The sequence below is a fragment of the Ammospiza caudacuta genome, chromosome 5 (genome assembly GCF_027887145.1).
Source record: "Ammospiza caudacuta isolate bAmmCau1 chromosome 5, bAmmCau1.pri, whole genome shotgun sequence".
In the NCBI taxonomy this organism is placed as follows: Eukaryota; Metazoa; Chordata; class Aves; order Passeriformes; family Passerellidae; genus Ammospiza; species Ammospiza caudacuta.
Window position 1 is genome coordinate 40,910,154 of NC_080597.1, and position 144,179 is coordinate 41,054,332.

General features: G+C 41.2%; 2 protein-coding genes across 4 annotated transcripts; both read left to right on the forward strand.

Moving 5' to 3' along the window:
- Positions 1-9,011: 9,011 nt before the first annotated feature.
- Positions 9,012-91,927, forward strand: OSBPL8 (oxysterol binding protein like 8). 3 transcript variants are annotated; one of them, XM_058804562.1, is made up of 24 exons: positions 37,771-37,856; positions 42,457-42,493; positions 45,394-45,486; positions 46,233-46,367; positions 63,058-63,125; positions 66,415-66,495; positions 67,321-67,422; positions 68,127-68,330; positions 72,079-72,163; positions 73,258-73,429; positions 76,983-77,217; positions 78,538-78,722; positions 79,399-79,480; positions 80,182-80,280; positions 80,711-80,807; positions 81,160-81,258; positions 81,999-82,096; positions 82,736-82,825; positions 83,387-83,523; positions 83,856-84,041; positions 86,345-86,432; positions 86,817-86,919; positions 87,473-87,578; positions 87,793-91,927. In XM_058804562.1, the coding sequence occupies exons 4-24, from the start codon at positions 46,277-46,279 to the stop codon at positions 87,926-87,928; spliced, it is 2,544 nt and encodes an 847-aa protein (XP_058660545.1). In that variant the 5' UTR covers positions 37,771-37,856; positions 42,457-42,493; positions 45,394-45,486; positions 46,233-46,276; the 3' UTR covers positions 87,929-91,927. The 3 variants fall into 3 exon arrangements, with proteins under 3 accessions (XP_058660547.1, XP_058660545.1, XP_058660546.1); XM_058804564.1 differs by lacking the exons at positions 42,457-42,493; positions 45,394-45,486 and adding an exon at positions 9,012-9,073 and having other exon boundaries at positions 37,753-37,856; XM_058804563.1 differs by lacking the exon at positions 42,457-42,493 and having other exon boundaries at positions 37,792-37,856.
- A 298-nt stretch (positions 91,928-92,225) lies between these two features.
- BBS10 (Bardet-Biedl syndrome 10) lies at positions 92,226-94,838 on the forward strand. The gene is made up of 2 exons (XM_058805679.1): positions 92,226-92,302; positions 92,371-94,838. Exons 1-2 carry the CDS (start codon positions 92,241-92,243, stop codon positions 94,127-94,129), a joined length of 1,821 nt encoding a protein of 606 aa, XP_058661662.1. The 5' UTR covers positions 92,226-92,240; the 3' UTR covers positions 94,130-94,838.
- Positions 94,839-144,179: the final 49,341 nt, after the last annotated feature.

The following is a 144,179-nucleotide window of genomic DNA, read 5'->3' on the forward strand; positions in this document are numbered from 1 at the left end:
AGTAAATATTCTCTGAGTTGAGAGTGTTTTACCTGAAACAGGATGAAGAGCAAAAAATCTCCAAACCCTGTTATCCCACCTCCTTGGAATTCCAGGAAATTCTACCACCTTTTCCTTAATCCTTGCAATGGACTGGTTTCTCAGGGGCTCACAACCTACCAGCAGTTACCCTCCCATCTCCCACTTGCACAGCAGTCCCATTGCACCTCAGGCTCTCTCTTTTTATCTCATTTGCTTTCAGGTCTCAAATCCACATTTTTTCTCCTGTTCCTATTCGTATGCCTCCCTCTGCTGGTTTGTTTTTTTATTCCAGACTTCACAGTTGTATCATTTGTATGAAGTACAGCAGTTCAGAACACATTCTCCTAACAAGCAGTGCTTTTCTGATGGAAAAAGGGGAAGGAGCAGGTGGTTCTAGTCATATTCACAGCTATGCTGTAATGATCACTCCATTGATTTTACAGAATCCTACCCATGGAGGCAGGATTGAATTCAGAATCACTACAATTTATTAGAAGTATCCATCTAGGTTTAGACTAGGCCATTTGTTAGTTATGAGAAGAATTATTTAATGGAGCTATTTGCTGAGTTAAAACTTTAATGAAAAAAATCAGACCTTGAAACTATGTTTTCAGTTTTCAGGATGCAATAAGCTTGAATCCACACCAATTCCCCCTGGTGAAGCTCATTAGGAAGAGGTAGATTAATTTCTGTAGGATAAAAGTACCACAGTGCAGAATCAGGCCAGATATGCCCACTGGAGAATAATGTAATAATTCGTCCAATTGCAGTGGGTTTTTTCACTCATATGTGTTCATGGTTATTGAAGAAAACTTACACTGTGTGAATGCTTTCCTTCAGCAAATAAAAGCTGTAGACTGGCTGGACTTCATTAACTTTCACATTTATTTCAGAAAGTACATGGAATTAGGGATACTGTTCTATTTTCTTTAACTGTTTTCTAAAACTCACAGGAGCCACTGTCAACTTTTCTGTTTATCAAACAAAAAAAAATCAAAATTCAATATATATTACAATCCCACTTTACAGATGCTGTATGTAGACTCTATCCTTGTACTTACTAAGGTATTACCAGATTTAAAATATATCACATTGACTTTGTCCCATTCAGAAAATTCCTTGAGTAGAGGAAAAGGAGGGCAATTCCACATTATTTGTTCAGCTTATGAACGCCAGCTGTTGCTCATTACCTCATTATCTTCTAGGGGTTACACATAGATGACATATGCTGGGCTATTTCTAGGAAGGGAAAAGGGGCTAAGTGTGTTTTCCTTTGTTATTTTCTTCTCCCCTTCCATCCTTTTAAAGGTGGCCACTGTGATTTCCATTTCACAAGCCTCTAGAATTTCCCTCATCCTTGAAATGTATATTCCCTTCTGCAAATAAAAAAAAGGGGTTCAGGACTCAGGCTGTTGCTCATGGACAAGTTTCATGACAACTGTACATACATGAATAAAACCTAAGAGGAAAAGACAGCTCAGATGTTTCATAAGACAGAAATGCAGAGCTATGTAGGCAACTTCCAGCCAGATTTGCAGACAGCAAGGCTGCAAGCAGAGAGGAATGACAAGAAGTGTCTTGTAGCTGGGGCAATGGTGAGCATACACATCATATTTCATTTGTGATGTTTACATCTATAAACATAGCTCTCAGCATATCAGGATCAGCCTGTCAAGGACCAGATGTGAGACATTGGCCTTTTGTATTAAGAAGATAAGAAAAATATGATGAAGGATGAAAAATAGAATCGGATGACACGGAAGGGACCTGAAAACACATGGGGTGTGTTACTTTTACATAGTTTTTCTGCATTAGGCTTTCTTATGATATAAACAAAGGGTCAAATAACACAGGAGCTGTGTGGTACAAGAGCTGAAAGAGAGAAAATTGCTTGAGTTGCCTTTCCCTGATTAGAAAATCTTTCATAAGCTTCTGACAGGCTGGAGACCATGTAATCACAACACACATTTGCAGAGGTGTATGGAGTCTTGATTCAATTGCCCTACTGCTAAATAAAATCCAAACAAGACTCTGAGAGATGTCTGTGCTTTACACTGAATTAATGAATGTTATCTGTGAGAGGAAATCAAATGTGACAGCACACTTTCTTTGACAAAGTCCCCCAAGCACTGACTATTTAACTACTCTGAATGGTGAATATATGTTTTGTTTGTATAATACGTTTTATATATGAATATATGTGCTGGAGACCAAGCATTTACAAGCTAACTGAGCACAGCTATCTGCCAAAAAAATGAAGGAACTGAGACATGACCAACACTGCTTAAGGTTTAGATAAGGCCTGGAAATAGAATGTGTTTTGAGGACTATGCATTAAAGACATACAATAAAACCTACATACATTAGGGTATGATGAATCAAGCAGGCAGTCAAGGGTCAGGAGAGAGGTTTACAGAGACCCAGCATCTGCTAAGGACCAATTGCTGTCTTCAACTGAGGCATCAATCTCAACAGCTAGTCACAGGGGACTATATTTGTACATGTTGTGGGCCAGCTGAATAGCCAGCAATCCAAAATATGTCTGAGAAAAGGGAGGGCCTGGACTCACTCTGAATTAAATGAACTTTGTTTTTCCAAATGTAGGCTATAGAATGGTATTGCATCTGATGTAGAAGAGAGCTATTAAAAAAAATAAGGGTGCAAGAATCATCCCAGGGAACAATAAGACTCACAAAAGGAAACAGAAGAGAGCCTTGATAAAAAGCCTGTAAAGGAGGGACCAGCAGAAGTTGCCCACTGACTTGACAAGGGAACAGAAAGAAGCCTCACAGCTATGGAGGTCCCTTCCTCCCACCACAAGCAGGCTCTGTCCTTTTGAAAGACAGGTTTATGACTTTAAGTATATTTATTCCATTCTGTAACTGAGGAAAACTCAACACATCAGCAAGAAACTCTGGTAAAGATGATTCAACCTGGAGCATACTGATCTTAATGTGTGAATGTTTTCCTTCCTTCCTAAAAAAATTTGCATGTGGTGAAGGAATTGTGCCAACAGGTTACCCCCAGCTAGCCTCTTGGCCGCATGCAACTGCTCACTCCACACCCCACATCCCCTCTGTGGGATGGGAAGAGAATTCAAAATGTGAAAATGAGAAAACTTGTGGGTTGAGATCATGAGATTTTAATAGGGAAAACAAAACCATGCATATAAGCAAAGCAAAAGATGGAATTCATTCACTGTTTACCAGCAGCAGGCAGAAAGAATTGACATTCTGCACAATGTGAGTGATTTACATCCTTCCTGCTTAGCATTTAGTGCAAGAATTGATGCATTGCTGTTTTCCATTTTTCACAATATCAAAACTAATACAAAGAGTTCTGAGAAAACTGACTGCAAAGGTGTGTAAGCCAAGTGGCAGGTGAAACAGGTGCATTAGGTCTCCTTGCTGGAAGAACTCCTTCTCAACAGGATTATTGGATTAAAATCCCACTGATACCACTAAATCAAGCTCAGTTCACTGTACGGGAGAAATGTGAAGTTCTCTACATGAAAGTTGGAGGCTAAAAACAGACACATGGGGGGAAGGAGCTTCTCCAAGATAGAAGAGGAGCTGATACAGCAGATAATTAAAGAGGACTTGTCAGACAAGAGCATACTGAAAACTGCAGAAATGACAAACCACATCAGGGCTAAGAATACTTGAACTGGTGATGCAAAAGAATAAAAATATGCGAGTACTTGAAAAATGCCTGAGTTGAATTAAAAATCCTGTAACATCATGTCCTAAATAACTAAATATAATGCAGAAAATCAGGACTGACATAGCTCATATGTCTAAGCTCTGACAAGCTTAGATCTAAAGAAGGGAGGAACATTCTGCAGTGCCAAGGTCTGTGACAGAATGAGTAGCTCTGCATCTAATTAAATAAAAATGTGATTTAACTAAGTGGAAAAAATGTGGAAAACTAAGTTTGACTTCTTTTATGTTAGCCCCATGAATGACTGGGGTAAAAGATGGATTACTGTAGCAAAAGTGATTTCCTAAATATGGCATTCATAACTGTGAAGAAATTGAAGACAGTGAGAATTGCTGCTCTGTAAATAAGAAATACTTCAGACACCTGCCATACAGCTTTTAGAATCAAAGGGAAAATATTTTCATCTCATTTTTAATTAGCATAAATGCGCTGGCTTTTAATTAGAGACTCAAATCTTTAGCAATAGCAGTGGTTTTAAAGCTTCAAAACACTTGTTTTAAACCAACTGTGCATTACCAAACTCAGTGATAAAAAGGCTACTGCTAAACATTGTTTCCCACCATGTATTAGGTACTTACCACCCAATAATAATCCTTTCTAATTTTAATTAAAATTCTGATTTCACTAATATCTCAATGCAGATAATTGCTCCAAAACACGAAGCTGGGCAGTGAGGCCACAAGAGCTCAGAGGGCACAGAGCTGATGGCTCTGGCAGCAGCACCAAGGCTCTCCCACAAAGGAGGGACCCAGAACTGAGCTTCTTTCCAGAGCAGGCTAAAACCACTCTAAGTGAGCATTTACCTATGAAGCTTTTACTTCTCTGCCAAACCCCTGCTGCTTTTTAATTAAAACCAAGTTTTGTTAATTAGAATGAAGGTCCCAATTTTAACTTTAGCTAAAAAGGATTTTTTTAAGCTAAGAACTAAAGCCTCTGTTCTCTTTGACAGATGCTGGAAGCTGAAAACTTCCAGGAAGAGCAAGGAATACAGCTTCCCTGAAAACACAAAACTTCTGTATTTTTCCTCTTACTAATTTAATACAGTAATTCTAGGGTGTTTTTTTCTGGTTTTGTTAATTTTCTCCATATTCTCAGAGTTCTCTACACCTGTAGATGTAGCAAGAAACTACTGTCCACTTCAGTAAAGCCAAAAAATAAAGTGAGTGTGTGCAGAAGTCTCCCTTACCAGGACTGCAGAATTCTCACTTTACTTCAGATTCTGCTGTTGCTTTTAGTCTTTGTTTCCTTCACCAGTAAAGCCCCATGTGGTGTCTGTTAACACTAGATAATAAGACAACACCCAGCAGGATTACAATGAATATCTTCCAGTGACTCTGCAAGCAGGTTATCTAAGAATAATGCAAATTTTCTTATCTTCTTTTTGAACAGAGCTTGTTTGTGTTCCTATAGCATCTACCAGCCCTAATCATGTGCATATCATAATCAAAGATATGCACAACTGCAAAACAAAACACTCTGCCTTTTTGTTGTTCACCTTCAGCTCTGAAGTATTTTATCTTGTTTTCTGAGAACAGATGCTCTTGGGGAAGAACCTTGAGATGGCAGCCCTGCCAGAAGCTCCCACACTCCAGGTGGAAGTTGTTCTTCCTGTGCCTCAGCTTCATGTCTAGCACACAGCTCTTCTGTCACCAGCTCACCCCTCCTTTTGCAAGAGCGGAGTCAGAAAGGAGCAGCTGTGGGTAGCTGAGGTGAAAAGCTTTCTTCAATATATTACTGCAAATGTGATCCTGTAAGGAAAAAAAGGACCAGATGAGCTCTTTGTGGTCCTGAGTGCACTAATGAGCCTTAATGGCTCTAAGCAGCTGCATCTGCAGCTTCTACTTATACCCATAGGCCCAAGAGCTCTATTTAAGCACAGCCCTGGGCCCTTACCCCTTACTTGAGCTCTGTTAGAAGAGTACTAGGTCTGTGAGATACCTGAAATAAGTCTTCATTCAAGCTTCAGCCTCTGGCCTAACTTGATGTCAGCCTGATCTCATTGCCTTGGTGGTTGCTGGGCCTCATCCTAAACACAACTAAGGGGTTTTGCTGCTGCCTTCACCTTGCATTTCTCTCTTCATTGTGATGTTGCCTTATGATCTGGATTTGTGGCTGCCTGTGGCTGTCTCTAGGTCTGTCTGGCTCAACTGAATGTGAGAGCAGGTTCTGGATGGTGAGGTACCTGCTCTGGCAGGTGTGTTACCAACTTTGGCTCCCCACTCAACCTTCCCTTAGGGAACAGTCCTGTCCTTGCCATTCCCTGACAACCTCAAACATCAGATCCTCCTTTAAGTTACTTGAATCCCTGCTATTTTAAATGAGTTGGAAATATGCCCTAATTTAAAGCCTATATCAAAGATGGAAAGCAGCTTCTTCCCTTTCATGGAGCAGTTTTCATCCTTTTTCTGACATTCATATTAACAAGATTGATAGTTCTGGTGTTTCTACAGGAAAAAAATAGATAATTCTTTTATTCTATTAGCTGTGGGCTTTCTGTTTGTTTGTTCCTGGTCACAGATGTATACAGTGCAGGCAAATGTTTTCCCTAGTCCAGAGCATCCAGCTCTGGGATCTGCTGCATAAGAAGGATCTGTACCTGCTAAAAAAGTTCAGAGGAAAGCCATGAAGAGGATCAGAGGCATGGAGCACATCTTCTACGAGGCTGTGAGAGCTGGGGCTGTTCAGCATGGAGAAGAGAAAGCTCAGGAGACCTTATGGCACCTTACAGTACCTGAAGCGGACCAACAAAAAAGCAGGGAAAAGACTTTTTTGCAAGAGTGTGTGGTGATAGGATAAAGATGAATGGATTTAAACTGAATGAGAGCAGAATCAGACTAGATATAAGGAAGAAATCCCTTACAAGGAAGGGTGGTAAAAGACTGGAACAGGCTGTCCAGAAAGGTGGCTGATGTCTCATCCCTGTGAGGTCTTGAAGCATTAAAGGCCACATTGGATGGGGCTGTGAGCAACCTGATCTAGGTGGAAATATCCCTGCACTTGTCAGAGAGTTTGGAATAGATGACCTTTAAAGATCCCTTCCAACCCAAACCATCTATGATTCTCTGTATTTGTGGTGATAATTCAGTGTTTTCTCCGCCTGACAATCCTAAGGTGTGAGGTGCAAACTCACACTGCTCATCAGTTCTCTGTGTTCTCAGATCTGAAGCCATGATACTTGAATGGCATTTCACCTCCATTTTCCCTAAAAGAGATCATTTAATGAAAAATACCTGAGGCATAATTCAGCATTGTGCAACCCATGAAAGCATCAGCATGCCTATGATTCAGTGTAAGCCCAGTGATGAGAGGCTTGAGGTCTCCATAAACTCTTGGTGCTCTGGTGCACTGCCACCCTCCCTCTTCTGTCTCAAACAAGAATACAAGAACTCTAGAAAGCTGTGAAAGCACTCTGAGGAATAAATTTACCAATGCCCTCCAGGAGAGCAAAAAACATAGTGTGGATTCATACTCACTCAGCTGCACCCAGCAGCCTGATATCACATACTTTGTATATCTGAAACTGTGACCCCTTCATGAGTATTTAGCATGACTTGAAGAACTCCATGTTTTTTGTGGAGCTCTTGAAGTGCTAAATTGTGAAATATGGTATCCTTGAAAATAGCTTTTAAAGCATTGCTCTGTCACAAGGCAAGACATAAATGAGTCATGAATTGCACACAGGCACAGGACTGCTTCCCAAAGCTAGGCTCAGTCTGTTCTGTAGACTGCAACCACCCTTGTGAATTAAAGCTCCATGGTAAGAAAGGCTGGGTGAGTGGCTCTTGTCAGAGTGAATTATCTCATTCCAGAGCCCTCCTTTGGGAAGAAGTATTGTTTAATTATAAAAAGCTTTGTACAAAGAAACTTCAATTTTATTTTCATCATTAGATATGTTCTCTGTATTACTCAACATTTTATAACTCATTGCTGAGAAGACAAAGCAATCTTCCACAGCCAGGAACACATACAAATCTTTCTACAGAAGCATTAAAAAGTAGTGAGGAAAGAATAGTCAGCCTTTTAATTAATTCTGGTTCCAAGGAACAGAATGAAAAGATTGTGAGTGGAACATTAGCCCAAGATAATGGACTCCTAGTCACACTGCTGCATAATTGAGATACAGCAGATGATTTTATGAAAATTGGATGGAGCAAAAAGATTTATTTCTGGAGTTGGGAACATTAATCCAAAGTGTCAACTTTTCTGCATCATTCATTGGGGGTCAGCGCTGAAGGTGCCAGATATCTTCAGAATGCACTGACAGTACCTTCCCTTGAAGTAAGTGAAGATGCTCTGCATTTAGCAACTGTTTTCAGCACTGTCAACTGGCAGGTGATAACAACGTGAGGTACATGCTGATCTCACTTGAAATACAGTAATATATGTAAGCTGCTCACGGTGGTTCTTATTATCGAGGATGTATTTAAAAGTGAAGGAGGAGGCTCGGGGTAACATTAGTGCTGACTCCAACTCCCTGAAAGGAGGCCGTAGCCAGGTGAGGGTCCATCTCTCCTTCCAGCCAGCAATAAGTCAGGGGGACACAGTCTAAAGCTGCAGCAGGAAAGGTTTAAGTTGGATATTAGGAGGGATTTCTTCATAGAAAGGGTGATTAGACAGGGGAGCAGGCTGGCCAGGGAGGTGGTGAAGCCACCGTCTGCCCATGGAAGTGTTTAAGACAAGACTGGATGTGGCACTTAGTGCCACGGTTTAATGGACACGGTGGTGTTGGGTCATAGGTTGGATTCGATGATCTCAGAGGTCTTTTCCAACCTAATTGATTCTGTGAATCTGAGAAGTCATATTTTGAGGTGATAAAAAAAAGAAAAAAACCAATTCAGGGTTCCTGTTGTGATGTTAATCTGAGACGACGTCTTGCATGCTTCAGACCGCATTTTATTTCCGCTGTTACTACTTTTCCGCTGCCTAAGTTATCCCGTAACAGCAGGCTGGGCGATGTTACAGCGCCGGGCGCCACCCGAGCCCGTGCTTTGTCCGCATCCTGCGCAGGTTCCCAGCGGGGCCCAGGCCCAGCTCGGCACAGAGGGAATTTCTGTCGGAGCCTCCGGGCCCCCCTCACACCGCGCCCGCCCGCGCGCACCCCGGGGGGCGGGGCCGCCGCCGCCTCCCGCGCCTGCGCGCGCGCCTCCCGCCGCGGCGGATGAGCGGATCAGGCGGCGACCGGGCGGGGCCGCGGCGGCAGCAGCGGGAGCGGGGCAGCGGGAGCGCTCCGTGCCGCGCGGGGCAGCGCAGCCCGCGCCTGCAGGGGACGGCAGGGGAGGGGTCCCGGCCGGACGCCCCTCCGCGCCTCCCGCCGGACCTGCTGCGGGCAGAGGTGAGGGCAGCGGCGGTTCCGGGGCAGCGCCACAGCGACCGCGGCTGCGGACGGGAGGCGGGGGGCGTGTGCCACGGTGCCACCCGGGTCCCCGCCGGGACCGCGCTGACGAGCGTGCCGCCTCCCCCGGCTGCCGGGCGGGAGGGGATTGCTGGGAGCCGCCGGGGGTCTCCGGTAGCGCCGGGCCCGGTGGGTGTTGGCGGGCGCCGGCCGGGCTGGGTCCCGCGGGCAGGCTGAGTGGGCTGCGGCAGCTCGGGGCGGTGACGGGCCCTCCGCACCACGGGCCGGCTGTTGCCATTGCCGTGCGCGCACCCCGGGCCCGCCCGCCCGCCGCCGTTGCAACCGGTCGCGTTAAATGCAGTTAAAATGTATCTGCTGTGACTGCCGGTAACCTCCTTCCCCTCGCACTGGGAAAATAAGCCTGCGCTGCAGCCGTGCCCGGGGGAGCGAAACCTAGTTACTGTCCCCGGTCCCGCGGCGCTGCCAGCCGCGCTCCTGCATCTCTATTAGCAGGCCTCGCAAATGGCTCGCTCCCTAAAGAGCCTGGGCTCCAAGAGCGCTATGCTCCGCCGTGATCGTCCAGATGATGTTCACACGCTTGCTTGAAATAGTGGTGTTCCCAAATTGTGTGTTAGAGCTGTGCGCTGTAGAATTTGTCTTCTGAAAGGAGGAAAGCCATCAGTTCAGCGTGTCTAACGTGTTTCGTATCGCCACTGTCCAGAACAGAGTTCTTGGGACTGAGATCAGGATACCTTTTAAAAAGAGTTGATTTTCATCTGGCAACTTTCATCACTTCAGTCATTTCAACTTAATCATAGGAAATGTAAATCTATTTGATCTGAGTGTTAGTGCAATCGGGACTCTGCTAATGCTCGTTAATTATCAACCTCAGTTTTGAAGTTCGGAAAAGACAGGAGATAGTACCCAATTGTTAGTCTACAGTGGGCATAATGGGCAGCAACAGAACTGTGTAAATAGCAGGGCTGCCCACTTGTCTTTGTCAGGTCTGTTGAGTTTAGAGTTGATACAGTTCTGATTTTCAGTGATGTGGAAAATGTGAGAAGAACATAGTTGCATTGTTGGCTATCAAGTAACTGTAGAAGGGACTGGGGAAATTTTCTGTGTGCTGCTTTGTTTTCGAATTCCTGCAAACTTCTGAGGTAATTTGTTGTTTTAGCTAAGTACTAGCTTTTAGTCAAAACTCCTGAGCTTTGAAGTAATTTGTTTTGTGTTTATACAACTTGCCAAAACCTGGCCGTAGAGCCCTCCTTTCCAGGTGCTGATTTGATGTGTCTACTTCAGAATTGAAACTAGTTGGAAAAAAAAGAGATGTGTGATTGTGGTCACTTGTGGACCCTTTGGCTCCTCTTTGTTTTCTTTATTCTAGAGTTGTGAAGGTCTTAGAATCATTTAGTTTGGAAAAGACTCTAAAAATCATGTTGTAAGTAAATCAAATATTTCGAGGCTGATGTAGCTTAGACCTAGCAAGACAAAATCCTTTTTCTACTTTAATCATGGGTCAGGGAAAAGAACTCCTTTTAAACTTGCTGCTTTGTCAAATTAGTTAAAAAATGACTTTTTGGTAAAGGTCTGTCTAGCTCATATCTCTGCTGCATGTAAACACCCAGAGTACCTCAAACTCTGTTCTGTAAATGCTTGTTAATGTTTGTTAACTTTTACAATAGGAGGAATTTTCTGATGTTGCAGGAAACAATGTTGGACTCCTACACTTTTTATGGGGGGCTGAACTGAAACAGAAAGTCAGACTTAAGTGGTCCTGTTCTTTAATAGTGGTTTGCTTGCTCCAAAGAGAAATAAGATGCAGAAATGAAGGGAAAATAATTTGGAGGGAAGGGAAGTTCACTGAAGATGGCTTATTTTTAGATTGTCTTTTCTTAAATTCTGTTAACGTGCTTGAGAAGGGTCTAAGGCGATGCGGCACTTACCCATTTTCTTCTGTCTGGTCTGCTGTTACACTTTCAAATAAATGGTTGTGCAGCTACCTAGTAAAGAAACTATGCATACTCTGTATTCTGTGAAGTTGTGTTCCAGCCTCCTCTCCGTCCAGTAAATCTTTGCATAGGACACTCAGCCAAGTTTTAATGAACTGTGTTGAGTCAATTATAAGCCTTTCATCTCTTCGCTGATTACTGCTTTACCACCTCCCTCCCCACTGCATTTCCCACAAACTCTGTTTCCTGAAGCATGCAGCAGAGTTTTCTAAAGGCCTTTTCTCCCTTCTCCCTTCCTGTGCTGTGTAATTCCTCTTGCTTTAGGCTGCAGATAAGTTATCTCTTGGTCTTCTGCTTCAGAACAGAAAATAAATTTGTTGGTGAATTTACTTAATGTCGTATACTTAAAACTTCCTAATGCGCCAAGCAATGTGGTTTGTTTCAGTTCTGTTAGTTTCTTTTTAATGAACATGCATCCTGCATCTACATTACTCAAATTTATGATTAAACACAGAACAACAGTTTTTATTGTTCAACAAAACATAGAATTATGAGGGAAAACAAAAAAAAAGACCTTCAGTGAAGAAATAGTGATAGCTGTAGAAAATGGCATGGCTTTACTCACAACATGTGTGGGTTTTTCTCCAGTCTATGCAATGTAATTAAAGTAGCATAAACACAGACATTGCTGATCCTATTCTCTGAACTGTGATGTGAACCTCTTGGTCAGGTAAACTGTTTCATAGTAGACTATGCTGTTAATGAAGATCTTGCTTCTGCAGCAGATGTACGGCTGAGAAGCAGAGGAGCAGTGGCACAAAGCTTTTGGAGGGAGGTGTTTGTATAGTCACTGTTTTCACAGGAAGGGGGAAGCAGTGTAGTTCGTTGCCTAGGCTGTTTTGGTGAATTGGTGTGGAAGTTAAAAATATCGCTTCTAAGTGTAAAATGATTCTTTAGTTGGTTTCCTGAGTGAACTGCATTTACTGTGTAGTTTTCTTCCCCCCTCCCCCCCCCCCCCCCCCCCCCCCAGTATTCTGATGTGGTCATAATGATGTTGAATTAGTTAATCTTTTCTGGTTGTTAGACAGCAATTATAATCATCTTCTATTAGAACAGGTGGTTGATGGTAATATAGTTCAGAAGTAAATCTTGTTCAAGACAGAAGAAATGATGGGCACAGTCTTGGTCTTTTGTTTTGTTTGAAAAAAACCAACAGCAACAAAAAAATGTTTTTCCCAATGCCTTTGATTCATTTTAGAGGACTGTCTCTGAATTTTTTTTGAGTGATTATTTTGCTGTTCTCCTGTCTTTCGGGTAAAGTTGATATCCACTGTGTTTAGCTTCAGCTAAATAGTTCCCTTCCTTCCATCTGCTGCCTACGCCTCTCCCACCTCTCTACAAAGTGGAGAATCATGCTCTGAGTTTAAAGCTGGAGCCATGTGAAGGGCTTTGTAAGGCTCTTGCTTCTCTTGAGAATGTGTGAACAAATATTGAGACAAGTGTGACTTGCACAAGTTTTCTAGGTGCTAGAAGGCCTAGTAACCAACAACTAGAAAAAATGAATTATTGACTTTAAAAAATACTTAATGGTATTGATAACTGGTAGAGGAGATCCATTGTGGCATCCTTGTGGACTAATTTGGACCTCGGACTTAAAGAATCTGCATTGATTTGGGTCTGTTTTTATAAATTAGCTTCTGATGAAGGAGGTAGTTTCTCTTCCTAAGAAACTCCCGTCAGTTTAGATGCAGTAGAAGCAGCTCTGTGTAGCTTTGTCTTAAAACATATGCTTGTCCAGCTTGTGGGAACAGCAAATTGCATGCTTTTCTGGTGATTTGTCTCATTTTGGTAATTTCAGACCATGATGGAGCTTGATGTTGTGATGGCTGACATTGGCTTTTAAAAGGAAGGCCTGTATAGAGTGTTGAACTCTATAAATGCAGCAAGTGAAGTTTGGGAAACAGTGCTCATAATAGGCTACTGATTAGTATCAGATATGTTAAAAGTGTTTTATTCAGAGTAACTGGTTCTGGATTGTACACAGTTGAAATCTGGAGCAGTATTTTGCTATATTTGTTATAAAACAGTGTTTAATCCCATCTGTACTCTACAAGAAGGAAATCTGTTGCAGATGTAACGTGTATAGTAGCATAAGAAGCTTCTTGAGAACAGCTAAAACTGTTTGACAGATGGTAGGAGGCATTTGGGAAGTCAGATTTTCACTTTGAGGAAATAGCTTGGACTTCTGGTGCTAGGAGAGGAATAAATAAACCTAATTTTCTTCACACTTTTAATTGTGGATGTGAGGTTTTATCTCAGCTTGTTCCCTCAGCACAGAGTACAGCACTTATCATTCATCCACTAAAAATGCTACATCTGTCTCTCAAGAAGTTCTTGAGGTTACAGTGACTTTGACACCATATGGGAATGTGTGTATCTGATCTTCCTTTTTTTTTTTTAATTTAACCATTCATTCATTCATTTGAAAGAGTTCTCATTGCATCTAGTCTAGGCTTGAGCTAGTTAATATGCTATCTGTATGTTCAGCCATTTGCCAGTGCATTAATCCTGTCACCCAGTGTTTGTGTTGTAGTACTGCAGAAGCTGTTAATATGACTATTGAGATAAGGAAAACCAGCATGTTTCCTTCCAGAGTTATCTTTTTCTTGCCTGCAAACAGAAGCCATGGTATTTTGCAGGTTATTTCAAAAGACCAGTGAGTTTCTTTTGAATAGGCTTGGACTTGGAAGTGCAGGTCATTTAAACATGTGAAAAAAAATTATTTTATTGAGTGTTCTTGCTTAACTTAGGGAAGCATGTGTATTGTATGGAGACTGTTTTCGGTTGACGTTTCTAGCTATTTAAGGAATTACACATGAGAAAATAAGTGGGGCTTTTTAGAATTCACATGTTTAAAGCCAATAGTCCTTAAGCAGATGGTGTAGTAAACCAAGTTGGGTCCTTGACTGTGGCTTGGGTATTATTTATCTATTGTTAAGCATTCCCAAAGCTTAATAAATTAAAGGGCAGTTTTCACCTCTCATTGCACCTCAGAGTAATTAATAACACCCATGAATGGTTTATGTGACTCTTCAAGTAGCAGAAGCATCATTCCAAACCTGGCTTTGTCTTATGTACAGTTGGTGTTTTTCTTACTACCTAAGCAGGCCATGTCTCAGTGATTGGCTTATTTTTCCTCAAAAATATTCTTTAGACGTTGTATTTGTTACAGATGATTTGGAGAGTTAAGACAATTTATTACTTACAACGGAGTGGTGATACATAAAAAGAGAGCCATATTTTGAGACAAGATTTGTGAAAAAAATTATAGATTTAGTTGGTGTCAAGTTCATGAATTATGAAAGATTCCCGCCTTTATTCTAAAGCTGAAATGTGATGTATTAAGATCATGAAACACTTGGCCAAGTACACAGCAAGTTCATTTGCTTAAAGTTTCATGTGGATTTTTTCTAATTACTTCTAAGACATGGTAGTAAAAGGCATCCTTTATGGGCAAAGTGAATACTTCCATTAGGTAAAGGATGGGTGGCATTTGTTTCAATGTTGCATTGACCTAACTTTTTAGTTAATGTATTCATATTTTATGGTCTTGCAAACTTTGCAGGTTTTAAAAATTATTGTGTTAATGCTGTAAATATGTGAATAGATGCTTCTTAAATGGCGCTGAACTGAGAAACTCAAAACAGTAGTTTTCCCTGCCCTGGTTGCAGTGTAGTAGAAAAGATCACTTGGTATGGTGACATGGTGACACATAGTGACAGATGTAAACTCTTTCCAGTTCTAAGTAGCATATTTTTTCTTTATTCATGCATATTTGCTTCTGATGTAAATAGCTGCTTATGGGTCACTGTTTTTTCTTTAAAGCAGGCCATATATTGTGGTTTGTTTCTGCAGGGCATGAAAATGCTGCAGTGTGTGTAACTGGAGTTAGGGAAAAATACTGTTCACAGGCACATGAAGCTTTCAGAATAAATCCCAATTGCCACTCCCTGAGCAAGCTGTTTCTTCCAGTCTCGTCTCAGAGGTGGCTGCCCGAGAGCCTGGCGACGTGCGTGGGGATGGGTGGTGGAGAGGAGCAGGCTGGGGTGTTTGTGTGGTGGGATGCTGGTGCTGCCAGGAGAGGAGGAGGCAGTTTATTTGCAGTGGAAGTTTTGGTGCAGCTTGGGAACCTTTGTGCTGCGTTAGTCAAATATTGTTCTTTAGCATGAAGAGATAGCTGGGATATTGTTTAGGCGTTAAAGCAGTGGGTCTGCAGAAACTGCAGTTCGTTGTTTCTCAGCTCTGGGACTCACATACAGCAGCACCATACTGTACCAGGAGAGTGGGTTTCCTATTGTTCTCTTAGACTGGAGAACTAGTCTAAGAGAAGGACTGAAACATGCTAGAGTTTCAGTCTGAAACTCACAATACCTAACAAATAGGAAAACAAATATTTAACATGGCTGTAGAAGGTCACCAGTCTCTTTCCCTGCATGACTTTACCTTTGTCTAGTAAGAGCTCTGTTAGAAGGCTTTAGATGTAATCAGAGCTCTTGTGATATTTCTTTCAGTACTTTTTCCAGTGGAAGGCAATCACAAGAACAAGTTTATTTGTGTCTCTGAACGGAACTGAGCCAGTTTAGATCTCCATTTAGAGTAGTGCAATTGATTACATAATGCAAGGAAAATGTTTTGGTCTAAACAGAGATACTGTGGCAATGCATATAATGCAGTCTATGTTAATTGGGCCTGACTTTTAAGAGTGAACCACTTACCTTCTTCTTCTCCCTCATCCCCACCCTCACACATGGGGGGGTTCAATATAGAATTTTTGATTTCATATGGAAATGAGGCAGCTCATCTTCTTGATGGAGGTATTTATTTGTTCTTAGGTAGTCTACCATTGGTGCATCTCCTGCTTTGTAGACTGGAACAGATAATCTTTGTGCTTCCTGTGCAGAACATGTCAGTCGTGCTGACTCCTTGCCACCTACACGTGGCTGCTGAACGTGAAACTGCAGTTCTGTGCTCTACTGAGCACTGGCTCCACAGAGTTACAACTGGGAGCTAAATTAGATGTAAATTGTAGGAGTGGTGCTGGGTGGAGATGGTGCAAACCCCTGCTTTTTTTCAGGCCTTGGTCATTTTCAGGAGAAGGGTACCTGTAAAGTCAACCAAGTGCTCTTTTCCCACTAATAGATGGATGTATAATTCAATCTTTTTGGTAGAAGTTGAAAATGCTAATATGACTAACACTAGTGCTGTCATTTTTCCGTGTTTTGGAAGCTGCTGTACTGTACTTTTTGAGAGACTATTGGACACTCAAGATTATTGGGTTTTTTTATAAAGAAGATGGAGTAACTTTAAAAAAGATACATATTTTAAGTTCTTGAAACATCATGTTTTTATTAATCTGTAGTCCCTGTATAAATATGGAATAAAGTAGCTAAAGACATAGGTTGGTATCTAAAGAAAGTGTTAACTGTTCTAGTATACCAGTTCCAAAAATAGAGGAGTGGGTCTGAGTTGAAACATTAACAAGATGAAAATGACAAGACTTGGAAGTGGCACTTGTATTGCCCCTAAAGACCATTCTAAGGAGCTATTGCTTCTTTTAGCAAGGAGTGTTTGAGTAATTATGAATGTGTTTAATCCAAGTCTAGAGGAAACTAAGTTTGTCTAGATACAGAGTTAAATACAAAAAAATCTTAAAAATTATTTGTTGAAGATGTCAAATAACAGCTAGTGTGATTGGAGGAAAAATTGCAAAGGAAAAGTTCTGTGGACTTGGGCCACAAATTGGCATCAGCTCAGTGTCAATTCATTGTTTGTAATAGCTTGTTCTCCTTCTGAACTATATTGGCACAGGGAGATGTACACCAGCTAAACTTGATTAATAGCCTGCACTGTAAACCTGGGCCAAATGGAGGGAAAATTTGGCTTTGACTCATCTCAGTGGATTTGTTATGTGTACTGTACAGCCACCACCCATTTATTCTGGGTATAGTATGCCAGACAATATAATTCTGCAAAGTATGTTAAATATTGCTAGTATGACTGTACAGTTGAGTAACTGACTAGTTGAGTAACTAACCAGGAGATAATGCAAACATGCTGTCTTAATGCTCCTTATTCTCAATGACCTCTTTCCACTTTGGGAGACAAAAAAAGAGGTCTCTGCAACAGCAGAAGTCATTTAGGTCTTGTATTGGACAGCTAAAGTACAAGATCTACAAAGAGAAATTTCCATATCTATATTAGGTTTTAGACTTGCATATTTTCCAGCTCTCTAGATGGCTGATCATGATTGATTCTCTGAATTAGAAATCTGCTGCTCTTGTCTTTCCATTTCTTATGTGGGAACCTTACAATGCTGAATTGTCTTCTGATTTTTGTCCCTGCTAATATGCTTTTCCAATTCAGGCAATGTCGCTAACGTTATAGTAATATGCAGTTGAGGGAAAGGAGGAGGATTGAAGAATACTGTTAATTGTTACCTGAAGTAGCAGTGGATGTCATGGGCAAATTACTAATGGAGGAGTTTCTTTTGTGAGTGAAGACCACTTGCATCACTTTCCTAACCTAATAGCAGCTGCTCTGCCAATGTTGAGGTGGCCTTTTTGCTTCTCTTCTATTTTTGTCTGTGTTAATAGGATGGTGAGGGCCTCCTTCTGTTAGCTTTATTGAAGAGAAGACATCTGGAATTGCTGCTTTTCATGTGAGATATGGCCTGTCTACTTTACATGCAGTTTGAGCTACATTATCTGTTCCAATTTCACTGGATACTTACCATCTGTCTTCTGCCTTGGTCTCCTACAAAAATCACCATTAAAGAGCTGAAGGGAATTTTCTGTCTGATTTCTTGTAGCTCTAGGCATCATATCTGACTGTGGCTTTAGCTGTTTTTCAGGAGATCACAGTTTTGGAAGAGGGCATGACCATTCACTTATATTCTCTCCAGATGGAACAGACACTGTGGAGGACTACTATCTGCAGGAGGGTTTATTTCTTTCTTTTCCTTAAGTGATGTGCTTCCTTGTCTTACTTGGACAGTGGTGTGTGCTGTCTGGATGTGATACAGGGCCTGTGTAGAATCTGCTTTGCTGCAAGGACTTGCTGAACCTGTAGAATATAATTTGCATGCGTGCATGTATATATTTGCATAGGTAAGAGTGTGCTAGCAATACATGAGAAGGAGATAACCTCCTGGAAACTGTGAGCTGGCAATTCTCAGTGCAGGGCTCCCAGCTAGGTCTTCAGCCTAACGCAGCAGCTGTGACCTGCAGTCCTTCATTTTATTTGGAAATTCCTTTAGGAAAAAAAATAAGTTTTTGGTATAGGTAAGTCAAGCAAGTTTGCTTATCTGTATGATGGAAATTGAAGGTAGCTCTGCTTCAATTAGTGCTTTAAAAAAATCTAAATTGAATCTGCACAATACATGAAAAGTTACAATTCTAACACTAAGGGTCTTGCTGGGCTGTCTGTTATGATTTCTTGGAGGCTGGAAGGTTTATGTCACAATACATATTTGTTCTGCTGAAATCACAATTCTGTAATTTCTCATCAGCAATTAAAATATACTCTGTGATTGTGCAGCGAAGCCAATAAGCTAACATTTGGATCTTGTTTTGTACACAGAGTTAAGGACCCCACACCAAGCTACCTATAAAGATTTACTGCTTGCTGTTTTTAAAAACATTACCTTGATTCTAGCTTGGAAACAGGATTAACTGTTACAAACCTGTGCTGCCTTGAAAATGGTCAGGATAAACCTTAATGCAAACAGCTACATTAAAATACCTGGGAAAGAAAGTCACCAGAGGAAAGCATGGATTTGAGGTCTGTGAAACTGGCAAGCAGAAAGCATTTCCCCTACTGAAATCACAATTCCATCTATTTAAATAGCGCACAAAGTTACTGAGTGTAAGCAGAATTTTTAAGATACAATTGTGAAATCATCAACAAGAATAAATGTTCTTCCTTCATGAGGATTGTTCTCCTTTGATTAAAAAAAAGTCTGATAAGGCCAAGGAGCACTGAGCAGAAGGCTTAAAGGTTCTAATCAAGGTAGAATGCAGTGAGCTGCCCTATAAAGTGAAGGAGAAACTGGTGAGAAATAAACCTGAGTGTACAGATGGATCTGTACCATGGCAGCTACTTTAATTAAATATTAACTATACCCACTTACTGTCAGTGCTTCAAAGAACACTGCTCAATATTCCTCTCCATGCACTAATCAGAATATTTTTCTTTGAAGCTCAATAATCCGTTTTTTCCAGTGTCATCAGTTCTGTGTGGCTGTCAGCTTGGAGCAGAGAAACACACTTTCTTCTTAACTAAACTAAGAACTGGTGCAAGGAAATGAGGCCTGTGGTCTGAGAGGGTGTGTTTTTTGGTGGTTTTGCTTTGCTTTCTTTTTAAATTTGTAGAAGACCTCTGCTCTGGTCACTGTCAGATCATGTGACAAGTTGTGCTACTTTGGTGTTCAGAGACCTTGTTGAATTAAAACAAGCTTTTGGACTTTCCCCCTGTTTTTGACTTATAAATAGATTTATATTTATATTTATATTTAAATGTCTTCAGTAGACTTTAAAAGTTTCCTTGTATGTCTTATTGTTGATTTCTATCTGATTCCTAAACAGAGCTTGATTTCTGTCAAAAAGAAGATTAAATATCTGGTAGGTGGTGGTGATTTTTCAAGCATAACAAATTGGTGATTGCATGTTGTACCATTTATTGAGTAGAAATATTTATTTTTTGTTATAAATTGTCCAGAAAAGAACTTCAATACAGATTTTAGCTATTTATTTTACCAATTATCGAATTGTATTCACCCTTCTTTATGAAATGAAGAAAAACTGGACTTTTTTGCTTATCTTAAGTAATTTTCCTTTGTGATTGATTGATTGTTTTTGTAAATATAACCTACTTATGAACAGGACTTGTGTTATCTCTTAATGTAAATATACTGAAATAACCTCCATCTTGTTAATTGCCATATTAGCAGCATGGATGGAATTGAGGCATGAACAGGATAAGGCAAAAATCAACGTTGAGCTGTACTGTTTCAGTTGCTGTAATCTGTGAATGCTTCAAACTATCACCTGTAGGCTTTCATTCAAAAAGAGAAGAAATTATTTATCTTTACATACTATATAGATTAAATATTTGCCAGTAGGAATCTCTGACAAATATATTGCAGATGTAGCTTTGCCTGTCTTCCTGCATTTTCATGCTTTTGTTTCCTTACAGGGATTTATTTCTGAACTCTATTCCTTAATTATTCTGGATAATAATTTGTGGACTACTTCTTCCTCTTATTGCAGGAAAAGGAATTCATTATGCATCTGAAATAATTACCGGCATAACATTTCTCATGCTGAGAATAGTTAAAAATCATATCTTCCTGTCTTCTTCATCAGAACTTGCAACAGTATATTATGCATCAGGCTGCTGAAGATCCAGCAGAAGAATTAGATGGCTTAGTCTGCTTGTGGAAGAAGAAACCAGTAATTTTTCTGTAACAATGTGGACACTTGGTACTGCTGTGTAGCAACAGGAGGCTCAGGCTTCTCAAACTGCTGGCTCTTTTGGGTTTAATTTGGAACTTCAGGAAGCTAAGGCTTGTTGCATTTTAAGAAAACAGTGTTAAGTGTTACTTCACTGTGTATTGTTCTTAAGAACTAAATACAATGAGTTTAATTTGTTTTTCCTTTTAGTTCTGTGGAATATTGTCTGGCAGTCGACTGTTTGTGAATTTAATATCTAAAAAAGCATTTATGCTGGCAGCCCAGGAAAAGGAAATTAGAGGGAGAGAGACCTGGTGTTGGTTTCAATGTATAGTGTTCAATGATGTAAAGTGATGGCTGAAACATGTCTGCTCTATTGCACGTAAATTTCAACTGTGATTCATTGTAGGCATTTTGTCGATGTTTCTGTGGGTTTAAAAAAATGTGTTAGTTTCCAATGTTAGCTAACAATTTCATTTAAACAGTTTGTTGTTTTTCTGGTGGTATGGTTTGGTTGGGGTTTTTTGACTGTAAGTTTCCTGTAAGTGATTAAAACATAAACTGCTTGCTTAGCAGATATTTCTGTCTTACAATGCAGATTTTAGGAAGCTTGGGTTGTCTTTCTTGCCAAATGAGTAGCATCTGTTGTGATTCATTTGGCTTTAAGGTGTTGGGGGAAATGTTGTGGAAGCAAGCTCTTGGCTCATAGAATAATTTTCTGAATATAGTGCCTTCATAGAGATGGTGTTTGATTTTGCACCTCTGCCTGTCACCTTTTGGATGGAGGGAAGGAAGGAAGAAAGGGATGTGGGGCATTTTTGGTGTTTTTTCATTTCTTGTTGCTTTTGTCAGGGAGCAGATGGTGTTTTAATGACTTGTAACTTGCTATAGCTGACCACCTGCAATCTGCACAGCATGTTCTGCAGCAGGGCAGCCCAGACAGGGGAAATTGTGGAGGAGGGAAAAGTAATTGCTAAACAAGTTTCATGGGAAGTCTTAGATTAGAAAAGGACCTGAGTGAAGGAAGGTATGCATATGTTATCAGGTTTTACCTTTCAGTCTGAAAGCTCCCACTGAATCCTCACTCCCTTCTCCAGTGTCAAGGGTCCCAAGAGTTGAATGGTGAGGGAGAAGAAAGGATGAGGCTTTTTTATTACCACTCACAGGTATGATAGGTACAGTTTTCCAACTCTGCTTAGCATCTGTCCTCTTCTTGTGACACAGTGCTGCTGTTGCTATCAGTACTGAACAAAAGCCCACTTGAGCTCTGGCAGCCTTAGTTGCCATCCTGTTTCAGGGTCATGTTTGCTTGAAATTTGTTCTGTGATTTAAAAAAAATACATTTATCTCTGTGTTTGTCTTGCTGTGGTCCTCTTTTAGGTGATGGCCCTGTGTCATCAAGTGTTTTGGTTGTAATTGTCTGACTCTTCTCAACATCTTTTCTCCATCCCAGCTTTATTCTATGCCCATAAAAGTTTTATCTTTAGCTTCACACACCTCTCTCATTTAAACAAATAGTAGCATATTTGTTTTTTCTTCTTTGCTGCTGTCCTGGCTGTCTTAGCAATTCAGAAACCTATCAGCCTTCTTCTGTCCTTTTGTGCTTTGCTTTAATCTCTCTGGAGAAAAATACAGGTGTTCACTGATGGAAGCTTGCATGATGCATGAATATTTTGTAGTTGTGAAATTTTAAATGTCTGTACTTGAATCCCATGCATGACAGACTTTGCTGCTTACCTAGCAAAGATCATGCTATTGTAACAGTGCGGGAGAAGCTGCAGTTCAGGTGCCTATGTCAATGTCTCCTCCCTCCTCAAACAAATATAGCATAAGCTATAAAGGAAAATTAGTAACACTCCACTCCTCCCAATACTGATTCCAGGGGGTTGTTATCAGCATAAGTTTATTTGCTCTGACCAGCACTTGCAGGAGCCCTACTGCTGATACTCTGGTGGAATGCAGTGCTATCAGTGTGCTCTCCAGGACAGCCTTGGACTTTGTTTCCTGACTTAATGAGGATGACATAGGTGTCTTGGCTTCTGTTCCTCCTTCATCATCGCTGTTTCTGGTGTCTCATGCATCTTCTAGTTCCCAGCAAGTGTTTTGCTGAGTAGCAAAGACAGTAATTTTGATCTTCAGCAGGCTGTCCTTCCTTATAAGGAATAGAAATGCCAGACTCCTATGGATTCTGATTTGTGAGCATTACAAAGACAAGCTGGCATGCTTGGTGTCCCGAGAGCTGGTGTTATGTGCTTTGCTTGAGATGCATAATGAGGCTGACAGCTAGGAGATGGATTTTACCTGGGGGAGCATTGAAATTGCTGTTGAGGTGGTTCCTAAAGCTACTGACTTGCTAGTGATGGAGTAATTTTTCTGCCCATAATGAAATGGGTAGAAACCATGATGGTCATATGGGATTTGCACAGTTTGCCCTTCAGCCTGCTTCTGGCATGTGTGGCAGAAGACATAAGAGTTGTAGTAATAGCATATAGCTTACTTTGCTTTTTTCAACTCCTGCTAAAATTGTAGGAAGAGAGAGAATTGGAAGTCAGAGCAATATATATATTTGGATTCATGTTACTTATGTTTTCCAGGAATGAGTGGTGGTTCATTCCTGAGAAGCTCATGCCATGCATGCCATGATGTGAACAGTCAGCTTCCAGACAAAAGTGACTGCTTTTGGGGGGTTCTGTGTGGAAAATGTGTTGCTGACAGACTACACCTATATTTTAGCATGAAATTGAGATGTTTTCTGTGCAGGCAATTACTTTCTGAAAGTGCCTCAATTTCAAGTGAAGTGAAAGTCCAGGCAATCCAGATGTACACCTGCACTAGAACAGCACTTTCTATTCTGAAATATGAGGCCACTATGGAAAACTTGATTTTTCTTCTGGTAATCTGAAACAAAATGTCTGAGTGTGCTCAAATCCCATACATGGGAGCAGTTTATTGTGGATCTGTGTTTTAAGGATGATCTCGCCTGTGGTAACTTAACATTTCTGTTTAACTGACATTATGGTACATTTCTTTAGGCATCTGAGAAGGTTGCTTTTTCAGATTAAAGCAGTTTGTATACTTCCTTACCGTGTGTGGTATGTTGTGGAAGTGCCTGAAGGCTCTTGGAGCACCCTTGGAGTGTATTCCCTGCGGGCAGTCCTTACCTCAGGTTAGGGCAGGGCGGTGAGCTCTGTGAAATGCTGCCACCTACAGCACTCTCCGGGGCAGCTGAGCAGCATCGGCAGAGCTCCCTGGAAGTTATGAGCCATGAAATGTGACATGGACATGATTCTGACTTTCTGCCACTTCATCAAGGACCTGTTTTCAAAATGAAGAGCAAATTTAAGCTCTTAAATTTGCTTAAAATTAAGCTCAAATTGTTGAAATAATGGAACACATGCCTGGTAGGCAGATATATTGTGTATATTTAAAAATAAATATGGGGAAGAAAAAGTAACTAATGCCACTCTGAACTCCAATAGTGAATGAAGTTATACTAAAATATAACACTGGAATATATCACTAGAAACCAAATTTTGATGTTAAAACTGAGTAGTAACTATAGAATGGTGCTCATCAGCTCAGATTCACTAGAAAATCAGAAATCACTTTACCTGCTTTTCCTTCTGTTGAAGTAAAGTTATGAGAAGAAACATGATCATCACTGAGTCACATGCATCTGAATTTCATAGCAAGCAGGCATAATTTTTTTTTTCTTTATGGTAAGAGGAAATATCTATGATGTAGGAAAGAAGAAGTTAGAAAGAAAGAAAAATGAGAATTCCAGCTCCTCCTGCCTGTCTAGTTGTTCTACTAATTTCAAAATGGCAGACATAAAAAAAAGCAGGTTGGGTTACATAAATTATAAGTAGATTTCCTTGTCAGTAGGCAATCTAAAAGGCAGAATGAATGAGAGAGAGAAGTTAAGCTCTTTGAATGGGAACTGTACTGTACAATTACTATCTGTTGTTAAAGACAGCATGAAAAGGCAAAATCTAACTTCATAGCCCACTTAGATCATCTTTATCTTTCTACTCTGAGGCTATTTTTCCTGTTGAACCTTCAGTTCTGCCTTCATAAACTTTAAATGTTTCAGGATATTTGTGAAGAATTTTTCAGTTCTTGTTAAAATGTGATTTATTTATTTACTAAAACAGCTAACAGATCCTTGAAGGTGTCTAAGGAGACAATTGTGCTATGCTTTTTTTTGATTGAATGCTATTCTCCAGTCCCAAAGTAGACAGACTGCTTAGCATTTTAATTGGTTTTCAGGATGAATTCAGGTTTAATGTTCAAGGCCAAAGACAGGGTTAGAAGGTTAATTATACTTATCAACATTTGGGAACAGTCAATTCTCATTGTATGTGAAGTGTTGGCATAGTGCTTTTCTATTGGGAGAAACTGCTTATTACTTTCATGCTTTAACTGGAATGTTTGTGTGCTTATCTTGGTTAGGTAGTTGTCTCAGTTAGTTGAAATTTTGGTGCTTATAAATGCATTTGAAATATCTAGCTGGCTATTCACTTTTAATCTGGATTTTATTAAGTTAATAGCACTACTAGAGTTACAAACCCTAATTTCATATTGCATGTCTGTCGCAGACAATTTAGATACAAAAAAGCTGAAGTTGTGAATTTCACAGAAGCTGTCAGGGAGGCAGTGTAAAACGTGCCACTGTATTAAGAACTACTGGCATATGGTGTGCTTTCTCAGGTTGTGATCATCAGAAAGAGGTGCTGATCCTTCTCTGAATTCTGTTGAGGGCTACAAAATGAAGGAACGAAATCCTTTCTCATGTGAAAGATTATGTAGGCCAAGCTGGTTTTTAGATTAGAGGCTCTGCATGTTTGTTGCTGTCATTAAAATCAGTATTACTTGGGCTTTAGCTTTACAATTTTGGAAAAAAGAACCCCAAACCAATACATTTTCACTTTCCTACATGTTCATTATAAGGTTTCTTGGACAAATCATAGTTTTTAAAAGTTAAAGACTCTACTTGTAGCTACACTGTACCTGCTGAAGTTGACTGGTTTGTGTCTGTGACAGCTGTTTTTGGATACTTAATTAGTAATGGATTGAAAGTGCTGGGCACGGGGTTCCTCCAGTTGCCCCTTTTGCCATTGCACACGGTTGGAAGCGTGTGCTGATACTTACTCTCACAGCTGCTCCTGCAGGGATCTAAATGGGTACCTGCACTTTTCTTCCTTCTGTCACCTCTGCAGTGTGTCAAAGGGACCATCAGAAAGGGAAGGTGCCCCAGGAGCACTCTCTTACACTCTGGTAGGTTGGGACATGCATTTTTGTCCAGTTACAGCTTCTGAGCAATTGCTGCCTAGCTCCATTTACTTTGTGAAGCATGGAAATTAGTGCTTAGTTCTTTTCCTACACATTAGACTTGGAAATACACGTGTAAGCTGCCTTCAGGGGAATAAAATGTGTAACATTATACACAGAGGTGTAGTTGACTGCTTTGGCAAAGATACAGGGTATTGAATTGCTTTATGCTAATATTATCTCAGTAGTTAAGCTTGTGTTATCTTGGTGTTGTGTGTGATTGTAAATATGAAAGTAAATTATAAAATGCTGTTAACTGATAATTCTTGTCAGTTTGGGGGACAATATTGGGATGTTCTAATCCTGTGAAAGGCAAGAATGTAGGTCTTTTACTCTAAATAAAGAAATGCATTCCCTCTTGGAACTATTCTTCCCTTATTTATCCTCAAAATAGCAATTTAAATTGTTTGAGCTTACATCCCTCCTTCCCAGCATTTGTTTCTGTCTTTTGCATTCCTGAACTATGTCATGGGTCTTGCCCCTTTATTGCCTCTTTTAACTAGCTGATTATTGAGGGGCTGGATAGAGGGTGTTGGGGACGCAGGATTCAAATTTCCTATCACACAGTCCCGTGGGATTGCACAGCTGAGAGGATTGTATTCACTTTAAATCAGGTGCTCAAGCTATCTGATGGCCCCATTAAACCATTTTAGGGGAAAGAGAATTCCCAGTACTTGAGTAGACTGGGTGGAAGAGGAGGAGCAGGTTCCTTGTCCATTAAATATTTGTTTAGCCTTGAACAGAATAATGCTTTGATTAGGATGTAATTTTTTTTTCTGTCTTTGTTTTCTTCTCTGAAGCATTTCAAAGAACTTCCAAGGAAGTGTCAAGACTTTGTTTTCCTGTCTCTGCTTACCACCACTCCCTGGTTGTCAAGGAACAGAACCCTTTATCCCAATTGTGACACGTTCTCAATTGATGGAAGCAGAAGAAATAGAATCTTTTATATTGGTCCCTGAAGCAGAACATTAAAATTGCCCTCATAATATGTGCTTCTTGCTATAAAAAGTCTTGGTGCCTCCTTGCAGTATTGGGAGCAAAATGCATTCTGATCTTCAGAAATGGGATAGTTTGGTGAACAAATATGTTTAATTTCTGTTCTTGAGGGCTGGCTGTAATGTTTGAAAAGCTTGACTTCTATTTTCATCTCTGTTTGTTTGTTGCAAATAGTGTGAGCAGTGGCTGACTTACATTAGGCAGTGATATCGACCTGATTTCTGAGGGCTGTGAATTGCAGATGAGTTGTCACTTGATGATGCTTGTCATTCATCCACAGCTGTTTGTTGTGGCAGGCCAGGTGCTTCTCATTGCCCAAAGAAATGTACACAGAAGCTTGTAATTTATTATATAGAAATGGGTAGGTAAACAAGAGCTTTATTGTTAGATCACTAGCCAAGTCTGCAATGCAACAATACTGTACAGTTCCTGTGGATATGTTGTTTAAGTATTATTGGCTCATCCTGTTAAACTAAAAGCTGTGCAAGATTGTTGCAGCAGTTCCAAATCAAAGTAGATCAGCAGTTACTCAGTAGCTTCAGAAGATGAGCTTGGGTGTTTGGTGCTAAAAGCACTAGTTCTTGTTAAGCCTTGTATGAAGTCTATTTGTAATATTTTTCTCCCGTATTTAAAAACCCCACAGAACAACAGTGAAAAACGTCCCCAAAAAACTCCAGCTTTCCTCCCTAGAATCCCCCCAAAAACCTCACAAACAATAAACAAACACAAATAAAAAACCAACCCTGCTGAAAAACCTATGAAAGATCCTGAATTGTGATCAGGTAGAACAGCACTGACATCTAAAAAGAAAAGTTGGGTTCATCAGCTTGTTTTACTTTAGTGTTATAGTGAAAAAAAAAAAAAAACAAACTTGGCATAACCAATGGAAATCTAAATTAGACTTTCTAAAGCTTTTTAATAAACCATGGTGTGTAAACCAGATACTATTGCTGCATGTTTGAACCTGCTGCTGCTTTAAGTTAGGATTTCTAGGGTTTTTTCTATTGCAGTAGGCTACTCTGACCTTTTGTTCTTAAAGTCTTGTACAGATATCCTGTATCTTGAACTTGTATAAGCTACCTTGTAGCGCTTGCCAAAAGAAATTTAAATAAAGGTCATTTATTATGTCATCAACTCTGTTTTATTATGAAGAAGAGACACTGCTGCTAAAATAAGAAAATTAAATTGTATATGAGAATAAACATAAGGTTCCTGTTTGAAATATCTGTATTTAAGCCTGCAGAAAGCCCATTTTTTAGAAACCTCCCACACAACTTAACTGTATTCCAGCCAACACAGCTCAGCTGAAACTTGTTTGCCTGGGTTAAGACTTCTTTCATATTTTTGTTCTTGGAACTTGAGGTGTTTTTTGTTTAATTTATTTCAGGTTAGAGCAGAAGTTAGGATTATAGTTACTCTCTTAACTGGGTTCGTGTGAAGTGTATTCATGATGCTCATTCTAGAGGTAATCTCAGTTCTTGCGTTGCTGAAACAACCATTGGCATACAGAAAAGTGGTCCTGTACTGGTAGGTCTTTGGAAGATCTGACACTTAAGGTGTCATTTCAATAACTATAAGAATTCAAAAGAGGCCCTAAGGTTTCTTTCACCCTTGAAAATAAGTTGGGCATTCCTTTCAGTTCTCAGTGGTGGCAAAATACATAGAGTGAAGGATGGACTAAAAACCTAGTAGAATTGCCATTAGAAAATTGGTCATTGCACTTGCTCAGTTTTGGAAGTATATTATTCATTTAATGGAAAATCTTATGGATTAATTTAGGCAGTCGGCTGCAACAGCACCTGATGTGGCAGTGTGCTGTCTGTGTGTTGGTGCCTGTTTGTCCAAGCAAAATCACTGCAGCTTCTGGGTTACAGAAACTTTGGGGTAGTTTAAGCTCACATTGTTACTTTATTGGCAGTAGGTGAGAAGTACTCACCTAGTCACATATGGCTCATCTAGCAGTTCATAATTCATTGATCTGTAATAGTATGATTACTTGCAGTTGTTTATCAGTACTCTCGGAACAGCTTTCTGAAAAGTCATTCCTTATGGAGTAAATTGTATTCTTAAGCTGCAGATGAGACTTAAAATATTTCTGTATCTATGATTGGTTATATCTAAAATGTTTAGGTGCGTCAGTTGATGTACTGAAGTAGACTTTTAAGATCCTCTTATTGAGGCTTTTTCAGTACAATTAATTAATTCTTATATTCTTAAAATGTTTTTCATAGCCTTGTGTTTTGTTTTGGAAAGTTCCATGCAGAAGACATCCAGGTCTGTTTGCTCTCACAGGAGGGCAACTGATTCCATTTTGGCATCAGCATCAGAAGGACTTGTTCTGCTACCTATCCATCTTGTCTGTGGAAACATCTCTGCTGACTAATCTTACTTTTTCATTTCAGAAAAACCTCTACAACAACATTGCTTTTCCTGTTGCCTTGTCATGATTCCCTTCATTTCCTGAAGTAGTTTGCAGTTGGTGTTGGGGGAGTCTGTAGCTGTACCACAGTGCATGCTTATCCAGGCTGTTTTGTTTTGGTTGAAGTGGAGGTGAGTGGTGTCCCTCAGCTGTTCCTCACCCCTGCTGTGCCAGGCCTGCACAAGTCCCATGACCTAGCCCAGTTTAAATGATTCTCATTTTGTGAGCATCTGTTTAAAATAATTTGCAGTAGTGGGGATTCCTCTTGACAGAAGAGGATTAGGGAGCACCTGCACAGACAGGTCCACAGGCAGTTCAGAAAAACCTCAGCCACAGTGGGGAAAGAGGTGGTAAGGACCAGGTGTGGAGGACTGGTAATCTCCTAACCCTTCCAGCTGTCTCTAGCAGAGGGTGTCACACTGCCCCTTCATACAGCTGCCAATATGGGAGATGACAAAGAGTACCATGTGAGAGACTATTATTAGTAACTTTACAGATGTGGGAGAAAATCAGAGGGTGGGATTCTGAAAGGAATATGGTTTGTCATGTCTCTAACCATTTAGTTTTAGTCCATCTTTTTTTCTTCAAAATCAAGACTGTCGTTTGCCAATTTAACCTTGTATGGTTGTGTATGATGCCCCCTTAGTTCTATTTTGCTGGTTAGTAGTGTAGCAAAGTAACAAAAAAAGTATGTAAAAATGCAGTGCTAGATTTGATGTTGAAAGGTTTGAATAAATCTTCTTTGCCTACTTCACAATGAAATAAACAAAAAAAATCTGAATATTTTATGAAGCTTCATAGGTTTTCTCTTGAATGAACAAAATCAATGGTTTATTGCCTCTCTTATTTTTATGCTCCAAAGTTAGACTGAGCCCTAGGTAAAAGTGGCTCGTGGAGGTGAAGTGAATAATGCTGCAGGTAACTAGAGCACCTGTAAGTGAAGAAATAGACATTTTTACCATTAAGACCACCAACTGATTTGAGTCATGGGAACAGTCTTGCAGATTCTTTGTCATGAAGACCTGGATAAGTTAGGGAGCTTTGAAGCGTATTTCAGTGGCAAAGAGCTCCAGGACCTAGGAACTCGAGCTTTTAGAGAGAATGTTGGGATTTAGTACCTGGATGTGACTCTTACCATATTTGCTGTACTCCTTCATTTTTCAGAACAAGTTTGTTTGTGGAACCCAGCTTATGGTAGTAATTATTGAAGTTGCAGTGGGCATTCAGAAGTTTGTTATGCTTTCCTTGGCCTTCATTGCCAGCTAATTCTCTCAAAAGATAGCTGAGATATCTGTACTGTCCCAGGGTTTTTTCCAGATGAGAGATGTTTTCAAGTCCTGTTCTTAAACATTTCAGCTTTCCTGTGTTTTTTTGGTGGCTTGGTATTTGATGGTTTTTTCCCTTCTGAAAACAGCAATACAGAAGCAGAGGAAACAGCTTGCTCTGCATGTGGACTGTTTATTCAGGAAATGAGAAGGCAGGTGATGAAACTCAGGGTGGAAGGAAGTGTTTCATAAGGGTAGATTTGGTGGGTGATAGCATTAAGTGATCACAGTGTACTTGGGGAACTTGAGGCAGTTGTTGATTCTGGTTTGTTTATATTTGCAGCAGACTTTTGAGTATTCAAATACTGCAATTCAGAGTTAATGTAACTATGCAGTTTGCCATCTATGCCGTCTATATAATTACTGGTTTTGTCAAGTTCTCCTTTTTGGACTGACTTCACATTAGTAGGAATTGAACCTAGAGATTTTCTCAGCTCTCAGATTTCTCTTTTAGAATTGCAGAATACAACCAGTTCCTAATTCTTCTGAGTTCTTCTTAGTTAAGAATGTTAGTTTGAGAGTCGAGAAGAATTTGTGGTTTCTTTGTTTACCAGATCTTTTACTGGTTTTTTTGACCCTGTTGCTTCTCCTCCATTTTTACTAGTAACTTTGCTTCAGTTCCCGCTTTCTTGGAACTGATCTCAGCAAACACAGGGTACTTGGCATGCCGTGGCACTGTGTCATGTGCAAGAAGCTGGCCTGATCTGTAGCTTGATAATGAAGTGTACTTGGTGTGCAGACTTGTTAGCTGAGAAGGATGATCTGTGGCCTTGTGCTACAACCAGAAGGCTTCTGTTCCTCTGGTGCACTGTATTCAAAGAGCCTTGAGAGCAAGACATGCTTCCTCAATTGCCTTCTGTGCTATTGCTGCTCCCCTGCTGCACAGAGCAAAGTGAAAGTGCCTTCAGCAGTCATAGGACAGCCTGAAAGACACTTAGATTTTTTTGAGAGCCTTTGTTTGATCACCCTTGCTAGATTTTGGGTACAGATTTCGTTTAATCTCTTGAAACAGATCTATACCTCTTAGGAGTTGTAGGTAGCCATAACTGTTATAGTTAAATCTTAATATCTAGGAAACTTGTTCTTTTTGGTTTGTTTTAGCACTTAGATGCCTTTGTCAAGAGAGTTACCTTAAGCTTCCTTGTGGACCTTATAGAATTGCTTACCTGGAGTTCACCTGGTTTTCCTGACAGATAGCTGAACATGAATCAGTAACATGCCCTTGCCACAAAGAAGATGCATGGTGCTCCTGAATGCTTTAGAGAAAGCACTGCCAGCGGATTGAGAATAGCTGTCCTTCCTCTCTGCTCAGCACTGTTGAGTTCACATCTGAGCTCTTGGGTAGTTCAGGGCTCTTGAGTACTGGGGGGATGTGGATGTGCTGGAGAGATCCAGTGAAGGGCTGTGAAGATGATCAAAGGCCTGGATCATCTCTTGTATGAGGAGAGGCTGGAAGAGCTGGGTCTGTTCAGCCTGGAGAAGAGAAGGCTCAGGGTGAAGTCATCAATGTGTATAAATACCTGAAGGGAGGGTATAAAAGTGGCAGATACAGGTTCTTTCCAGTGGTGCTCAGTGATGATACAAGAGGCAGTGGGCACAAACAAAAACACAGGGAGTTCCATCCCAGCATCAGGAACACTTTTTGACTTGGAAGGGCGACCAGGCACTGGCACAGGTTGACCAGGGTGTTTGTGTAGTCCTCATCCTTGGAGATATTCAAAAGCTGTCTAGACATCCTTCTGCAAAGGGGAACTTGGGCAAGATGACCTTCAGAGATCTTTTCCTACCTGGACTATTCTCTGATTCCCTGTGGAATAGCATTTCTTGGGTGCTGTTGTGATTCTGCTTTCCAGCAAAGACTTAGGTGAATTTTTATCCTTCTTGACATCAATGTAAACAACTTGTTTTCTTTTCTCCTAGTATGCCTTGCCTTTACTTGCTGCCACATTGATCTTTAAAGTAAATGTATTGTTATGCTTGTGTCATCTTAAAAAAATACACTATATTCTCATCTGATACTCATCTTGAGCAATTTAAATGCTTCTACTTCTTTTGGCTTTAGGGAAAGAAAGCAGGCATCCAGCAGAGCTCAGTCAGTTTGGAGGTCTGAGCCCAGGAGGGCACTTGCCCTCTGGAAAGGCTGGGTCAGGAGGCAGCAGCCATTTCACAGGCAGCCAGGGGCAGGGCATGGTGGGGCTGGTTTGGTGCTGGAGCGCAGGAGGGCTCTGATACTGTAACAGGTCACAAAACCATGCTGCAGTGCACCTGCCCGCTCTAAGGACCCTAGTGGTGCTCCTTAGGAAGTCAGCTAAAACCTGCCTGTATAATGCACTGTGCAGGTGTTCAAGTAACTTGGCCATTGACTAAAAAGAAAATGTGTTAGATTCAGGGGTCATCTCCACCACTTGCACTTTGTGGCTGCACCTTGACTGAAATTCAGGAATTTGTGTGGGAACATTGGGGACTCTTGATGAAACTCTCCCCATTTAGTGAAGTGTTTGAACTGAAGCTAGTCTTGTGTGGGAGAAGGGGAGGAAGAGTCCTTTTGTGAATTGGATTATAATTTAATATTATAAATATACCACCAATTGTATTACTGCCATGGTGTCAGGGTTAAACTCTCTTCTGTCTAGAACAAATATGTTTGGTGATGAGCTCTTGTTATGCTGGCAGAAAAGGGGCCTTGCATTGCCTAATAACCCCTTTATCTAGTTAAACATACCCTGCAATAAAAGTTTATGTAATCTGGTTAACAGAGAATAGGTAATAAATCAATGCAGAACACTGTCATATCCACTTCACTGATCTCTATAGGACTGAACAAAAACTTGCTACCACAGTTTCTCTCATGGCTGTGGCACCTAAGTTGTGCAGCTTTTGATCTGTGGTTGTGTACCTATATCTAAGAGAATATTGGGTAACAGCACAATACTGAGACATCCATTTTATGGCTTTTGAATTTTTTTTTTAAATGATGGGAGTTGTCTTCTTACCTCTTCCCATAGGACTTTTTAGCATGTATGTGTGTAGATAGTTAGGAAAGATCCTGTTCATGCAGAGTAGTAGCTTTCATTGATGTGTTTTCTTTCCTTCTGTGGAAGATCTAAGGAGGATTTTCCTATTCTCAAGGTCCAGTGAACTGAAAACCAAATAGTTAAAAAACTACCAATGGCTGAAGCAATCTGTTAAAACCATGGAACCCCACAATGGTTTGGGTTAGAACAGCCCTTAAAAATGTTGTAACTCCAATCTCCGTGCCATGGGCAGGGATATCTTCCACTAGACCAGGTTGCTCAAAGCCCCACCCAACCTGGCCTTGAACACTTCCTTGGCCTTCAAACCAAGGCTCTCAAAAAAAATCTTAAGTGTCTTTCAGGGATGGACATCCACAGCTGCTCTGGGCAGCCTGTTGCAGTGCCTCACCACCCTCACAGTAAAGAATTTCTTTCTACTATCAAATATAAACATTGTGAAAGTGAAGTAGATCTGTGAATGACCCGGTGGACTGACCTGCTGACCACGCTTCTTTTGATGCAGCCCAGGATACATTGTCTTTCTGGGCTGCAGGCAGATGTTGCTGGGTCATGTCTAGTTTTCATCCACCAGTATCCCCAATTCCTTTTCCTCAGGAAAAGAAAATTCTCAACCCATTCTCCCCCCAGCCTTGGGTATTTGTGCTTGCAAGTATTTGTCCTGGGGTGGCCCCAGCCCAGGTGCAGGACCTTGCACCTGGCCTTGTTGAACTGATGTCCTGAGGTTCACACAGACCCAACTCTGGAGTGTGCCAAGGTCCTCTGGATGGCACCCCTTCCCTCAGCTTGTCAGCTGCACCACACACTTTGGTGTCATCAGCAAAAACAAGATGCACTCCAAGTGTTCACAGGACAGGTTATGGATTGTGTGATAAGAGGAAAACATTTCCCTTCTGCTTTGAAGATACATTTCTGATTTGTTCAACCTTCTTCACAGTCGGAGAGAAAGAGCTTATTTTGTGGCAGGATTTGTCTGATTGGTACAGTGCTCTAAAGTAATACCTTTGTGTGTGCCTGATTGTATCCAATGTCTATAAAGGAAAAATAGCTGACTAGCTGGCTGTCATTACAGAGTCATTTTGAAATAATTTCATTTGGCGTGTACCCGTCTGAACACTTAGGCTTTTAAGAATTAATAGTGTGAAGGAGCATTTGTTAATTAAAACCTCAAGCTGACCAAACTGCAAACACTTGTGAATGTAACAGAGAGCAGCAAAAGCATGTCATGAACATTCCCCAAAAGCTAGAAAAACCTAGATCAATAAAATGATACATTTGGGGTTGTATCTTCAAATCTAATGGTTGGATTAGCTAAAGTAGAAAAGAGCTTGCTTGTGGAATCACCCTTCATAATAACCTGGCTGCATTTACAAATAAGAAACTTCCCCTTCCCTACATTGGTTGGAAAATTATTTCAAAGCCTTGGGGCTCAGATGGTTAGAAACATTCTCTAATTTTCAAAATAAATCTGTTCTCCAATTTCATACTTGTTTGACTCTTTGGCAGTATCCTTTTGCTGAGAGAGCCCTTTTCCTTCCTTTGTATTTATTTTGGCATATAACAGAAGCAATATTGTTCACTTTCAGCCTTCATTTTGCCAAGAAAAATAAGGCAAGCTGGCTGTCTACTCATAAGCTAAACAGTTTGGGGGAAGGTAGTCCTTAACCATTTCTGCACCTGCTTTACTGTTTAAACAGGAGCAGGTAGAATTTTTTCCTTCCTTTTCCCAGAAGACTTCTCTGCAGCCTTTAAGAGCATGCTGGATTGAGTCTTTGGGACCACAACTGATCATGAATGCTGAGAATTAGACCATTGGGTATCTATCTGTCTGATGGTGCTGCTCTTGAGACTTAGATAAGGAAGGCTGTCATCATGTGAGCAGATGGAGGAGCAGAATACACCAGGAGCATTGACAATAAAAATGAAGAGTTAAAAAATGTTAAATATAAAAATGGGTTAAAAGTGTTTTAGGCTGAATGTTCCTGTCAGCAAAGATCTGTTCGTTCCGATAACTTGAGTATGGTTACAAGTTTGTGTAACTAAAAAAAGCTGAAAACCTGCTTTAAATAGCAGTGCTTGCATCTGTTTGTAATGCCACTCATTTTTCATCCTATTTATAAGAGTTTGGTGTTTCTGCAAATTGCATATGCATGCAGTCTGGTGTTGCTGAATTTCCCGCTAATAAGAACACCTAAAATGAGTGTGTGGGGGAGAGATGAGAAGCAACAGACATCAAAAATCATCAGCCAGGTCTGCATCTCATATTGGCTGTGGAAGGTAAGGGTTGCAGTGCCTGCTGCTCTGGGAAACAGAGCTTCAGGGTGAATTCCTCTTTCTGTGGTAATGGCATCTTTCCTTTTATTAATGCAAATTAATAACTTGTAGTCATCTCCTTTCAGATGTCTACTGTTTCTAATTTACATGAGAGCATCTAGCCATGCTTCCCAATTATGTGCCACCTCAGTTAATCACTCAGGTGCTTGAGCAAGGTCCTCCTCACTGGGCTGTCATTGGACTTAGTTCATTGGACTAAGCCATAGAAAACTTTTAACTTTGCAGTTTTGTTAGCACACAATTGTTTTGTTAAACTATTTTTAATGGTTCCTTTTGTGGTTTACTGGCATATGTTATAGTAATTACCTAGAGTGTATTAATACTGTATGTTTTTTCCTGAGGGAAAATTCTAACTTGCTTTACATAATACAAACCCAAATCCCAATTATAATAAAACATGGAGAGCAGTAGAATAAATGGTTATTCTTTTTAGTGCCATTTGTTTTCATGAGTGTCTATTTCCTGGGACAGACCTTGAACCAGAAGATCTTGTGTATTCTGGTTATCTGTTTGCCTTTCTCTCATCCTCCTGCATTCAGGATGTTCCTCAGGTTCCCTGCAGGGACTGTGATGTGTCTTCCCAGCTCACTCTTCTGTCTTCATTTAATCTGTTTTTACTAAAATTTGCCATTACCTTGATGTGGAGTTTAAACACAATATGCAAACATTATAGTGTAAAAAAAATATCACCATCTCTGTGCTACCCCTGATTTTGCACAAGTGTTGGTTTAGCAATTGAGTTTGTAATTTAGCTGCTTCCTGCCCCCTCACCCCACCCAAGACAAAAGCAGAGAAGAAAATTGTCCTTGGGCTGATTCTGTGCTGAAGCACTGCTGTGGCTGGCAGGAAGGGCAGAGTGAGCGCGGCTCTGTGGATGGTGGGAGCGCAGGGTTTGTCCCTGTGTGATACCAACTGCACTGCTCCGAACAGGTAAGCACAGCCCCTCATCCCCTGCTCTCCTCTTGGATGGAGGTCTGGGACAGAGAGCTATGGGCTCTGGCTGAACATCTCACTAGGCATCCCAGTTTGATCTGCGCCTCTCCTGAGACTTGCTTAACAAATCAGTTAAAACCCTTCTTTTCCACTGAGTTTTGCTTGATTCCAGGGTGTGTGCTTGTCTCGCTAATGCCTTTAAATATGCTGTGGATACTAGGATTCATTGTAGATTTCATTCTCTTGCAAAAAAAAGTAAATAGGAAATGCCTAGGGAATGAGGCATTGCTTTCTCGCTGTGTGTGATGACCCCCAGAGGAGTGCCTGCTGTGCCACAGAAGGTGCTGCCTTGCACTTACTTAATTTTTGTGTTTTGGTTCTGCAAAGCAATACATGGCTGTTTCTGGAGTTATGCTGGGAAGCCCTCAGCTCTGGCTGCTCCAGAGTAGCTTTGTTTTGTACCCAAACAGTTGGTGTGCACATGCCTGTGGGGGGGGAGCAGTGTGCTGCTGGGAACTCTGGAACAACGGGAAATACAGGGCAAAACCTGTGGGTTTCTTCTTTTTTTTTTTTTTTTTTTTTTTGCATAACTCTTCCTTATTTGTAGAAGTAAGTGCTTCTCTCTGTGAGTAGTTTTTGTTTTGGCCATTTTATCTGAAACTATTCTCTCCATTCCTTAGCTGATTTCTCTGGGTAAATGTTCATGTTTTGCAAGGTACTGTAAAACACAGAGGTTGTTACCATGTGAGACTATTTAGCCTCATAAAACGGAGGGGAGAGAAAGTATGACTGTCTAGTGGATTTCAGCCCTTGGAATTAAATTATTACATTTTTCTTTTCTTCTCTAGGATCTCAAGTAGCAGGATGGAAGAACTTTAACTGATAGAGACAGAGAACAGGCCCTCTCACCATGGAGAACGTGCCGGTTGATGGGGAGCTGGATAGAAATTCAGTGAGTAACTTAAGTGTGCCTTTGTGCAGTGACATGACTGTGAAGATGCTTTTGCAGGGAGAGGGTTAAATGACTTGAATCTGTTCGCTTTTGCTTTGAATTGATACTTTTCTGGTGAATACATTTGGAATATTATGTAGTATCATGTATCATTTACTAGATTCTCATGGCAGGAGGGCTGAATGTCAAAAAACTTTTAGATTTTTGATTTGATTTTTGGATTTTGTATCAGAGTCCCAGAGGAAAAAGGTATTCCTCTCAGTCTAACTGGCGCTTTGCTTGTTAGTGATTATGGACAATAGAAAAAATAATGTTCTTGGTGGAATGAGGAGCAGAAAAGACAGAAGGAGTGAATAGCATGATCTTAAGAAAGTTCATCAAAATGAGTCTCTGTTTTACCAAGACTGCTTTAGAAGAATGCTAAGTGTAAGGATAGATTGCCTTTCATCCTATGTGCTTCTGAAGTGTCATCTCAGAATAGTTTTTTTTTAAACTGATGCTGTATTGTAATAGGCTAGTCTAAGCATTTCTTATCAAAATATCAGTCAGTGGGGTAATTGTCTAAATTGCAGTTACAATGTCAAGTTTTGTGTGTTGCACTACAAGTGTTAAAAACATTTTTGAAAGCTTATTTGGTAGTCTAATATACAGCCTAGTGTATGTCATAGTAAAAGAAGTGAAAATTAAATATTAAAAATACCATATGTATTTTAAGAGAGATTGGCCCAGTAGTTTTGAAGACCTGTACTTTAAGAATAAACACTTTGAAGACCTTTAGTCAATGCAAATCCTTCCCAGAAATGTAATTTTTTTGAAATCATGTTTAAAATTTTTCAGTATTCCCGACTTTTAGGTGCAATCTAAATTTTTTTTAAAGTTCCATTGTCATGATAAAATGAATGAAATACATATGTTGTAATGTGCATAAGGAATACTGAGCAAAATCTTTCTCTACTTTTAAATTCTTTGGGATGTTTCTAGGAGGTATCTGAAAAAAACTTGTTTAGAAGTGTCAACTTTCTAATTTCATTTTTTGGCTGACTTATTAAAGAACAAAAGACAAGGAGATCACAGGCCTTAATGCTGTGCTTTTTCCTTTCCAGAATCAGTATACAGAGAAAAGTTTCATAATAAACGCTCTTCCTGTCTCACAATTAGGTTGATACGTACTGAATATAAATTTGAAGACAAAGGCTGTGACAGCTCAGCTATTTTTGTAGTCTGACACCATTAAAACAGTGCAAAATAATAGATGCTCTGAGTTCTTGTCTGAGAACAGTTTTTGTCTACTTTTCTATAAAATAATAATTTAATCAAGTCTCACTTCCCCAGAACTTAGAACATTACATGGAAATGTATGGTATAAACTGTTGTTTTTTGAAATATTTTCTTAGAAATTTTTAGTCACTTCTAATTTTTGCTGAGACATACATTTAATAAATAATTTGCCTGTGATAGAACTTGTACAGTCAGTGTCAGTCCTTGTTACTTAATACATCAATAGACATAAAAGTACTTTCTTTCCTTGAAGCATTGAATCATTTTTATTGATCAGATTTGTAGGTTGGGTCAGTGGTCCTGAATTTAATCTGATTTGATTAATTTCAATGGTTTACATGTATCAGAGACTGCCTTCAGGGAAAGTCTGTCTTCAGCAAGGTGAAAACTCAAACTTGGCTTTAGAATTTAATGGTATGTTTTGATTGTAAAAATACTGTTTTAAAATAACTTTTGTGATAAAACATTCACACGTGCTAGCATGACACATGCTTTTGCTTTTACCCTTATATTCAACAGGAAAAGGTTTTTGTTTTTTAGAAGAACTTGGCAGATATAACCTAAAGTTTAGCAGCAGTTGTTATAAGCTTTATTTCTGAGAAATGAACATCTAAAAATAGTGCTCCTTTGAAGCACGTAAGCTGCCTTTGTATAAAAACAATTACTGCTGCTGTCTCATGTGATACTTTATATTGCTGGATTTATATTGCTGGTTTTACTTCTAGGTCTTAGTCAAAAACTTTACTGGGAGGAGGACTAGGCTTCATGTATTTTGGTAGCAAAATTTTAAAGTAATTGTGCCTCTGTAGAAATGAAATTGATCACGTAGTGTTGAGAACCTGTCAGAGGACTTGTTCTGTAATCTGTAATCAAAGTCATCAGTTATATAATGGGAAAAGAAGGCTAGGCCGTGCCTCTGGGAATATACATATGTTTCACTTAATTTTCTAGATTTAGAATAAGAGTTGTGGGTGGTGATGGACAGGAATGTCCAGAGAGCATTCTTTTCAGAGAAAACCCTGAACTAGTAAAATGGTAATGTTTTGTTCCCTCAGTTGTTTGGAACCTCAGTCGGCAGTGATACGAATTGCAGGTGATAGAGGTGCAATGGGCCATTGGAAAATGAAAAGGTCTTTTTGGCCAAAACAGTCTTATTTCAGTGCCTTAACATCTCGCACCAGTGTTTAGAAATATATAGTCTGCAGGTTTTAGGTAAATACACAGACCCAAATACCTCTGATGAAGAGAGAGGGTTGAGCAGCAACAGAGGCAGTTTGGTGTGTAAACAGAATGTCAATTGGAGAAGATAGAGGACAGAATTAGACAGGCTTGTGTTTCAGCCTCTGGCATAGGACCTGTTTGTACCAGTTCATAGGATTAACCATGCAATGCTAAAATATTTACATGAAAAGCCCCTGCATTGCCATCTCGGGTGACAGGCTGCCCTGCTCTCTGGTGTCATGTTGTATCTTGGCCAGGGCTGCTTGCAGGGCAGGCAGTGAGACAGGACCTGCTGTGCTGCCTTTCCCGCTTGTTTCCTGCACACGTAAGTAATGCACTGCCAGTGAGCATCTGGCTGAGCTCAGGTACTGCTGATCCTGTCTGTTCACAGTGTACTTTTCCAGCTCCATTCTCTTGCTGTGCAGCAGCCCAGTGCTGAACAGCTGTGCTCCCAGTCCTTCAGTCAGTTGCTGGATGTCTGTATAGTTTCTGCAGGCTTCTTGTTCTCTTGTCAGCCGCTCTTCTCTTGAATCTAAAATCAGCACAGGGTAGGAGAGTTCCAGTCTGAACATAAACTGTTTCCTAGTCTGCGGTATGTTATCTGTACATTAAGAATAAACACTTTGCCATGAAAGCCACTGAATTCTTGAATACATTGCATGTTCTACTACTCAGATCTGTCTGGTAAGTTCATGGGTTTCGCTCTTTGACCTGAATTTAGTCTCTGGCAGAAATAGAAGGTTATTTGCCAAGTGTGCTTATATTTTATTTCAGTTTTTCCAGATAAGTCAAGTCCTGTTCCAGAAAGTGCATAATTGTGAAAGAGGGGTTCCCTCATCTTTCCAATGATGTGTACTGCAATTGCTGTATATTCATTTGCATTTGCACATTGCAGTGTCAATTTACAATTTAACACCCTTAGGCAGATGTGAGGGATAAAAAAAAAAAAATCAGTGTTTCGAGGTCAGGAGTGCAAGACAAGATTCCTGCTTGCAAAGATTTTGATTATGATTTTTCTTTTTTACATTTCCTGCTGTTAAGTCCTGATAAGAGAGACAAGATTGGATCCTCTTTAAATTTCAATACTTTATGGAGTACAATTTTTTTATTTGGGATATAGAAGATATGTCATGTTTGGATTTATTTTATTTTTAAGGAGAAAATGTTCATGCTGATCAGTATTCTTGTGTTCTCCTTTTCTGTTATTCACAGATTTCAAATGCAGTAAATCCGTAAAGACATAAGTGGAATTTGCCTTTTATCTGTACATGGCTGAGCACAGTGGGATCTTAGCCTTGATTGTGGTCTTTGTTAGCAAGGATTTTAAAAATATTCCAGATCAAATATCAGAAAGGCTTACAGGATATTACTGTGTAGTTACCCTCCTTTAATGCCTGTATTTGATGCATTCAGTGGGAGAGAAATTCTAAGCAACTTGGTTCTATGGAAATACTCAGATATAAAATATCCTCTTAAATTTAAAACTGCACTGTTTGTCTTGCATCCTAAGCAATTTCAAATGTTACTTGTGTTTGTAGATGAGCTGAATCTGTGGCTTCTAAGTTTGTGTTTGTATTAAAAAGCAGTTAGGCTTGGATCTAGCATTAGTAGGTGCTTGCACATTACTTATGGCTTTAAAGGTTTTTCTCCTTCCAAAACACTTTTCTGAAAGTGGAGTGGCTTTGGAAACATTTTGTGTTATTTCAGCTTTCTTCAGAGCTTCAGTCTTTTTGAAACCACTCCAGCTTAAAATGTCTTTAAAAATGCTGTGTATCAAGTCATAGGAGCACTAAATTGCTGCTGGAGAGATTCCACTCACAAGAAGTGGTTGAGGCAGCTGCTGTTTACTAATGATGGCTTCTAATAATGGCTTTCCTATAGGCGTATTTGTCCGATTTGTTGCTTCAACTTTTCTGAACTGTGGAGTCTCTGGAGGTCTTGCCTTTGGCACTGAGGTGCATGTTGTATTTTAGTTATGAACTAACACTGTTTTCATTGTCCTTCTTTCCCACTGCTGCTGCTGCTTTTTGTGCACTTGCTTCTTCCTGGCCTGGATTTTTATGTTTGCTGTTCTTCATTCCTCAATTGTATGTGTACACAGCATCATGGTGAGAACAGAGACTCTCCTGAACTATCAAGTAAGTGACTCCTCTCTCCTACATTATGTTTGCACATATATTTGTAGTAGTTAATAGATATCTTTGCATGTAGTTGCTGGGATAAATACTAAGTTTTCTTCTTTATCAGAATTGAGAAGTTGAAGTGTGATTAAAATTTGCTGTTGGAAAAGTATTTTGCCTGGCATACCACTCATACAAAAGTTTTCTACTGTAACCTTTATTTTTTCGTGGGAAAAGTTTATTCTTCACCTCTCCCAGTCATGGCCAGGAAAAAAAAAAATCTTTTATATTATTTATCTGGAAGGGAAAAAGCTATTTTTATGAGTTTGAAGTGAAACTTTCAAATGCTATTGTAGTACAGATAGTAAAGATATGGAAGTAATGGTTCAGAAAAAGGTTTTATTTTTGAGTGTGTTGATTTCTAGTGCTATGTGTGGTTCCCTTAATTTCAATAATTTTACATATTCAGAATTGAACAGGTGTATATATACTATAATTCTTCAGGATTGGACCTGGTGAGGTGCTAGGGAAAACTTCAGATGTATATATGTGCTTACATGCAGCCAAAGACTTACTGGTGCCATTGGTTTGTGAGCATTAGTATGATAGTATGATTAGTAGAGTAATTTTGCCTGGGATTAAGAGTTTGTGTATGTAGGAAAAAGAAAGGTACAGGCACAAATTGTTTCTCTTTTCTGTGAGAAATCTGTGCAGAAGTTGTGGTCTTAGCTGACGTAGCTTATTATAGACATTAAAAAACAATGTTGAATTGAATTGTAGTAAACATTTTCCTGTATATGATGTCCTTGTGCTATTTTCAGTGGTGCAGACACTTTCACAGGCTCATTATAGAAACAGAAGTGGGAATCTGACTCCCCAGATTTTTTTTTCATAGCTTTACCTGAAATAAATTGGCTGTAAATTTATATTTCTTCTAAGGTATGACTTGTACTGACAAACTTTTGTATTAGTAATTTGATGACCAGTATGATGAACATGAACAATGTATGTCTTTTTCAGCTCTCAACAGTTCTGTTGGTATTGAAATGTGGCCTCTAAAGAGTCACAAGGAGGCATTGATATTTACTATTTGCTGTTTCTTCTCTAAAATAATGCCTTGTCTTCTCCCTCACCTCAGAGCAAAGGTCTGAGTGTTAGGATGAGGCATTTTGCAGGAGGGGGGACACCTTCCTCCTAGAGGCTGCTATGGTGTGAATAGTTACGTTCTTAACTGATTTATTTCCATTTGTTTAGTACTTTTACACTGCTTTATATAAAAAGGAGAATAAAAAACTCTTCTGCCAATCATTCTTCAGCTTTTTAGATGGACTTTCTCAAAAACTCACCTGGTTTAAGAAGTTCACCTTGAATACCCAGGCATATGAAGTTCTTGCCATATGCTATTCTATATTAGGTGATACATAAACTCTGGTAGGAAAAGTGCCTTTCTGACAGTTCTAGGAGTTGTTGCAGGACCTAATGACTCCTAATGAAGGGATACGAATTTTACAGTGAGCTTGAAGCTTGTAGTCCTGTTAGTGTGACTGAGTCCCCACTGCTGAATGTAGCTCATGCTTTAGCAGCACTTGTGTGCAGAGCTTGCTTACGCCGCAGGTTACTGGCAGCTTCTGCCTGAGAAATATAACTGCATTGTGACAGCTTTAAGAAACCTTTGGAATTCCCAAAGCTTAAAAAAGAGTTAGAAGTGCTACATGGGGCCTGCTCACAAACAAGCCTTCTGCACAGGTTACTCAGGGGAGAGTTGCTAGTGCAGTTCCTGCAGTGGAGCCCACGGTGTCACCTGCTGCAGTGGCAATAGGGGCTGGTGGGGGCACCTGCAGAGCACAGCAGGCTGAGAAATCCCATCCCTGCAGAAGCTAAGTGGCCAGTGGCTTGTCAAAAGGGTGAGAACTGGTCTTCCTTCAGTGCACTGTACACATTAAATCTTTAAAACAAGTATAGCTCACTCTCCTTGCAGCGACCCATTTTGTGCAAACCTGTGAAGCAGCTGCTTTCTTACCCCCTTTTATTTTCACATACAAGACCTTCTGCAGTATGGTCTCTTCCCAAGACTTCAGCAACTGCCTTGCTCCCCCCTTTCCCTTACCTGTAGTTGCAGAACAATAAACAGCTAGTTGGTACAACAAGAAGAGCAAAATCAGACACTGCTTTGAAATACCAACTTCTGGCACTGATGGACTTGAGTTCTGAACTGGTAAAATGAGCTGGTTGCCTCCCTTGTCCATTTCCTTACATATTTTTCCTCAGCAGCAGTTCACATAGAGTATAGTTTCTCTGGAACAGAGAATCTATAACTAAGCTTTAGATGGCTTATCTGATGTAGAAAAATAATACAGGTGGGTGTACTGCAATCCTTGCATTCTTCATAGAGTCATTTAGGATGGAACACACATTTGAGAATCATCAAGTCCAACTGTTAACCCAGCATTGCCAAGTTCACCACTAAACCATGTCCCCAAGTGCCACATCTACACATCTTTTAAATACAGCCAGGACTGGTGACACTTCCCTGGGCAGCCTCTTCCAATGCTTGAGAATCCTTGTGGTGAAGAAATTTTTTCTAATATCCAATCTAAACCTCTCATGCCACAACTTGAGGCTGTCACTCTCGTCCTGTCACTTGTTACATGGGAGAAGCTACCTTTCAGGTAGTGGTAGAGAGCAGTAAAGTCTACCCTGAATCCCCTTTTCTCCAGGCAAAACAACCCCAGCTCCCTCAGTCATCCTCATCAGACTTGTGCTCTGGACCCTTCACTATCTTCCTCACCCTGCTGGACACTCAAGCACCTTTTTATTTTTTCATACTGCTTTGTGTTCATTCCAGGTTTTGCTGCAAAATGTTTCCACTACTGTAATAAGAGTAGTGATAAAGCTAAGAAGGCCTTTGTACTTTGCAGAGTCCATCCAGAGAATAGAACTTGTTTGGTTTGACTCAAATCTTCTGCTGAACTTTTAAGGAAAGCTTGGGAACTCTTAAAATCATCTGTGTTGTAAGTTCCAGTCTTTTCTTTAGTAAATATTGCTTGTTTCCCTCTTTGAGCACGTTGTCAGTATATCTGCTTTCACACAACAGGTGTTACAGAGTCTTTCTTTGATTATGAAAAAAGGTACAGTTTTGTTGTCTGCAGCTTAACAAAATGTACAGAAACTATGAAACAGGATGGCTGGCCAGGGGATCCTAGAAATAGGTAGGAAGACACCAGACAAGTCTTTCAGACCGATGAGGTTCAAGGAGAGTAACTCTTCTGCTTTAAGCCTTTGCCTTGACAGAATTTGTACATGATTTGTATTGTTAAGACTTGTTTCTTGTGATGTATATACAGACATTGATCTTAGCTTTCTGGGATGTTGGTACAGCTTGATCTGGCAAGTTGTTTCATGGGTTGGCTGAGTTGAGGCTAGTTAAACCAAAAGCTGTCTCAAAGTGGCAAAGAAAAGAAGTATTTCAGAAGATAAGCAACAGCTCAATGCTGTATCTCTATTGAGTATCAGCCTTTCCAACCTCATGCTAATTTTTGTTTTCATCTTTTGCCTCATGTCTTAGACCAGTCTTACTGGCTTCTTTCTGCCATCCTCTCCAAAGCAAATATCTGGTTTGAAAACCTCAGTTTTTAGAATGAAAGGTTTTGCAACAGAGCAGTTGAATACCAGTTTCATAAACAGCAGTGAAGTTCTTAGTAGAAATCTATGCACAAGCACATAACATCTTTGAATGAGCATCCATTTTGTATTTCAGCAGTGGTAACAAACAGTGATGACCGGCCTATAACTCCAGGAAAAATGAACCAGCACCAGGGAAAAGAAGGCTATTTTACTCCAACCAAAGAGTTACTTCAGCCATGTCACTGTCCAGGAAGTGCCCATAGTCATGGTAAGACAAAGTTATTTTTTGCAGAGGTTTTAAAGAACTTAAATTCTAACATTAATTATATGTTCCAAATATTGGTTCAAAATCACCGACTTTTACAGTAAAGAGGTAAGGAAGAAAGCATATTGGAATTTTCTGTGTAATTATTTGTATCTTTGTGTTAATCTGAAAGAGGAAAAATACATTATGTGATGCACTAGTTTATTAAGGCATGCTATGATTTGTTTGATGGGAGAGCAGTTCACATGATGGTAAATGATTATTTGTGTAGTCCTGTAAAACCCACAGTAATGTTCTTCTCTCAGTATTCAAGCTGTGTCTTTATGCAGCATTGTTATGATGTACCATAAGTGGAACTTTGGTGGAAAGATACTTCAAATTACTTCAATAACAAAGAAGTAATTAAATTACTTCTACTGAAAGGTCCTTCTCTTTAGAAAAAGAAAAAAAAAAAAAAGTCTCAACACTATTTTTTGCCAGCTTTCAAGAAGTCCCTCTGCCTTGCTAAACTTGTTGAAAACAAACTGTGCATCCATGAGAACTGATTGGATGGAAAGAGAAACTCAGTAGACCTGACATGCTGATAGACTATTCAAGAAACAAAAAACAAGCTTATTTGCATTTGAAACTACTTGCATTTGTTGCTCAGGAAATCATTGGACATCATTCCTGGGGTGTGTGAAGTTCTTAGTGAAAACTTCAGGCTTTTAAAATTGATGTTCTCTTCCCTTTTACTGTTGGCAGCCATAATAGTCATCCATGCTTCCTTTAGTTTTTTTCATGAGTCGTGTTCCTGACATGGTTTTATATTTTTACCTGGTTTTGGTATGACTCTCCCTAGCTACCATAGCTTGCTTTGTCAGAGTAATGACACTGGTGTTTCAGAGTAATAAAGGCAGTGTCTTAGGTCACTTTGAATCACATTCCTGTTGTCCCATTCAGTTCTATTAGACAAGAAAATAACTTTGAAACAAAGACAGTTGTTACTGTGCTGAATCTGGTAGTATTTTAGTGTATTTTAAAGTTATAATGGTAGTATTTTTGGTACTACACACAGCTAACTCAGATATATTTTCTAATTCCTGGTGTTATCACACTGGAACAGCACTTGATGTCCTCTGGCTTATGTCAAGCTTAGTCTGGAAATATTTTCTGTACAATATAAATAAAATTTGTTTGTAATTTTTATTATGTTGAAAGAACTTTTGGTTATTTTCTCTCTGTACTGTGTTGTATCCTTTACTAGAGAAATGCTGATGTTATGTAAGTGTATTTGAATATTCTAATAAACTCTTCCTTTTAATATTGATGTTCCCACTAAGTTATAAAGTCAAACTGTAGTGTTTCTTCAGGACTTTCACTCATAGGAAAATTACTAAAATGGGCTTGAAAAGCACTTGATTGTCCTACATCAAACTCCTTGCAGTTTAATAAGTTTTTCTCTCCAGATATTTTTTTCTTCTGAATATTTCAGGGCTTATATAAGTGAATTTAAGCCAGTTAAGTGTATTTGTGCCTTTTTTAGCATCAATCATTACTGACTTAGTTTTCCAGGAGCACTACTAGGTATAAGGCTGTACTTTCATGAGACAAGAAATTTGACTTGCATTCAATTTTAGTAGAGAAATGGTACAATGTGGGCTAGGTTTCAGCAACCCACAATTACTGTCTTGCAGCCTATCTACAGCTTGGGAGCTGATTTTTTTTGAGTGGGTTGACCAACATTTAAAAATCAGGTGAATATTCAATGGCACCTATTCCTATGGGAAAATTACAGTGCTGGCAAAAATGTGAGGTTATTACATTGGAGAAGAAGAGATGTAGTGGAAGCCTGAAAAATATTAAGTAGAACAGAGCTTAATATAATGGAGTGAGGCTGTTGTAACTGAAATCCAGTCTTTACAATGTGCCTGTGGTATGGTATAATGACATAGGGAATGTTTAGATACAGAATTTGAAGGCATTTACAAGGAACTAAATGGAAATACTTTTAGTCACTGACAACTGAAGTCATCCTTAGGAGATGAGTAATGTAAATAAACAATTCAGTATCATGCTAGGCACAGAATAACAGAGAATCAAAACAGAAAATGTATGATACCATCTACAAAGAACTGATGAAATATATCTAGAACTGTGGCACAGGTACTTAGCTTTTGCTGCTGGGCAGTTGGATGTTGTGCAATGCTATTTGACCACTTTTACCTAGGCTGCTTCTGCCTGAATAAAAAGCACCTGTGTTGCAAGGCCACTTAGGCATAGAACTTGTAGCCCAAAACCAGGTGAATCAAAATGAAACAAAGCCTGTGATGGGGCAGTCTCTGGAGCAACCAGCACTAGCTTTGGTGTTAATGGGGAAACCACCATGGCTGTCCAGCAGCTATCTAGGGATAGGCGTGCTCAGTGACTCTTGTTTGGAAAATCTACTGTAACAAGCTTAATTTGTGTCATCTGCTTGTGTTTTAGGTAAGATCCTAATGACAAGAATTACAAATATGGTTAAAACTACATGAGTCTTAATGCAAGGGAAGGAAGGTGAACATTTAAAATCAATTTGAGTTACCTCTTATTTGGAACAAAAAGAACCATGTCAATGTAAAGTTGTAAGTGGTATGTATTTTATAATTTAGGTGCTGCTGTGTATAAGTACTTTGTTTTCATTTCTGACCACAGCTCTGGATTTCAGAAAGCTTCTATTTTCCTGTACTTGGTTTTTTAGCTTAAGACATGTCTTTCTCCTCCCTCCCTCCTGTTGCTCTTATGAGATTGAGCAGAGTATGTTGTCTGAGACAGAGATGGGGGTCTTCTTCTTGGAGTCCAATACAGATTTATTTTATAAATGTAGAGTGTGATTTGATCTGGCAGCATTGTCTAGTGGTTGCTCAGCAAAAGTCTATTTAAAATGTCGCTGTTCTATGTATTTGCACTGTTTTACAAAATATTTTCAAGATCCTTGAAGTTACACTGTCCTTTATTCTGAGGCTGAAGTAGCTTACCTGTGAGGCTACAGACTGGCATGTGTAGGTGTGGAGGTCACACTTCCACAGGAAGCTTTAGCAATGTTGTTTGATGGAAATGTGTTAAAATAAGGGATGGTGAAGATTTTTCCAGTATGATTTTAACATATGCCGAAAGTTTAGATTTTAGTGGCCAAACACTAACTTGGCCATATATAGCATTGATCCTGAGGTGGGGTTTTAATTTTAATTTTTGTGTATTTTATTTATTCCTGCCTTGTCCATCAAGTAGTTAACTGGAGCGTCAGAATAGACTAGTCCTGATAATAATGCTACAACTCATGTGTCTTGAACAGACTAATGGTTATACTATGTTTTTTTGCTCAATATTTTATTTAGACTTGTCAGACTTGGAGGAGGACCTAAATAATTCAGTAGCTTTTTGATGGAAACTTTAATAATCTTGGGAAGTTACTTTATCTGTGAAGCTTTGCTTATGTTGTGGGATGGTGTGTCTTTAGGCCCCAGTGGGCAGTGTGGCCCCTCCAACTCAGCAAGATTGTATTTTTTTAAGTATAGTCATATACATGCTAGTAGTGCTAAATCATCTCTCAGTTCTAGCAGCTGACACACAGATAGTATGGTGCTAATTTAGCTCATATTCTGTGTTTGCATTCAGTGGTTAAAAATGTTATTAACTATTAATGATCAAACAAGTAAACTTTCATTGAACTTACTTTTGGAATGTTTCCTTTTTTAACCTATCATGGGACCAAAAGGAATAATTGATAAAATTATTTTTTTGTAGTTGAAAAATTAACATTAAAAATACCAAGTACAAGACTGCATTTTCAAAAGTTGTAGAGCAGAACTCTGCTTGCTGACGTAATCTGTTTATGTCAAATTATCCCTGGTAAATTGAATTCTTGTAAATCTTATTAACTCAAGCACACTGATTTATTTCTTTGATAAAATGAATTAATGCAGAAATAGCAATCACATAAAAACTATTTTAAAAGTCAGCAGTCTCCTTATAAATGATTAATAATGTTTTTAACTTACCAATATTTTCTTAAAACATATTTCCAACTTTTGATGAAGACGTCACAGAGGCTTAAATAGCAATATTTGTGGTAAATAGAGAAATCTAGTAAGAGAATGCTTGAAACTGTCAGACTTTTCTGTAGTTTTCCTGTCTTTATTTAAAACATCAGAAAGATGCAGATGAGGTGGGATGTGTGTCCCCAGAAGGAGCCTGACAGGAGATAAGAAACAGGATCTGCCTTTCTTATCCAGCAGAGCAGTAGTAGTTGTTAATTCAATTTGCAATGCAATTAAAAATATATTGTGTTACATGACTAAGGAACAGAAGTGGTTTAGGTGCAGAGAGGAGGGTTGACAGTAGAAACAAAATGATATCTGCTAGTAATGATGATGATGATCACCATGAACTGGAAGGAAGTGAAGGTGATTTTGGGGAAGAGTGAGGGCATTTTTGGCTGTGCTGAACTTGTGCTTTAAATAGCTCCAGAGGAAACATTTAAAGGATATGCCAGTGCTAGGATTTTAATCCATAGGATGCTGCATTTTTGGAGAAAATAGGAATTTAAGTATTTTTGTATGTGACAGAAGGTGGAAAGCAAAGAACAGGCATTTTCAAGAAGTAAGTCCTAAAGAATAGTTATTAGCTGTTGAAGGGATGAGATGCCTTTGGAGCCTTAAGGACCCAGAAAATATCAAACTCAGATGTTACTGACTGTGTACCCAAGGCAACTAACAAGTTAAAGCTGATTTGTTGTTGACCTGTGCAACTTGCAGCTTTAAAAACCATTTGTTTCAGTTGTTCGGCTCAGTTGACAGCAGGAACAGTTTGTTTCACTGGGCAGTAACAAAGGTCTTGGACCTCCTGACTGGTCATCCCTGTTCTGGGTTCCTGGTGGTCAAGAAGCCCTGGAGATACAGCAAAGCATCTCCTCTTAACCAGCTGTCAGTGGAAGACAAATTACTGTGGACCAGTAGAAGGAAAGATGCAGCCCTGTGAGAGTGAACTCGAAGCCTTTTCGAAGTGTTAGCGCCTCTGCCTAAGTCACTTGGCTGTGGTGCTCTGGGCACATTTCTGCCAAGGGTTCTTCCATATGGATGCATGAGGCTGAAGCCACAGCACTGGGGAACTGAGCTGGGGAGAGAAATCCCACTGCCCATAATTACAGCAGATGGATGCATTGAGCACAGGTGCACAGGTGAGGCTGGAACTCCACTGGGAGTTGATCACTGCTAAAATGCCAGTTTGGGTTGGTATTTGTTTTCAGCTAGTGCTTTCAGTGTGTTAGTAATTCTTTTTGATAAGAGTATTTGGTTTGCAAATGGCAAAATTTTGCCAATCGATCTGGTTCCAAACCAAGCTGTTTCCTGGATAGTTGGGCTATATTTTATATTCAATAGTGATTTCTGTTTTTCTTCTTACCTTTCCTATGTGTTTACTTTCTATATGTAGACAGACTTAGTCATGGAGTAACTTCATACAGTCTCCTCTTTCCCTTCACTGTGTCTGTTCTTTGAATAAAGAAGCTGAAGAATGGCTAAATAACTCCACAATAAGAACAATTTATCAGTCATCCTTTGTTACTTCACTTCATAGTCCCATAACTGTCTCATTGTCTCACTGCTAAAGAAGAACTGTTCAAGTTCTACTTGAGGGTCTCCAAAAACCTTTTTTTGATACTTCAATATTAACAGTAAGTGTTGCTTCTGAAGTAACGCACCTTCTCTGCAGAGTAAATGCATTTAATGTCTTAGAAAAATGTTAAGAATTTTGCTTTCTCCTGCCACATAAGAATTCTTTCTAAAACCTTGCAAACCCTCATGCTTGGAGACTCTTAGTCTTTCTTGTATTATTAGGAGGCATTTTAATTTGTCTTGCATTGCTTTTGATGATGAGGAAGTATTTGTAATCAGCAGTGTGTGGGAGCCATGGGCACTGGTTGTTCTTTAGGTGGTACTGGATTAATGCCTGTTAATCCTGCTGCAGGTTCCTGAGCCTAAGGACACAGGTGGTCACTTTTTCGGTTTTTCAACAGAGTGTGGAAGTGAAGCCCCAGTTCCACAAAACTGTGTAATCTATTAGGAGTAGCTTCAGTGAAGCTTGTCTTAAATGGGGTGTGAGTGAGGCTCTGGTCACAGTAGGAGGAAGGAGCTTGAGCCCTAAATAATGTGATCTCAGTCTGTGTTGTAAAACTGAATTTCTTGTAAAATGTTTTAAGTTCTGCTGTGTGTGGTTACATGATCTTGACCTCCTGCTTTCTTACAGCCATGCGTACTCTGGCACATTCCTCTCTGCAAGTCATTGTGTTTATTAGAACTTGCCATTTCTGAAATGCTACTCCACCCAGTATTTGTGGCTTGGGTAAATTGCATATTCTGCTTTCTGTGTGGGTATAGCTTTATGAAAGTGTGGTACTGGGTTTAAAAGGCACAGCAGTGATTGATGTGAAACATCTCAAGCAAGTTCTCTTTCTTCATGACAGTCTCTGCAGGACTGGCCTACTTGAACGTGAGCCTTGACTTTGAGAATTTCATAAGGGCTGAAAGGACAATGTTGAAACCTGAGCAGTGAGCAAAGCTATTTACTCCGTGTGGGAGGAGCTGAGCAGGCTGTTAGCAAGTGAGGAGGTGCAGCCAAGTACAGTTGCCAGCAGTGCATGGGGAGTCTTGGTGGTCATTGGTCACCCCTCTCAGGCTTGCCTCTGGAATTACTCCTCAGCTAAACTGCACTGGACTTGGAAATACCAGGGAACAGAAGAATATTTGGTGAAAGAAATTTGCCTCTCTCAACTACTCTCCAACTTGTAGCCTCATGGTTTAGGTATAATTTTTTTCTGAATCAAATATCAGTGCAGAAGGCAAGTATATCTTTAATACCCGTTTTATTAAATAGGGAAAAAACCTGCTTTTACTTCAAATCCACATGTGAAAGTCAATTGTTAGATAAAACCTTCATAGGTATGATTGTCTACCTGTTTTCTTTTTCTGTCTTCTGCATGCTGCAAAATAATTCTCTACTGCATGTAGAGAATTATTTATGACCTTTTCATGGACTGGGGGGAGAATTCTACTGGAAAAGATAGTAATGTTGAAATGTCAGGGCAAATTACTGTCAAAATTGCAGGGCAAGTCTGAAAAGCTTCTGCCTTCCTCTACTACACCAAGTTTTCCTTCCTCTTTCTTTTCTCTCTAGCTTTCACAGAGTTTGGTTTTAAGAAGATTTTAGCTTTTCCTTGGGTACCTATAAAGGGAAAAGGATTTTTTGTTTACTTTCCATCACTATCCATAGTTTTACTACTTACTGTATTACTGCATCAATATCAGTTTTTAGAATGTGTTAGTTATTCTAAACTTCTAAAATCTCTATAAAAAGGATTATTGTAGTGAAAATTCCTTATTTGGGTAGTCCAGATAGATTTGATTTGAGTTCAATTTCATTGAATTCTTTACAATTTAGAGACGTCTTTTTTGTTAAGACTGTGGTGTTTTTTTCAGCTGTAAATATTTTTCCATTTGAGAAATGTTTTAAAACTAAAACCATACTTTGTCAAAAGTCTTCACAAGTTGTCAGAACTCCACATATCTTCTATTTGACTTTGTACAATGAGATTTTACATTTTGCTCCAGGCAATATCCTGGAAGAATGTTTTAAGCACAGGATTAGGATTGGTTTTTCAGCCAGCATTTACTATTTGCTGTTGAAGAAGCCCTGATTCAATATCTAATGGGAGAAATGCATTCTGTCCTTTAGAAAAATATATACATTAAATAGGTTTTGCTTCTCTAAAGAGATTGGCTGAGAATTGATTCTTGTGCTCCCCCCTGCCCTCCTGCCCCAAGATACATAAACTAAATATTTCAGTCATGTAGGGATTTTTGTGTTCTTACTGATACAGGTGTTTTATAAAACAGAGAAATTGGGAAAGTTTTTGTCTGTTTCAGTGGCATACTTAGTCTAGTGAATCCTATGGTGACTGAAACTTCTGTTATGAAAAAGCTCATATATATTCATGCACCTGATGCCTTTAAGCTAAAGTGCCGATACCTCCCTGTTTATGCAGGCTTTTCTGCCATGTCTGACACATGCAGTTGGACTTGGCTATAGTTCTATTTGTGAGTATCTGAAACTGTGTAAATTTCTAAGCTGTGTATGAGAGTGCATTTTCTAAGTGTATCCATTCTTAATGCACTCAAAACTAATATCAAAAGGACAGAAAGCTGCCTGGGACATTAGTCTAAGATCACAAAGTTTGATTTCATCAGTAGATACACCTATTCTGTCTGAGTTTATTTTCAGGAAGAAAAAGCATTTATGGGATTTTTTGGTCTTTGCTGGCAGGGAGGGGCGAGACAATGAGGGAGAAAGCTTAAATCAGATTTTTTTCTTTTTCTCCTATATTGTTGTGGTGAGACAGAGTCATATTTTGATAAAAGACTCAGAGCCTGCCTCTCCTGTGTTGCTGTTGAGTTAAAGCAGAAGGTGCTTAGAATACCTGGATAACAGCTTCCTTGACTGGAGAGCCTCAGAGAGGGGAAATGTAACATGATCTGTATTGAAATTCTTAATTTTGTCTACCCAAAGAGTTCAGTTTCAGTTCTAAATGGAGAAAAGGGCATAGGAAGGAGAAAGAGATATTTTAATCTGTTCCTGTTTACAGTTTGACTACATGAGCAGTGTCAAGGGACTTGAGAGGGCATGGAGAGAAGTAAGGGAAAGGCCTTCATGATTATGTTGTTTCCTGAAACTCCTGAAAATGCAGCTGCTCCTTAGGAATGTGAACAGAAGGTGGCAGAGAAGACTGAGCTGTGAAACAAGCTGGTGGGCTGGCAGGTAGGGCCCAGGGCTGGAGGGAGATGCAGACTGTGCAGGTGTCTGATGGAGGAGCCTCCCCCCCAGCCATTCCAGAACGAGAGAGAGAGACGTGGACACGGCTGGATTCCGGTGTCAGCAGAGTGCTCTGGGCAGGGTCACAGCCCTGACTCTGAAAGAGGAGATAACAGCCCCATTAACTGGGCAAGGTAGGTCTGTAATGAGAGGATACAGTTCCTTCTATGTGTAAGAGGAGTTCTACTGCAGCTTCCTCTTGATTTCAATTGGAAAAAAAAGAAAATGCATATTATTAATAGATTTGAACCAAGGTATTTGCTCTGTTTTGTAGTTAGGACAGATTTGGAGAGGTGATATGGAGCTGTGTTTATTAAAGCTAAACCAAAACAAAACCAAACAGAAAATAAAGCTAGTGTTCTCCCTCCTTGCATTTCCTCATTGCCCTTCCACTCGACTCCTTTAGTTTTTTTAGCTGCTTTTTCTGTTCCTTCTGGGACATCTTGAAACAAGGACTGTTTCAGCTGAAGGGAGTGTGAGAGGATTGGATAAATGGAGACAGGCCTGAATACATGATGCTTATCCAGTTTTTCCTATTCCCTGTGCTTAAGTGAATTGTGTTTTTCATATAGCACATAGTAGTTTCTGTTGATGGCTATCTGTGCCTCATCTTTGCTTTTTCTGATACATCTTTTTACCTTGTCATATTTTGGGAAGTTAACTACACTTCTTTGTATAAGGCCATGGAGTAAGTAGTATTATTTGAGGGTTAATCATGTTCATGCTGCTATTGATTTAATTTATGGCATGTGATTCACATTGTAAGAAAAGGAGAGGATGGAATAAGGTAAGAATTCAAGTTCTTATTTTCAAGGCAGTTCTTGGTGTCCTATTGTCCTGGTTTTTAGTACAGAAGGTTTCAAAACCTCTTTTGTCAGAAGTAAAGTTTGATGGGGAAAATGGGACCAGCAGAGAAACACCAAATGGGAAGGAAGTTCCAGATTTGCAAGAGGCTGGCTCTGCACACTAGTCCTTGCAGCAGAGGCTGCTGATGTAACAGCAGTGAATGAAGGTGGTTAGGAAGAGATTATTTGACTTCATTATGGTAGCTGCCAGCAGGAGGAGTTTGGATCAGCAGATTTCTAGTCTTGAATCACAGTTTACTGGAATCCTTTCTGTGTTTAAAATTTAAGCTGGCCCATTTAAGTGTTTTATTCATTGAATAAAATATTTGGGGCATTAATAATAAAAAGCCTTTTTTGTGGAGATTATTTAGGACAGCTCTTCTGTGAGTCAGGCTGGTTTGTTTATAAAAATATGGGAGAGTTTTAAGAAGATAAAGCAGTTGCATCACCTTTTAAAGAAAAATAAAGAAATGAAGATGTAGAGGCCATGGCAGTCAGCTGTCAAAAACTAGTTAGGTGAGTGCCTGAACAGGAAAGTTCAACTTGGCTGTGTAATGCAAATGATTGACTCCCTTTTCTGATTCCCATAGTGTACCACAATATCAAACAGGGAAGCCACAAAGCTCATGAGTTGTCCTTTGTGCAATATAAATTTGGGACATGAAAGACTAACAGGAACTGAATTTAAGGATTCCTTAAAACTTAGATACCATTTTTGTGTACTTAGAAATGAGTAGGACTAAAACTGAGAGTTAAAAAATAAGATGTGGTCTGTTTCCCAGGAAAAAGGAGCTGAAGCAAAGGCATTCCACTTTAAGCATCCTAAGAGCTTTGATGAGAGGAGTGTAGTGTTGCTTGGCTTGCTGCTGATTTGGCAGCCTCTGTCTCTTCACTGCATTTTTCATGTGCGCCCTTCGTTTGTTTCTTTTTTTTCCTCTTTTGTATCTTACTCATCAGAATGTGAGGTAAAAGGCTGCTACTGCAACACTCTTGCTCCAAGCAGCTTATGCTAACCAGCTTTCACAGAGAACATAATCCTTACACAAACACCTTAACTCATGAAGGAAGAAGGTCCAGTGCGACGTAGGTTTTCTTCATGTGCTGGGATTTCATCTGTGTTTTCTCCAAGAGCTGATGGCCGAAAGCTCGTCCGGAACGCTTCATTTGGCGGCTATAACGAGCTCACTCCTGCTCTACCAGGTTTGTTTTGGTCTTGCATTTCTTAAAATGTACAGAAGCGAATCTAATGTCTGCCTCAAATTTTCATGCTTGATTGAAAGTAATGTACTGAGATGTGGGTAGAAATCAGAAAGAGTATTGCTTGTATGCAGTTTGATAACAGCTCTTTGTAGTGGCAGGATTTGCAGACAGGGAAAGGAGTAAGTTAGTTTTCACACTGCCACAAATCTCACTTCAAAATGCATTGGTGTGTTTGAGACTGACTGGAATGTTTGTTTTGGTTGTTTGGGCTTTTAGGACTGAGGTTCTGTGATGTGGTTTATAAATGCCTTCCTTTCTTGTACTTTCCACTGCTGTTTCCACTGCTCCCCCCCCCCCCCCGCCCCAAATGGATCTGCTTTAAAATTGTAAGGTACAGCAGAAGGTTTATATTTAGCTGTAACTACTGGAAAATCCGCAGGCTGGTCATCGATGGTTTGACATAAAATGACAAGATAGAAAATGAAGGCTAAAAACGTAGCTTTGGTAAACTCTGTAGTGCAAGATTTTGAAGACTTAAAACCTCTGAAAGGGCTTTAATCTCCTTTTGCACAGATTTGTTGTTTCCTGAAAATCAGTACTGGAATATTGCAATGAATTTGTAGATCATTGCATGTCATTGTTCATAATGTGCACATTGTTCATAAGCTTCTGACGTAGGTACCTGAATTTCAGCAGTTTATTTCATAAAGCCTCAGTGCTTGAAAATGTGTTACAAGGTCACCCATTCCTGAAGGGGGACATAGTACAAACTGTGCATTCTTTCCAGAATTGCTGTGGATGTGTGAGTTGTCTTGTGCATGCGCAGAGATGCACTTTATTGTGTAGTTCCACGGGGCCAGGATGTTGGGGGGGAGGAAAGAGGGGAATAAAATAGTTTTCACTTTCTATTGCCTGCCTCCTGCAGCATGGCTCACTGAATTTGTAAGCCCTGGTTCTTAAGCCTCAGAGCAGAGTTGGGTGCAGACCATGGGGGAGGTTGCAGACACCATGTTTTATTGAACATTTTTATCCTGGAATGTTTCCTTTCACTCTGTTTCAGGATATGATTAGCCTTCTACCAAGAATCTAACACTGAGTTTTATTCAAGCTGCTTGCAAAACAAAAGATCTCAATGCTTGAAAGCATGGGGTTGGCAACTAGATAGGTGCTTCCTATCTTTAAAAGAAGTGTGTGTAGTCTGGTAATTAGTGGGAAAAAAAGGAGTCTTGTTTTGTATTTGCTTCCTTTCTGTATAGAATTCTGCAGCTAAAGCTGATCACTGTTCATAAGGAGACAGTGAATGAGTACTTAAAATGCAGAACAAATGGAAAGCGGTTTTTAATGAAAAAATTCAAGTGTGTACATAGAATTAAAAAATGCTTACTCTTTTGGACTCTTGCATATATCTCTGAAGAGTTTCAATATTCCTAACATGCTTAATGAACATACTGGTTTAGGCAAAGAGTAATTGTCTGTTTAAAATATACTCATGTATAGTTACAGTGATGACAGTCTTTGGTTATTTTTTTTTATTTTGTGGTGCTTACAAAAGAAAACACTACTGTTAAAAAATACATAAAAGGACTTTGCTTACTTTTCTGATTACTTTGCTTTCAAAGTCCATGGAGGAATCTGAATTAGTTAATATGGGATGGTACTCTTTACTTGTCAATAAGCTTTTGACAGTCAGTCAGTTAAAAAGACTATGGGCCCCTGTGTTCAATTCTTTAAAAAGTTTTTTCCTTTTTTTTTCTGATATGTTTATTATATAGCACCAGTATTGATAATCCCCACTAAGTACAGCTCATGGTTCTTCCAGAAGCATTTTCCAGCTGAAGTATTTGTTCTTCAAAACTGCACATGCACACCAGTAATCACATCAGGCTGTTCCTTTCTTTTCACTTGGAAGTCAGTAACACTGTTGCTTGGATTGCTGTTTGTGATCTTTTCATGCATTGCATTGCTTTTCTGCTGTTTTTGCTGTATGCTTGAAAAAGAGCCTCCAGTGGATAGTAATTATTTCTTTTATGAATAAAATAGATCTGACATTAAAAAGTAACATGCTTATTTTCTGATGTATTTTTCTCATGTATCATAATTGCAGATGGCATTTATTGAGAGGTACAAAGCCAGTATTCGAGATGTAAGAGTTATGTGGTTGGTTTTGGTTTTTCCCTTCCTTCAAAATTGACTGAAGGGACAGATTGTGTGTGTAACTTCAAAAAGTGTATATTATTCTTGAAAATTGAAATCTATTATCTGGACAGGTTGAGGGTTTTTCAAACTTTACCCTGCCATAGTCTTAATCTTAAATAGTCTTTAATTTTGCAGTGTATATAGCCTCGTTTTTGTCAACAGTGTTTTGAAGATTTTTTTTTGTTTTGTAGGGGGTTTTTTTGCTGTTTTTTTTTTTTTTTTTTTTTTTTTTTTTTTTGTTGTTGTTGTTATTGACTACATAATCTGTCTCAATCTCTAAAGCAGCACTGTTTGATTTTGTTTCATTGGTGTCTTGTATGCAAGGGTTGTGGTTCCTCTGTCAGGCTCTTAAATCTCTCTGAAAGCTCCTAATGAGTTTTAATGTAGATTTTCACCTGCAAGTTTTGGAAGAACATGGTGAGTGCTCACAGTAGGAATGCACTAATGGACAGTTTGCCTTGGCTTCTGAGGTCATACCATGAACTGTGGCTGACTGCAGTGGCACTGGGATCAGCTTTCAGAGCCCATGGCACCTGAGCTGTTGCGATAAGGAAGGTCACTCTGGGAGAAAGCCTTTTAAGGTGTAGTGTTGCTTTGAACGCAATCGCTGATGCTCAGAACTGCTTGAGAGAGCACAGCAGTGGTGCTCCTAACTAAAGATTGCTTTCAGGATTGTACGTAGAAAATGATACATAAATTCAAAGGATTCAATAAAGAAAAAATTACAGAAAGGGACTGTCTTCAACACATGAATTTCTACATTGTCAAATGTGGGCTCAGGTTATTTTGTTAAGGAGCTGCTGATTGAGTTACAAGGTGGGAATAAATATTAGGTCTAAAATATTAGGCCCAAAACCACTGCTGATGAATATTGAAAAACTTGAAACACTTTATTATACCCTGCTTCTAGCCTCTTTTGCTCTGGCAGTCTCTGCTCCAGACAGCTGTCTGTATTGTGAGCTTATCCCTCTACACAGAGGGAGGTCACCAGTAGGATGGTAGGGGATGGCAAGCTGGATGACTGGGTTTCCTCACAGACCAAGACTGGGCAGTGCAAGGTGTTCCAGGAGGTGCAGCACCCTGACTTGGCTTTGCTAACCCCTGAGAGAGCCCTTTTCTGTGCTGTGGGTGAGGCGGGGAACAGTCTGTGTGGTGGGTAAGTTCATCAATCAACTGGCATGCACACCTCTGCAGCTCGAGACACTGAAAGCAAGGAGGTGAAATTCATGGAAATGCAACTGAGCTTTTTCATTTCTTCTTGGTGGTACTGATGCAAAGTTTATTTGTGAAAATAAAAGATATATGTCTGTTGGATAGCAGTGTGAAAAGTCCATAAAATTGTTGTGCTTCAGAAAGCAAGCTTGGAATTACAGCTTCTCTTCTGTAAGAAAAATCCTGACTTAGCACTTCCTTGCTGATTCTTCCTCATTGAGGTTTCTGTATATTCTGACTTCCCAAAAATGGGAAAGTCATTAGAAAATGCCTGCATTGCATTTTCAGTGGGATTTGATTCCTTTTCTTTTGGGCACTGAATGAGGAGAAAGTCTCTGCTATGGTTCTGGTGTGTGTCTGACTGTCTAAGACTGGCATTGATTCCAGTAACTTCTAAGTAAACCAAGGCAAGAGTAGCCTCTGAGGCTTTAAACAACCTTGCTTCATGCCTCATAACTAGTGCTGTAGAAAATGTGCTTTTGCATTTGGTATTACCTGGGAAATGTAGCTTCTGGTGTCTAGTTTGTTTGTGAATTCCCCAGTACTACAAATCTTCTACCTGTCAAGGTACTCCTTTCCTGTTGTCAAATGGTCTCCTATGTTACAGTTTTCATTAGCTGCACAAGTCTATTGCAGGTGTCCTGTAAGAATTTAAAAATGAAGAATTTAATGAACTATGCCCAGGTGGGGCTTCTATAAGGATGTTAAAAAGTTGTTTGTAAAGACATGTAGAGCTTCCTTTCTGTGAATGTAAAATGGGATATTGTACTGCAGTATATAATTTTTAAAATCTGGTCTTACAAAGGAATATATGCACAAAGTAATAAATATAAAAGGAGAAAAATCCCCAAAAGACTCATTACCAGACCAAAATCAAGAGGAATCTTAAGATTTTTCATGTGACCTGGAGATCAGCCTAATGCCTCTTTAACTCCATGAATCTTACTGGGATGTGTAATTGTGACAAATGAATCAGTTCTGTCTTAGAGTTTCTAGGTATTAAAAGTTGTGGAAGGCTGAAGATAATAATAACAACAAAAAAGAATTCCTACTATGGACAAACTACCCAACACTACTACAAAAAGTTAAAAATTCTTTCAAAGCTCATAGTTTCCCTTCACATACCCACATTCCCCTGAAAAATGTGAAATCAAGGAGTTTCTCTGGTAAGTCTTCTCATTTCAGGGATCAGAAGACCGATTTGTGTTTCGAAGTCAGGACCATGCCCAGAGGGATGCTCCAAAGCCCTGGTGGCGTCCATGGTGCAGTGTGCCTGCTGGTGCCGTGTCTGGTGCGGTGTCCGAGGGTGCACTGCCCTGCTGGTGCCATGTCCATGGGTGCAGGGTGTCCCTGCTGGTGCAGTGCCCTCTCACAGGCACAGCTCTTGGACACCCCTGGGCCAGGCTTCTCAGCTGCCTGGGCTGTTCTGAAATCCATGCCTGAATTCACGGTCTCATCTGCCTCCTCTTCAGGGGGCATCTAAATGATGGCATGCTGACTTAGATAAATGCATTGTGCAATTTGTTTTTTCCCTCTTTATAAAAGCTTTATGCTGCCACCACTCTCTTCAAATTAAATTGATCAACGAGTGAGATGTCTTGTAAGCACAGGAGGCAATTTTTCTGTGTGAGGGTGCCAGGTTCTCAGTATATGTTCTGTGGCACAGAGCAGCTATGTGGCAGCATCCATAACAGTTGTGTCCTTGTTTTCCACTGTCACACAGACACTAACTTACTCTGCTTTCTTGATACTGGGGAAGTACGGGGTTTGTCACAGTAGAGAAACATGGGATTTTGACAACTGTATTAATAAAAGGCCTTGTATTTATGCTTCTTGAGTGTCCAAGTTGAAAGTATAAGTTCAAGGCTAATGTAAAGAACTATTTCCATTGTCTTGCAAAAAAATCCTGACTGGTGATTTTAATCAGATTTGCTTTCATGTAGGTGGTATATAACAATTATCTAGCTACAGAAAGGTTCAGAAATGAGCAAATAAAAAAAGGCTTTATTTAGTACTCTTCTCTGTGCCTGCATGTATGCAGGTAGGGTAGGATGAGAAAATAAAAGGACAAAAGTTGCCATGTTTTATTTAAATTTCATCAGGTTATTGGATCAGGTACAGAATTATCCAAATACAGTGCACTGTTCTCGCCTCTTAGAGGCAAGTATTAAATTACTGCATAAGATAGTAGCTGGTATGTTTTCAACTGATGAGATAGACTGGTATGTATATGCTATTTGAAAATCTGATTTACTTGTACTTTTTTAACACGTTGGCAAATTTATTTCAAAAGCTAGTTCATATAAATTTTATTAATGAATTTAAATAATTTGCAACAATGCTGTTTTTTCTTTAAGGTTCTGACAAAGGGAAGGACGATGCGTCCCAAAAAGACGATGCAGCATATTCTATGTCAAAAAGCAAGGTAAGGAACACAACCTCCTAACCTGTCTTAAAAATTTAGGTGTGTAAAGAAGCTACACATTTTTAATTAAGGTCAAATGTATTTAACTTTTGTTGTAGATAATCTTGAAGATTACTCTGCAGATTCAGCAATAGATAAAGATTAAAGGGAATCTCTTAATATAGTTCCCAGGATGAAGTCACATCCAAATCTATGGTTCAAAGTAAGGGAAACTAAATATGAAGTCTTCTTGTCGTTGTTTTGGAGTGGGATATTGCCTTGCCGTAGAGTTTAAAGGCTCTAACTTACCTAGCCATGTGGTTTTCTATTTTCTGCTAGGATATCCACTGTCTTTGTAAAGAGGCAAATATGGTAACAGGCACTTAAACAGATTGTTGGGGTGCTGCAGATTGCTGGGTTGCTCTGGAAGGTGACAGCTGGCTCTCAGGGAAAAGGGGGAAATTCTTGCTTTTTGCTGCTTTTGCACACAGCTGTTCCCACAGCACTCTGTGCTGGGCACAGGCAGCCACACCCCTTGGAGACAGGGTTTGCACTCGAGGTCTTGACACAAATTTTTCTGTTGTATTTGATATATCAGAGCCATAAAGACAAACATTACAAAGATACTGAAAGAAAACGAAGAGGCTTAAATATTATAGTAGCATTTCCAGGATTAAATGGAGTCATTGAAATTGCAATGGGATAAGCAGTTTGGTGTCTGCAGCGGATGCTGCAGTTTTGTGGTGTGTAGCTAAGCATTTCAAACTGTTGGTGTCTTACATGTGACTTGGGATCACAAAACTTTGAATCTTTTTGCTTTACTGCATCCTAGAGCCTCACTTGTCAGGAATATCAGGGAAGCGTACTTCATTATCCAGCTTTCTCGTGATCAAAATATTTAAATTGGTGCAGAAACCTCCAATTCAGTTTGACTTGGAAATCAAGTTAATATGGTCTCTTTTGACTTGGATTTATTCCAAACTCTGAAGAATCATACACTTTTGACAATCCAATTCCCTTTTCCTCTCCCTTATACTTATTTTTTCTTAGCTTTTGTCTTAACAGGATCTTAATCTTTGGGTTCTTTGCTATTACATTTTTTGTGTTTTTCTGTCAAAGATTATACCAATATTCCTACTTCTGCCAATATTTGCTTTTTTTCACCCCCTTTTTTTTAATTGCTGCATGTGGGGCTTGATTTTACTAAAGGAAGTGAAATAGCAGCCCTTCTTTCTAAGGGAGCATGCAGAAGCAGTGATGGGACTTGCCTGGAATCTGCTACTGAATGTACCTTGCTGGGAGTTACAGCAGGTTCTCTTAAAGTGTTTTCTTCTAAATTTTTTATCCGATCTGCTTTGTGTGGATATAACAGTGAGAAGGTTACTGGCTTAAAAATACACACACAGATCACTGACCTGTCTCCTAACATTGAACAGCTAAATGTAAACCTTTATTCAGTGTCATATTAATGAGCTTTAAAACTGAGACAATGAGAAAATTCATTTTTTAAGTAGGGAAACTTATTTGGTTTGAGACTTTTCTATGCATGACCTTTAGACTGCCTTCGCTTTCTGTTGGTGAGCAACTAGAATATTTATGAATGTTTTGTTTAAGTTGTTCCATTATAGCTTGCATAATGAGTTCATTAACCCTTCTTATGTGACAATGATAATCATTTTCCCCCTCTTCTGTTACTACATTTAAAGTACTGTATTTCCTTTAAATTCTAGAGAGGGGAATTTAATTTCAAGTTGTGCACTCATCTTAAAGCTAAATTTTGAGTGTCAAGAACATACCTTTATTACAAGATGTTTCCTTTATTTTTCTAAGATAGATACAAAAGTTAAAGAACATTTACTTATCATTAAAATAATTTTGAGCTAAAAATACTTTTTGCCAGTTATTGCACATATCTTTTTTACAGTACCTGAGAAGACTCCTGTAAAGTCTTAGTTCTGAATTAAAGATGAAAAATAGAATCCAGGTTAAATTCTTCTGTACAGATTGTGACTCTTTAGACTTTTCTTTTGTTTGAGCAGCCTGAGTTAAGAGAATGCTGAAGTGCACTGTTTTTATTATAGCTGTAAATTTTACTCAAAGCTTGCATATTTTTGGACTGTCATTTTATAGTATTCCAAAATACAAATTCAGTAAATAGACTTTGCACTGTTGTTTGAGATTTGAAATGGGGACATCTTAAGGGTCAGTTTCAATAAAATGTCCTTGAATTTGAATTGAATACTTAGTTTACAATGTTAAATTATTTTGGTTGGGTTTTTGGGTTTTTTTTTTGACAATATGGAAGTTTTGGGTCCATCAGGCTTATGTTTCAGTGCACAAAGAAATACAGCTCTCTAACTTATCTGAAGTCTGTATTTAATGCATACCTACTCAATGTTCTCTGACCCCTGATAGGAATGGCATGAAAACTCTATCACAGACTCCTCTTAGACTCCTCTTTCCCCCCTTTTTTTTTTCCCTAAAGAGTGCTGTTCCCAAAGTGAATATTTGGTGGCTTGAGTTCCCTTTCAGCTAGCAGGCAGCAAACCTCCAGGTGCAAACTTTGAACCTTGCAAGACCTGGGGGAGAGGCGGGGGGAGAAATCATGTGCTGCTGAGGCAGCTCCTTGTCCTGCACGAACGGGACTTGGGTGTCTCGAACACCCCTGGGTCTCCTTCCTGCCTGGTGCCACCGTGAGCTCCTTGAAGATGACTTGCAAAGTAATCAGAGCGTGGGATTAGGGTTCAAGGAGCAGAACAAGTGCCATTAGTGGGCAGTTGTACTCTGATGATTTACAGAGCACTGGATCCTAGACTGAAGAGGCTGTATTTCCCTTCATGAGTCACAGGGTAAGTGCCTCTATAGCAGTCTGTTTGCAGAAGCTGTCAAGTTGTGGATGAAGACAGCTGATTCTATATTCTGATTCATAAATCCTGGGAATGACTCCTGTTAAAACACCTGGATTCTCCTAAAACATTCTCTCTCTGCTAAAATTATGCCGAACTATTCAAGCATGCTCTGTCTAGTAACAGCCTACATGAGCTAAATACTTGCTGTGTATGGTCCAAAGGAACCTCAGACTTCTTTCCCATAAAACCCTTATAAAAAGACCCTCCATGAATAGGTGGTGAACAGTTCATGTTATGGTTTGTTTGGATTTTTTTAAGGGGGGAAGCAGTAGAGAAGTGAGAGGGAATGGGGACCTTGCAAACATAATTGCACTTCAAACCCTTGCTAAAGTGCCAGCATCAGTAATATATTTTTGTATCTGCCATTGTCATTTATTTATTATGTGTGTTGTGAATTTCAGTCTGAATCCAAGCTTTTCAATGGCTCTGAGAAGGACATCTCTCAATCTTCAAGCAAACTTACAAAAAAAGAATCTCTCAAGGTGAATCTGTAGAAATTAATTTCCTCTTCAAGGACTATAAATGCATTCACATAGTTTTTCCTTATTCTCTAATGAGAACACAAAAATGCTAAATAATGATGAGACTTAGGGAATATTTAAGTATTGAGAGAAGTTGTGCTGTTGAGTCTCTTCAAATTTTACTGTATTTTTTACTTGAATAATAGCTTCTATAATGCTGTCTTTGAGATGGCACAATATTGTAGAATTTCTCAGATGATAGATGATTTCAGATTGGCAATTGAAATGACAATTCAATTGTCCATTGAATTGTAGATTCAGGACATCTGCATGCAATGAAATGACAAATGGAATTATCAGAATAGCAATTTGAATGCATTTCTACTATCTCCTTCCCTCTGTACTGTAGCAAGATCAAACTCCACTGTTTGGTACCATTTGAAGAGAAACATAAAATTATTCTGCTTTAAATGAGGGAGGTAAATTCCTGCAAATTTCTCCTAGGGGGGAACATAACTGGTGGGTTAAGACCACAGATCAGATAATGTACCTATATATTGGAGTTTGGTTTAGTTGGTCTTTCCTCCCCTTTGATTCTAAGAGGAGCTTCAAAGTCCTCAGTTTCTAAAGAAAATTGCAGAAGAATCTGAAATTTTCTGCATCATAGCTGCTCTTGAAGTACTTGTTGACTTTGAAGTCAATACTCTGTTTTAAAGCTGTTTTTCTATATGTGTATTGCAAATTGAATTTAGCAGGTTTTTCCTCAGCTTTTATTGCCTGATACATTTTTGTGCTGATAACTGGCTTATGGCCATGACATTGTAAACATTTTTATTATTTTTACAGGTCCAAAAGAAAAACTACAGAGAAGAAAAGAAGAGAGCCACGAAAGAATTACTTAGCACACTCACAGACCCCTCAGTTATTGTCATGGCTGACTGGTTGAAGGTCAGAATCCAAGTGTGAAACCTGAGTTGAAGATGGAGCAGTTAGTTGCTTGCTGCTTTTTGGCCAGAATAGAAAAGGCTCAATCTTTTACTTACTGTTAATGTTTTTCTACAGGCACAGCAGCCACTAATTGCATCCCAAGGTCTCTGTGCTCAAATCCCAGGGGACTAAAAAAGCAACTTAGCTCCCACTTACTGCAGTCGCCCTAGTCACATTGTTCTTGTGTGCATAGCCATCAGTTTGGGATGAGTTGGCTTTACAATTCTCGTTTTATCCTTCTCATTTTACACTTTAAGGTGGCTCTGTTACATATATAACAATTGCAAAAATAATTCAGTCAGATATTTGAATATCTGGTTTCATTGTACTTCTGGTAATTTTCCTCTCTTAAGAACTAGCTGGTACTGCTATCTTGAGGACAGCAGTTCATATTATCAACAACAGTGCAGTTGAACTGTCATACTTCCCATAACAGGATGTGTGCATACCCATTTGTAGAACTGGGTATTCATCAAGACAGAAGAACAAGCATACCTTTGCATTCTTTAATAAACGTGGGTAAACTTTTGAAGGCCTTAATAAACCTTGCTTTGAAATAAATAATATATTTCAAAAAAAGAAAAAAAGTCAATGTTAATTTTGTTAAGGAGGATGGTTTTGGTATTGACTTCACTGAGATATAAGTGTAACTATTTATCTTCTAGATCCGTGGTACCTTGAAAAGTTGGACCAAACTGTGGTGTGTACTGAAACCAGGAGTGCTGCTTCTTTACAAAACTCCCAAAAATGACCAGTGGGTAGGAACAGTGCTGCTGAATGTTTGTGAACTCATCGAGAGGCCTTCTAAAAAAGATGGCTTTTGTTTCAAACTTTTTCATCCTTTGGAGCAAACCATATGGGCTACAAAGGTTAGTGGTGGCATGCATGGTATTTAAGGGATGACTGGCATTATTCAGCTGCAAGTAAAGACAACCTCACTGAAAAGTGGAACTGTGTTTTCTGTTTCAACTTCAGTGGTTTGTGTTGGTTCTGAATATAAGCCCTCAACATCTAGTCCCATTCATCAGAAAAAGTATTTGATTTATGCTGCTCTGTGTACTTGAAGAGCTTCAGAAGTGTGGTGTGCAAAGGGTTGCCATTAAAAAAGCTAATGGCATCACTGACAAGCACATAAATTAAAGGAATGCATGTTTAACATTATATTTTACATCATTCAAATCTCAGAAATTAAGGTGAGATTTGCCAAAATGAAAGAGTTTTGTTATAAACATTTCTTGTGTCCAACTCTATATTCATGTAGTAAAATGTCACCTTAGTTCAATTTGCTTGTAAGAGTCAAAAAGCAGATTACCTGCTTGTGCAATGATAGCTCATTTTGCAACTTGTTAGCCAAGTCTGTTCCTTTTGTTATGATGTTAGGATGATAAATGTTTTCATTCAGTTATGATGTCTGTTTGCCTTGTCATACACAGCATAATATTGTGAGCAGCTCTTATCTGTGTTAAAAAGCACAGGTGTGTTCTGCACAACAAAGGTTTGTTTCAGATCTTGTAGGGATCTTTAATGCTTGCTCTTACTCCTTGTTTATACTGATAAACTATTTTAGTCCTTGTTTTGTGTTTACATGTGGAGAGGGGATGTGGAAGCACAGCACAATTGAACATATTTTCCTTCTAAAATAATGTCTTGCTTTAGATGAAAGTACTGTACAATATTAGGACAATTAATTAATTATACCCTCTAAAATATACATCTTACAATCTCACAATTAGTAGCTATCTTCTAAACCTTAACTTGATATAGATGTATTGTCACATCTGTAGAATATGCTGTGTTAAATTTGTCATCCTTTTCTTAAGGAAGTCAGTATAGTTCCTGATGCTTGTGGTTATTCTGGATTGTGATCATTTATCAGTGTTATCTAAATTTACCAAACTTAGATCAAATCACTTGTAGTTTCTTTTGAATAATTTTATTTAATTGTTGCTTAGGCAAACTTTTCAGTGATTAATGGTGATCTCACATTTGCAGAACACAAACTCCATATCCTTTTCCAAAGCTATAGCATTTGGTGTTAATGTGCTTTTTCATGATATATATACATACATTGCAAAGTGGCGGCCTCTCTGCAGAAGATCACAAATCAGTCTTATATTTCTTTATTGCTTGGCAATGAGAAATGGATTTGTTTGTTTTTTTAACTAGATATTTAGAATTTAGAGGACATGCCCTACCAGATTTTTACTTTTTTAAGGTAGGTCAAATTTTGAACCTGAACAAGTTGATATTGTCCATTCTAAATGTGCTGAGAGCTGGAGTGGTGTTTGTTCATTTTGGTATGGCTATTTGCAGTTGAGAATTCCTGGATTCCATTAGATGAAAGGTCTTTAAGTTTGAAACCCTTTTCTGTCTTGTTCACCTAGTCAATCAAAATGTCCTAGCTAGAGATTTATTATCATGAGGCAAACTTGCCTAAGTGTAATAGCAATTGACTGATCCAGAGTAGGTTTACCACAAAGAGCCTCAAGTCCAAGGCAAAGTGACCCTTGTTTGCAGTTAGTGCAGAAAGATAGCATTGCAAAAAACATATATAGAGCTATAAGTACTGCAGGAGATTTTCTCACTTGAACATACTACCCATGGTGTGTCCATCTGGCAGGCTGCAAATTCTCTTCTGCAGTAGTTTGTGGCCAGTCACTTCACATGCTCCCTTAAGCCTGTTGCTGTGGTCTTTGATGTTCCTCCTACACTCTGAGGTAGTTGATGCGCTGTACCTTGATTGTCTTCCTTGTCTGCCTGGTCCTGATGCCATTTCAGTCTTCTGAAATTATTAATTTAAAAAGTTAATGCAAATATTTATCTCTGTGTATATTTAGTCAGGGGTGACTGCCTATCAGTTTTCATTGTTGTCTTTGAAACAATGTTCATGGCACTTGAATATTCTGCAAGAAGTAAACTTCAACTTTTTTTAATCTAATGGAATTTTTAACTTGACCATTGGCTTGGAGCAGTAGCATAATTCCACCAGAAACAGAGACAATCCACATAAAGTCACCCAGCAAACAGAAATTAATGTTCCTCTTGTACAGATTACTAACTACTGGAAAGTGGTTTTGAAACCCTAATGGATGATACAAAAGGAAAGTATCCTGTACTGTTGGAACCATAACCAGTTAGAGGAAATCAAGATCCATGAGCAGTTATACAAAATAAGTCAACTTACTTTAATACTTCTTTGCTAAAAATTACTCGCTTGGTTTTAATCAATATATTGTTAAAACACTTAGGGAGTGTAACTGTCTTGCATTAAAAAAGAGGCAAAACCAGACACCAAAACCACACTTCGTCTCTAAATTGTAGTTGTTTGGTACAGAGTAAGTAGCCTACCCTGAAGTGCCCACTGTATAAACCCAAAGGGCACAAGTCTGCCCTTAGTCTGCCCCAGTGTCTGTGACCCAAGAGTTCCAAGGCCTTCTGATGGCTGAGCCTTTGTGTGGTGATGGCAGCACCCCAGAACCTCTCCCACCCCAGAACCTCTCCCACCCTGGTGTGGTGCCATCATGCTGTCCCCTCCTCAGGGGACACTGAGCTTCTTCCCTGCCTTCCCACCCTTGGGATGAGGAGTTGCATTGGGGTTGTCCCTCTTGGTTCTTGGTACCCACTAACTCCTAATCCCAGTGTTGCTGCCTCACCAAAGGCTTTTTGTAGGCACACCTTTCCTTTCTCTCAGAGGAAGACTGAGGTTTGGAATCTTGTTTCTAGCACCCAATTGCTGTTACTCTATACTGACTCCTCAGGAGTTTGACCATCATTTACACCAGCACAAGCTCATGTGTATTGGTATTTAAGTGCCACCAAAACTACTCCTTAACCTGCTTCTCGCCCTCAGAAACGTTCTGGCTGTTTCATTTGCTTGCTTCTAAAATTAACTGCCTTTATCTGCTTTTGCTCAAAACTTCTGCTGGCTCTCCAGTTCCCTCTTCTAAGCCTTATATTGGCTTTCCATTAGGCTTCTCTGGGGGAAATCAGTAAGATCAAAATATGTTGTCATCAGTTAGGCAGGCTTAGCCCAGCTTTCAGCAATAGCTTCAAGTATGTTTAATACAGCCCTCTTTGCCTATCAGTTGTCTTAAAGTTATCATAGATAAACTTTTTTTGGAAGGGACTTCAAAATGGTTATTTAACATTTTATTCCAAAATGAAGGTTGACAGAAATGGAAAAGTCTTTTGAATTTATTTATTTTTTTAATACAAAGTGTGAAAAACTTCATAGTAAATAGAATATAAAACTTTGGCCAAGTCTGATTTATACACCCCTGCCCCACCCCCACCTCTCCCCATCCAAAAAAAGAAAAAAGATCAAAAAACTGCACCCAAACTAAAACCAAAAAACCCCAACCAAACTAAATTTTTTTTAATCACAAAGACCACTCTTTTGAAAACTGGGCTTGAATTGGGTCCCATGCTTAGAATGAAGTCTTTGAAAAAGAAATCCAGTGAAAGAGGGCTGTCCATCTTTCCATTCATGTCTTCATTAGATGTTGCTGAGTGACAGTAAATAGCTCTGCAGTGTGTTAGCTTCTTACTACATTGAATGATAAACTATAAAACTGAATTAAAATATCTGATGCTGTTTCTTGTTTTGTGTATTTCAAGGGTCCTAAGGGTGAAGCAGTTGGTGCTATAACTCTGCCATTGCCCAGCAGTTACTTGATCATCCGAGCTGCTTCAGAATCAGATGGTAAATAGACACTTCATTGATTTTCAGCAGTGAGAAAGATAGTTTCAATTGTCTTATCATGTCTGTTACAACACTTTGATTGCTGTTTAATTGTTGTTAAGGTTCTCCTTTAATTTAGAGCATGCAGTTATGATGGTACTAGTACTTTTTCATAGTTATTTAAGGAGAATATTGATCTGAAGAAGTTATTGAACTCCTTGCAGTTGCCTTTTGTTGACAGGGTAGAGGAGGGCAAAAGGGTTATCTGTGTTTTATCTATATTAATATATGTCTAAATATCAAGCTCTAAATATCAAATGCCTTTGTAAAGTGCTAATATGGTTGTATTCTTATTGAAGCATTTCTGTGTTAAGTGCAGCAGTTGCAGAGAGTTCTAGTAGTCAAAATTTCTTCAAAAAGTAGTTTTGTAAACACCCTTCACTGGGAAGGTGGTGATCAGTGCAACTACCTTCTGAAGTTACGATGTGAAAAAAATTTAAGACTGTTATGTAGTTGTTTCTGGCAGGAGGTTTTCATCTACTGCTTAATTAGGCATACCCCTGCAGACTTTAAAGATAGGACTCTCTCTGCCTTCTGTATTGAGAAATGGATTAGATACATCGAAAAGAAGAAGTAAGAAGGGGAAAAAATACAGAAATTTGTTCAGTTACTTTTTGCAGAAAATAATCTATCATTATAGCTCTTTTTCCACACTATTATCATATTACTTGGGCAAATTTTGCCAAATGATGTGCTTACTCGTCTTTATAACTAGAGCAGAGCTGCAGGCAACTGGGGGCATTCCACAGTCATGTCCTGGGTGGAACCAGACTTACATCAAGGAAGAAATGCTGGAATATGCTCTAACAAAATCACTATTTACCTTGCTCTCCTTCCCTGAAGCATCCCTTGCACTGAAGCTGGGTGCTTGTGAGTTGTTTTTATGTCCCCACCAGACCATAAAATCCAGTACATGGAACATGGAACAACTGTGATGTGTGTCTTCAAAGGCAGTGCAAGCAGGCCCAGAGGGCTGATTTTCCTAGTTAGCAAACAGAAGTGGTACAGTTCTGTTAAATCCTTAAGATTCGGTCTAATACTAAATTTATCTTTAGGCAGGTGTTGGATGGATGCTTTGGAGCTGGCACTGAAATGTTCAAGTCTCCTGAAGCGTACAATGATTAGGGAAGGTAAAGAGCACGATTTGAACTCCTCAGCTGACAGCAGTCATGTCTCTTTCTATGGTCTGATCCGTGCTAACAACTTGCACAGTGGAGAAAACTTACCGTAAGTGAATTAATTACTAAACCTGATTGCTTTTGGGCAGAAGCTTGTAGTGATAATTTTGCCACAGGGAGGCTAAGGCTGCTTTTTTTTTTTGCTCCTGAGGTACATGCCTTATTTGCAGTGTGTTTTATACCCTGCACATAAAACAAAAAAATCCTTTTTTAAGCAAAGTGGAGCCAGGGAAATTAGGCCTAAGGAACTTGGAGTATTGCATCAGTAAGTTTAATTACTCGGTTAAACCGTTCAAAATAAAAAAAAAGAAAATTTTATGTTGGTGTCTCTTGTTAGCTTCAGCGGAAAATCAGAAACTTAGTACACATTACAAAATTTGGTAGATGTGAATTTAAGTTGCTGTTCTTTAGTTACAGAAAGGAAAACTCCTTTATTTAAATGGTTTCAGCATGAATCATCATATGGATGAATAATAATTCAGTCACCTTATGATTAAATGCATTAAAGTTAAAATTGTCTTATATCACCTGTTATCTCATGTCTGAGCACCCTTCAGTCACTCCCTGATTATTTTAATAAGCACTTTCAGCCATATTTTTGTGAGCACAAGCTTCTGTGGATGTAAATTAAGTGTAGTGAATGAATGGCTGTAGTGGGATGACGGTGGCTGGATGCCAGGCACCCACCAAAGCCTCTCTCTCTCACTACCCTGTGCAGCTGGATAGGGAGAGAAAATTTAACAAAGGGTTCATGAGTCAAGATAAGGACCAGAAGAAATCACTCACTAAATGCCATCACGGGCCAAACAGGCTTAAATTAGAGATATTAATTGAATTACTAAAAAATTACTCTGATTACTAAAAAAATCAGAGCTGAATAATGAGAAGTAAAATAAGACCTTAAAAAACAGCTCTGGCCTACCCCTCCCTCCTTGCCCAGAGGCACAGACAGGTAGTGGGGGTTTCCAGCTGCTGCTGAGGGAGAGGAGTCCACCCTGGGGTCCCTCCCACAGGAGATGGTTCTCTGAACTTCTCCAACATGAGTTCCTCCCATGGGCAGCAGTTCTCCACAGCTGCTGCCACTGGGGCCCCTCTTCCACAGGGGCAATTTTCAGGCACAGCCTGCTGCAGCATAGGTCTGCCACAGGTCCTACCAGGACACTGCTCCAGCATTGTTTCCTCTCCCAACAGGTCTGCAGGTCCCTGCCAGGAGCCTGCTCGAGCACACGCCTCCCATGGGTTTACAGCCTCCTCTGAGGCATTTACCTCAGTAATTTTCCACCAGTTCAATATACTTTGTGAAGATTTAGCTGTCCATTTATCTTTTCTTGGTAGGCAGGACATTTGTACTGCTGTTAGGAGTGTGCTGGCCCAGAGCGAGACCTGGACTAGGAGAAATGCAATGCTTTTAATGCAATTCTTAGATGGTCTGAGAAAAGCACAAAAAAGGTAAATGCTTGCCCCCTGAAACAGTTAAAGACCCTATCCAGATGACCAAGCTTGGCTCAGCTGCAGTTTAGTGCCTTCTTTTCACTCATAGGAACACTATAACTGCTGTGTATAATTCAGCTGAAGATCTACACTCTGGAATAGTAGTTTAATATCAACTGCTGGCCAAGATTATAATCACAGCAATTAGCTACAGCTGTTAAGTCTAATTAAGACTAATGCTTTAATTAAGTACATCTTCTGGTATAGCATATTCTTAGAGTATTCAGTGTGCTTAACTGTCTAAAGAGCAAAACTGGCAGGTCTAGCTTTAACTGGGTGGCAGAAGAGGGAGAAGAAAGGTGAAAGCAATTTTAACTTCAACTGAGAGAGAGCTTTTTAAAGTAGATTAATAGCAAGAGAAGGTCCAAGGAAAACCTTGGACTGATATTTGTTGAAGATGGTCTCCTGAAAAATAGGGATGAAGAAAAAGCAGGCATGTTCACTGCTTCCTTTTTTTTTGCCTCCGTCATTAATACCAATAATAGACTGGTCTGCCTGATCTTCTTGATTTGGAGGCCTGTGAGTGCAGGATCAGTGATTTTCAATTTGGCACTGAAATTGTAAGAGACCAGTTGTATCAGCTGAATGTTTGTAAGTCCATGTGGTCTGATGTGATTCATCACAGAGTAGTTGGAGGAGCTAGTGGATGTTATGACAGGATACCTCTCAATTGTCTTCCAAGTGTCTGGGGAGTCTGAGGAGGTCTCCACTGACTGGAAACTAACCAACAGTATTCAGATTTACAAGAAAGGCCTGACAAAGACCCAGGAACCTATAGACCTGTGAGACTACCTCAGTACATGGAAAAATGGTGAAGATGATGGTGCGTTCTGTTGAAAGAAATTTAAAGAACAGTGAATTACCAGGCACAGTCAGCATAGGCAAAGTCCCATTTAGCTAATAAGATATCCTTCATAAGATAAGGTCAGTTGCCTACTGGATGAAGGTAAAGCAGTGGATGTAGATTTTTTTTGGATTTTATAAGGCTTTTGATATTGTCCTTCACAGAATCATTCTGGATAAATTATTCAGCTGTGAGATGAGCAGGGTTGCAACATGCTGGTTGAAGAACTGGATGAATGGCAGGACTCAAAGGGGTGTGGTGAATGGGGCTACATCTGACTGGTGACACCAGCAGTGTCCCTCAGGGCTCAATCATGGGCCTGTTCTGTTCTGTGTTTTGGCCAGTGATCGGTGGATGTAGGAGTTGAATGCACTCTTAGCAAGTTTGCTGACAATACCAAACAGGGAGGGGCAATCATCAATGGCATGGAATTAAAGAAGTCCCAGTGCCCAATTCTGCACCTAGGGCAGGGTAATGCCAGGCACAAGGATAAATTGGCAGAGGAGTGGGCTGGGAGCAGCCCTGCCCTCCCAGTGGCCTGAGGTGACTGCTGGTCATGAGGCGGGCACAGGGGCAGTGCAGAGGGGACAGACATGGGTCAGCAGCGAGCCCTGGCAGCCAGGAGGGCAAGCACCATCCTGGCCTGCATCAAACAGACATTAACCAGCTGGTCAAGAGAGGTGATTGTGCTGCTATATTCAGCATTTGTGTGGCCTCAGCTTGAGGGGTGTGTGCAGTTCTGGGCCCCAAAATTTAGCAAGGTTATGAAGGTTCTAGACTATATTCTGAGGAGGAGCAATGAATCTTGTTAAAGAGCTGGAAGGCATGGCTGGTGAGGAGGGACAGAGACCTTTCAGTTCATCTAGATTTTAGAAAAGGAGGCTGAGATGCAAACTTAGAACTCTCTTACAGCTTTTTGAGGAGGGGAACTGGAAAGGGAGGTGCTGAATTCTTCTCCCTGGTATAGAAGCATGGGAATGGTTTAAAGTATCATCAGAAGAGGTTTAGACTGGATGTTAGGGAGCATTTTTTTACTGAGTGTATGGTCAGACACTGGAACAGGCTTCCTATAGAGGTAGTTGATGTCAGTATCATTTGACATTTCAGTGAGAAGAGTATACTATATGTTTCCAGCAGGGCTAGTTTGACACTCCTGCCACCTCAGGCTTGACACTGGGAATTTTGGTGTGTATTTTGTTAAGATCCTGGTTTGGAAACAAGGAAGTTGTGTGAAGTTGAAGATTCATTTAGCCTTTGTTTTTAATAGGTTAAATGACAGTGAAATTGAGAGGCATCACTTCAAAGATCAAGATACATACTCTGACAAGTCTGATAAGGAAAATGACCATGACCATGAGGAGTCTGATAACGATGGGCTGGGGAAAAGTGAAGAAAGCGACAGTGACACATCGGAGCGACAGGATGATTCTTATGTGGATCCAGAACCAATTGATATCAAGGAAACTACTTACTTAGAACAGAGTCATGAAGAACTTGGGGAGGTAAAAGGGCTGTTGATGTACTGAGCAATCAGCTTCTCCAAATAGTAAGCTGATATTTTAAGGGTCAGGCTACACTTGAAAGCTGACTTACAGGATCGGCTTTCATATTTTCAGCAATAATGTATAGAAAAGGTTCTGTTCACCCATGTTCTGCTCTGCTTTGCCATTCTGGTGCTAATGTATCAGATTTTAACAGAGATAATAAATTTACCTGGCATATTGCTCAGACAGAAGATACAGAAAGGACCTCCTGCAGCAGAGGTTTGTCAGGACTACTTGTTCTTTTGTTATTGCTTCTGTTTGGCTTTTATTAACTTAGTCCTCTTTTTTTTCTTCAAGTAAAATCTTCGAGTTGAAAGTCTGAATTCAATCTGACACTTGCTTTTTTTCTCCTGCAAGAGAGAAGTTAAGCTGTTGTAGTCTGCAGAATTTAGTGGAAGGCTTGCTGTGCTTCTGATGTCAGCTTGCATTTCAAAGATTCCTCAGAGCTGCTCTTCCACTTCTGCAGGTTGTTTTACGTATTTGTCTATACAGGCAAATATGACAGGGATTTGTAAACCAAAAATCTTGATAACAAAAATTGAAATAAGTCATTTCAGAAATCTCCTCCATGCTTTAGTGCTTTCTAGTAAAATGTCTAAACAAAGCAGTGTTTTAGGAAAAGCTGAGGAGTTTTAAGTCACATCTTTTTGATTATGCATTTTAGAACTGTTCTGGAAAAAGGGATGCCTTTCCTTGCTTTTCCTACAACCATTGCTCTTAATTTCAGAAATTATACGGGATAATATCTCCCCTCTTCTTGGACAAAAAGGAGCATGGAGTGTGGCTGCTGGTTTTGCTCATTTACCCCTAAGTGGTGTATTTTCTATAAGGAAAACCACTGATGCTACTGGCTGATTCAAGGCAATGAAATACATAGATATGTCAGCTTTTATGGTTGGGAAAAGCTGGTAGAATGAACAGCCCTTTGGTGTTTAGGTCCTGCATTTGAGAAGAGAGAGTAATGCAGGTGATGCCTAGGAAAGAACTAAAGAAGGATTTCTGAACAACATCCTACCTCAAAATTTTCCAGCCTAGAGATGATGAAAACAAATGTGGTTTTTAATGCTGAGCAGTAAATCTATCCTACTTCATGAAAGATGTATCATAAGTGTATTTATAGAAACTGGTTCTAACTTCCATAGTTGCTTCAGCATCTCAGAGTGATTTATTTTAAGTATCCATTTCCCATCCTTACTGCAACCTTAGAACGTGTTGACCTGTCTTCTGGAGGATTGTTTGCTTTCTCCTTTCTGTAAGCAGTTCTTTGGTTCATCCTAGGCAGGTGAGGCTGCTCAGACAGAAGAAGTGTCAGAAGAAAACAAAAGTTTGATCTGGACACTACTGAAGCAAGTCCGGCCAGGAATGGACTTGTCCAAGGTTGTACTGCCTACATTTATTTTGGAGCCTCGCTCTTTCCTGGACAAGCTGTCTGATTACTACTACCATGCAGACTTTCTGTCTGAGTAAGTGTTTGGTTTTCATTTTTAAAATTTTTTAAATTAAAATAGGGTAACAGTGTCAGATGTTGCCATTTTCTGAAAGCTGACTGTCTTGAGAGCTCACATGGTACATCTTGAAGTCTGGCCCCTCTTATAATTTAAGAGCAGTCATGTTGCAGGCATTTCTGGTTTAGGTTCTGAAGACTGGTTGAAAGACTTCTGAAAATGAGTTTAATTTTTTTTCTCCAAGAAGCATATTTAAAATGACAAACCAATACTAGTTGATTTTTTAATACAATGATTTACAATTGCCAGCTCAAATGTAGCTAATAAATTACACACTGTAAATTGAAATATTTTTCAGCTCAGAACTGTGCATGTAAGTAGACTGGTAGTAAAAAGATACTCAAGTAGTAACCTTCTCAAACAGAAGAACTTGAGTGGGAGTGGGACAGAATTTAATGTTACAAAGAATAAACTCAAATATGGAAATACAATTTCTGCCATTTTAGTTGGACTTCAATTTTCAAACAATTATTTGAAAACTTTAAATTTGGTGAGATCAGGCTGAAAGTTTTACAGTAGTGCAAATCACAGACCTGTTTTACTCAGCTCACAGATTCAAGATATGTCACAACAATTGATAGCATGTTATAGATGATGCAATACTGATACTTGATCTGTGTTTTCTGTTTCATAGAGCTGCTCTTGAAGAGAATGCTTACAACCGCATGAAACAAGTAGTGAAGTGGTATTTGTCAGGATTCTACAAAAAGCCAAAGGTATACTTTCACATATTATTTTGTCTTCAGTCACTGTGTCTATTTTGAGGACTTTAGGGATATGCTGGAGTAAGTTTTTCTTTTTTAATTTATATTTTAATGCATTTTTTAAAAAAGCAATGTTTTCATTGCTTACACAAACACATCATGGAAATTTTTGATCCCTAACCATGCTGAAAATAGACTAAATTCAATTGCATTTGTCCCTTGCAGTAGAAATTGAACTAAATATTTTTTATAAAGTTGAGCCAGTTCTATATTTACCATTATTCAGTGATAACAGTCTGAAATTGGAGGACTAATGTTTCTACCACTTCATTTAGCTTTGCACTAAATACTCTTCATAGTCATATTGCTGGGAAATAGTATTGACAGAAAGTACTTAGTACCTAACTTCAGACAAAAGCTCTGTAATGATTCTGGGAAAAAAAAAATAAAACAACCCCTAAACAAATCTTACATTCTTTGTGTCCTTATGTGTAAAATACTTTAGTGGATATACTGAATGTATGATAATTTTCCTAGAGTGAACAGCAGACTAATTGAGCATAATATTCAAATGATGAAATCAAGTACCATGTACTTCAGCATATATATTATGATAATTATTTTTCCTATGTGTCTTCAGTGATAGATGATAAAATGTTTTGTGACTTGTGTACCTGCACAGTATGGTTACTCTCTATTCAATTTCTGTTTAGGGACTAAAAAAGCCGTACAATCCTATACTTGGAGAGTTTTTCCGCTGCATGTGGATTCATCCAAGAACAAACAGCAAGACCTTTTATATTGCAGAACAGGTAAATGGAAAAAATAATTTTAAGAAAAATAAATGTATTGTACATTTGTGCTAGTTATATGCTATGGTAGTTTCAGAAAATGTACTGAAGTGTATGAGTAGTATCCTAAAACCTCTCCTGGTGAGCATAGTTTTCTTACAGTTGTCTCTTTTAAGTCTGCCTTCCTAAAAAGAGAGAGGGAGGAAGGCGTTTCTAATATTTCTGTTCTACTTCCCCTGGAACAAGTCAGTGCTGGTTTTCTTAATTCTTGAAATTCAGTAGGTGATTGCTCAATCTTTATAAAGATTTTAGTCAAACTTCACATATATTAACTGCATTCTAATATGTGCAGCCTGAATTTTGCATTGTCATTTTTAGCTCAAAGCTTATACTATATTTACTATGTTGCTTGTTTTTGTTTGTCTCAGATATGTATTTTTTTTTCCAACAGGTGTCACATCATCCTCCAGTATCTGCCTTCTATGTTAGCAACCGCAAGGATGGTTTTTGCCTTAGTGGTAGCATTCTGGCCAAATCAAAATTCTATGGTAAATAATGGGGCTTTTTGTTTGTATGTGTATTGAGGGATGCAAAATTGGTGCATGTGTTTTGGAGCTGTGTTTTGTGACTGAAAGAAGGCTGTTAGAAGGGTCAGTGTTTTGGTTGTGGTATTGTCATTTCCTTACAAAGTTTTTGCTACTGGTCTTCAAAATTTTAATTTCTATTTTTGGAGTGTTTTAATATTTAATTGGAGACACTGTGTATTATAGTGGCTTCACTAGAGAGGATAGGTTGCAGTGTTAATATACTGATGTTCTTAATTGTATTGCTTAGTTATTAGGAAGCGTTGGCTGTTGTCTTGCAGAGGGAGAAATGTGACTGTCTGTCTTTGAATTTCAGGGAATTCATTATCTGCCATACTAGATGGAGAAGGACGCCTAACGTTTCTAAATAGGGGAGAAGATTATGTAATGACAATGCCATATGCCCATTGTAAAGGTAGTGGTTCTTTTCATTCTCTAGATGGCAAAGTTATGAGAAAGGAAGCTTGTTATTCTAAATAGTTCATTATTCTAAATAAGGTGCTGTGTTGGACTCAAGCCTGTCATCTGGAGGAGACTGTTCTGAAGATTGGTGGCTCTAGGCTTCCACATATTTTATCAGGAGAAAAATACATCTGTTGTTTAAGCCATGTTTTCATTTTTGACACAGGAAAAGAATTTTTCATGACTAGTAAGAAATAGTAAAATCATATATATAGTTATCTGTCAGTACATGATATTAATTTACTGTTTGAGTTGTCTTTTATTAGAGCAGCTTTGAGCTTTTCCACTATTTTCCTCTTTTAAACATAAAAGCCAATGTAGTATCTACACTACAGCATGATTTGTTTATAAATTATGAGCATTTGTCCTTAGTTTCACTATGGGAAATGGGTCAGTGCTTTGTAAAGTTTTCTGGAAGGTCGGTAATAGCACAAAATAGCTTGCAGAATCGCTCATTTTTAGGCTGTAACTTACTCAGTATTGTCTACCTATATACTCCAGAATTCCCTTTCAGGATACACAGAATCACACAGGAAAGGTCATCTGAAAATAAAAGTTTTCCTCTGGCACAAGCATGTTTACTCTAGAAATTGTACCCAAGTAACTTAGGGTTTTGTTTTGTTCAATTAAAAGCATTTGTTTTAGCTGGAGGTTTTTGTTTTGTTTTTGTTTTTGTTTTTTTTTCTCTTGCAGGAATTCTTTATGGGACAATGACCTTAGAGCTTGGAGGAATAGTCAACATCACCTGTGAGAAAACTGGCTACAGTGCAACAATTGAATTTAAACTCAAGGTTTGTGAACACTGTGAGTGGGCACAAGAAGGAGAATGAACATAATGTCCATTTACATAAGCTAAACAAAGGTTTCTGAACCACTTCTAGGTGGCTTCTGAAAAATGCATTTGCCATCCTTGAGGTAGAAACTGATAAAAAAAACATTTTCAAGAAGTGTGCACATGGAGAGGGAAGTTGTATTCAGTTGAAATTATAGGGGAAACATGAAAGTTGGGAGGCTGTGTTAACTGACAATTTGCCTTGTCAGCCCACAGGATACATGTGCAGCCTGTCAAAAGGCCAAAGAAAATCCCTGGCAATCGTTACTGTTTCTACAAAAGATAATCTCTAGTAACAAATGGTCCTTGGCAAAGCCATGAAATTAGTGTAGCAAATTATTGTGTCCTTCGGTATATCGTGTCACTGTTTTCTGCCTTATTTTCTGTTTTCTTTCTTTCAACATCTGCTAGAGAATACTTTTACTCAGAAAATCTTCTAAGAAGGAAAGAAGAAACTATGTACTCTGGTTTTAGACTTCTTTAAGATCAATAAGTAGAAGATACAATATTAAAGATATCAGGGCTGTTTACGGCACATTTCATAAATTCACAATATGTTATTAAAATAAACTTGAAACCATTTGTTTTTGTTTTGCAGCCTTTTCTGGGTAACAATGACAATGTTAATCAAATATCAGGGAGAATTAAGCTTGGCAAAGAAGTTCTGGCTGTTTTAGAGGGTCACTGGGTAAGTAGTGAGTGATGCTCTTTTATAAATTCTGGCTGACAGTTGAGACAGGTGAAAACAGCACTTAAATGCAAAAAAGACTCATGTTTTTAAAAAAATGAAGTACTGCTTTTGCAGAAAGTATTCCAGGAAGTATAGAATCAACATTGTTCTATTTCCAGCTCTTAAAAGATGGAAAAGTTTAAGTAGTTTACAAAGAAAATTAAATGTTCCTTCACAATGATCTTGTGAAATGTTTTGGTATATGCATTAGTACTATGAAGAATTTTTATGGCATCAGCATGACATATTTGAGGTTGTTTCAGATCTGGTGAGGTGACATGGCATCACTCATTTTTGAATGTAGTAATGATTCCATTGCATCTCTGTTCCAAGCTAGAACCTAGCACAGAGAGCAGAAATTGAATTTTAAATTTAGCATATCTAATTATTCTTAACTGCATGCATTCTAAAGAAAAGAAATTCTTATTACAAAAAAAAAAAAAAGCTCATGCCCTGTTTTTTTGTTATTTTGACACTCTGAGATAATTACAATTAAGAAACCAATCATATCTGTTACAGGACAGTGAAGTTATTATTAGTGACAAGAAGACAGGTGTTTCAGAGACATTCTGGAACCCAACATCTGAGATAAAGCAGCGTAGATTACATAGATACACTGTGAAGTTTGAAGAGCAAGATGACTTTGAATCAGAGAAGTAAGTTCACTATAGAACCATGTATTTATTTTTCTAAAATAAAACTCATAATCTTCTCCAAAATAGAAGCAAATTATCATTACTTTCCCATATTTGATGATACTAGCCTTTGATAATAAAAGAAAGTAACACTGTTAAATATAAGATCATTATTTATATGGATTAAGTCAGAGAAATCTTGATAGAAATGTAGATAAAACTTCTATTAAAATGGTAATATTCTCTTTGGAGGGTGGTCCATTTACTTAGCCTATAATTGAGGAAATTGTTTGCTGTTATTTCTGTCAACCAGATTGTGACTCTGGTGATTCTGTATATTGTTCATTTGTCAGGCTTTGGCAACAAGTGACAAAAGCAATAAATAATAAAGACCAAACAGAAGCTACTCAGGAGAAATATATTCTGGAAGAAGCTCAGAGAAAGAGTGCCAAAGAAAGGAAGCTTAAGGATGAAGAGTGGGCATGCAAGCTGTTCGATCAGGATTCAATCACAGGAGAATGGCACTATAAATATGCTGAGTGAGTCCTGGAGTGCTTGGTAATGTTGCTGAGCCTCTTCCTGTGGTTTCAGCAGCAAAAGAACTGATACATATAGCTTATTTATGTATAACAACATAGCTGTGCTATGCTCTAGATTTTTTGGGGCATGTCAGTTTGGTGTTTGTCCTCCCTTTTTTCCCCCTAGACTGACATCTGTGCAGATTTTCCCAAACTGGAAAATATTGTACATATGGGCATACCAGCTGGAAATCAGAAAATCTAGTGTCTGAAAATCAGAGAAGCCTGTGCATAGTTGGATTGAGCCATTTAATTTGTTATATATTAGAATAACTCTAAGAATAGCAGCTTTGCAGCAATAGTTAATGCTGGGACGAGGTGGCTCTGCCTGGCTGTCAAATCTGTCCTGCATGAGTGTCTGTGAATCTCTTTGTGTGATGCTCTGGGGCAGAAGCTGAAGATGCAGCTGTCTCCCTGACTGCTGGAAGGATGTATTCTGTGTCCTCACCAATGTTGCAAAAGTCAGCTTGAAGCTGAGCCCTTTACAAGTGATGGTTTTCACAGAGCACCCATGTTCTGCTGATTTTCTTTTCAGTACCCAGCATGCTTCTGTGTTGTAGGGATTGTAAAATTTAAAAGGCCAACAATGATACAATGAAATTAGGTAACTCTGAATCCATGGATGCTGGAAGCATATTCCAGTGGCTAAACATGGGAGGCCTTTACCTTTCTATACAAGAATGGTGATATTAAGGTCATAGCCTAAGTGTATGTACGGGGAAGAGTACAAGAATCCTGAGTACTCTACACATCTCAAGCAAATTTGGAACTTGGAGGTTTCCTGGAACCTAACAAGGAATCTCTGTATTTAACAACTCTCAGTTAATTCCTTTCCCATTTCATTGTCTTCTTATTAAGTTTGTGCAGACTTTCACCACCGAAAACATCGTGCAGCAGGGAAATTCCCCAACTAGATCAAATGCTCAGTGAAGCACCCTCTCTTGGTTTGAATCCTCTAGTGCTGTTGATGCCTCTTCCTGTTTGAGAGTTGGGAACAGTCCAGCTGAATAGACTGCCCATACTCTTGAACCCTGTGCAAAACCATTAGGAAGAGGACTTTACTTGAAATCTGTTAGACTACTTGAAATCTGTTAGACTTTAGAACCTATCTTGTAAATCTGCGTTATTCCTGATGTCCTTGAGGCCTTGTGCTTCAAGGATGTGTCACAGAAATTTTGCTATGTACCAGAAAGCAGTCTGCACTGACAGCGTTCCCTGGAAAAAGCCTCTCCTTTCAAGCATATAATGTTGGCTCACCACCTGGTCCATGTAGAGAGCAGTCTTCTACACTTACTGTGAAAGATGTGTTCAGTGAGCTGGAACATTTGTTAAGGTATCTGGATTATGGATTTAGGCATCTGGATTACAAATAGAGAAGAGAGCAATGCCTAGTTCTTAACCCAGTTACCTCAGATGACATTTAATTCAAGTCAGGTTAAGCTAAGATGTGAGTGCAGACCTGTGTTCACAACATCTGAAACAGCTACAGCTATTTAAAAGGCATGCAAAAGGACACAAAAGGAAATCCCTGCTCAATATACTCTGGCTAAAGCTCTGCGTCAGAACATCCTTCCTGCAGCTCACTTGCAGTTTCTGTCCTGAAAGCTCTGTAATCACTGGTGACATTGGCGTTTTCCTTTGGCTGCTTGTTGTTCTCCAGTGAGTTATGTGTCTTATGCTGTTGTGGTTTTTAAAATTCTGAATCAGACTGTAATTGATAAAGCACTCTTAAAAATCAGAACAAGAAAACTGTGCATAGCTCGTTAGCATCTCATGAAACCAGTCTCAATTACCATTAGCTGCTTTGGGATCAAAGCAGGTTTGAGGCAACTGATTCTTAAACTCTCCTTCATAGGCATATTTGAAAAGGAAAAATGAAAACTCAACAAAAAGCAGTCTAAATATTTTTAAATTCCTCTAATTTCCCTGTAGTTCTAAAATAATAACTGTATCTTAAGCAGAAAATCTTTCATGATTCAATCAGATATGATCGGCAAAAAAAAAATCATTATGGTATTGTTGGTTAATGTAATAGTTTGTACTCCTATCAGCTGGCTGGGGGTTTGATCTGGACATGAAGTTCATTTTTTAGCTCTGTTGGCCCTGCAGGTTAAGACTGGACCATAAGTAGAAGATAAGATCATAATGCCATATCTGATTTCTGTGTAGTGAGAGTTTTAGCCTCTTCATACTGAGTAGTTTCTGAGCAAGGAAATATTTCTTATTGAAATTACTGTAGTGTTAACATTATTTACTTTGTCTAGTACCAGACCATGGGACCCTTTGAATGATATGATCCAGTTTGAGAAAGATGGTGCAATCCAGACAAAAGTTCGACATCGGACACCAATGGTATGTTCCAGTTCTGACAGCACATGCAAGATCCAGGAACTTGTATATATTGTATATTATGTGTATAAAGATCATTAGAGCATTGGGATTAATGGGAAATGTTGTTTACACACAATATTCAAAGTCTTTCACTTCTGTGTTGCATCCTAAGCAGCAGAAGTTACTTGATTGGGTAGGAATATAAAATATGCAAACTTGAGCTCAGCAGTTTAGTGTGTATTTTCCCTTAAATGGAAAGATGCACAAAATTCAGACTGCTAATACATAAAAAATTTTAACTTAGACTGCTCTTAGATATTGTGCTTTTAACTGTCATTGTTGGAATGTGCTGCTTTGCTACAGTTCTGGTTCTCTGGAAATAACACACAAATTTATGAATTTTAGGTTACTGTTCCAAAAATCAAACGAAAGCCATCCGGTCTGAAGAAAGGAGAGTGTGGTTTCTCATCCCCAGAGCCTGATAACCAGGACTCCTCTGGGAGTGAAGGTACAAAAAGATACATTTACTTACACAAATAATAAATTTATTTGAAGCTGAAGAGTTCAGTGTCATAAGTACTCTTCTTATCACAATGTTTTTACAATATTTTAGTTCTATCCAATGTGAAGCATGTTCTGGAAAACAAAGCAGAATGGCTCATGGTTTTGATTGCAAATTTTCCTGTCTTTTTAAATGCAGTGTAGGTAGGCTTAAGTGCTGTACATATTTAATATCTAGGGGGAAAGAATGATGTTCATAAACTGTTTTCTTTCTTTAAAATTTACTTTAATTTGTAGATTAGTATGTGGCTAGAGGGTAAATTTTTCTTGTTGATAATGTTTGCAGAAGCTAAACAATATGATGAGTGTTTAAAAGATATTTCAAGCACTAAAGTTGCTGTTCTGTGGTATAGGTGACTCTGAAATAAAGTTTTCAATAGAAGCTAGTTAGAAAATTTTCTCCTCATTTTTGCTACAGGTTTAGTTTGTCTTTTGCACTTTGTTCCTTTTATGGCAGCAGTCACTTCAGTCAATTACATCTGGCTTTTGTATCCTTCTAGCACAACTTATGAAGCATAATACAAGAATAAGGAAAAAAGGGACAGACCTTGGTGAACTACATAGTGCCATTGAGTCTATAAAGGAAACACAGGAAGACATTAAGAGGTAGTACTAATTAAAATGCTTTAAAATTATTTAGAGAATAGTAATCTTGTAGGATTTTTTTTTCTCTTAGAGGCTGGTATGCATCTTTTCTCAAATATTGATTGCTCATTGATGTTTCAACGTTTTCCTCTAAAGCTGCCTTCTGTAGGGAACCCTAACATAGTAGAAAGTGTCAAATTGTGTAGTCTGTAATTTACAATTTTCTATCTTACAGGGAGATCATGGCGCTACGAAATAGAGTCACTTCTAATTCATCACCCTGGGACTACCATTCCTTGCAGTTTAAGCACTATGTCTTCATTGCACTTATGGTTCTGCTACAGCTTATCATTAATGTCTTGTTCAAATAAGAAGTGTGAACAAGGGCCTTCTTGAACTGGAATGATCAAACTTTTACTGGGGACCATATTTTAAGCTGGACTTTAAATGATGCAATATTATGTAAAAGAACTGTGTAGCAGCAACTTACAGAACTTTGCCTCAGCATTCATGGTTCAGAATCATACTTGTGTCTACCCAGTTGCAGTAAGAACTGTGTAAGTGCCAGTACACTCTTGCTCCTGGTGTGTGCCTCTGTCTCGCAGTCATATGACATCAGCCTTGTGTTTATATTGCGTCACACGGATGACTCTTCACCACAGAATAGATCAAGTTCAACACTGAGGTCAGACCCCATAGGTAGGATGTGAGTCCTTTATGGTAGAATGATAAACAGGCATACTTCATTACATATATAAACTTATCATTTTTGTAACAAAAAGTTTTGAAGTAGCCATCAGCTTTTGTAAATGGCATTGGGTGTTTGGAAGTAAACTTTTGTTTAAGGTCAAACAAATACATTATTATAGGAAAAATTGTGTGTGTTAGGAAATGGCAAGTAAAAAGTCTTTGGGAAATCTGCAATATAATGTCCTTGATTAGTTTTGGAAGTATGAGGTTTTTATCCTGAATTACTGTAGGCTTGTAAGCCAGCTGTTTTATAGTTTTAAAACTTAAGATTCATCTTAAAAACATTCCCACATCTACTGTACAGAGCACATTTTTAACAGTACAGCAGCCAGGGAGGTACTGTTTTGGTCTACTCTCTCATGAATTGCAAATGTCAAGGATTTATGGTATGTTTGTAAGTCTTGAAAAATCTACAGCTTTGGATTTACATTTGTTTATGGCCATGTCATGGTAAGCAGACAGACTGCTGATGCCAGGACTCATGGGTATTTTTGAAACAAAATGTCAAGGGGTATGCTTAGTGTGTAGCGTGAGCTGAATCTCCAAAAGGCAGTGTAGAATAGGATTCAGGCACTGTCATGAGCAGAGTTGCAAATGACAATGTGTGTGTTTACACAGGGAAAGCTCAGAAGTTGTGTGATGGCTAACACCATGTATCTCAAAACAAGTAAGAGGAAAATCCAAGTGTTTGAAATCCCTCTGTACTGCAAGTATATACCACCTACCAGAATACATGGATGCACCTTCTTAGTATGCTATAGTCATACACATTCATGCAAAGCTTAAGTTTAAATTCAAAACCAGGGTTTCTAACATTTTTTATTTGAAGAAATATATGCATGTATAGAATTTGTAAAATTCCAGCCAAAAATGTAGTGCTGGTATTTATCTGGTGAGTTCCCTGTGCCAGTCAAGCATACCAAGGCAAAAAGGGGCTGTAGAAATGAAAAAGTATTTTCAGTACCCCAAGTGAGACAACAGGAGGATGAGTGGCACAGTGTGAAGGACAGCCAAGTTTGTTTTCAGAGGATCCTCTCAGGAATCAAATCCATCCTGGGCAGTGGAATAGTTTGAAAGTCATGTTTGGCTTTTTGCCATGGCCAGGTTATGCCTCTGCCTTGGGCAGCCTGCCTGAGTCTCCAGGTGATCTGCCTTTCTGTTCTGCATCAGTCTCACTAGTATTTAGTAAAAATACTGTTTACTCGTTTGTCTGTCCAGCTTATATATTTCTGTGGCTGACACCCATGCACCTCCCCTAATCTTTTACCTTTCCTCTTCTGTGGGCCTCAGCTGTGTGAAAGTCTATTGTGTAAGCAGTGAACTTCAGCATGTTTCGTACAGCTTCACATCAGCATGGTTTGGTCTTGAATATAATTTTTCTGGAACGTGTTACGTTAACCAGATCTTGTAGCCATGGGCAAGACCAAACCTGGTTGGACTTCTATTAAATCCACAGCTGATTTAACAGGGGCAAAATTTGTAAACATAAAAAGTCCTTTCATAAACAAACAAAATAATTACAAATGCCTCAGTCTCTAAATGGAAACTGAAGTTACCCATGTATGAAATGGCATTAAGAAAGCAGAGTATTACGGCATTCACTTTAACAGTCTTAGCCTGGAATTTGGCTGTTCATTATTGCATTCACATGTCAAAGCTTCACCTGTCTTAAGATCCATTACAAGCCTTTAAACATACTCTGAACATGAGAATAATCCAATGAGTGAGATTTGGGCAATAACTTCAATCCCCTAAAATAATATTCTGCTAAATTTGTGGTGCTGAAACTCTTGACTGATAGTTTCGAGCTTTTGTCTCCTTGTAAATAGAAATGTACTTCTGCCTTTTCATGCTGATTTTTTCAATCACTTCTATTGAAGAGCAGTGAATAACAGAGTTTGCATGCATTTTTACATGGACCACATGGTAGTGACTGGATTTGACCCAGCCAGCTGGCTGGCTGGCAGTGTTGGACAATGTCAGACTAAAAAGATAATCCATTGCTGAAGTTCATGCTTAGCTCACGATGAGTGAAAGACTTGAACAGAGCAAAACAAAATCCTTTTGCTTATTTTCCTTTTCAACTTATTTTTTAGAGTTGAATTCTGTTGAAAAAGTGGTTTTAGTGATGAACTGGAAAGGTGAAGGATGTGTGATGAAACTTCTTGAAAAGTAAGATTGCAGACTTCTGCAAGACTTTATGATTAGATAAATTCTGAAAAGTACAGTGAAAACCTAGTAATTTGCTGGATTTTGTATATTTCCTCATTTGAATAGAACAAAGAAACTTCTTCCCTATTTTTTACTGTACAGTTGGTCACAGACATGTATGGATCCTTTTTTTAGTGCGTCACCATTGTCCTCTTTAGCCATGATGTACAGCAGATCTTGACTACTACCTGCTTAAGACTGAGCTCTGCACATATATAAAAATTGATTGTACAGTTTGCAGATGCTTGATGCTTGAGGGCTGTGGCCTTCTAGTTTTTAAAGTTTATAACAGCACTTGTTTTCACATTTGATTTTGAATTCCTGTTTTGTTTGGGTTTTTTTCCTTGTACAGGAAATATCTGCAGAATTTGCCATGTGGTTTTGTTGGGTTGGTTTGTTTGTTTTCAGATGCACTCTATGCCTTTAATTTGCCATTTAGGTACAGATTGCCTAACTGGGTACAGATAACCTAAGCTAAGAAAAAGTAAATATGCCATGTGAAATACAACAAATATCATTTTCAGTAGATGATGTTTCTTGGATTTCATGTGTTGATTCCTTTTAAATAGTTGATATCACTTGATGAGGGTGTATAGTCTGGTTTTCGTGTCCTTCCTCCCACTTATGAAATCTCACAAATTATTTGCAAGGTTGTCTTGTAAAATGTAGTGGTTGTGGTTTCTTCTTTTTTGTTTGTTTGCTGCCCTTGTGTGCCTTTGGCAATTTTTTTTCCTCCCTAGATTCATGTTTATGAAACAGACTTTGTATGTCAGTTTCTTAAAGGCTGTTATTTTTAGCTATTACCATTGTTTTGTAAATAATGTGTAACAAAAATTCTGTACATCTCTACGTTTTAATTATTTTTATTTCAGGAGTACCCGCAAATCACAGAAAATTTAGCAGATATTCAAGTATTGTAAACAGTGCCTTCTTGATGGGTTTCTATGCTGTTCTGAGACATGTAAAGATTTGTCAAATTTGTGCCATATATAATACCAGATCTTTTGTGAGGGCTGTTGTGTTTGAGAACTGATGTTCCTGCTTAGTCATTCTCTGGGGGGGAAAAAAATCAGCTCTTAAAACATTACACTATTTCTTCTTTCTGGCTGGTGAGCCGAAAGTCGAGGATTTGGGATGTTTACAGTGAAGCTGCACTACTTTGTGGTAATACAGAAATAGCTCGAATGATGTAACTTCGGGGTGAGATTATTTGGGCTTTTTCTCCTTAACTTTTTCTCCTTTCTGCCCTACCCCGGCCTTTCGCTCTGCCAAGCGGGAAGATTAGCCCTCAGGACACAGCGCCCGCTTCCCCGTCCCGCGTGTCCCGCCCTGTCCGACACCCGGGATCACGGCTTTGTGTGAGGGCTCTGAGCTGTTACGGCCCGCCTCCAATAAAGATGTGTCGCACCTCCGCGTCTCTGGGCTCTGTGCGCCGCTCCCTCTCCCGTTCCTCCGTCCCTCCCGCGCGGCTCCCGCTCCCCGTGTTCCCCCTGTCCCGCCCTCCGCCGCTGCCCGGGCGCGGCCCGGCCCTGACGCTCGGCGGGCGGGCGGAAGGAAGGGGGGAGGGAAGGAAGGGGCGGCCCGGGCGCGGCGGCGATGGCGGCGGCCGGGCCGGAGCGGCCGCGCTTGTGGCAGGAGGCGGCGGCGCTGGCGGGCGCGGTGCGCGGCGCGCTGGGGCCGCGGGGCGGGCGGGCTCTGCTGCTGCGGCCCACGGGCGAGGCGATGCCGACGCGGGACGGGCGGCGGCTGCTGGAGGCGCTGAGCGTGGAGCCGCCGGCGGCCAGGTACCGCGGCGAGGGGGCCGGGCGAGGCCGGCGGGGGCGGCTCCCTAACGCTGGCCGTGTCCCCGCAGGATGATGGCGGCCCGCGCCTGCAGCCACCGCGCCGCGACGGGGGACGGCGCCAAGAGCTTCGTGGTGCTGCTGGCGGCCGTGCTGGGCGGGCTGCGGGCGGCGGGCGGCGGCGCCGGGCTGCGGCGGGCGCTGCGAGATTTCGAGGCGCAAGTGCTGGAGCGGGCGGCAGCGCGGGGGCTGCGGCGGCACCTGCGGCCGGCGCCGCCCGGGTCGCTGGAGCCGCTGCTGGAGCCGTACCTGGCCGGCCGGCTGGGCCCCGGCGAGCGGCGGCGCCTGGCGCGGCTCTGCGCCGAGATGTGCCGGCGCTGCGCCCCGGCCGCCGCCACACGGCCGCAGGTGCTGCGGCTCCTCAGCCAGCGGTTCGCGGAGCTGCACGCCGCCGTGCCCGGCCTGCCCCTGGCGAGCTCCAGGGTCCTGCCCGGCATCGTCCTCCGCAGGGACTTCGCTGCCTACTGCCCGACGGACGGGGAGCTGCGGGCCCTACTCGTCACCGAGCCCCTGCGGCCCGCCCTGACGGCCCCCGGTGTGGAGTTCGTTGTAGACTCCGAAGGTCAGTACCAGGCTTCCCTGCGCTGGATCGCTAAGAGGACAGAAGCCTTAATGAAACACTTGCAGAGTAACAACGTTAAGCTGTTACTGTCCAGTGTGAAGCAAGAAGATGTAGTTATCTACTGTGCCAAGTTATGCGGTGTGTCTGTGGTAGAGTGCTTATCCTCGGAGGAAATGGCCCTTATCAGTGAAATCACTGGTGTCTCCCCTTACGTGCCTTTTGGTGATACCATGGACAGAGAGATAACCGAAACTGCAGTGGTAACCTTTTGTCGGCCCTTGCTGCTTGTCTCCAAGAGATGTATCCACGTTGGCTTCGCCAGTGTGCGTGCCTTCCAGCCCCACTGCCTGATCCTGTGTGGGCCGGTCGATGGCGTTAATGAGCAACATGCTGCTGCTCTGCAAGAGGCGTTCACAATGCTGCAGCAGCTGTTCAAAACAGTTGATCAGAGGGGGGAATGGAAAGCGGAAGGTGAAAGCCAGAGTAAAGCCTCAGATGTTTACACTTGGCATTCTTCAGCGACTCAGAAACAGCTGGTAATAGAAAATACTTGTAATATTAACCAGGTTCCTGAATGTCAGCTGATAGCACCTAGTGACGAAACAGAAAGGAAAACTTTTCACCCTGATAAAAGTGATCTGCTGGTCCACAATCAAAAGAACCACAGCACTCCTGTGTTAGTGGCACTTAACACTGATACAGTCACTGCGTGTGAGTGCCTGGATGTGGGCAAAGGTCTAGAGAAAACATGTTGCCATATAGTTCCATTTAAACAGGAGGAGAGTTGTGCAGATGTTGGACAGGATTACTCCAACTGCCTCATAGAAGCAGGATCAGTTTTGCCAGTAGGAGGTTACTTTGAAATCCTGTTACATTATTATATTCAGGATTATGCAAAACAGTGTCAGCAGTCAGAGTTAACCATTGTATCTAACGTAGTTGCTGATGCTTTGCTAAGTATTCCCAAGGTTTTGTACCAGACAGAACGAGATAGCTTTACCAAATTCTATCTTGAAGCCATTAATTTACTCAAAAAAAATCAGCCACTGCCTGTAAACAATGAAGGCTTAGAGTCAGTGTATTGCAAATACCAGTTAGTCATTTCAGTTCTTCATTGTCTTACAGAGCTTCTCTCCATAGACTTAGTAATTGGTATTAGGCGGCCGCTCCAAAAAATTGAGGATCATGACTCAGAAGATGACACTTGAAATAATTAATAAAGAATGATGTTTATATGTGTTGTTTCCTTGTGTCTTCTTGTCAAATGGACACCCTCAAAAGTCCGTGCTGGAGACTAAAAGATGCTTCTTCTCTAAGAAGATAAAGGCTAACCAGCAGAGACTGTGGAAAACTGGGTTATGAACAATATGACCTTGACATTTTGAGCATGAGGGAGTGTAGCCATTTTCCACTGCAGATGTGCAGTGCCGTCTCTATCCACATGCTGAGGATTCTGTGTACATTCAAGCCAAGGGTCAGCTTTCCCTCTTTTGGTGGATTGAGTGCTTTCACAAGCTAGATGTAATTTCTTTTCTTGGCATGTTTAAAGTTGCCAGTATGACAGGAGCCGCTGAACTTTCAAGTTACAAACCAAAGGGTAGATTTTGTAGCCTTCATAATTAGCCAGATTAATTTTTTTTTTTAAATAAAAGTATTTTGTATACCTCATAATTTTGACTATAAAGGCAAAAATCTAACTTGTTAGCCTCTTCCCAATGAAGAATTTTCTGATAGGAGATGCAGCATTTTTATCTTCCATTGAGTTCATTTCAGTTAAACTAGAAGAGTTAAGAATAATTTCATACCATGACTTTATGGCAGCTTCTCTGGAAAATTAGTTTATATGGCATTGCTTAATACAACTCTTTGTTTTAACTACAATGGGTTGAGTTGTGGTCTTGGTATAAAAGGCTATGTACTTACAGGAAAAAAAATAAAGCAGTTCTGTTTGAAAAACTTGAGACAGTTCAGTCTTTGATCATTAAGGATGTTATTCTGGGTTTGTTTTTGGTTGGTTCTGGTTTTCCCTAATTCTTTTTTCCTTAGAGTTTTCACCATAATAATATTTGCTTTAAGTCCAAAGCACCTGCATGTGAACCTCCCTTTCTGCTGGGTCCTAAAAATTATAGGTTTGATGGAGGAGGTTTTTGAGTAACTTGACCAGCTGCAGCTGATAATGGTATCAAGTTGGTTCTGTGTGCATTTCCCAGTGTTGCATAATACTGAGAGTAATGGTTTTGTTTGGCTTTTTTTTTTTCATTCTATTAAATAAAATTGAGTGGGGCTGTTTAAAGCCATAGGCATAAATCATATTTACTTGCTATACCTGAGATGATTACAACTAGAAAAGAGATTTTTTTTTTCCCCTCCATTAATTTAGGCTTTTCCTTTTTCAGTTTCTTCATAAGACTTAAACTACCCAAATTCTTTCAGGTGTTTTGTCAGCAATGCTTTGTTTGACTGCAACTTTCCATTGACATTTTACATATATTCCTGGTAATAAAAAACACGGTAATATTTTTTTTTTCCTGACAAATACACTCTTACAGACATCTGCAGATGAATAATAGTGAAACTCAGGGCTCACTAGAGCGATTTCTGTACCAAAGAACTAAGGACAGTAATTGTTTTTGTTAGAATCTTTTGGCAGGTGTGGAGGTAGTGGAGAATTAAACAGGGAGGAAAGAGAATCCCATCCTTGTTGCTGCCATGTCCTCTTGGAAGCTCCTTAATATGACAGGTGTAGTATGAGCCTAGAGAAATCTCCTTTGTGGAATGTTCCAGTGCCCTGTTCTGCCTGGAGGGCGCTGGGAGCTCCCACCAGCCCTGGCGCTTCAGCAGCCACTTGGGTCTGCATTTTACTGCTGTAATGAGCTGATGAGATAGTTTTGCTCTTGCACAAGTTTCTGAAATACTCTCTTCAAACCACTGACCAACTTGCTGGCCAGAGAGGATTGATTTGCTCTGTGGTAGTCTAACTGCTGTGGCATAGAACATGTGAAGCCTGGCAGCAGCAGGGGTTCTCTGCAGAAGCAACTTTTGTATTCTGAATCAAGGTGCTGTCTAAATAAAGAGAGTACTGTGTCATTTCACTTTATACCATTTGCACGTCTGGTTACTTTCAGTACTGCAGTTTCTTTGAAAGGTTAAAAATATTTTGTTACGTGAACAGACTTCTGGTTATTTGATTTAAATTGTGTCATTCTTACTGGGAAGAAGAAAGTCCAGAAATTTTATCATATATAGAACTTTTACTTTTGCATGCCAGAGATACAAAGGAGAATTAAAAAATGACAGTTATATAAAACTTTTTTTCTGACCTGTTTTTGGTGAAACCTCTTGAGTCTGAAGATTCATGGAGGCAAGAACTATATTTCTATGACTTCTCTGTCCTTTTATATTTTATCAATTATCTGTTTTCCATTTTGAACTACTGTTTTCCTATTCTGTCTGCAGAACTGGGATCATGGCAGGCTTTTCCCTTGGATAGGAATGTCCCTTCATTCTTTGTCCTGGTCTGCAGAAGTGGGTGCTTGCTCAAGATTTGGCTGTTGGGTTCCAGTCCTGGAGTCTAAGCTCATTACAAGATGTGCACCAGCTCAAGGGGGAAAAAAAGGCATTACCTTAGTCTTTGGAAAGAACAGATTTACTGCTGGATTCAGCTCTTCCTTATCCTTAGGAGTCTTCTTCAGTAATTAGCCTGGATGTAAACATGTAAACATCTTAGAAAATGTTTTGGGTTCACTGCTATCCCATCTGCCCCTTAAGAGAAAGGCTGCTTGTAGCCCTGAGAAGCAGCTCAGTCTGCCTGCTGGGCTCTGCCTTGGCTGTTGTCCCTGCCATTTCTGCTCTGCTGATGTTTGTCACCTGCTTCAGCAGCGCCCCACATTGCAGAGGCTGCCTGGGCTGTTCATGTTGCTCCTTGGTGCCTAAGCCTTAGGAATGCAATAGCTCGTACATCTCACAGCTATCCTGATTTTTAAAGCTGTCCCTAGCTGTAGCTTGCCCTTTGTCAGGGGGACAAGTGATCTCTTGTCACAGTGACAGGGATCAAAGAGGTTGCCTGGAACAGCTTGGGACAACATGTTTATTCACTCAAAACCACAGGGACCAGTGTGTTGGGGCATTCACTGGGGTTGTAACAGCCTATGGCTTTTTCTTCATGCACTGTTTCACAGAGATTATTTTTCACAATGATTCTATTATTTTTATATTTCTAAATATGGGTTGGCCTCCATGCAAAGTGGAAGTTAGGTACACATGGACATGTGTTTCCACTCCAATCTTGAAATAAGACATTAAGGTCACAGATGCTGATACTAATAGTGATGCTTTAAGTTTTAGCTTTCATATTTTTCAGATTCTGTACTGCCTTAGTGTGTAACTGTGAACTTCATATAAAGTGTTAGCAAGTTCTCTTCACAGTTCAGTTAGACAAAACAATCCTTTTTCAGCCTGAGAACCAAGGACACCATTGCAGCTTCAGGCCCAAAAAGTGTAAACAACAGCAAATTGAGGAGAGCAATCCGGGAGGATGGGACTTCATAACCTGAAGCTGTAATTGGACCCCAATATGCTAATGGATCAAAACTTATAAAAGTGTGAAAACTCGTGACTGGACATCTGTCTTATGTCCATCTTGAGTAGATACACAGCTGGGCTCTTGTACCACCCAAGGTTCATCCTTTGAAGGCCTTTTAATAAATACCTACTTTATTCCTTTTTCTAGCCTCTGTTCCAGGTAGCCTCTCTAGGCATCAATAGCCTAAGATTAAAAGAATGGCTTTTAAAATAACTTGATGTTTAACTCTCCTTTCTGCAGCCCTTAGCAAACTTAGATTCTGTACCACGTGGTACAGTTCATGTCTCTGTCCCACATGAAATTCATCCGAATATTTTGAAGGCATTCATTCCACCCACAAAGACTTGTAGGTATATTTTAAGCAAGGTAATCCTATTTGTTACGTAGCAGATTCACATATACAGGCAGGTAGTTTCTCTTTTTCCTTACATTTTAAAAACCCTGGTTTTATTATATGGGTCTAGTAATGTGCAGTGAGACTAGGTTGAAACTGCCTCCTGCATGCAGTTCTTGAGAATAGGAATAATTTATTTACATGACAGGAACACACTGGTTTTTATTTGTTGGTTTGTGTGGGGGTTGAGTCTGAACAGAGGGTTGCAGGTGCTGGGACCCCACTGAGGCAGCCTCTGTTCCCCAGCTGTCCTGGATCTGCTATCCCCACTGCCAACCCTGCCAGCTCCTCCCTGCCCAGCACCTTCCCTGGCTGTGCTCGCTGCTCTCCCTGGTTACCAAACAGGTATGGCTTAACTTCTTTTGTGCAAGTTATGCAACCTGAGTGTGGCCTTACATTTTCATCCATGCTTAGCTGACCTTCAGCATTTTTGGCAGCTGTAGAGAGAGCATAATTAAATAGGAACCAGACACAACAAAGATAATTGTTATGTTGTGCCACAAATCTCATGCTGCTGAGTCACATTTGTAAGAGGGGATAGGGAAATGCAATGTTTTGTTTAGGAACATACTCTATATTGGCATATTTTATATTTTTCTCTATATTTTATATGCAGAAAAATTATATTGTTTCTGTTGCTATCTCTAGAAGTCATCTTCCGGAGCCCAAAGGTAGGGGATTAATCGTGCCATGCGAGAAGATTAAGGAAGATTAAATTCTTCACTTGCATATGTCTCCTGGACTTCACTAGAATTGTATTCGTCTGTTCTAAATTTCCTATTTCCTTTTTGTTACATGACGTCTGCTATCAGTGGTAGAAACTTCTGATTTCGTTGCTGAATTATTTCTATACTTGTTTAGGTTAATCTATCCTCTTCCATTTTTTTTAGTCAGGTTCTTTTAAATCTCATGTTAAGAAAGAAAAACTTTCAATGTTCAGCTGCAAAATTCTGTTTAGTTTAATTTTGATCTCGAAATCTAAGAAACTATGTGGTTTTGTCACTGGTAAACCCAAATATTAAATAGTTGTTCTATTTACTATAGTACTTATCCCATTATTGCTATTAAAACTAAACAAAACAAGAGAGTAATGAATTTAGCACCAGTCACTTTGAAATGCTTTGGCTGTAATTAACACGATTGTAGTTTTGCAGTATCATTTTGTGTAAGGTGTTGTTTGTGTTCTGTTAATGAGACTAGAAATAGATGTTTAGATCTAGGATTATGCAAATTACTTCTCCCTTAATAGAATAGAATATTAAACTAATAATTACTTCCAGGAATAAGAATTCTAATTTTTGCATTCTGAAACTAAAAACAATAGCAAAAATGTAATAGATGTAATACATAGTAGCTCCTTCTTTATTACATGGTTCAATAAAGGACCAGACTTTGTAAGCGATGCTCGTTCCTGTAATAGATCATGCAGTGTACCCTTTTTAAAAACAGTCCTGGCAAAAAGAAAACAAAAGAGTTTTCCATAGGGAGGCCATTTGTGCTGGTTCAGCTTGTTTCTCACAAAGTCACCAGCAGATAAAAGAGCTGTTACACTGAGGCTTTGGTCCAGTGCAGGATTAAGGGCACATCAGTAATGCTCTGTCGTGCATGGCTGTGTCCTAAGCCATCAACAGCTGAAATCACTATAAAAGATAAATTTTCCATTAAAGGTATTTGTAAAAGGTACTGTTTTACTGAACAGATTTTTTAATCTGTTCTTATTTTGAGATTCCTGGTAAAACAAACCAGCATGGTGATCTTGCTTTTGATAAGAATCATGACCTACTTTCAGTGGATGTCTTCATTTTGCAGGCTAGGCATCTGATTAAATATTACCTTAAAATGGGGATGCAGAGAGGAAATACATAGCAGGGCTTTCTTTGTGTACATGGGGGAACAGGCAGCTCCAGATTAGAGTAACATCCACTGAGATATTAACTTTAGATTTGGTACATGTCTGGTATCATGTATAAGGATTATATTTATATGCCACTGCTTTAGGAGCACCGAAAGTGATTGTAGAAACTGCTGGATTATATTCATGGACAAATTAAACTGCTTGGGAACTTTTTTCTAAAATCAGTAATACTCTGAGACTTTTAATTACTGATGCAGTTCTGAAAAAGTACAAAATAATCACAAATGCTGAAACAATTTAAATCTGTTACCAGTGTTGATTGTACCGGAGATGTTATTGGCATGAGGGTTTTTTAATGTCCTAGTGTTAGGAGTATGACCCTGAGGAGCAGTGCCTCACAGCAGAGCTGCTGCTGCCATTCCTGTTGGCACTGGAGGTAGCTCTGCCCTTGCACTCCAGCAGCCACACAAAGACGGGTCCTACGGTGCCAAGATTAGATGTGGTACAGTTCACCTTACCAGAGTGTTTAGGATTGAATTTCAGCAGCTCAGTAAATCTTGCAGGCTATGGTGTAGGTAAGCAGAGGGGTTTTTCTGGCATTTCCAAACAACCAGTGCTTATAATGCAGCAAGTATCGGAAATTACATTCCCTGTAATCGGAGACATTTTTGTCACCTTGCAGAATTTTTCAGTGAGACACATTTTAAGCCTTGGCAGTAATTAGCAAGTAGTATCAGGATCATTTTGTTCTAGGACTCCCCTCTGTTAAAAAGTTTGCCACCTGGGCTATAATCCTAAGTGCTGCAGAAGTTACAAGAGGAGCCAATATATAATCACGCAGAAAGCAGGAAATTTTCCCCTCCTGTGTCATTGCCTTTTCTTTCTGCTTGACTGTAGAGCTCATGAGGCAGTGAAATATGGAAATAACTCCGTGGGTGTGTGGGTGGAGAGAAAGAGAAGACAGGAGATAAGAAGGCCCAGTTCAAAAAGAAGAGGGAGGAAAGATGAAGGCTGATTGATGAATAGAACATAGAAAAGGACTGTCGTGTAGAAGGAAGAATATAGATTCTCCGATTCGTGAATGGGGAGAACCAGCCCCAGCTTTCACACCTTTCTCCCTGGAGAAGCAGTTGCAAAGGGAAGACGTTAAGTTCTCCTCTCCCTTTTGGAAGACTGGTATCTTTTTCCACTTGGTAGTTGCCAAGTGGAAAAAGATAAAATCCATAAAGCCGATTTTCTCCTATCCTGGTGTAGAGGAGTAGCTACCTTGGAAAGTGTTAGGAGCTCTGGAGACAGTCTGTCTACGCCTCAAGGTGTCCTGGGCTGTAAACTTGCAACGGCCTGAGATAAAGATTCACATTTCTGTTCCTGAAGCTCAGTGTCTAGGAGTGGGTAAGAAATGACTGGGTGTGGATTACATTTTTTTAGATAGCACATCTTGTCCTCACTGTCCTGAGCCTCTGGAATGTGCTTTGATCCTTAGGTCTTTCAAAGGTGCAGGCTGGTATCAGCAGTGCAGAGTTTGGCTCCCCAGCCTCAGCCTTGAGGGGCTCAGGGCTTGAGCTTTAGTGGTGTCCTGTGCCTGGGGAGCCCACACAGGTTCGTGTTTCAGGGCACCTGGTGAATAACAGGGCTGTAGTGGGAAATTGCTGGGTTTACTGCTTTGAAAATAATTGTACAAACTCTTATTTAAGCCATAAATCATCAGCTGATAAATTTGCCATCTGTTAGGCCTTAGATAATGGATCTAAATTTACTTATGTTAGAGCATAGAAAGCCTGTCTAGGACCTCCAAGCTTACTTTTCATAGTGAAATACAGCAGGAGTTCAGTGCTTTTAGCCTCCTCATTGAATTGTAGGGAAAAAGTAATTTTCTTGTGTAGTTCTGTCTTCTTATAAGACTGAAATGTTTTAAGAGAAACGATTCTTGTAAAACTCACAGGTTTCCAGCATCTCCAATACCAATCCAGCATTGGTAGCATCTTGTTTGTTTAATAGCTGGCACTTACGAAAAATGTCTGTCCTGCTGAAAACAGCAAGTTTCAGCCTCTGCATATTCAGACCCCAAACCTCTAATCCAAATGTATTCAAGTGATTATAAACAGAAGATACTGAATTGACAGAGTACCAGACCAGTAAAATTAATTGCCTAGCACTTAAGAGCAGAAGATGATTGATACCAGTTTTTTTTAAATAATAGTTCACATTGCTTTTCCTGCTGAAAAAAAAAAAAAATGTGGTTGAATTAAAATGCATGAACAAGATCATAAATCATTTTCTTGCTATTGTATTTAACATATTTGAGTTTTAACCATTTATTCTGTGGTGTCTCTAGGGCTTTGTAAATATGATTAATATATGATCTCAAAAGCCTTTTATTGATTCAGTAACTGACTGACTTTGGCTGTAGCATTTTAACAGTAAAAATCAAATTATAATAAAAATGTAGGAAACATCTCTGAATATCCTGGAAATGTGACCCCATGAACCATGGGGAGAAACTAGTGGATTTCTTCTTGTGGAGTTTTATAACAATTTGTGCCTGAGGTTAGGATTGGATCCTGAACCAGCAGCATCTGCAAATGGCATTTAGAATCTCATGAACTGTGCAGCATTTTAAAAATTGTACCTTTACATTTTGACATTGCTCAGATTTATAACGAAGTCTGAATTTATATCGAAATGCAGAGAAATAAATTTCTCATCATTATTCCCTCTGGATTCCTGTTGGCAGAATGAGTGGGTGTTCATGTCAGAAGGTAGAATAAATGCTAGTGCCTTGAAATGCTGCCTCTACAGCTCCTAATGGTGTTGCACTTGTCATTGTGAACTTTCCAAATGCTCCAGTTTTGAACTTGGAATAAATTTGCTCCACTCGTAAAAACACCCACATCTGTAGGAAGAAATGTGTGCATGTACCTTTCTTTAGTTTCCATAATGTGACATGTGTTTTCCCTCTGTAATTTTCCTCCCTGGCACTGTTTTTATGTGCCATGAGACACTGGCCATTCCTTATCCATGTTCTTTCCTCAAGGTTGAGAGTTGTCATGTTTTGTTAAAATCTTAGATGCCAGAATTTCTCTTGACTTACTATTTATGTGCTCACATTTTTTAATTACCCTATTCAAAAATTATGTTTAAGAGTCATTGAATGATTCAATAGAGAACAGCAGATATGAATATTCAATTTGAAGAAAGCAAATGCTGAGGACTTTTCAAACTTTTCACAATAACAGGCATTTATTGTAAAAATAACACACCAACAGTTGGTCTTCTGCTGAAATAGCTATTAAATACCACAGAGTGGTATTTATATTGTATTATTCCACAATAATCAGCTAGAGGAGGAGGAGGCAGAGTTTAAGACCCCAGGGTTTTATCATTGCTGGCATTGATTTACTGCATAGCCTAGAGTAAGTCAGTTAATGCCCATGTGATTAATTTTTCATCATGAGATACAAGGAGGCTTCATATTCATAAAGGTTTCAGACTGTGCTTTAAATCATGGGGAATTCAAGGAGAGATGCAAGTGCAATCATTGTTTGAAAAAAAAAAAAAAAGTAAAAAACAAAAAGTAATGTATTAGATATCCTCTCATTTTCTCAATTATCTTTTTATAGAGTGAGGAAAACTGTTTCTACCAGGATTGCAGTTACTGCATATTGTATTCCTTTACCCACAACTGCTGTAGGAAAAGTGAGTTGCTAATGAGGAAACAGGCACCATTTCCTACTTTTCTTTCCCTTCTAATAAAAAACCAGCTCCCTCACATGTAAAGGATTTCTGCATGCAGTACAGAGAAATGTTTAAAATGCAATGGTTTTAATGAGCCCTTCCCTTTCCCATACTGTAGCTCCATATTTTTTTCTGTATTTCTCTGAGCCATTGCTTGTGATTTGAACTCCAAGCATCTTGGAACAAGTGAAAAACAAGTGATTCTGTGATTCTATGAAAAGGATATGTGCTGTGTAGCCAAGCCAGGACAGGTTGCAGTGACTTCCAAAAGGTGCAAAGGAAGCCCTGGTACCCCTGGCTAAGCCAGTGTTCAAGGGCAAGCTGCCTCCCTTCTGGAGCTGGCATGGCCTGAGTGTGGTATAATGATGTCCAGGTCAATGATGTGACTTTCTCCATGGTCAGCCAACCAGGGGTATTGCCATACTGCCTGGCACCAGCTCTGTCTCCTAAAAGCAGTGGAGGAAAGCTGTATGGAAAATCACTGCCTGGGAAACTCTCTCTTCTCCCCTTGCAGCCAGATCTTTAATTTCTTTGTTCCTTAATCCAAGTCCAGGTCTAACTTTTAGGGAACAACAAATTGTTACATAGTGTGTCACTTGGTTTGCTAGGAGCTTGAGTTAAGTGAGCAGCAGACTACCTGTGTAGCACTGGGTGATTAGGATGAAACGTGGAGATGGAGGCTATTTACTGGGTTATACTCATCACATCATTCCAGTAGTTGCTTCTGTTGATCACTAGCACAATAAAAATGCTTTGCCATTCATTCTCTTTTCACTACTTAACTTTAACAGTCTTCATGAAATAATCTACACTTTGGAAGATTTACTACTGCCATTAAAAGAGTGAGTCCAATGCCTACATATTTATTATTTACCTTTTGCTTCTTTCTCCATAGATACTGGAGATGATGTTTTAAAATATAATATTAGAAACTTATAACTAATAAGTTATAAATTATAACTTTAACAGCTCCAACACAAACCTCTGGGTCAAAATCAGGTACTTATCTGGGATCCTAATCCCCATTTCAATTCTTCAGACCTAATCTACAAAAGAGAAAGAAGTAATTTTGCTTGGATTTGTTCCAATGGACCAAAAGCCATTTTTTGGGTATTATGAGAGGTGATCTGGGTTGCTTCAGAGTCCACTGTATAATACTTAATTCATAGAATGCTATTTCTATAGCAATTCGTGTACTCTGAATGTGTAGAGTATTAGATATTTATTTATAGAATTATATATTTTAATTGTAGCCAGGTTGTTATGATGCTCTGACTAAGAACTTGAACTTCCACAGGTACCTTGACAGAACATCCTAACAGCGAAGACAAGGACAGAGAGGCATGATTGTGTTAAAGAGCTGATTAATTATCCTCAAGGTTATATGGGAAAGTCAGAGAGAACTGATTCATATGCTATTAGCAACTGAAACCCCAATTTTAGTTTTAAAAAAACAGTGCTGATGTCTATTGTTGCTCATAAAACAAGCGACAGATTTTGATTAAAATCTGACTGCTGCTGCAAAGGAGATTGACTGGAGAAGCCCAATCCACCAGTGCACAGGTGACAATAAATGTCAGAGTACTGATGGAACTGAGAAAAGGGGGTAAGGTTTTTTGGCTTTGCTGTGCCATAGAAGGGCAGACTGGTTTAATGCCCTGGGCCATGGCAAACTGCCTCGCCTTACTGCTGCTGAAAGAAATCACTTGCAGTGATTTGCCCTAATATATAAAAATCAAATTCCCAAGTACAAATGGAAAAAGAAAAAAAACCAGAGGGTACAGTCCTGAAGCTTGATCTCTCCTTTGCATTTGGTGAAATGCAGACCTCTTCTGTTTCCTAAATTCAAGATACTTTACAGAACCTGGGTTCTCACAGGATGGCAACATGAAGGGTTTAGGTTTATAAGGCCAGGGACATTTGGGAAGGGCTGATGCTGAGCTCCAGAGATGGAATGTTTGCATGGATTCCCTAAATTTGAATTCAGACTGCAATTGCTGTGAAAGGGGAATGGGAGTTCGGGATTGGACAGAGGGGGCCTATTTGCATTTGTCTCCGGTTTCACTGAGAGCATCCTGCATGTTTACCGAGCCGAGGATATCTGCTGTCTGCAAGGCAATGACTCTCAGTTCCTGCTGAGATGCCAGAACTGCAGGAGACAGAACTGGCCATCTTCCAGAGGCGAGCTCACATTCCCTGAGATGCGGCAGCCTTCCTTGCCGAGGTTGGCAGTTTCTCTCTGACTGCTGTGTGTGGCACTAGAAACCTTCCAAATAAGAGAATTTTTTAAAAAGAAACAACACTTTGTATCAGTAATGAGAACAACTGTTGGCCTCAGATGTCACATCTGCTTCAGGTATCCTGGATACTCTTCAGAGGCCTATGCAAAAGCAGTTTAGGTACTTTTCTACTAAATGAACCTGGCTCCTCTCTATCTCTTTTTTGACCCAGATGAAAGGAAGCCTCTTTCTTTTCTCTTTTCCTGGAGGCCTTCCTCCTATCCCAGACAATGCCTGTGAAAAGAGGTAAAGGTTGTGCACGCTCCCTCCACTGTTGGTGTGCTTGAAATGATGATGGAAGAACCAGGAATCCCAAAAAGCTTTGCTAGCATTTGCTTGGTAGGTGTCAGCCAGCAGGTTAAAAGACTGGAGAGCCCCTTGGGCTGAGCTGGTGGTCGTGCTGTTATCTTACAGTGCCCTTCTTTCCATCCCCTTATTTCTTTCCTGTTAAAGTGTTTTTGTAAACTGTATGCAACTGAAGCATCTAGTCTCCCCCAGGCTGCTTCTTGGTCTTAGTTCCTTCAGTTCTTTGAGGCTGAGAAGAAAACCAGATCCAAAGTATGGAATAGCATGGTATTTTTGGTGATAGACAGGATTTGAATCTTCAGTTTTTTAATGTCTGCCTGTCTGCACAATTTAGATGTGAGGGTATGTGCCTCCTGGAATTGTCTTAGGTGAGCTGGGTCAGAGATAGCTGGGAGCTCTCCCCATTTCTCATGACAGGTTTTGAATATAAGAGATAAGCAGATGGCAGGGCTTGGTGTTTCATAGCTGTCTAGGCAGGCTGCCTTTCAGTTCACATTTGCTCTGTGTAAAACAGACTGGCACAGCTCTATCTACAGCTGATATTGCTCATGGGACGGGCTGGGGGACAGAAAATCCCAACATGTGGTCAGAAATCTGCCCAGCTCTCCTACTAAATATAAGGCAACAAAGGCTCACCTTCCTGATGACTGCATGGCAGGTGAGTGCACATGAATGCAAACTGCTAAAATTCATAAATGTGTATGATTAAATTGTGATCTTCACTCACTTTATCCACTTTTCTACTTGGTTCATATACAGCATTCACTTAGTGAATTTGACTAAGTGGTGGTCTCTGTGCAGTTGGCAGTCACAAGAAACAGAAGAGGAGAAAGTTCCTTCCACAGGAAAAACACATTAGAAATAACATCACCCCTGGAGGAGGCAGTAGTTGACACTGGAACTTTTACACTCTCTTTATTTGCTAATGTTGTAAAAGTTGGCAGCTATTTAAATTGGTGACAGCCCTCTAAATACATCATGGGTTTTAGTTTGTTTTTTTTTTCTTAAAGAAGTAATCCATCAGAATGGCAAAATACCTTTGGAAAGAAGAGCATTGTGATATTAAGTTCATCTAGAAGTTACAGGGAAAAACACAGCCTGCCTGTTAATTGTTTTACTTCAATGCCTTTTGCTGATATTGAGAGCTTACAACAGCTCAATAGCGCTTTCAATTACTTGGGTGTAAATCCAGAAAATGACAGTGGAGTTGGTCCAGATTTACATAAGGACAAATGAGATTTTAAGAAATGTCTGTATAGTTTTCTTTCAGGCTTTAGATATAATTATCTTAATTAGCCTCTCAATTCAAGGATCTAATTTCCACCATGGTTAATGAAGAACACTTATACTTGGTGACTGAATTATCTGACTTGAATTATCATTTTTAGAGAATATTCTAAAGACTCCTAATGAGGGAAAAAAAGCCTCAGAGTTCTCCAGCTTTATTTTTCCAAATATGTAGACTAAATATAGCATGTGTTCCCCAGAAAATGTGAGTGACAGGGATTAGTAATTCATGAACAACATGGCCCATTTACAGCCCTACCAGCACAGAATTCACTGTGGCATGGAGAATATCAAACAAAACAACTCGGTTGACTTCCATGCATTTAAAACAATGAGGAATAAAGGCTTAATTCAGACTAAAACTCCAAAAGCTCCCTGGATTTAGTTAACAGTAATGAAAACATTGAATAATAGCTAAGAAATAAGCTGAAACCAAGATTTTAAAAGGCTGGAAAATAATTAATTAAATCCCAAAGTGCTACGAGTTGTTGCTGAAAATGAAGCTGAGTTCTGTCACAAGGCTTTGCTCAAAAAATACTTTTCAAAAGCCCTACCAAAACCCATGGATTTTGTTTAATTGTCAGTGTTTTAAATTCCTGCCGGCCCATTCCAAGAGGTGGTATGCTGTGACTATGAGCAACCCATCGAGACTATGGTGTTTTTAGCAGTTGATCATTTTTTCATGGTTTTCTTTTAAAATAGATGTCAGGACTGGGTTGCTGGGGCCCCAGTTCCTCAGGACTCATTTGGAAAGGGAGCATTTTAGGCTCAATGCCCTGGGCAGGTGTGGAAAGCAGAGCAGAGCAGTGCTCCCAGGCAGGCTGTGTCCTGTGTTATCGGCACAGGAAGGTGCACTTGTGTGGCACCTGCTGCAGGGGCTCCAGGCCATTGAGGTGAGCCATGGCAGTGGCTCTGAGCAGAGATGGCAGAGCACACTCCAAACCCCTGTGAACAGAGACTCCAGGCAAATGCCACCGTGGCATGTGGCACTCAAGTGCTGTAACTGCCTTCACATCTGGCTGTATAGTACTCCGGCAGTGCCAGCAAAGGACCAGCCAGCCTCAAATGTCCAGAAATTATTGGGTAAGCTATGGGATCAAATAGCCTTTAAATGACTGGCATATCTCCAGGTTTTGAGGCTCATACTGCAGGCATGTTTTTGGTGCATTGTCATAAATGCAGCAAAAACATGGTAGCTTGAGCAGGAATTGCTCTCCTTCCCAACAGAGGTAACGTGAATTACCCAACCAACACACTCCTACTCACCATCTTAAAGTATTGCATGTTGTATCCTCAGAACTGGCCCTTTTCCTGATACCACTTTGGTTTGTTCTCCCCAGCTGACTTTGAGCACAACCTGCTATTTATGCCTGCCCAGTCATGCTTCTATAAAAGAAGAAGTTGGTCCAGCTGTAGCTCCAGTGGCTGTGGGAAGGAGTTCATGTGTTTGCTGCCTTCTCTCCCCTTACAGAAGTAGCCCAAGTCCTTGCAACTTTGGGTTTCCTTTTGTACATCAGCTTTGCTTCAGGTATAAATCACCCACAGCAGGCATTTGCTGCCTGCCACACTACAAAGCATCAGGCATTATCTGTAAGCACTGCACACAGTTTTGCTGCAGTTCAGTAAACAATGTACATGGCTGCTGTGCTCCAAGTGAGTCAGAGACCTAGAAATGAGCTGTTACTGAACAGCAGGGTACAGACTAGGCCTTTCTTTACCCAGTGCAAGCATATAAAGCAAGTTATTGCTGGAAACATTTCTCTCTCTGGTCTTTTCTTCACTGCAAAAAGAGGTACTTTCCTGATGTCTGTTAGAGATCCAAACCACAAACATATGAAAATATATTTGCTTGTTTATTGCATCTTAATCTGCCAGCTCCTGTTATGCTAATAGAAATGAAAAGGGCACCTTTCCCACCCAAAAAGTCTGTGTTTGTCCTTGGTGTACCCAGGACAGCAGCTTTAACTTTGGAAATCTAAAGCCATGTTTTCACATTTCTTTTTTTACCTTGTTAGGAAAAAATCTTTACAATACTTGTGCACTAATCTGCTGTTAATCCTGTGTCTGTAAATCCACTGAGTGAATTGGTGCAGGATGAAAACCTCACTTGGGCTCAGTTGCCATCAGGAGCTGGGCCTGAAGGAGGAGTTAGGCTGGCAATCTGGCCACCAAGCCCTGCTGGCACTGCTGTCAAACACTGCCAAACACTGACCCTGCTTTCCCCTGAGCTTCACCCTCTGGGCTGGTGAGAAAGCAGCTGGTGTGATGGGCATTGGACTTGTTGCTGTGCCACAGCAACCCTTGGCATTAGAAAAGCACAAGGATAGGGTTGCTGCTGAAACCTCCAGTCTTTCTTCTGGTAAAGCCATGGATTAAGCACCAGCAGCCTCCTCAGGTATGTGTGAATGATGTAATCAATGTAATCCACTGATGTAATCCAATTTATTTTTGATGGCTGACAACAGATGCCTTGCTGGGCCTCACCTTCCCACTCAGTTCTCTGTCTTCTCACTACCCCTTCCCAGCCTACCCCTGTTTTGTTTTTCTTTTTTCTTAATTTTGGCCTTTTCCCTTCTGGTTTTAATTTAATCCTTTTCTCAACAAATAAATGAAACCTTCCTGTAAAATTTGCTCTGCATGAATGAATCATTGTCATGCTTTTTCTCCCTTGCCTTTAATAAATGTTATAGGATGAACGATGTTGCCCATGTTAAGTAAATAGAAAATAACTAAGAAAACAAAGTGAAAGAAGTCAATCTCAGTATCCATTTCCTCCCGACTGTAAGACAACAGCAGGAATCATGAGCTATCAGCCATGTGTGGCCTGCAACAAAAAGCTTCCTGAAAAGTGGGAGCAACCTTCTCATGCCTCTCCTGTGGAGAGGCAGCACACTTACCAGACACAAAGACCGCCAACAGTAGCTGCTGGCACAGATGCTGCCAGGGAATCATGCACAGTTGAGTAGTAAGGCAAACCCCAGGAAAACTCAACCTATAATTAGGTAATTCCTGGCTGAGCAATTGGCATCAAGCAAGTGAGAAATCAGCTGTGAAAGAGAGGAATTGACTGGCTTAAAAGAGAGGCAGATTGACTGGTTTAATTCTAGGGGGGCTGGTTGGGTATTTTTGGCTTTTTTTTTTTTGTTTGTTTTCATCTTGGCTACTTTTGGTTTTTCTCTTTTCTTTTTTTCTGCCTTGTGCACCTACAACTCTTCCTCTCTCCTTCCCTCACCCATCCCTAAGATGACAAGCAGACACTATGCACTGCCAGCTCATCTGCTGCAACATTTTTTTCCTCTGATGAAACTGAATCTGGAGTAAAACTTTGGGGAGCTGACCCCAGAGCAGTGCATGTGCAAAGTCCATGCAGGGGTGGTCCCAGGAGAGAGCAACTCCTCTACCTCAGATATGGCAAATCCATTCAAGTTACGTCTTGCCTACTGGCATGTTTTGGTTGTAACAAACCCAGGGCAACTTACATTACCCCGACAGTGCCTGCCTCCATATTTGCAAAGGGTTCTGTGCCCAGAGTACCACAGGCTGCTCAGGGCCAGCTGTCCAAAGCTTGGAACAGGCTGCCCACTCACTGGTGTCTCCCTCTGAGGTGTTTCCACACTTTACAGGGCCCAAAGCAACAGCTTTGGTCTCAAAGGAGGAATGCAGGTGCAGATGGACGGCTTCCCCCAGCCCACCTGCACCTCTTACACCAGGCCTCCACAGGAAGGCTGCTGCAGGTACCCGAAACCTGATTCAGCTGGGTTTGAGTAAATCTTGTCACTTACACCTGGGAAAGAAAACTGCAAGGGAGGTCTCCCACGGCAATCTTTTGCAGCAAATTTCCCTGTTCTTTGTGCATGGGTACAGAGCTGTGCTACCCTGTACTTGTGTGAGTTTTAACACCTGGACCCATCTGCACATAATAAAAGCACCTGTTCCCTGAAGAGCACATGTGAACTGACTGAAATGTGAATTTATGGGATTGCTTCAATGTATTACACAGAGTTCCTTTCCCCTGCTAATTCAGGCCACAGTGGTGGCACAGGCATTAGTGCTCAGGCAGAAATTGCTGCACAGCTCATGGGTGCCTGATCCGAATGAGCTCCTGGCTGGTTCACCTCCCCTAGAACTGACCTGAAGGCTGAAGTGTTTCAGGCAGGCTCCAGGAGACCTTGCCTGCCAGTCCTGCCTGCATGGCGCCCGTGCATGGCTCTGGGGTGTCTGGTCACACAACTGAACATCCAGCTTGGCCCTCCCCTCTGCCTCCTAGAAGGGGAAGGAGATTCATCTGAAATGCTCAAGGCCAGGCTGGATGGGGTCTGGTGCAGCCTGGCCCGGAGCAAGGCGCTCCTGCTCATACCAGTGGCATGGCCTTAGGTGTTCTTTAAGGTCCCTTCCAGCTCGATGATTCTGTGCCATGATTCTGTGAGTGAACGCTGCTCTTTGTGCTGTGTCACCGCTGCTTTGCTGGAGAATTGGCTGCCGGAGGGAGCTGCGGGGCTGGCGGCGGGCAGGACACGCTGTGCTCGGCAGGCGGCCAGCCCAGCCCCTGCCAGCTCAGGCCCTGCCAGCCAGCCCTGCCAGCTGGGCGGGCCCTGCCAGCGTCACCCCTGCCAGCCCGGCCCCTGCCAGCGCTGCCTCTGTCAGCCCAGCCCGGCTCTGCCATCCTGGCCCCTGCCAGCCCAGCCCTGCCAGCCCGGCCCTGCCAGCCCAGCCCGGCTCTGCCATCCTGGCCCCTGCCAGTGTCACCCCTGCCATCCCGGCCCTGCCAGCCCGGCTCTGCCTCATGGGCAGCACGGTCACCCCGGGACACCTCAGCTGCCGAGCAGCCCACGGCGGGGGAGCAGGCCTGATTTGGGTGGGCACTGCTAAATGAGCAGAGAACTCCTATGCTTTGGCCATGGAGCACAAAAGGCACGTCACCTGCTGTCCCCAGGGATGCTGCACCCAGACTCAGACGTGTTTGCCCAAGGCAATGGAGGGGGACCTTGTGGGGGGACCTTGTGGGGTGCAGTTGTCTCATGGCTTGGTGGTCCCTGTTTCTGCACCTCTGCAGCACCATGTTTGCACAGGAAAGGCTCGGCACCCATCAGGGTCTGACGGGCCCTGTGCCAGCAGTGTGTGTGCACAAAGCCTCCTGCCTCTGGACACAAGGGTCTCTGCTCACTCTGGGGCGTACACAGGAGGAGTGCATGTATATGTATGCACACATGTGCACAGATACAGGTGTGTGTATGTACACTTATGTGTAATAGCAGCTAAACTATGCAGGTCAATGCCCTCAGTCTCAATGAGCAGCTCCCCTGCTGCACAGAGTCAGGTTTGGGGAGAAGGAGGTACCGGGTGGGCCAAGGCAGGGATGCAAAGATGGATGGTCAGCACAGGAAAATGTTCAGCAAGGGCCGTACAGGGATCTGGAGACCTGTGCTAGTGACTCGTTTTGGACTGCAAACAAACAGCAGGAGTGCCACAGTGTTGTGAGGAGTCCTACACAGTCATTTGAATACTGTTAATCTCTCATTTCTCATTGCTGGTCAGTTGGAGACTAGAAACTGGCAGTGGGAAAATGATTTGGGAAGTCAGGTCTGCTGTGTGGGAAGTTTTCACTTGGCGTCTTCTGTAGGTGAGGGCAGGTGACCAAAGGAGGTTTGGCTCACACAGATTCCTTAATTCACTTTCTGCTCAGTTTGTAAGTGATATCACTGCATCATGGCTGTTGTGAAGCTCCAGCAAAGCCTAAGTGTGTCTGACTCCAGCTTGGTAAGCGGGAGATCTGCAGCAGCTTTGACTCTAACCAAGAGAGCTATCAACCTGGTCCCTGAGAAACTGCATGAAGGACACAGATGGAATACCCAAATGGAGGTATTTGTCAGCTCAGTCCTTGCTTGGGAGGCTGGTCTAGAAGAAATAACACCTAACACAAATCTCTGTCTGCCTCATGTTGTGGAATTGTGTCTGTGCTGGCCTGAAAGCAGTCTCCTCTGAACTCCTCTGAGCAAGGGCTCGTGGTCATGGACAGCTGAGATCAGTGACCTAGGCTGGCTTCAGGGGCTGTGTAAACAACAAAATCACAGCTGAGCCAAAGCAGCCCATCTGTCCTGAGCCCCAGCTGACTCTTGCTTTGTTTTGACAAGAAGCCCTCCCAATGGTGTTTACCATTGCCAATTTTTCTTTGTTTATTTCTCTCCCTTATCTCTAAAGAATTACTCTTGTTCTATTGCTGCTGCCCAAATTCTTAAAAATCGTGTTGAGTACCCTCATTTGCTGGGAAGAAGAGCCCACAGGACATCAGTTTGCCTTTAGCCCTAACCATATCAGCCAAAAGCAGCTGCCCATGCTGTTAGTGCCACATGAGGCCTCCACTATCAAGATGTGTGCGTCCCCAGAACCTGAAAATGGGAATGTCATACCAGTCTTGTTATGCCTTTTGGGCTTTTGGGAGGGATATGAATCTTCTGATTCAAGTGGCTTATTCTTTAGGATCACAGCCTGTGATGTGCTCTGATGGTGTTGATGCAGCATCAGACCCTACAGGGGTGTCTGCCCCAGTCTCAGCTCTGCTCCTGCTCCCTGTCTGTGTGCCTTTGGCTGCTGTAGGTCTTGCCATAAGAGAGAGCACTCAACTCCTGCAGCATGCAGCCCCTTGACCCAGAGTGGCTGCTCCAGGGGCTCGTGGTGTTGTGGCTGGCATGGCTCACAGCTGCTTGCCCAGGGCCAGGGGGCTTCAGGTCCCCCCCCCAGACACCACGCAGCACCACATCCACAGCAAAGGGCAGTGGCCACAGGTACTGTCTGTCATGCTCTTGGAGTGGTGAGTCACCCACAGTGATTCTCATTTTACCCTTCTGAATCTCAGTCCAGACTGAAATTAAAGGAATCTGGAGGTCAGGTTCCTTCAGGACATCTCCTGGCTGGGATTGGAGGTTACTGAGGCTGCCGCATCTCCTGACTGACTGCCCAAGTGCTGATGGCTTTAGTGCTGCTCTCAGGACCTCTGGAGCAGAGTCATCCTGCAGTATGGATTACCTGGCACATGCCAGCCTGAGGATACGGCCATCATTATGCAGAGAGGCAGTTTGCCCAAGGAGAGGAAAGCCAGCTAAGCCATGTCTACCAGCACGCTCCCTGCCACACTCTCTGCTCCTGGGAAGATGAGCCACTGGTATCTGATCCAGAGGGAGACAAGTAAAAGCCAACCAAACAAGTCCACCTAATCCACCTCCAAAAATATCCCCTGGCTGTAAGAGGAAAGGCCCTGGGAGTTGCTGACTCCCTGTATCGCTTTGACACATGGAAAGAAAAAACACAGACCACGAGGAGGGGAGTGTGGGGTATGTGGAGTGTTTCTGGGCTCCTCCCTCAGGCAGGGTTGAAGGGTGAACAGTCCTGAGGTGAAAGCAGAGCTGTGGTTTCTCTTGGGTTTCACTGCAGAGTGGTTTGCCAAGGCCACCCACTGTCCCTGCCAGCTCTTGTCCTTGTCCTTGGAGTATGTCTCCTCCAAGATTGCTTATACTGGCCTATCCCTGTCAGGTTGGAAAAAAGATAAATCCAACTCTTTCGGTCTAGCAGACTTCTGCAGTTCTCTCATCTTTATTGGGATTCAGAACTGAAGCAGACCTCATGCATTAAAAGAAGTAATCAAGTGAGTTTCCAGAGTTCAGATTGCATGGGAGAGGAGGGGCATCAATTTGCATAATTTTGATAAAATCTGGGTCAGTCCTAATATGGAATGATGCTATATGTGACCACAGGTGAAATGAAACTGGTTATGTGTGAAAACTGAGCACACAAAAGGGGCTGCCTTGCTGCCCACATCCCACCCTGTTATGCCAGGACACAGAGAGAGGGAAGGGAGCTCAGGGATGAGTGGTCATTGCTACTACTGCCTACAAAGAGTAATCTGGGTATACGAGGAAGTGAACTCTCTCCCTGGTTTTACCCTCTTTTAATATTTTTGCAAAACTGAAATAAGTCAGAAACCACAACAATCTCATTTGGTGAGCTATTTAATCCTTGCTCAAGGAAACAAGCATTTTCAGCTGTGGCTGCTTCACGGTGTGTCAGCAGCACCAGCAGGGACCTGAAACCATTCTGCCCTCTCTTTAGGGCAGAAGCAGAAATTACTCTTTCCTCAGTACCCAGAACCCAGCTGCAGGGCCCAGGCTCCCAGGAACCTCAGAAGTGCAAAGCAGGATACTGTCTCATCCCTCATGTTCCCTGCATCCAGCTGTTCCTGCTGGTGGCCCCTCTCCTCAGGGCAGCAAGCTTCCCTGGGGCCTCAGAGTGAGGAGCACCTGGCCAAGGAAACACCAGCCTGTGTTCACCAAGGTCCTGTTTGACCTGCACAGCCCAGAGCAGGATAGCCCTGGGATGGAAAAAAACCACAGCTCCCTGCAGACCTGCTCCTCTGCACTTAAACCAGCCTGTGTACTGAGGGCTCTTCCAGCCCAACAGTGAAAATCTCATGCCTGGGACTTGACTCTTGTGGTTTGACACTGGCCAGATGCCAGGCACACATGAAAGCTTCTCGTTCACACCCCTCTGCAGCTGGACAGAGAAGAGAAAGTTTAATGAAGGGTTCATGAGTTGAGATAAGGACAGGGAGAGAGATCACTCATTAAATACCATCAAGGGTGAAACAGGTTCAGCTTAGCGATATTAGCTGGCGTGGCTGGCTGGTGGGGACAAAGGCAGCTGGCTGGTTGTGTGTTTCTCACAGCACATGACTAAATACATACAGTGCTTCCTTGCTCTGGAGTTTGTCTATACATGCTGCAAGGCATTTGGAGGCAATTAGCTGACCAGGTGGCTCAGTGCCCTCAGTGTGTCTGACTATGCAAAGGACTGCTTTGCACAACAGGGAGGTCTCTCCTGCCTGGTTGTTCTTGGTCTGCACCCACCAAAGAACGTGGGAAGGCTCTCATGGGACTCCTGAATGCAGGGACAAAGCACTGTCGTTTCTATGCTCACCAAAAGGGTTAGAGCAAAGTGAACATCCCTTGGCATCAGGAGACAGGCTCTGTCAGGAGAACTCATAGCTTTTATTAGACCATCACACAGAGCCAGGAGATAAGAGCAGTCAGGTTTTGGGGCATTTGGGTGTCTCCATTTTTTTCTGAGTGTATTGTTTGGTCTAAAAGACATGACTCCTCCTTGCAAATCTTGCTTCTCCTCTGACTTTAGATCATGGCAGTGGCAACCACCTTCTTAGCATTGTGTCCTTCTTCATAGAAATATAGTAGTGAACAAAAAATGGTGGGCACCAACAAGTGCTCTGAAGAAGACAAGTGAGATGGAGGGAAAACACCATTGTGAATAAGTAAAAAAAATAAAATCCCACTTTTTTGTACCTTTCCAACTGTATCTTGGGGGAGACACAGCCAAGAAGAAGGGTACTGGCTGTACTCCGAGCCTGCTTTTGTTCTGAAAGCTTCCAACAACAACTGGGGTTTATTTTTGTCCATAATGATGCTTCCAGTCCTGCCCTGAACTAAGCAGTGTTAAGCCTGAACAACTGGGATGTCCTCGCTCAAGACTGTGGCATTTTGTTCTCCTCAACTTCTATCACTGACAAACAGAAATTCACAGAATCACAGAATATGCTGAATTGGAAGGGACCCACAAGGATTATTGAGTCCATCTCCTGACCTTGGACAGGACCATCATCAAGAGTCACACCATGTGCCCAAGAGTGTTGTCCAAAACTTCTTGAATTCAGACAGGCTTGGTGCTGTGACCACTTCTCTGGGGAGCATGTTCCAGTGCCCAACCACCCTCTGGGTGAAGAATCTTTCCCTAATACCTAACCTAAGCCTCCCCTGACACATCTTCAGGCCATTCCCTTGGGTCCTGTTACTGGGCACCGCAGAGAAGAAGGGGAGAGGAGCCCCTCCTCTTCCCCTCATGAGGAAGTTGTAGACTTCAATGTGGTCTCCTCTCAGTCTCCTCCAGGCTGAACAAGGTTGCTTGCTCAGGCACTCCTCACACAGCTTCACCTCAATGCCCTTCACCGTCCTTGTCTTCCTCCTTTGGGCACTCTTTAGTACTTTAACATCTTTCTTATAAGGCAGTGACCAAAACTTTGCACAATATTCAAGGTGAGGCTGCCCCAGTGCAGAGCAGAGCAGGACAGTCCCCTCCCTTGCCCGGCTGTGATGCTGGGCCTGATGCACCCCAGGACAGGGCTGGTTCTCCTGGCTGCCAGGGCACTGCTCACTCTGTTCAACTTTCCATTGACCAGGACCCCTTTCCATGGCACTGCTTTCCAGCATCTTGTTCCCCAGTCTGTCCTTACATCCAGGGTTGTCCTGTCCCAGGTACAGAATTTGGCACTTTGTGTTGAACTTCATGTGTCTGGTAATTGCCCAGCCCTCTGATTGTTGAGGTCTCTCTGCAGGGCCTCTCTGCCTTCAAGGGACACAGCAGCTCCTTGTATCACATACAAACTGTTGTTTGAAGCCGCTCTGCAGTCTGCTGCTATCCCACCCAACCCCTCCTGAAGCCTGACCCCAACTAATTGTTCACACAGGCAACCAAACTCCTCCAAAGGTTATATAAATGAGAGTACACATTAACATATGCACATTGTTGTGCACACCACCTGAGTACCTGCTTTGATCTACAGCAAACAAAACCCATGCAAATAGCTGATCAAAATCATCAACCTCTGCCTTTGACCCTGTGCTCCCCTCACTATAAGCAGTACTCTCAGAAATTTCTCCAACAGAAAATAGGATGAAAATGCCCACAGTTTAGCTTTCTGCAAAGCCAGTGTGTGGTGGCTTGGCTTCAGAGACATCTAGTATGGAAACTAGATGGAACATCTAGTCCCTTGGTCTGGATGCATCATTCCTTTGTCACTCCAACTTTGCTGTAGAAATCAGTTCAGGTGATTGAGATTTCAGGTGAGCTTAGCATTTGTCAGAGGAATCAGCATTTCACTTGGATGAACAGAGAGTTGCCCCCTTCAGCAAGATAGCTTTGGATCAGGACCATATTTACTAAAAACTAATCTCCCAGTACCCACTGAAATTGAAGTGAGTCAAACGTTGTCTTGTAAAAGATACACATTTGTCACTTGGATGTATTTTCAATGTGTAATGTTAATCTTTCTCATTGCTCACATGAGAACTCTTTAGTAAATTACTGCTAATTAAAATAATTTTCTAGAAAAAGAAGATTTTTACATTTCTCTTGCTCAGGTGAAACTCAGAAATGACACAAAATGAAGCCTGAATCACAGAAGGAAGGAAAACAGCCTGTTAGAAGAAGCAGCCCTGAGAACAGTCATGATGAGCAGAGGCTGAAGCAACCTAACCCTCAAAGTGATATTCACAGAGGAGCTTTGCAGCATCCCCACAGAGCTACAGAGGAAGATCCCCCTCGCCTTTGGATGGAAATTTTCCCCACGTGACCACAAGCTCACAACCCATGGAGTTGTTGCACATGATGCCCTGGCCCTTGATTCATGGATTTCCCAGGAGAAAGACTGGGGAAAGCATCCAGCCCTTTTTTTGGCTTTTTGAACAGCTAAAGGGACTACTGTGTTTTTTGCAAGATTGAAAACTGTATTTTTTTTTGTATTGGGGGATGTTCTCCCTTTTGCTAGCTGGCTACAGCCCTTCTGGGGCTTGCTAGTTCCAGCACACCTGGATTTCTGATGAGGAGTTTTATGCAAATATTAAAATAAAAATAGAGGCTTTTGCTGCACTCCTGTATGTTTGCTGGAAAGCTCTCAGAAAGCACATTGAATACTGAATTTTTTCCATCAGTGCTTGCAGCACTTTCTTGACATGAAAGTGATGTGATAAAATGTATTTTCAAGGACACTTGAGTGAAGTGCATCACTCCGTGTCATCTTTCCGGTAGAAATTCCCCAAACGGAATAATTTAAGATTTTTTTGCATAGCTTGATGACTGTCAGAAGTCTCTCCATCAGCTTTGCAGAAGGCTGTGGATATTTCCACAAAATACAAAAAGTAGGCCAGATGATATCCAGATCACACAAACCTCTAGAAGAATAAATGCTTGTTTTGTGAGGTGTTTTGCCACTAAATAACAAAGAAGCACTAAAAAGAAATGTAATGCAGGGGATCACCAACCTGACAAAAAAAAGCAGGAAAGATCACTAAAGTGACATTCAGAAAACATATTTTGGCTAAAGACTAGAGAACATCTGCTGCAGCATCTGAATTTGCATACCACAAATTAAAACAAATAAAATATCCCTGAGCTATCATCTGCTCTCTGCTATGAGAGCACAGCCTTGTCACTTCCTTTCTTCTTGGGGTAGGATATCCTGACTGCTTGACATGGCTTTTGCCAGGAGGACTAAGTTTTAGCACAAGCTCCTCAACCTCACCCCAACCTCCTCAGCACAGGCACTGCCGATGATTTGCTGACATTTGATAGGCACAAGCTGCAGATCTCGCCCCCAGCGATGTTTTTGAACAGCACTGGGGATGTATGAGGGCAGGAACATGGATCTAAGGAATGGCAAATTCCCAACAGGATCACGTCACAGCAGTCTAGGCCCAGCATCAATCCATTTTCTCTGCAGCTACACCAAAGCACAGTTTTATTGTTAATGCACTCATTGGCTTGTCTGTTGTACTGAGCTGCTGCCTGTGGTGCCTGGCTCCTGTATCCTGTTTGGCAGAGGGGCTGTTGCATCCCCAGCCCTACAGAGGTTTTTTGGGAAGCCTCTCATCTTACTGAAGGCCAGAAGGTGTAAATGCTATTTATTGACTTGTCACATGTGGAGAGCAAGTTTTCAGCCAAATTCAGGGCCAGATGTGCAAACACCTCCGCAGAAGCAGCTAACAGCCCAAAGGGACAAGTCTAAGCAGATCATCCGGACAATGCATTAGGGGCAGTAAAGTTTCAGGAGAGTTTATCTCCATTTTGTAGCTTAGGAGTTTATGAAACTTCCTGCAGAGATCACAGGAAACATTAGGCATGGCTTGGATTTGAATTTATGTTGCTTGAACCCAGCTCTGACTTCAGCACACGAGGGCCACCTATAAATCTGAAATGATAATGAGCACAGAAATAAAACCAGCCCAGCCTGTTTTTGCCCAGTGCTGTTGCATGCCTCAGCACACCTCTGAGTGCCAGCATTGCGTGCTGGGTGGCACTGTGACAGGAGAGTGACAGCAAAGCTATAAATCTCTTCAGACATAAGTTACCATTCATGGTCATAAAATCAGAAGAGTAGAGCATAAAATAAAGAGCTCTAATTTATGATGGATGTATCTCAAGCAGAGCTTTCTGCTGCCTGCAAATCAAAGCATATGGATACTTTAAACAAAAAGCCCCAGCTGGATGTGGGAAGATTCCATTTAGTATTACCATAGGACTCTATTTCTGGAGAATTTGCCTAGTGTGTGATTTGGCCCCTGTTGCTCTCCAGGCATGGAGAAACTTCTACCTGGTCAGTGATCGTGGTTACATAAACCACTGCCTTGTCAAAGTTGCCTCTGCTGTGGAAGATCCTCATCACTGCCACAGGACAGCCTGCAAAGGCTGGACCCAGCCTGGCTCTGACAAGTTGCCAGTGTGTGTGCTGAATTACCCCCATCATCCAAGGAGCATTCAGATTAGGGGTTTGAGGACCTCACATCTCTGAGCTGCTCAGCCATTGCAGGGACATTTGCTCTGAGCCATCCCTGTGGTGTTGAGATGCTCAGCTGCTCTATCACAGCCAGTGAGAGTGGCCAGTATGGCTTTACCTGTCTTGCTCCTACATGCAGTAAGCCCAGAGGCCCAGGGCCTCCATACATCAAAGTCTTGTTGCTGTTTCTTCTCCAGTACTTCCAGGGCTGGCACTGCAGAGCCATTTACACCAGGCTTCTATTGATCCTGCAGGAAGAAGGCTCTCCTAGGGACATGTGGAGTCACCAGGTGACTTTGCTGGGTTTGTGAGCTACCACCTTGTTTGTGAGCTACCACTTTGCTGGGTTTGTGAGCTACCACCTTGCCAATGGCCTTTCCTGCATGCCAGGCTGTAACAGGCTCTTTGTAGTAAGATGGGATTTTACTTCAGGCTGTTCCTTACTGATGCAATAAGCAATATTATTTCTTATTGAAACACCTTCATTGGGTGATTTTTATGCCCATAATTAATAAGAAATTGCAGTTATATGGCTTGAGCAACATCTTGCAATATGTGTCTTGAACAGAAGTTGCTAACACAGTTTGCACAGCAGCTGGTACTGAGTGTGTTGCTAGCCCAACCACCAGCCAAGCAAGTCTCTCTCTCACCACAGTTTAGGTTTGGCATCTGAGTAGGAATGATGTGGTACTATAGTTTTCAAGTGTGGCTAGATTTAATATACTGGGTTTTCCTCTCTCTCTGTCATATTCTGAAATCCATGGAGGACTCCTGACTGGCTTTTGGCAGAGTGCTAATTTCACCCTTGTAATTCCACCCTCATGTTTTTTCCTCCCTCTCACTGATAGAGGAGAGAGACTTTTTTTGTCCTTCCCCACTCCTACTGCTCTTGCCCAACGAGGGAAGTTCAGGGATGACTTCAAGGAAAATCGGAAAGGCCTTGGGTGGCTTTTCTTCATTAGTTGTGGCACCAACTGTGGCAAAAGAGGCACAGAGCCAAGCTGCCATCTGGAGCTCCTGCTGCCCAGCCAGTAGCTGTCTCTCCCAGGCTCTGTCTGCAGGGCCCATGGCACTGATGCAGCAGTGAGGTTGAGATAGAGTTGAACTAGATTTGCCTCTTTATTCATGCAATGATATGCTTAGCCAGAATGAAGACCCGCTGCTCAGCTGTGGGGGAGCCCAGCCCTCATTTATTCTCCCTTGCAACAAGGATGAGGCATACCAATGCCTGGACTGAGGGCTTGGGCTGAGCACAGTGCTATTCTGCATGAGTTAAGGGCACTGAGGTAGGTCACAAGTTGTGTCTTTGCGGGGCACCAGGGCTTTAAAGATTCATTGTTTTTCTCTTGTAGCATATTTGGTATCTCTGTATCTGATAGCTGCATTCAGTTCAGCCTAAAATGTCTCTTGAACAGGGGTAGGATCTGTCAATTTAATCAATAAAAGGACTAAAAATGGAATTTTTGAAGCAGCTGGAGATCGTACAGCACATCATCAGCTTTGCTCCTACACTGCCTGTGTTAGTACTGTTCTTTCCTCTAGTGACAGTGAGCCCACGTTGACTGGTAGCTGGCTCTCCAGTTCTCAGAGGCCATGGATCATCAATGACATCAGAGACTTTTCTAAAATTGGTTCAGACTATTAAAGGAAGGGCCATGGCAGAAAGAGGAATGAAAAAGTGACAAGCTGGTGACATATTCATTCAGTTCCTCTTTCCCTACAAATGAAGAAGCATGTAACTGAACTTAAAAGAGACTGCTGAAAAATGTCACATGGACACCATCAATAATGAATCATCCAAGGAGATGAGCATCCAGCAACAAATTTTCTGAAGAACTAAAATCTCCTGTTACTACTTGATTACCTCCAAACCCAGACATTTCTGGGTTGTGTTCCAGTGATGACCCCTACTCAAAGAGTCTGCAATCCAAGTGGGGAAATCAGATGGGGGGCCAAGAGATGTCCAAATCTCCTTTTACTTGCTCTGCTTGTGCCCTGTCTCTGCTGTTAACAGGATGAGCAGAGCCCCTGGTACCTGGCTCTGGGTGGGGGCTAACAAGCTGGGTGTCCTGGCACTGCCCTGTGCTACCACACTGCCTTGGGTGCCATGCAGCACATGCCCTGCTGCTAGGAATGGAGAACACTGCCTGGAAAATGAGTGCTGCTATCCCTGGGGAAGCAGATCCGCAGTGTCAAATTCCCATTGACTTTGGCTCAATGAGTCCAGTGGCTGCTCCCTAGGCACTCAGGCAGTCAGGCAACATGAGAGATGTTTTATTCCTGCTCAATGACTTGCAAACACTTGAGCTCTCCCACAAATATCACACTTGTGCTGCAGAGAGGCAAAATATTGCAGGCAGCATTTTGCAGAAATGATGTTTCCCTATTAAATGAAAACCACTACTGTCTCCTTTCCTGTTACTTGCCTCTGACATGCAGCACATATTGCTCAGGGTTTAGAGTTAGGAGCTCCTGCTGTGAGCCCCATCCGTCCCCTCCTTTGCACTGCCAGCCTCTCTCTCTTCTCAAGCACTCCTGCCTGCTGCCTCCGTCTCAGCTGTTACTTAACGACCTGCCAGCTGAGTTGCCCAAGGAGACGGAATAAACGTTAACACTACAATATTTTCTAGCCTTAGGGCTCTGATCCTGCAGTTTGCATTTACACAGCAGCAGCAGCAGAAGTAGTTGTGAATTTGGGGGCTGTGGAAAGGAACCCACCCGTGGGAGGGAGCCCACAGGGTGCCATGCCCTGCTCTCATTGCAGTGCAGAGGGACACAAAGGCATGGAGCAGCTGTGGGGTGCTGTGAGTCAGCCCCTCAAAGAGAGAGCACAATGAGTTATCTCAAAGGTGGGTCAGGCTGTGCAGTGTGCTGTGGTCAAGTGCTGGAAGATGAAGTGATAACAGAGGATTATAAAGCAAGGCTATAGGGTATGTTAGAGTACAGGGTGCATATTTGTATGAGTACAAAATAGAAAGGGTGAAGAGGTTGTGAGGAAGCAGCAGGGAAGAGCTCAACCATGCATGTGAGGGGGGGAAGCACTTGCATACTCACTCTTGTTCCTTTTTGTCACATCATTTATTCATCACAAAGTGCTTTTTAGCATCCGTCTTTTTGGGTTGGGGGAATTATGACAAAGCATCTTCAAAGCATTTCAGTAATGCTCCTTTCCATCTGACAGGCAACAAGGAATTTTAGGTGGGTGCAACACTGCACACCAGTACAGTTCTCCATTTGGGTGAGGAAAGGCCCTTCTTCATGATTTGCCCTTCTGTTTCCCTGCAGAGATCCCTCAGAACATCATTTCACCGATGTCCCAGAGGTGCATCCCCCACTGCCCCTGCCTGCACCACATGCCTGCAGAACAGCTTGCTGCCCACATGGCCAGGACTACGTGTCAGCTTGGGCAGCCAGGCTTGGCTCCAGCATTGACACATGGATTTGCAGTTCCATGTCTGTGCCCCAGGGTGGTGACCCTATGCAAAGACATCCAGCATGACTGGCAGAGCTTCTATTGCATCCTCCATCACAGCTGTCATTCCTTCCTCTGCACAAACTCACACACAGGGGCTTGCAAGCAATTGCAGCAATGCATCTCCCTGCCTGATGTCTGATTTATTGACTCATAACTCCAACAAGCAGGTGGTCCTTTTCCAATCCTCATCTTGGTCCCATCTGACACAAGGTGCTGGTCTCTGTAGCACTGTGTGCCTTCTCCTTCTCCCTGTCTTCACATGGCTTCAAGGAGATAAACACCTTCTTGCCCCTCGCCAGGAAAGCTGTGGCCTAATTGACAGATGGGCCAACACCTCATGTGTGAATGTCTTCCTTCAATTCCCCTGTTTCTGAGATGGCATCATACTTCATCACCAGCAGTCAGCTCCTGCACCAGCATGGGCTTTTTGACTCTGAGAAGCAACTTCATGGCACAAACATACACCCCTGCAAAAACTTGCAGCGTGTTATCCTAATCCTCAGCAAAATAGACCAGATTTGGGAATAAAGACCAAGATGTCACTGACCCAGAGGCCAGAGTAGAATCATAGAAGAATTAGAGTTGGAAGGCACCTCTAAAGGAAGGCTAGTCTAACCTCCTTGCAATGAAAATGCTCCCACATCCCCACATTGCACAGGAGTGCACAACTGTGACACCAGGATTTGTCAATGGTCTCACTTCTTGTTTTTTCAGCAGCGACCTATTTATGAAGCCACAGAGCACACAAAAAACTGCCTCAAAAAAACAAATCCGCACTGGAATGCACTGGGAAAAGTAGAACATATCTGTATGACATATGGATACATTTCTTCCTGATCCCAGCCAGCAAGTATGTTATGGAGATAAAAACACATCAAGCTTTGATAGTTGTATGACTGTGAAGAAACTTGGGAAAATACTTTATAGACATAGAAAATGTATTTCTTGGCCAAAATGTTCATCAATAAAACTTATAGATTAGTATTAATTACAAGTGCCTAATCTTTGTGCAAGTTTTTATCTAAGTGTTAAGCTTTATGTTTCATCATCTAAGTACTTGTGTGGCTTTTCTGCCCTCAGTGGATTTGAATCACTGTCAACAGCAGGGAAGGAAAGCAAGAAGATGAAAGAACATCTGGTGTGGAGCTCTCCTGTTAAAAAATGAAAAAATATATTAAATGCACTATAAAATTTTGCAGAACAGTTTTCACAGAGTTTACTGGTTTCCCTTTAGTGGCATGTTGTGGACCCAAAATGGGGTCAAAAGCCATCCAATTCAGTGAGATATTTTTCCCCTGGACTGAAAAAAGCTTTACATTCAATTTCAAGTCCCATAATGAACTTGCATATACATCCTCCTAGCATGTGTGCTGACCTCTCTAATGTCAAATGGGGGGGAGCTGACAGGAGTGGACGAATCCCTGTCCTTCTCCTGCCCAGTCCGTGTGCTTTCCCCAGAGAGGCTGGCTGGGGCACAGGGGCTCCTGACACCTTCTGCAAGCACATCTCATTACCTTGTCATCCTGAGGCCAGCCACCAGCCATCAGCTAACCAGAGAGACCCCCCTCTCTGAGATCACACCTGCCAACTCTGCTCCCAGAGTCAGGAGACAAATGAAAAATGCAGCAGCAGCAAATAACTTCTACAATCTACAGAGGTGGCAAATATGTCAAAAGCATTTTGATATTGAACTCTCACTTAAAATCAATGATCCAAATGGGATTCAACATGTTCTTTATTAAGGGCTAAGGGCAAACTTAATATTTTGGAATTCATTCACACATTAGTTGGATGGACTTTATGAGTAATTGCTTTATGCAGCACTTCCCTGCATCGTGCATTATTAAAATCCTGCAGCTGGAGGAACAAGGATGAATGGGGCTTGCTCACCCATCCTTGCCCAGCACTACACCAGTATGAGTGACCTCCTGACCTCCACACTTTTACCCACACTAAGTTCCCAGTCCCCTGTCCTGGCCTCTCTTGGATGAAATCCCAGAGTTTTTCTCCTTATCCTTTTGCACTTAATTACTGATATGTAAGGAGAGAGGTAATCCTCCCCTTCATCCAGATTTCACTCCCAGAGCAGGGCCTGAGCTAAGGTCAGAAGGAAGCCAGGAGCACTCAAAGTACAGGTGATGTTTTTCCCTGATGTCTGCTTTGAAGAAAACCTTCAGCCCCAGAGATAAGCATGGAGACCTGCCTGTTGAAAAGACGAACTTGTCAGAAGGCATTTCTCCTTGCAAACATGGCCCAGTCCTGGGGTGACCTGTCCTGGCTCCTGCTTTTCCTGCTGCTTGCACAGGACACTGCTGTGTCAGCATCCTGAAGAGAGGTCATGTGACACACAGCCTTCATCTACAGGTTTTTGTTTGTGCAATCAGCAAGGTGCCAGGCCTGGGAAATCAGTCATGGGAGCTGTGTTTTCCATGTAATTGGGCTGCTCTACTACAGGCCAGCAAAACCAGTGCTGCTTCCAGCTGCTGGGTTGGCAGGGGACCACATGTGGCGAGTGAAATGTTTTGAAAGTTCTTTAGGAAACACTCCTGCATTGCAGATCCTACGTGTCAATATGGAAAACTTGTCTAGGAAATAGTCAGGAAAAGCCTTGAGCTTTAAAAGCACCACACACACCATGCAGAATATAAAATGTCAACCCAAAAAGAGTGTCCCACTGGTGAAAAGTCATGCCCAACACTGACAGATCAATCAAAGCACTGCAAGAATAAGCTCTGTTCCACTTAATTAAGTCACACAGGTCCTTCATTTTTCTGATGTTAGTGGGTACAACTCTTTGGAAAATGTGACGTTGCATCATTGTGCTCCAGGATTGCTTCTTCCAAGATGAAATATTCAAGCATGGACCTTTGCAGATATTGCCACTAAAAGATGCCACAGTGCCAGTTAAAAAATCATGTGTTAAACAGTGGCAAGGGAAACTGTGCGGCTGCTGAGCCCTTCCTACACATGTGTTTTCAAGGAGATAAAACTACTGTTGATGTATATTGACTTTATGGAACTTTTTGAGTTTCTGATGGCTGAGCAATATCCTAAGGCCATTTCACAACCCCTCAAAGGCTGTGGATGTTTTGCAATGCAGCAGTGCAGTCCTCAAGGTGGTGGAGCAGCGAGGGCAGATGGGGGAACAAGGAGCTCTGTTCCCTTGCAACACCAGGCAAAGGTGCAGTGATGAAGGTGCCTCTCCCTCTTTGGTGCCTCAGTGATCAAGCCACTGCAGAGTCAGACCTGCCACTCCAGGCACCCTGCATGTGCTCCAATCTTCTCAAATGACTCTCAAAAAGAATCAAAATTCATTAAAAATCCCAAGGCCAAACAGCAGCCTGTGAGCAGCACTTGCTCAGAGGAGAGGTTAGAGCTCCAGCAGTTGGACCCTGTATCCTTTTGCCAGAACATGTGTGGTTTGGCCAGATACTGCCCAGAAAGGCCTCTTCTACCTCCCTGGGCTCTTGTGCACACACAGTACGTCTTAGAAATGTGTCAGTAATTTTGTTCATCTAAGACCCCTACAAAATATATCTGGTTCTTTCCTTAGACTTCTCAATTCCTTAAGGAAACTAAAGGAATTAAACTAAAGTAAATAAAAAAGTTCACATTTGACTTTTTAAACAGCTTTTCCTTTGAATGAACATTGATGTCTTTGAAAAAATTCCTATAGAGCAAAGAGAGTTTTCCCCAATAGCCATACCTGGGTCTGGGAGGATCCTTTTTGGCCTTACAGTGCTAAACATTGCAACAGTTATTTTTCAAGATTGTGTCCCATCATACAGAATTATATTTCTGGTATTGTACCCCAACAGATCTGTCTCTACCCATGGACAGTGGTTAATTACATTGTTTTTTTGGGGTTTTATTTTTTTCCCAACAATCACTGGTGACTGAACCACTCAGACACAGGGATGGTGTTCCCTTAAGATGACAAAGGGAGGCACCTTTGCAGTGTTGTGATGGAGAAATGGTACAGTTCCTCTGACTGGATGCTGATATCTCCTTTAGGGTGAGATTAATCATGCCCTAGAAACATCTGCAGCCCCTCACTTCAACACAAAGTGAGTTTTACTCACTTCCCCTGCTCATGGATTTTCTTCCTGCCTCAATGACAATAATTCTGGCACTTGGCCTCCCTCTGTGGTACCTGAAGATATTGAAGATACCTTTTGATTTCAGGTTGGTGCTCCCTGTTTTGGGAATTCTCATGGCTTGGGGAGTGGATGTGCATATCATTTAGGGCTGTCATCTTTGAGCTCTGTTTCTAGTCTTGCCATAGTGCTGAGGGCTCTGCACCACCTGCAGTGCTGGCACACAGCTGCTTCAGACACCAAAAGCCTGAGCCAGGAACTTGTTTGGCAAATTCGAAGCCCAGGGGCTTATTCTGAGCTGTCTCTGTGCCTGTGTGAGCATTTTGTCCCAACCCTCCTCACCACCAGTTAGACCTTCAGTAGTTTCATGTTTTCTGGGGTGCTTCAGCACTGACATGCCTTTTATGAAGCCCTCCAAGCTGGGATGAAAGGGGTAGTCTGCAATTTGTACTGAGGAATGGTGTCCTTTTGGAGTGTTCTTCCCTTCTCTGCTGTTTCTGTGCACTTGCAGAAAGGTGAAGCTGGAGTCCCACAATTTGCTAGAGGCATTTCTGCCCTTCCAGCTGGTCTCTGCCTGCAGGTGCCTGTCACAGAGATGCACATATTACATCTTGTGCAGCAGGCCACCACCATGTATTTACTGTCAGTTCATTGAAAAAAAAAAAGACAAAATAGTATCTGGAAGGGCACTGGAGGCAGCATCTGATGGCTAGAGGTACTTATTTTGCTATCCACCAGCAAACTCCTACACTGAAGAGATGCAGAGCTAAAAATAAACACATGGCCCATTAGTGGTGAAGTACCTTGAAGCAATTGCCTGGGGAAAAAGAGAGGATAAGTTGGTAGAGTCTGAAAAAATAATTAACAGTGAACAGAGGCTGAAAGAAAAGCATGGATGAGGTGGGAATTACAGTAAAAGTCTTTTCCCAGGGGAAGTGTGCTCTTCGCATGCAGAAACTCACTTGCACCTCCCATGCAGCGGCTTGCAGCAGGACTTTTTCCTTTGCAGCCAAAGGTTTTCTGGAGAAAGAGTTCTTGTTTGCCTTCTGGATCTGAGAGTGGATATGTGCATGCATTTTTACTGCCAGACAGCCTTTCTGTGCCCTTAGCCTGACCACACACCTGTGACAGAAGGAAACTGGTGATGTTCATTGCATGGAGAGGGAGCAGCAGGAGGGAGGGCCCTGACTCCAGGGCACAGAGGGAACCTGGGGATGTCTGGGAACCTAAAGCACGAGTCTGTGTTGGGCTTATTGACAAAACCTGCAGAAACCAAACATATTTTGAAAACCAGGCCTTTTTTCTATTCTGTATAAAGTGTGGGTGGAATTTTTTCTGGATCAGCTGTGTTTCTGATGGAGTCAAGCAGGGCTGTGAATCACACAGCTGCAGTGGCTCTTTGCATCTGGACTTGGACTCAGCTGTTGGGTAATTCTTCTCATGGCACCTTTGGTGCCTGCCCTGCCCTCATCCCAGTGAGGTGCTGGGGGTGCCTCCACCTTCCCCCATGCACACACACACCCCCCCATGGAGCTATTATTAGCTCCCAGTGTTCAGACTTTTGGCTTTGCCCACTATTCCTTTGGAAGGAGCGTGGCCCAGGCTGGAGAAGAAGCTGGGGACAACTGATGCAGTTGATGGCTGTGCAAACACATAGAGATGCATTGCTTGGGCACTGCATCCCTCCAGTGCACAAGGAGGCATGAGATGCAATCCTTAATCCCTTGGCTCTCTGTGCCATCTACAAATCAGCATGGCTATCAACACCTAATGATCTCACTTCCAGATATTGAGTGGTATTTGCAAAGAGCTCCCAAATGTATTGCATTTGTGGGGTGCCCTGTGGCAGGAAGGAATGATGACACAGACTCCATGTTCTCAGAAGGCTAATTTATTATTTTATGATACTATATTATAGTAAAGAATACTATACTAAACTATACTAAAGAATACAGAAAGGATACTTACAGAATGCTAAAGAGATAATAATGAAATTCGTGACTCTTTAAGCCTCAACACAGCTTGGCCCTGATTGGCCAATGAGTCAAAATAATTCACAGAAAACCAATGAAACAACCACCTGCTGGTAAACGATCTCCAAACACATTCCAAAGGACCAAAACACAGGAGAAGCAAAACAGATAATTATTGTTTTCCTTTTGCTCTGAGGCTTCTCAGCTTCCCAGCAGAAAACTCCTGGGCGAAGGGATTTTTCCAGAAAATATGAGTGTGACACAAGTACCTGCCCGGAAGACCCTGCAGAAGTGTGTTGCTCTGCACCCAGTGCCCACAGAGCCCTGAAACGGAGAGGAGCAGTGCTGTACTTGGATTTGTAACACTTCATTCAACACAGACAAAAATGTGAAGGAGAAACAGGCGGTTCAAATTTTAAAAATAGCTGTTCGTAAAAGTGTAACAATTTCCTTTTTTTTAATTAAAAGGAAAGTTTAATTACATATGAGTAACTCAAGGCAATTTTCAAGAAGCTAGGGAGGAGTTGTTCACTGTTTTTGGAGTGTTCAAGATTCAGCATCTCACTCTTTTAAATTATCTGGTTTCTAGTGAAAAAATAATTTATGGTTAGAACCATTTGATTAAATGGTGCTCTGGAGAGCTTACCTGCAAACAGTACTGAAAGAAGTGTCTTGTAAAGTTAAATTTTCCACAAATCCCACAGTGATTATCATTCATCCAACGACTGAAGTGCCTGCAACAGAATACAGCAAATAGAAAAGCCTACACTTCATGCAGTTAGAAGAATTTTTAAACCACTAGGAACACTGCTGCTCCCCCAGAATTACACAATCTTTGCTTTTGTACCAGCCATAGCATCTGGGGAATGTTTTGAAACCCTGTTAAATAGATAGTGACCTTTTCTTTCTTGCAGCTTGATGGGTATTCCCCAAAAAAGAAACTCAATTTGATTTCTTGACATTTCTTCCGCTGTATGCCCAGGTTACCCAAAGGCCATATCTACATGGTAGAGAAAGAAGGAAGAGAACAAACCACCTTCTCTGAGGTTTGCATTAACCCTGCTTGGAATGACAATGGCCTCTCTCCTGCACTCTGCAACACCTAACAGTGCCTCCCATCTTTGGTTTCTGAAATTAAATTCCTAAAGATTTTTGGCTTTGTTTTGGCCTATTTTTGCTTGCATTTTTTGACCTTTATTTCACTATGAGTCTTTATTTTCATTAACTTGAAACTGGAAGAAAATCAAACCATATGCCCAGACTGGAATGCAGGAATTCTTGCCTCTTTAAAAAGGCTTTCTATTTCTATTCATGTTGCTGGAAGTGATTATTTGCTAAGGATTAAAAGACTAGAGTTTTTACATAAATGTAAATACTCATTTCTCAGACTATAACACCCCCTTCATTTAATACAGGTTCAAAAGACATTTTACCCAGAGGAAACTACCCAGTAATAGTAGTGTCCAGGTTTCTTGTTCTGTCTTGAAAGCAGCTGGTTCTAGGCTGCTTTTAGAGAGATGATACAGCTCAGGAGGGAATGCCAGTTCAGTATTGCCAGTCTTCTGCTTCTTGCTAATAACTGGTGCTTTATAATCTGTCTTCTGTATTTTTCCTTCTTTATTTCAAAGCAGGTGTATGTAGGTAGACATGGAATCCCAACAGGACTTCCACTCTTTCCCATCCATTCTCCACACCAAATCCCAAACTCTCAAAAAGTTGTCTTTAGCAACATTTATTCAGCCACGGCAAGGAACAGCTAGATGGAAATAACACTGAGGCAGATGCCAAGGAAGCCCAGCCAAAATCCAGCTCTCCTAACCACATGGCTGAGCTCTCAGGACGGGCAGGAAGCAGATGTACTGCCTGCCAGTGGAAATGGGGCTGCAGGTGCACTCATGAGCCCGAGCATGGCACTGAGAACAACACCACCACCACCACCACTCTGTAGGAATATTTCTACCAGAGACAGGTGCAGCTGCACCAGAGCAGCACCACCAGCTGTACCATCACTCAGCAGCATCATCAGGCAGGCAGCATGGCAAACTGCATGAGGGCTCTCTTGTTTTCCACACCTCACAACATGAATTAGTCACATTTTTCTGGGTCTTCTGCAGGTAATCTTAAAAATATTTTCGCAGCCAATACTTGTTAAATTATGCATGGTGTTTACTTTCACTCCTCTGCAGTTCTGCCATCTTTCATGAATATGAAAAGGAGACCTCTAGAGAGCTGTCTTTCTTTAGATGGCAAAATTTTCCAGGGTGTTCAGTCTGGTTATACAGTTCTGTACTTGTGCTGTTGCTGATGTTTACTTGAGCAGGATTTCTTCAGTGAGTGGGAATCACCTGCAGGAATACAGGATAGGTGTGCACTGCCTGGAGATCATTGTGGATGCCTGAATTGCCTCAAAATACCTCAAACAACAAAACAGAGCCCAACCAAATTAGTGCTGAAGCCTCAAAAAAATGGCAAGGCTTAGCTGTAATGAGTAATGGCTGTCTGCTAGGGGACTGAACTGGTGTTTCAGCAATGGTGAAGGAAGGGGCACAATTACAGTCAGAAATGTGAAACCTGTAATATACATTCTTTTTTTCTATTTTCCAAGAAAAACTGCCTGTGGCTTTCTCTTAGAATCACTGGTACATCTTCAGGGCCTGGTCCTCAATATACAGGCTCCATGTTCCCAAATGTACTTGCTCTGGGAAATGTGGGAATTTCCCACATTCCCACTCTGGAAATGTTCAAGGTCAGTTTGGATGGGGCTTTGAGTAACCTGGTCCAGTGAAAGGTGTCCCTGCCCCTGGCAGGGTGATTGAAACTAGATGGCTTTTATGGGCCTTTCCAACCCAAACCATTTGATGATTCTATGAGTCTATGAACAAACAGGTAACATCAGCCCAGGAATGCACACAGGCATCACACTGCTTTGCAAGACAGGTCTTCAGCCACGTATGGGGCATGACTGAAAGAGCATCTGAATTTTCTGCTGCTGGTGTACAACCATGATAACAGATGTTAAATGAGATGCTTTTTCTCTGTTGTTGCCATACTGAAATTAAGAATGTGTCAGTCAAAATGAGGTCCAAAATCTGCAGCTGGGATTCTCACAAACAGTCAGAGCCAGCTTACTTAAATTAGATAAGGGCTAGAAATCCCTACTTGTCATATATTTTCTGAAAAAAATAAAAATCCGGTTTTCTGAAAGCAAGTGCAGAAACTCCACAGTAATTAAAATCCTTGTTTGTTTTTTTTTTTTTTTTAAGGAACTCCTTGAAAGAAGCTTCCAGCAAAAATACTTATTCTTAAGCAAGAAAGTATTTAAATTCATACTTGCAGTTCAAAATTCAAACTCAGAGTTCACCCCTTGAACTATTTAGAGATTCTGAACAAAAATAAAACTAAGTAAATAACACCCTCCCAAAAAGTAAATAAAATAGTAATATACAGAGAGGAATCTGTCTGTTTAGCAGAACTTTCCCACAGTCAGCTGGGGTGCCTGGGCTGGGCTGAGCTGCTGGTGGCAGGCAGGGTGGAGCCCTCTGAGCAGATGTAGATGTCTAGAGACAGTGAAACAGGCACTTCCAGGACATGACATGCCTTATCCCAGAGCAGCTGTCTAAAATAGATCAGACACATTGCAGCTCCTAAAATACCTGCTCCTTTTCAGCTTTGGAGCAAGCCGGGATGGCAGGCTCTGACAAAGGAGTCTGGATGGTGCAGGGGTTGTCCTCAAGGCAGGTGGGGCAGATTCCAGCCGGGAACAAGATGACTCTTCATATCCAATCCACTGTAGTGGCGTGCAGCTGTACCAGAAACAGGACAAACTCCGCTCCAAATGCAGGAGAGAGTTTGCTGTACTGCTCTGTTTTATGTTTGGTCTCCGTGTATTGATAATCTCTAACAGTTATGATATTAATAATTCATAGTATCAAACTAATATAGTGCCTTAAGTTAGCCACTGTCTCATATTTCCCTGCCTCTGGAAATCCATCCCCAGGGAGCATTTGAGGTCAGCACATAGTCTGCCTGGGTTTGGCTGCTGTACCCAAGCATTTCTCCCTCTCTGCAGTTTCCAGCTGATGCACTCTAAGTTTACCATTTTATTAGTCCCCTGGTACCTGGTCCTCCACCTTGCTCTGCTAGATACAATTTGATTCCTGCTACTTCAGCCCTCTGGGTCGTCTGATTACCACCCCAACCATCTGCCCCTGGACCGACAAAATCTCATAAGTTTGTGTCAACACCAAATTTAATTGGCACCCTCACATACTGCGGTGATAACTGAAGGGCTGACCCCAGAACATGTGCTTTAAAGAAGCTGCTGGATTCTTTTTACCAAACTGTAGCTTTAAAGTATTCTAGTCCTCAGACAGTCCCTGGCAAATTATGCCTTGTCATGCTAAAAGAATAATTTTATTAATTGTTCTTTTTAAGAACAAATTCCATATAAATGACCTCAGTATTGTGTAGGATTATACCTGTAAAATTCTGTATTTGTTGTATATATTAATGCATCAAACAGGTATTTTCCTATAGAAGTCTTTCAGTATTGCAGTATGACACAAAAGTATTGTAGTACTGATTACTAACATCTTGCCAGCCATCTCAGTATATTGAGATCATAATTATTTACCATTCAGCCTCCATAGCAACACTGAATGTAAATATATTTCCTAATATACTTATAAATGGAGATTAAGGCTTTGCACACTCCAGCTGTGAACATGCCAGGAGAAGAAACAGGGACTCCATCTGCTATTGTGTTTGTTCAGTTGTCTGAAAAAAAAAAAAAAAAAGGCAAACCAATTTAAAGGAATATTGCATTAAAGAAAAGGGATTTTATTATTTGAAAAAATTCAGGATTTTGGTCAGCTTCTGGTACTCTCCTAGTCCATTTAGAGCTCCTGCTGGGCAGGATAACAGCATCGATTTCTCTGGTTTTGCTGCAATTGCTGCTTTGTCCAAGCATATGAGTTGTCAGGATCAGTGTGGCACTGTCAGATTTGTGTCCGGGGTGTCCCCTGCAATGCCACACCCACCCTGCAGAGCCAGGCACTGCCAGTGCTCACCGTCAGCTGCTCGCAGCAGCAAAGGCAGCCCCACAGAAATGCTGAATTAGCATGGGAGGTGGCAAGTGCTGAGTGCACTGAGAACAAACACTCATCCATCATCCTATAGGTCCAGCAAGGAGCGCCAGGCTCTCCGTTTCCTAGTTTATGTATTCCACCCTCAGTGTTTAACAAACAGCAGAATCACAATAAGATATTTTATAAACTTTCCCAGCCCACCAGCATGATGTGAATTTTGGCTCCTTTGTGGAGGTGGCAGGAGGCTGTACTTGTAATGAGTGTTCCTGTGACTTCTGTCAGGAGCAGGGAAAAAGACTTCTTGCAGCAGGGAAACAGAAGAATCCAAAAGAGAAATTAGCTGCTAGCAAGAAAAAAGTGGTACTGGGGCCTGTTTCTCTTCTCCTTCCTAGTAGCTCTGTGCCAGGTTAATCCTTGCAGGCTCAGATGAGACATTCCTGATGCAAAGGGGTATAAAGGAGCTCTCAAGTAGGTTCTTGTTTCTTTCTCCTCTAATCTTTGCATAACACAGCAAGTGCTTGGTTCAGCAATGTAAGCAGTACCTGGGTGCTTCCTAAAAGCAATTAAGAACCCAATTTAAGAATCATCAAACAAGCTCTGCCAATCCCCAGGAGGCAAAGATATTTAAGCATGTAAAGGCAGGATATTTGCTTCCTTGTCACATTCCAGAGATGGAATGGATAGTTCCAGATATTTGCATTGACTGACAAAATCAGGAATCAAGCCTAACATATCCAGTCCCAACATTGGGAAATCTGACTTGTCTTGCAGGAGGGTGAGTGCATGCAGGAGAAGCATGATGTTGTCACACATTAGGCCATTATCTTTTCTTATTCTCTTCTGTGAATATCACGAGGCAGATTAGGAAGAATGAATACTACTGCCCACAGATTTGCCCTGTCCTTCAGCAAGCTGGGCCCAGATGCTCCCTGCTTCCCCGTTAGCACTGCTATTAGTGGTGTGAATGATTCATGGGATGCAAGTAAGGTACAATCTGCAGCCAAATTTGCTTACCCTTCTGCAAAGAGAACACCTGGAAACACTGATGCAAATTCAGGTATCAGTGGCTCACATAATCCTTTCTAGGCAAGAAGGATGATCAAAAGAGCTAACAGGTCTTTTCCATTTGGAGTATCTATAAGCCTGAAAATGGTGCTGCATTGATGTCCTTTGGGCCATTACCAGGCACATCCAGGCAGTGGAGCAAGGTGCAGATGTGGCACCTTGTCACCACATGCAGTCCCATGCCTGGGAGCCTCCCAGGGAGGTGGCTGTGCCAGCCAGCTGCCTGCAGCCTGCTCAGCCCCGTGCTAGGCACAGCTGAGAAGGTCCCAGCTCTGGAACAGGGTCAGTGGGAGCTCAGCACTTGCTGGGCCACACTGTGCTCCATGTCACAGATGTGCCTCTTCTCCTGCCTTGCTCCACTGGCACTGTGATGCTTCTGACCTCCCAGAGTTAATACCTTGACAGGTCTTGAAAAACAGGTACTACAGCAGTAGGAGCATTAGAATGAATCCCAAGAAAAGGTAATTTCCAGGCCTTGTTATGAGAAACAAAAAGCTGTCAGGAAAAGGGGCAGGAGCATGCTGCTGCTGCTGGGGGCAATAGGACAGCCATGACCTTGTTAGCACATCACCTTCCAGAAACAGGACTGAGGCTGGGGTGGGGAAGACCAAGCTCTCCAGTCTTGGCCACCCACAGTTGTTTCTTGACTCGCAGTCCCTTGCAAACAGAAGAATGTGCCATCCTTGAGTTTCACCTCCCAGCCCACAGCCTCCTGTGCCACTCTGCCTGCCCATGTGATCTGTGACCAGCTGCAGATGGCCAGGCTCCTCAATGCCCCTCAGCCACAGGGCTTCTTCCCTGTGCCATTACCACTCATGAACTTAACGTGCTACACATTAGGTCTGATGAGTTAAGATAAGCCCAGGTGTTCACTGCATGGCCCAGCACAGTGATTCCTTCCTGCTGAGAAAGAGGACACTGGCATGGCAGGAAACCATGGAGATTGGGCTGGAGTTAGGCAATAACCACATCTGGGGCAACCACAGAAAGAGAAGCAGAGCAGCTGCATCACTGTAGCAAGGTTTGGTTAATTTCCCTTGCTTAAATACTTCTCAGCATTGATCAGGAAATCACACATAGTTCATATATGGGGACAAGAGCATCTTATCAACCTGTGCTATGTTTTTATGCAAACTAATCAACAAATGGTGTTTGAATGGTAGCATTTCTAAATCCCTAAACTGGATACTGCAGGTAGCATCCCTGCAGTCTGATGTCAGCAGAGCCTTGTACTCAGCCCAAACTCCATCTGTCATCCTGTCTGTAATTTAGTCTAGCTCAAAAGATGAAACATCTTTTCAAAATTCATAACGGTTAGGGAAATGGAAATAGCTACATTTTTATTCAGCCTCTTCTAATATGTTTTCTTTGGCTTTCCACCCCCCACCCCAGTCTGAGAGCATAATAACCACTAGGAAAAGCTCTTTCAACAAGCATCGCTTGATTCTCTGGTGCTTGGTTAGGACAGACCTTTGCTATTCCTTTCCTTTCATCGTCTTGTGACCAGATGAAGAATTTCATTTTGCTGTGGTTTTCTGAAAATTTAGGATTTCACTTGAGCACTTCCAGCCTTGCCCTCTAGACACTTCCATGGGAATTTTTTATATGGAACTGGTTTTTGAGCAAAAAAGAAAAAAGTCACTCTTCTTATTTAAGAAAGAAAATGACCTTTTATCTACAGTGGAGCAGAGATTCTTCCTTTGGTCTTACCCCTGGGAATGTTGCAAAATAATAATAATAGGATAATCCTATCCATATGCTCACATTTTTGTTAGCAGCCTGGGTGGGGCTCTGCATATTCAGAGCTGTTTTGCAGCCATTAATGAGCACTGATTTTGCTATACTGGGGGACATAATTATGCCTCCCCTCCTCCCACCTGTCAGTACCTGTCATTTTCAGCTAAGCTCTTTGAAGAGTAGTGTGCTTGATTCTCTTTCCCCAAAAGCCATCTCACCCCCACCTGTTGCCTGGTCTCGCACTAATGCCTGGTCCTGTCTCCATCCTTGAACAGCTGTCTCCTGCAAGCTCCATCTTTCCATTTACTTTTCTCTGGTGCAGCCTTGGAATGTCTTGATGCCAAGTTTTTGCCAAGGTTGTCCAACCAGCCGGGAGTAAGAGTAGACACAGACCTTGACTCTGCTGTCCTCAAGGTCCTGCTTTTATTATTAGACTTTGCTCACTGTTTGGCTACCATGTTTGAAACCCAATGTTTAAAACTGAAATGTTAGCTCCACCTCAGCCTTCCTGTTACACAAAGCAGGTGGAAATCTGCTGATCAGAACTGCCATGTACTTATTCCAGGCTAGGATTTCAGCTGGCTGTCTCTTTGAAACAACATCTTTCAGTACTGGATCCTTGCCACACACTTCCAGGGAGGTCAGTCCTTGGGAAAGGTCACTGGCAGCTTCCAACCCACCTATTTTACTGTTTCTTGTGTTTCTGAAATCCTGTACTGACAATGCACTGGAGTGCAAAGATAACCTTTGGTCTTCAACCAGTACACTGCAGCGAAACCTCGAGCCAAAGTGCATCACTGGATTTTCATGAGGATGCCATTCACAGAATCCCACCTCAGAGTAATGCAAGTTTAAATATTAAAGAATGCAGCATTTCTTTGAAGATGTCTGTCACAGTGTGCCACTGTAAAAACAGAGGAACACACTGCCAGCAGTGGGACAAGACAGATGCCCACTCTGCCTGGCAGTGCTTGTGCAGACTGTGCAGCACAGAGCCCACCTCCGCTCCCCTGAGCTCTCACTGCAGCCGTGCCGAGGGAGGTGTGCTCTGTGCCAGGGCAAGCAGTGGGATTTTGCCACATTCCACTTAGCTCTGTAGCTGAGACGGTTTAGAAAGATCTGGGTCAGGTTCAAAGGAAAAACACTTTAGCAGTCAAAGCACTCTTTTTTTTTCAGGATGCATTTGCGAAAACAAGGCACAATATACAGCCAGGAGAATCTCTCACCCTGTGCTCAGCAGAGCTCACAGACCCTGGAAAAAGCAGAGCTCCTTGTCCTGCTAGGACGCTGTGGCTCTGACCCATGGAGTGCTACAAAAGAACCCAGAGAGAGCAGAAGAAAGGAATACAGAGACCAAGTGCTTTCTTTTGTACTACACAATACCTTACTGGGTCACTCTGTGCGTGTCACTGTAGCTCTCTGAGATTTTTTCCTGCTGGTAAAAATGAAGCTGCTGTTACAAATTTCCTCGCCAGATCCTTCCACGGTCAGTCATGCATCTGCATTAGCACAGTTTTGTTGTCTTTAATGTTACATTTGCATACCTGGATCCTATGGCCCCTATTTACTTCTGGCTTGACCTCCTTGGTCCTATTCCCTTTGTATCCAGGATAATCACAAGCATCTGCTACCCACAGTCAGCAGCTTTTGCAGATTATGCAGCTTCTGAGAGAGTGTTGGCCTATTTTATTTTGTCAATATGAAGACAGAAGCTGTGTTTACCACCCGAGCTGCTGCAGTGCCCTCTGAGAGGTATTCAGGCAAATGTGTGTCTCATGTTTTTGTACTCTGCCAGGTACAGAAATGGAGAGGGAAGAAAATTCTGTGAAGAAAGGACAAAAACTTAGTTTGCCTGCTGTGGAAGGTGTACCTTAACATTATCTTGATACAAAGAAATAAATAATCAGCTTGGGGTGCTTTGTAGGATGACACTGCATTAGAACTAGGTACTTCAAAATAGCCCAGAAAAAAAGGGGGTCTAGACAAAGCTGCACAATGCTGGTGGTCTGGAGGATAACAAACAAGTGAGAATGTATGAATTCAAATCCCAATTTTTCAGGCAAAGTGCAGCACTTGGAAAAAAAGACAAGAGACCTTAGAGAGGGCTGTGACACCTGGCTGAGTCCAAAACAAAACGCCTATTTATTCAGGACAAATTATCTTATTTTTCTTTTTTTTTTTTTTCCCTGGAGGAAATACAAGGCAACTCTGTTGGTAACACTGGAGTTATCTGCAGATTCACTGGCGTGCATGGGCTCAGTAGCTTCCCCTGGTACCAAGCTGAAGGCTGTGGTCATGAAGAGAGCAATCAGCAGTGTGGAAAGGTAAGAGTTCACCTGCCAGAAAGTGATAACAGCAGGGAAAAGGAGATTTTCAGAATTCAGGTCCATGGGTAACTGGTTCCACATGTTATGTTTGCCCAATTATCCCATCATAAAAAGGCCAAACAATATTAAAAGTAGTAACAATTTTAATTAAATAGTTTAGAAAAGATATAAACAAAGGATAATTTGGTTCAAATAATAGCGCATAAGCAAAAACAACCGCGGGGTACAGAGGGCAGGGTTCAATGACCCGTGCCACCTCACGTACAAGCTTGCCAAGTGGAAGTCACCCCTTACATGCCATGTGCAAACGCCATCTCCTCCTATTTTCGGTTCGTCACTTTTCTGTCTCCGCCTTCATTACCACCTTTACCACGCATGCGCCACCACTCGGTTTGGTGGTCACACAAGTCTTTGGGGGTCGTCACTGATGAAGGCCCTGTAGTCTTCTTCGTTGTCCTTTAATTCACCTTTGGGTCACACATGCGCACCAAGCCAGTACAATGTAAGCCAAGACTAACGTATCACTGCATCTACATATCAAAGCAATAAGTCCCTTATAATTAGCATTTTCTTGGACCGAACCAGGTTCTTGGTCATTTTTAGCAACTGTATCTTCAGCTTCTTTCCTGTGGTCCTTGAAAACATCTGCTGGGAAGGGGGGGGTGGGTGGAGCCCCTCCTTACCCTCTCTTCTTTGGCATTGCAACTTTTAGCTATTAACTATTTTATTATTCTCAAATATTAATTACTCTATCAATATTGATTACTGTTTCAATTTTTATCAGCACGAATCATACCTATTTATCACACACATATATTTCATAAAAAGGCTTTTAGATCCTAAGTTGTACTCATTTTTGAGTAGCCCAGATCATCACACTTTGCCTTTCATATTTGCTTGCTTGCCAGATTATGTGACTTGTTAAAAAGACCTTACCTCTAAGGCTTCCTTTGCCCACTCTGCTGCTGCTCAAAATGGCAATATTCTCACCTGTTCCTGAAATGTCAAGATGTATTTTTTTCTCCTGTGGGATAGAAGTAATTTCTGAAAACCAGACATTTAAATACTCTGCTAAAGTGAATGCCAAATCTTCTATCCCTATTTTTATTTTCATTTTCCATATTGTATTTTTGTATGTAGCATCCATAGGCACAGTCCCAAGATAGTAAAAGGAGCTAGCAGTAGTTAAGGACAGTATTGTGACAGTATTGTCACCCTTACTTAATGGCAATTTACATTTCATTTTCATGGAAGCTCATCATTAGATTGTCTTCTGAAGGGTTTTCCCAAACAATTTATGTTCTGGTGTTCTGACCAGACAGCTTTTGAGTTCCCTCCAGCTTTTAAAAGTTGGATTAAACAGCTAGGTAAAACAAATAAGGAGGTAATTTGTATCACCTCATTTTAGCTAACTGCAAAACTGTCCCAGCAAAAAAAGACACACCCTGCCCAAGCCCTGCAATCTAATTCTTCAGTGAAATAGTTTAGAATATTGGACAAAATTTCACTAAAAAAAGCCTTCACAGAATACCTGAAAATAATTTGATGAACTGCTGAACCACAGTGTTTGTCATCTTATCAGTCTTGAATTTGTTTGCACTCACTACCATAGATATATATCAGAAATTTGCCATTGGAACAAGTGTCTGAGAGAGATTACATGGGTTACACTGGTGACATCCTGTCAGCTGGGTCATTGTGTTTCACATCATAAACTCCAGATGTCCAACTGCAAGACACAGCTTTTAATGCAGCAAGGATTACAGCAAGTTACAACATAGATTCCAAATATAGTACGCTACCTTGAAAAGAAACAATAAAATTTGGACTATTTCTAAGAAATGAAATGGCTTTTCCTTTGTAGAAATGTTGTAACAGTGTGGTAGATTGACCTTGGCTGGCCACCATGTGCCCTCCAAAGCTGCTCTACCCCTCCTCTCCCCAGCTGGACAGAATACAATCAAAGACTCCTGGCTAGAGATAAGAACAGGGAGAGACCACTCACCTGTTACTGTCATAGGTAAAACAGACTTGACTTGGGGAAATTGATTGAATTTATTGCCAATCAGATCAGAGTAGGACAATGAGAATTAAAACCAAATCATAAATTACCTTTCCCGCTTCTTTCCAGGCTTAACTTCACTCCTGATTCCTTCTCCCCTTGAGCCGTGCAGGGAGATGGGGAATGGGAGTTTTGGTCAGTTCACACCAAGACCCTGCCATGTGAAACCAATACAAACAGTGCCAAATAATCCAGTGAGATAAGCACATGCTGATGTCCCTGTGCCCCTCAGTGTGCTCCTCTCCTCAAACTGCAGATGGAGCATTTCATTTTTTTCATTCTCATTTACCAATGCCCCAGACTCAATTCTTGTGCACACGCAGAATAGGAAACAACACCATTGGTTTTGACAGTTTTGTCCTTCTGACACCTTTTGTCCTTCTATCCCTTTGTCCACCATTTTCAGAGCTGCTCATCAGGTGTCCCCCCTGCACTCCAGGGAAGAGCAGAGGGGTGCAGTGAACTCCAGCTGTTTAGGGGTGCAGGATGCAATTTCACCACTGCAACAGGGAGCTTGGCACAGATTCATTTGCTCTGCTGAGAAGCATCTTCTATGTATAATGCCAAGACATGGCAAAAATGAGTGGCTCTGAATGCCCTCTGAGTTTGGAAGCCCCTTGTCACATCTCAGGTAGCCTCATTCAGTCTCTGGGTGGAGTTTCAGGATGGATTATTAGTTTCTTTCCCTCCTCCCCCATATGCCACTTTGGGACTGCTAGTCAGAGATTTTGCAAGAGGACCTTTAATTTGAGATGCACTACAGAAATGCCAGATTACATAGCAACTCCCTGATGGAAGACAATCCTCTTCCTCACACCTGCAGGAATAGTTTCAAGCCCAGTAACTTGCTGGTGCTGTCAGCTGTTGTGGTTTACCCCAGCCAGCAGCCAAGCCCCACTCAGCTGCTCATTTACTCCCCCACCAACAGAACTGAGGAGAGAATCAGAAGGGGAAAAACTGGAGGACTTGTGGTTGAGATGAAGAAAGTTTGATAGAGAAAGCAAAAGCCACACACAGAAGCAAAGTACAACAAGGAATTAATTCACTGCTTCCCACCGGCAGGCAGGTGTTCAGCCATCTCCAGGAGAGCCCCATGAGGTATAACAGTGACTTGAGAAGACAAAAGCCACGACTCCAAATGTCCCTCCCTTCCTCCTTCCTCCCATTTTATGTAACTGAGCATGATGTCAGGTGGTCTGGGGTATCCCTTGGTCAGCTGGGGTCACCTGTCCTGGCTGTGTCTCCTCCCAATCTCCCACTCATCCTCAGTCTCCTCACCAGCGTGGCAGTATGAATGAAGAAAGAAATGGCCTTGGCTTCCAGCACTGTCAGTCTGGCACCTTTCTGAGCTCCAAATTCTCCTGAAAATGTAAATGGAGATGGTGAGG

Excerpts from the sequence above, each read along its gene's own strand:
- BBS10 (XM_058805679.1), top strand. The coding sequence starts at position 92,241 with ATGCCGACGCGGGACGGGCGGCGGCTGCTGGAGGCGCTGAGCGTGGAG. Across the intron at positions 92,303-92,370 it reads GTGGAGCCGCCGGCGGCCAG|GATGATGGCGGCCCGCGCCT; the intron begins GTACCGCGGCGA and ends GTGTCCCCGCAG.
- OSBPL8 (XM_058804564.1), top strand. The coding sequence starts at position 46,277 with ATGAACCAGCACCAGGGAAAAGAAGGCTATTTTACTCCAACCAAAGAG. Across the intron at positions 82,097-82,735 it reads CAATTGAATTTAAACTCAAG|CCTTTTCTGGGTAACAATGA; the intron begins GTTTGTGAACAC and ends TTTGTTTTGCAG. Across the intron at positions 83,524-83,855 it reads GATGACTTTGAATCAGAGAA|GCTTTGGCAACAAGTGACAA; the intron begins GTAAGTTCACTA and ends TTCATTTGTCAG.